General features: G+C 45.0%; 1 protein-coding gene, 1 long non-coding RNA gene and 1 other non-coding gene across 3 annotated transcripts; 1 reads left to right on the forward strand and 2 right to left on the reverse strand.

Annotated features, from left to right (window-relative positions):
* Nucleotides 1-17,909: 17,909 nt before the first annotated feature.
* LOC111531257 lies at nt 17,910-17,971 on the reverse strand. Its single transcript, XR_002728205.1, has one exon. It is a non-coding gene; the product is annotated as a U7 small nuclear RNA (small nuclear RNA).
* Nucleotides 17,972-24,988: 7,017 nt separating this feature from the next.
* LOC111531256 lies at nt 24,989-29,368 on the reverse strand. The gene is made up of 3 exons (XR_002728204.1): nt 27,704-29,368; nt 26,133-26,192; nt 24,989-25,106 (listed from the first exon to the last, which is right to left on the reverse strand). It is a non-coding gene; the product is annotated as an uncharacterized LOC111531256 (long non-coding RNA).
* Nucleotides 29,369-32,961: 3,593 nt separating this feature from the next.
* On the forward strand, nt 32,962-60,549 carry LOC111531255 (RNA-binding motif protein, Y chromosome, family 1 member F/J-like). Its single transcript, XM_026452177.2, has 8 exons — nt 32,962-33,104; nt 33,516-33,619; nt 36,325-36,502; nt 47,995-48,147; nt 50,169-50,280; nt 51,149-51,259; nt 51,358-51,446; nt 60,380-60,549. The coding sequence occupies exons 1-8, from the start codon at nt 32,996-32,998 to the stop codon at nt 60,547-60,549; spliced, it is 1,026 nt and encodes a 341-aa protein (XP_026307962.2). The 5' UTR covers nt 32,962-32,995.
* The last annotated feature ends 42,999 nt before the right edge of the window (nt 60,550-103,548 follow it).

Here is a 103,548-nt window from a genome sequence, read left to right on the forward strand (position 1 = left end):
TTTTTTTTTTTTTTTGAGACAGAGTTTCGCTCTGTCGCCCAGGCTGGAGTGCAGTGGCGCTATCTAGGCTCACTGCAAGCTCCGCCTCCCGGGTTCACACCATTCTCCTGCCTCAGCCTTCCGGGTATCTGGGACTACAGGTGCCCGCCACCTTGCCCAGCTAGTTTTTGTATTTTTAGTAGAGACGGGGTTTCACCATGTTAGCCAGGATGGTCTCGATCTCCTGACCTCATGATCTGCCCGTCTTGGCCTCCCAAGGTGCTGGGGGATTACAGGCTTGAGCCACTGCGCCCAGCCGACCCTGTCTCAAAAAAAAAAAAAAAAAAAAAAAAGAGAGAGAGAGACAGGGTCTCACTCATCACTCAGGCTGGAGTGCAGTAGCATGATTTTAACTCACAACGGCCTCGACTACCCAAGTTGAAGAGATTCTCACGCCTCAGGCTCCCAAGTAGGTGGGACACAGGCATGTTGCCACCATGCATGGCTAATTTTTTTGTATTTTTAGCAAGGACAGAGTTTTGTCATGTTGTCCAGGCTGGTCTCGAATTCCTGACCTCAAGTGATCCGCCTTCCTCGCCCTCCAAAGGTGCTGGGATTACAGTGTTGGCCGTGGCACCCAACCAAAAACCTAGATTTTTTTTTTTTATTTTTTATTTTTTGAGATGGTGTCTCCTCCTCCAAGGTTCAAGCGATTCTCCTTCCTCAGCCTTCCAAGTAGTAGGGATTACAGGTGTGTGCCACTACCCTTGGCCAATTACTGTGTTTTAACCCGTTTACTAGCTTTTGATATTTTGTATTTTTAGTAGGGACAGAGTTTCTCCATGTTGGCCATGTTAGTCTTGAAATCCTGACCTCAAGTGATCCACCCGCCTCAGCCTCCCAAAGTGCTAGGATTACATGTGTGAGCCACCACCCCTGGCCAATTACTGTATTTTAACCTGTTTACTTGGTTTTGACATTTTCAAATGACCTTAAAGCTTTGAAATCTTGCTTAGACTATTACTTCATATTTCAGGGCAATGTAGATACTACAGATAACTATATATCTGAACTTTTAAGAACGAGTTTTAGTCTGCAATGCCTTGGTATTCTCTAATGTTGGTGTGACCTCTAGTGTTGCATTTTTTTTTTGTTTGTTTGTTTTTCTCAGAGGTTACAATTGAGACTGCTAACCCCTACCTTTGAAGGGATCAACGGATTGTTGTTGAAACAACATTTAGTTCAGAATCTAGTCATACTCTGGCAATTTTTAGGTATGTATCTGTTGAAAGAAGCAGCTGAGTATGACAGTGCATATCTGTAGTCTCAGCTACTTGGGAGGCTGAAGCAGGAGGAATGCTTGAGCCCAGGAGTTCAAGGCTAATGCTGCCACTGCACTCCAGCCTGGGTAACAGAGTGAGACCCTGTTTCTAAACAAAAAAATACAGAAATTACAAGGCAGAGATTTTCTTCATTTTTATTTTATTTTATTTTATTTTATTTTTATTTTAGAGATGGGATCTTGCTCTGTTGCACAGGCCAGAGTGCAGTGCAGTGGTGTGCTGCAGTGAACTGCTCACTACAGCCTAGAACTCCTGGACTCAAGTGATCTTCCCCTCTTTGTTTCCAGAGCAGCTAGGACTATAGGCCTATACTATCACACTCAGCTAATTTTTTTATTTTTTGTACAGACAAGGTCTCACTTTGTTGTCCAGGCCCAAAGGGGCCTCTTTACTCCCTTATCCCCCAGTTGCAGAGCCTTGACCTCTTGGGCTCAAATGATCCTCCCACTACAGGCTTCCGAATAGCCAGGACTACAGGCACAAACCACTGCGCCTAGCTAATTTTGGGGGGCTATTTTTTGTAGTGGTGAGATTTTGCCACATTTCCCAGGCTGTCTTAAACTCCTGGACTCAAACAATCAACCTACCTTGGCCTTCCAAAGTGTTAAGATTATAGGCATGAGCCACTGTACCTGCTCAACTTGTCCTTTTTAAAAAATAAAAAATAAAAAAAATAAATAAAAATTCTGCTGTATTGCAGTAATTGGGCTGCTTGAAAAAGGTTTTTCATGTTATCTAGTCAGCTGCAAGAATGTTTAGTAAGGATTGACAAAGTGGCTTCAGATGTTTTATATCCACACAATCACTAAAACTACCCTGCAAATAATTTGGTCTTCAATAAATCATTTAATGAAACCTTGTGACATACTTTGGTCTCTCTTGACTTTAGGTTAAAAATCTGGGTGATTGAAATCTCTCACCTTTATTTCATGCTGCCCTTTATGAAGCTGAAACAGGGAAAAAGTTAAATATTTCTACTGCTAAATGACATTAAACAGCCTTGTGCCAACACATGGGTAAGGAGAGTGCTGTGCCCACTGATTGGCTGTGCATCAGCAATTTGCCCATCTGCTGTCAGTGTTTAATGTCAGCCCACAGGTGCCTGTGGCTATGAAGCAGGAAGCACATGCTTCAGCCCCTTAATGCCTGAGGTCATGTGCAAGTGGCAACCAAGGTTGTTTCTTTGGTGAACCCGTTTCATGTCTTTGTGAAGAAAGTTACATTTCAGGTTGCGGTTGTAAAACTCTCTCCCCATTTTTATTATTTTTTATTATTATTTGAGGCAGGGTTTTACCCTGTTGCCCAAGCACAGTCTCCACTCACTGCAGCCTCAACCTCCTGGGTCCAGGTGCTCCTCCTACCTCAGCCTTCTGACTAGCTGGGACTTCAGGCATTTGTCACCACATCCAGCTACAGCTACATTTTTGTTTGTTGTTATTGTTGCTTTTTTAGAGATGAAGTTTTGTCCATGTTGCCTTGGCTGGTCTTGAATTCCTGGGCTCAAGCCATCCCCCATCAGCTTTCGAAAGTGCTGGGATTACAGGCTGAGCCACTCTCCCTGGCCTCCCCAGTTTGTAAATGCGGTGGCTCACACCTGTAATCTCAGCAATTTGGGAGGCCAAAGTGGGATGATCACTTGAGTCCAGGAGTTTAAGACCCTCATTTCTATTATTATTATTATTATTATTATAAACTATTTTGAAATGGAGTGTCACTAAGTGACACTGTGGCGATGGCACTGTCTCAGCTAACTGCAACCTCTGCCTCCTGGGTTCAAGCGATTCTCCCCCTCCTGAGTCACTGGGACTATAGGCATGCACCAGCACACCCAGCTAATATTTTGTATTTTTAACAGAGATGGGGTTTCACCATGTTAGCCAGGATGGTCTCAATCCTTTTTATTTTCTCTTTTTCTTTTTTGAGACAGAGTCTCCCTCTGTCGCCCGGGCTGGACTGCAGTGGCGCAGTCCCGGCTCACTGCAATATCTGCTTCCCGAGTTCACGCCATTCTCCTGCCTCAGTCTGCAGAGTAGCTGGGACTACAGGCACCCGCTACCAGGCCCAGCTAACTTTTTGTATTTTTAGTAGAGACAGAGTTTCACCGTGTTAGCCAGGATGGTCTCGATCTTCTGACTTCATGATCCGTCTCCTTGCTTCAGCCTCCTAAAGTGCTGAGATTACAGGCATGAGCCACCATACCTGGCTAGTCTTGATCTCTTGACCTCATGATCCACCCACCTCAGCCTCCCAAAGTGCTGGGATTACAGTCGTGAGCCACTGTGCCCGGCCATTATCTTCATGTTGAGGCGGAGTTTCACTCTTTTTTTTTTTTTTTTTTTTGAGTTAGAGTCTCACACTGTTGCCAGGCTGGAGTGCAGTAGTGTGATCTCCGCTCACCACAACTTCCACCTCCTGGGTACAAGCAATTCTCCTGCCTCAGTCTCCTGAGTAGCTGGGATTACAGGCATGAGCTACCACACCCGGCTAATTTTGTATTTTGAGTAGAGATGGGGTTTCTCCATGTTGGTCAGGCTGGTCTCAAACTCCTGACCTCAGGCGATCTGCCTGCCTCGGCCTCCCAAAGTGCTGGGCTTACAGGGGTGAGCCACCATGCCCAGCCTGAGGTTTTGCTGTTGTTGCCCAGGCTAGAGTGCAATGGCGTGATTTTGGATCACTGGAACCTCCGCCTCCAGGATCCAAGTGATTCTCCTGCCTCAACCTCCGGAATAGCTGGGGTCATAGGCATGCAACACCACGCCCAGCTAATTTTTGTATTTTTAGTAGAGACAGGATTTCACTATGTTGGTCAGTCTGGTCTCAAACTTCTGACCTCAGGTGATCCACCTACCTCAGCCTCCCAAAGTGCTGGGATTACAGGCATGAGTCACCACGCCTGACTTTTTTTTTTTTTTTTTTAATAAAAGGAGAAAGGCAGGCAGATCACTTGAGGTCAGGAGTTCAAGACCAGCCTGGCCAACATGGTGAAACCCCTTGCCTACTAAAACTACAAAAAAAGAAAAAAAAATAACCAGGCATGATGGTATGTGCTTGTAATCCCAGCTACTCCAGAGTCTGAGGCTCAAGAATCATTTGAACCTAGGAGGCAGAGGTTGCAGAGGAGCTGAGATTGTGCCACTGCACTCCAGCCTGGGTAACTGAGTGAGACCTTTCTTTCTCAAACATAAAAAATTAAGAAATAGAAAAATGTTGTTAGAGGAAATATATTTCCTATTTATGAAGTGGAATTGGATCACTATAAAGGGCTTCATTCTCATGGCCTTCAACTTGAGTGGGCTGAGCAGGAGGATGAGAGACTGGTCTTGTTGGCTCAGAGATAGCAGGTTGGAAGAAAATCCATGTGAAAGTGAACTTATGCAACTCATTCCTGTGCTGTTCAAGGGTCACCTGTCACAGAAGAGGGAAGAATTTTGTGGCCTGAGCAGATTTTGCATTCAGCCTGTGTGTCGTGTTATGGTTACTCAAGGACATGTGTGGCTTCACTAATAACTCTGATTCCTGGAAGGAATGGCATGGCAACCTCCATTGCTATGGCAAGGCAAAGCCATGGCAGCTTCCTGGTTATCACTCTTGGTGTGTTGTAGGTGCTTGTCCAGTGAAATCGTAATCACTGCTGCGTTGGCAGGTGTCCTGGCATGCGGGAGGGCAGGCAGTCACCATGCCCTTTGGTCTCCTGGGTTCTGCACTTGCTTGTGGGTGAGGCTGCACACAGCTGACTTGTGTGTATCTCCTGCATCTGAGTGATTGTCTTTTTTTTTTTTTTTTTTTTTGAGATGGAGGTTCACTCTTTTTGCCCAAGCTGGAGTTTAATGGCACAATCTTGCTCACTGCAACCTCTGCCTCCCAGGTTCAAGCTATTCTCCTGCCTCAGCCTCCCAAGTAACTGGGAGTACAGGTGCATGCCACCACACTCGGCTAATTTTTTGTATTTTTAGTACAGATGGGGTTTCCCATGTTAGCCAGGATGGTCTCCATCTCCTAACCTCGTCATCTGCCCACCTTAGCCTCCCAGAGTGCTGAGATTACAGGCATAAGCCTCACCACCACACCCAGCCAAGTGATTGTCTTATGTTTGTTCTGTTTGGGGTTGAACTGTAGTTTGCTTTGAGAAAATAGTGTTGTTAAATTTGCATTAGAGGGTACTTGTTTACTGAGCCAAAAAATCTTTCTCGTGAGAACCTATTCTGGGTTTCCCCTGGGCCTTCTGCTGTGGTTGCAGGGGGAGTTGGTTTTTGTGGATTTTCAAGACCATTGACTATATCAGACACGCACAGCACAGTCCCAGCCCTCAGACAGGCCTTGTTCATGGTTGAATGCTAAACTGTATCACATCTGTTCATGTGAAAATTCTTTTGCCTCCCCCTTAAATGAAAGAGTGATATTGAATGTGGCTTAGAAGAAGTTTTGCCAGCGTGCAGAATGATTGTAAGTAGTTGTTGCCCAAAAAGCAGTTACTTGGAATACCACTCACTGATAACGCAGGTGAATCTCAAAAGAATTATGCTGAGTGTAAAAAGGCCAACTCAAAAGATCACATTTGGTATAGTTTTATGTTTTTTATAGAGCATTCTCTAAAGACAAAAATTAAAGAGATGGAACACAGATTGGTGTTTGCTAGGGACTAAGGATGGAGGAGGGAGACAGCCCGAGGGAACCTGTGGTTGGAGTGTTGCCTGCCTCAGCTGTGGGTTGGACTGTTGCCTGTGTCAGCTGTGGTGGGCACATGAGTACACACACACTGCGTGTATGTCACAGGATTATCCCAGGGTGGGAGAGCCTGGCTGTGATACTGTTTATAGTTTTGCAAGATGTAACCACTGGAAGCAGGTGGACAACGTATTGCTCTGTGCCATTTCTTTCTTTTGTTCCCCTTTTTTTTTTTCTTTTTTTTGAGACAGAATTTCACTCTGTCGCCCAGGCTGGAGTGCAGTGGCTCAATCTCTGCTCTCTGCAATCTCTGCCTCCCGGGTTCAAGTGGTTCTCCTGCCTCAGCCTCCACGCCTGACTAATTTTGTTGGCTTTTAGTAGAGACAGGGTTTCAGCATGTTGGTCAGGCTGGTGCCAAACTCCTGACCTCATGATCCACCCGCCTCAGCTCCTCAAAATGCTGGGATTACAGGGTTGAGCCACTGTGCCCGGCCTGCTGTGTGCCATTTCTTACAACTACATGTGAAGCTACAGTTACTTCACAGTCAGAAATTTAACTAGAAGAAAAGCAGTTGCTAACATTTTTCTTTTCCTTTTTTTGAGATGGAGTTTGGCTCTTGTTGCCCAGCCTAGAGTATAATAGCGCAATCTCGGCGCACTGCAAACTCCACCTCCTGGGTTCAAGCAATTCTCCTGCCTCAGCCCCCTGAGTAGCTAGCATTACAGGTATGTACTACCACACCTGGGTGATTTTTTGTATTTTTAATAAAGACGGGGTTTCTCCATGTTGGTCAGGCTGGTCTCGAACTCCTGACCTCAGGTGATCCACCCGCCTCAGCCTACAAAAGTGCTGGGACTATAGGCATGAGCCACCACGCCCAGCAGCAGTTGCTAACATTTTCACACAGCTTCTTGTGGCGAAGGCCCCCTTTGCCCTGTGAAGTGTGACTGCATCAAGGTGGAGACTCTGACAGACGAGAGGCCTCCGGGGCTCTGTTAAAAATAAACAGGTATCAGCTGTTTATTTTTAGATGATTAAGGTGAGTTATGTGGTTATAATATCTGATTGTCAACAATTGACTCTTCTCCTTGAAGGGGGATTTTTCAACAAAACTTATCAGTGATCCTGCAGGCTGCTGTCCACAGGGTGTGCATATGAGGCTCAGGAGGCAGGTGAGTTTCCTGAGTGCCTCAGCGACAACACTGCCTCAAGAATACAAGCAGCAAGTGCTGAGGTCACACCCCCAGCTCTCTCTGATCTGGCGGCTCATTTGAGTGTCCTAAATAACCATCCTGGAAGCACGCAGGAGGAAGGCGTCAGCAGCGCTGGGTGCACAGGCACAAATGGCCACAACACTGAAGTCATGGCAGGAAGAGGTGCGTTAGGCAGCTCAGTGAAAGGGACATACTGGAGGACTGGGCTGGACAGAAGTTAAGGACTTTTTGGGAAGGAGGTGGAGGGCCTTCCAGGCAAAGGAAGTACCTTTTATACCTAGAGTGCTTTTTTTGTTGTTGTTTATTTGTTTGTTTTTTGTTTTGAGATGGAGTTTCGTTCTTTGTTGTCCAGGTTGGAGTGAAATGGCATGATCTTGGCTCACTGCAACCTCCACCCATCAGGTTTAAGCGATTCTCCTGCCTCAACCTCCCTAGTAGCTGGGATTACAGGCGTCTGCCACCACGCTCATCTAATTTTCATATTTTTAGTAGACATGGGGTTTCACCATGTTGGCCAGGCTGGTCTTGAACTCCTGAACTCAGGTGATTTACCCACCTCAGGTGATCCACCCGCCTCAGCCTTCCAAAGTGCTGGGATGAGAGGCCTGAACCACTGCACCCAGCCCTAGCTAAGTTTTATTTTATTTTTATTTTTTCCTATAGAGATGGGTTTTTGCCATGTTGTCCAGGCTGGATTCTAACTCCTGGACTCAAGTGATCCACTTGTCTTGGTTCCCAAAGTGCTGGGATGATAGGTGTGAGCCAACTATGCCTGGCTGGAATTTCTTAAGGTTTGTTTCCCTAGGTTAAAGTTTCAGAAGTAGGATTTTTGAATTAAAGAAACTAAGTACTGTCTATGGCTCTTGATACATCCTACCAGGCAGTTATCAGACAGGGTTTTACTGGTTTGCAGCATCCCAGAACGTGTGCAAGGCCTGTTTGTGGACTCTTCTTGGCCTGGCTGTCTAGGTCATCCCCTGTGTGTGCTCATGGAGCATGTGGATTTTCCCTGCAGTGCCTTCGCTTGTGGTTGGAAGAGAGTTCTCTGTGCTCCTGTGTCCGGGGTGCTCAGTTGGCCTCCTTCCTGCCACTGAGGAGGCCATGGAGGCCAGAGAGGACTTGCTGAACAAATAAATGATTTGAACCTAAGGAACTTCAGAAGAAGATATTATGATGGGGCTAGGCTCTCTTGAGAGTTGTGTGGCCTCAGCGTCTTGTTGGGCAGATCCTGCTTCCTGACACAGTGGTACTAAGAGCCATCTTGTGTTACACACCTGTGAATTAACATGCATGGCTGACCCTCACTGGAGAAGACCTACATGTTTGTGATGAAAGCAGAAGGGGTGTTTATTGTAGAACAAATCCAAGCTGTCATTTTATTTTTATTAGAAATTATTTGGCCAGGCGCCATGACTCACACCTATAATCCCAGGACTTTGGGAGGTCGAGGTGGGAGGATCACTTGAGCTCAGTCATTTGAGATTGGCTTGGGCAATATAGTGAGACCCCATCTTCTACTAAAATTTAAAAAATTAGCCGGGCACAGTGGCATGCACCTATAGTCCCAGCTCCTCAGGAGGCTCACTTGAAGTGGGAAGCTCACTTGAACCCAGGAGGTCAAGGCTGCAGTGAGCCCAGGTAGGCTCATGGAGCACTGTGGGTTTCTCCTGTAGTGCACCGCCACACTCCAGCCTGAGTAAGAGTGAAACCCCATCTCAACAAAAATAAAAAAAGAAAAGAAAATGGGACACTGTTGATATGGTCACAGAGCTTCTGAAGGAGAATTCATAATTCTGGATCCTCCCTCCAGGGCAGCTAGACTAGCAGCTGGGAAGTATTTCTCACAGTTTCACAGGGCACCCCACGTTTCTAGTGGAAAACACAGTTGGTAATTAAATATTGGAAGTAGATGGTTTCTAATAATCAGATACTCACCTGAGGACATAAATTTGCTCTCTGAAATAAGCGGTGGGCTTGATATAATTGCGTTTGTGAATATGAGCTTTAAGTATTAGATGCATGATTAGAATCGATTATAACAAGACACAGTGATATCTAAAATGTACCTTCATATTTTCAAAGCAATTATTTTGCCAAACCTTTTCAGTAGGTTTCATTTTGTGTTTTTAAGCTGATTTAAAAATTGTTTGAATTCATCTAAAATGATTTTTGGAAAGGAAGATGGTACATGGGACATGCCCAGGCCTGGCTTTGATGCCAGTATGAAGCCACCAGACAGTGCGGGTGGAGTAGAGCTGTGAATCTCAAGCATACATGAGATTGTCCCTGATGCTGGGTCCATGGTGGTTTGTCCACAGGCAGAGGTATTCTGGAAATGACGTTGTTCCCACTGCTGAGTCTGTGGCACTGTGTCCGCAGGTGCAGGTGTTCTGGAGATGGCCTTGTTCCCACTGCTGAGTCTATGGCACTGTGTCTGTGAGTGCAGATGTTCTGGAGATGGCCTTGTTCCCACTGCTGGGTCTGTGGCGGTGTGTCCACAGGCAAAGGTGTTCTGGAGATGGTGAGACCAAGTGAGCTTTGTGGTAAAGGAAACTAAAATTGTTTAGAACTGGAAGTACAGAGGATCCTTGAATTAGGATATTTTCAGCTTCCTAGGGGCTCACTGGGAGGTAGCCCTATCGTAGGTCAACGAGCTTAGTGTGCATATTGCTTTTGCACAAGGAGTTTAGTGTGCATTTGCTTTCACTTTGTTATCAAGTGGAAAGACCATAAGTGGAACCATTGTACTTTAAGAATCACCTCTAGTTGCTGAATGGCGTCCTCTTCACAACACTGATGTTGTCATTATTGTGAGTTCCAGGCAGGTTCTGTTGACTGTCAGGTTGCCTGTCTGTCCCTGTGTGTTTCTCTTGTTCCCCCTCCTTTCTGCCAGCGACTAGCCCTGATGTACCAAATGCAGGCTGCAAATATTGACATGTTTGAAGAGAAGCTTCAAGCAGCTGAAGGTAAGCTGAATATCAAGGCCAAAGACAGGAACCCAGTGTCCTACAAGCGAACAGGAGTCTTTGGAAAGTATGTTGGACGTCTTTGTTCACACTTGAACTAAACCTTCCTTGCTTTATAATGTGAGAAACAGATTGCAAACAAAAATCTCAAACTGTCTTTGCCTATAGTTAAGTAGACTTTTTGTAGGAGGGTTAAATAAATGTAGAAGTGGCTGGGCGTGGTGGCTGATGGCTATAATCCTGGCACTTTGGGAGGCCAAGGTAGGCGGATCACCTGAGGTCAGGAGATTAAGACCATCCTTCCCCAAATGGTGAAACCTGTCTCTACTAAAAATACAACAATAAAATACCCTGCCAGGTATGGTGGTAGGTGCCTGTAGTCACAACCACTCTGGAGACTGAGGCAGGAGAATCACTTGAACCCAGGAGCTGGAGGTTGCAGTGAGCCCAGATGGTGCCTGGGTGACAAGAGCAAAAACTCCATCAAAAATAAAAATAAAAATAAAAAAATGTAGAAGTGAATAATATAATGCCAGGAAATTTGGAAACATAGTCTTCCCTGGGTATCCATGGGGGCTTGGTTCCAGGACCTCTCAAGGATACCAACATCTGAGGATACCTAAGCCCCTGATGTAAAATGCCAAAGTGTTTGCATGTAACCTAAGAACATCTTCTGGCGCAGGCATGGTGTCTCACACCTGTTATCCCAGCACTTTGGGAGGCCGAGGTGGGCAGATTACAAGGTCAGGAGATTGAAACCATCCTGGCTACCACAGTGAAACCTCATCACTACTAAAAAAATATATATATAAAAATTAGCTGGCTGTGGTCGTGAGTGCTTGTAGTCCCAGCTACTCAGGAGGCTGAGGCAGGAGAATGGTGTGAACCCCAGAGGCAGAGGCTGCAGTGAGCTGAGATCACAGGACTGCACTCCAGCCTGGGCAGCAGAAGGAGACTCCATCTCAAAAAAAAAAAAAAAAATTCTTCTGATATCCTTTAAATCATCTCTAGGTTGTTAGTAATATCCAATACCCTGTAAATATTATTTCAATCATTATACTTTATTGTTTAGGGAATAATGACAAAAAAGTGTCTGTACATGTTCAGTGCAGATGCACATTTTTCCCCAAATACTTTTAATCTGTGCTTGGTTGAATCTGCAGAGGTGGAACCATGTCTATGGAGTCCAACTGTGTGCACATGTGTTGGAGTTTGTTTAGTCACTTTCTTAAGCTGGAACTTCTGAATTCAAATTCTTGTTTAATTTTCACTGATTATGCTCTGTCATGAAGGCTTCCCAAATGGTCAGATTGAGTGTGCGAATGCTAGAGATACCTAGTGATATAGCCAGCTATGTGACAATAACCGCGTTCAGGTTTTCCTGTTTTCAGTATATTTTATTTTCAAAAGTAAGCAATCAGTTTCAATTAGCAAGGCAAGATCACCCTAGCAGTAAAAAAGAAATAGTCAAGAAGTACTTCGATAATGTTGTGGGGTTTCTGTCTTCTACAGATAGGAAAATGGAGTGGGAAAAGTATAGAAACAGGAATGTGAAGTTCTCATTTCAATGTTAAGAGGGAAACAGACCAGGTGGGAGCTATGTGCAGTTATAGACCATGGACCCTGACAGGTTTCTTAGTAGGAGCAAATGAGGGGCCAGCGTACTGAAACCAGATAGATTTATTGTAGACTTGTAATCTCTGCAGATGTAGAATGCCAGTGACTAGCATGTACTCCCTTGATAAAAGTGCTCCTCTAGCTAGGTGCAGTGCCTATGTCTGTAATCCCAGCACTTTAAAAGGCTGAGCAGGGGAGGATCTCTTGAGCCCATGAGTTTGAGTTCATACTGGGCAGCATGGAGAGCCCCATCTATACAGGAAAAAAAAAAAAAAAAAAAGGATGCACCTCTAATTCTGTAACCCAGCACCTCCTGGAAGATCACTGCTCTGAGGCTGTGATTCTCATGTTTTTGTATGCCAATGATAGAGGGGTGGGGCAGGCCCATTCTCATGTCTTAGTAGAGGCCAGCGATGTACAGAAGATGGAGGGTTGGGGAAGAGCCAGGGCAGCCCCTCCTTCAGGACGAGGGTGAAAGTCCTGGAATTTTTTTTTTTTTTTTTAACAAAGTCTCTGTCCGTCACCCAGGCTGGAGTGCAGTGGCACAATCTCAGCACACTGCAGCCTTAACCTCCCAGAATCAGGCGATTCTCCCACCTCAGCCTCCTGAGTAGCTGGTACTACAGGTGTGTGCCATCACATGCAGCTAAGTTTTTTTGTATTTTTAGTAGAGTTGTTTTTTGTTTTTTTTTCTTTTTCTTTTTGGGATGAAGTCTTGCTATGTCGCCCTGGCTGGAGTGCAGTGGTACAATGTTGACCCACTGCAACCTCTGCCTCCTGGGTTCAAGCAATTCTCCTGCCTCAGCCTCTTGAGTAGCTAGGATTACAGGCACACACCACCATGCCTGGCTAATTTTTGTATTTTTTTTTAGTACAGATGGGGTTTCACCATGTTGGCCAGGCTGGTCTCGAACTCCTGACATTGTGATCCACCCCCCTCGCCCTCCCAAAGTGCTGGGATTACAGGCGTGTGAGCCACCGCGCCCTGCCTGAGATATGATTTTTTACTGCTAGACTGATCTTGCCTTGCTAAGATCAAAAGTAAGTGAAACTGATCACTTACTTTTGAAAACAAAATATAAAAATAGAAAAACCTGAATGTTGTTATTGTCACAAGGCTGGCTAGATCACTAGATATCTCCAGCATTTCCACACTCACTCAATCTGACCATTTGGGAAGCCTTCATGAAAGAGCATAGTAAGCGAGAATGAAACGAGAGGACCCATTTCCACAACCATTTTAATCTGTACATCCGTCCCAGACACAGGGATTCCTCATATCATCTTGGAAACATTGCGAATGGTAGTTCTGACTTGGAAATATGTGTCTGTCATGTGACACCCTCTAAGCCTGTGCCTGCCTCTATCTCTTCTGGTAGTGCTCTGTACTCTGTGGGGATGACAGCAGTAGGTCTGTCCACCACGCCAGGCCTTTCTTTTTTTCCTTTTTCAGACAGAGTCTCATTCTGTAGCCTAGGCTGGAGTGCAGTGACATGATCTCTGCTCACTGCCACCTCCGCCCCGGGTTCAAGCAATCCTCCTGCCTCAGCCTCCTGAGTAGCTGGGACTACAGGTACGGGCCACCATGCCTGGGTGATTTTTGTATGTTTGTAGAGATAGAGTTTCACCATGTTGGCCAGGCCAATCTTGAACTACTGAGCTTGGGCGATCTTCCTGTCTTGGCCTCCCGAAGTGCTACGATTATAGGCGTGAGCCACAGACTCAGCCAAATCTGCATTTTTTGATGATCAGCAAATACTTTTTTCCCCTTTACTTCTGACTAGCTAAGAAGCTGAGAAATTTTAAAGGTTGCCTTTAAAAGAACAACCTTAGACTGGGCACAGTGGGTCATACCTGTAATCTCAGCACTTTGGGAGGCCAAGGTGGGTAGATCAACTGAGGTCAGGCATTCAAGACCAGACTGATCAACATGGAGAAACCCCATCTCTACTAAAAATACAAAAATTAGCCAGGCGTGGGGGCACATGGCTATAATCCTAGCTACTCAGGAGACTGAGACAAGAGAATCTCTTGAACCCAGGAGGTGGAGGTTGCGGTGAGCCAAGATCGTACCACTGCACTCCAGCCTGGGTGACAGAGCGAGAATCCATCTCAAAAAAAAAAAAAAGAATGCTGGGTGTGGGTGCCTCACATCTGTAATCTCAGCACTTTGGGAGGCCAATTTAGGTGGATCACCTGAGGTCAGGAGTTCGAGACCAGCCTGGCCAACATCATGAAACCCTGTCTCTACTAAAAATACAAAAATTAGCTGGGGATGCTGGTGTGTGACTGTTATTTCAGCTAGTTGAGAGGCAGAGACAGGAAAATTGCTTGAAACCAGCAAGCAGAGGTTGCAGTGAGCTGAGATCATGCCACTGCACTCCAGCTTGTACAACAGAGCAAGACATCATCTCAAACAAGCAAATAAACAAATAAGCAAGCAAACCTCAATACACTTTAGAAACCTTCTCTTGTTGTTAGGGCATTTATTATGGAGTGTACATCTTCTCTTGTGGCATCCCCTCCTTTCAGGTTTGGGCCTGGGGAGTTGGTTCACCAGCAATAAAGAGGCAGGGCCCACAGTGTCCCACCTTGTTTCCACTTAGGCCTGGTGGTAGTGCGTGTGGTCCCAGGCACTCAGGAGGCTGAGGTGGGAGGATCCCTTGAACCCCAAAGGTCAAGGTTGCAGTGAGCTGAGATACTGCCATTTGCTCCAGCTTGGGTAACAGAGTGAGAACTTATCTCAAAAAGAAAAAAAAACAAAACAAACAAAAAACATGGTTTTTGCAAAAACTGTTAAATTAGTTTGTGTGAGAGTTTTTTTTTTTTTTTTTTTTTTTTTTTTTAAGGGTCTCACTGTCACCCAGGCTGGAGTGCAGTGGTGTGATCTTGGCTCACTTCAGGGTCAACTTTCCAGGCTCAGGTGATTCTCCTATCTCAGCTTCCTAAGTATGGGATTACAGTAGGCGTGCACCACCAGGCCCAGCTAACTTATGGATAATTTTTTTTTCTAGTTTTTGAGATGGAGTTTTGCTCTCATTGCCCAGGCTGGAGTACAATGTCATAATCTCAGCTCACTGCAACCTCTGCCTTATGGGTTCAAGTGATTCTCTTGCGTCAGCCTCCCTAGTAGGTGGGAGGGATTACAGGTTCCTGCCACTGCACTCAGCTAATTTTTGTAGTTTTAGTAGAGACGGGGTTTCACCATGTTGGCCAGACTGGTCTCAAACTCCTGATTACATGTCGTGGTTGGTGGTGACCTCTACCATGTCCCATGGGGACACTAAGCAGGTGCTGGTGCCTGTTCAACCAGTAGCACAAGATTCATGCACATGGTTCAGCCAAGTGGAGGCTGCCAAGTCCCATGCCTGTTGTGCCATTAGATGCTCTGGGTCCTTGATCCCTTGCAGAGCTCTGTGCTTTTCCAGAACCACGTAAACCCCATAGCCAGTTGGTGGCAGTGCATGAGTTGCCTTTCATGTGTGTCACAAACATTCCCTCTGTGGGTCTGGTACAGTGGGTCTTGTATGTAGTCCTAGCACCTGGGGGCGCTAAGGCAGGGGGAGTGGTTGAGCCCAGGAGTAGGAGATCAGCCTGGGTAACAGTGAGACGCTGTTTCCACACAAAAAAATTTTATTTAATTAATTAATTTATTTATTTTTTAAGACAGTGTCTCACTTTGTCACTCAGGGTGGAGTGCAGTCGCACAATCTCAGCTCACTGCAACCTCCATCTTCCCAGTTCAAGCGATTCTCCTGCCTCAGCCTCCCAAGTAGCTGGGATCACAGGCTTTGTATTTTTAATAGAGACGGGTTTCTCCATGTTGGCCATGCTGGTCTTGAACTCATGACTTCAGGCTATCTACCCACCTCAGCCTCCCAAAATGCCGGGATTACAGGTATGAGCCACTGGGCCTGGCTTACAAAAAAATTTTAAAAGTAGCTGGATGTGGTGCCACATGCCTGTATAGTCCGAGCTACAGCTACTCGAGAGGCTGAGGTGAGAGGATGGCTTGAACCCAGGAGTTTGAGGCTGGAATGAGCTATCATGGCACCCACTTCACTCCAACCTGTGTGACCTAGCGAAACCTTACCTCTAAAATAAAAAAAAAAAGATTCTGAAACCCCAAGTGGTTAGTGTCACATTGTCTGCTGCTGTCCAGATGCAGAGCGCTTCCTGCAGCTTGGTGCCAAGGTCTCAAAGGGCACACTGCTGCTCAGCAACCCCCAGCTGTGGGAAGATGCTGTTGGCCAAGACAGTAGCCACAGAGGCTCTGTGGCTTTCCTGGCACCTTTCCTGGCGATGGCTGGCCTTTCCTGGTGATGGCTGGCCCAGAGTTCATGGAGGTCACTGGAGGTAGGTGCCATGGTTGGGGGCTGTAAGTGGGTTTGGCTGACCACTTGGCTCCTTTCACACATCCATCGTCTGGCAGCTGGACTGAAATGGAAACAGGTGGGTGCAGGAGTAGAGAAGGAAAGTGAGATCTGGGTTAGAATAGGTATTTTGTTTGTGGAGCACATGATGTTTGCTTTGAAGCTGCTCTCACTTGTGGCCTGGGGGCCAGAAAGTTGCATGTGAGTCCTGAGTGGTTACCAGGGGCCCTTGGGAGCAGCTGCCATGTGTCTGTTTGCAGGGGATGGGGCTGGTAGCTTGTCCTTGGTGTAGAACTTTGTTTGGCCCAGGCACAGGAAGAAGCTTTGTTTTTTATTATCTGTCCATTTCCTGGTTCTCTCTGTGTCCCCAAAGGCCTTGGCGCCAAGAAAGCCCGAGTCCCCTGCGTTGTCTACATTGATGAAATCGACGCAGTGGGCAATAAGCACTCCACCACCATGTCCGGCTTCTCCGACATGGAGGAGAAGCAGACATTCAACCAGCTTCTGGTAGAAATAGACGGTCAGTGTCCACTTGCCTCGCACCCCCGTTGCACCATCAGAGAAAGTTTTCTGATGTCTTTCAGAACAGTCATTTTCTAGATGGATTAAACTGCTTACATTTATTGCTCCATTATATATTACATTGCTCCAAATGTAAACTGCTTACATTTACAGCATCTTAAACTAATGCTTGTGAGACATGATTTTTCTTCAGTCCGTGTATCTGTTGCCCCTGCACCTGCAGGTTGAGAGATGATATGAGAGCACGGCACTCCTTTCTAGCAGTTAATAACTAGAGAACAGTTGGTGGAAGAATTATCATCATCGTGCTGCACTCAAGAAACATAGCTTTTAGGAGGAGTGTGGTGCTCACGCCTGTAATCCCAGCACTTTGAGATGCCAAGGCAGACAGATCACTTGAGGTCAGGAGCTCAAGACCAGCCTGACCAACATGGTGAAACCCCATCTCTACTAAAAATACAAAAATTAGCTGGGCATGGTGGCACGCACCTATAATCCCAGCTACTGGGAAGGCTGAGGCAGGAGAATCACTTGAACTCGGAAGGCAGAGTTGGGGTGAGCCGAGGCTGTGCAACTGCACTCCAGCCTGAGTGACAGAGCAAGACTCCATCTCAAGAAAATAAAAAAGATAAAGAAAAACATACAGCTTTTAGACCGGGCGGAGTGGCTCACACCTGTAATCTCAGCACTTTGGGAGGCCAAGTTGGACAAATCACCAGAGGTCAGGATTTCATGATCAGCCTGGCCAACATGGTAAAACCTCATCTCTACAAAAATATGAAAACCAGGTGGGCATGATGGTGGGTGCCTGTAATCCCAGCTACTCTGGAGAATCCATCTCAAACGAATGAACAAACAACAAAAACAACAACAAAACAAAGTAGGAATAGAAGTGGTATGTCAGATGTAATTTTTTTTTTTTTTTTTTTTTTGTGAGACAGAGTCTCACTCTTGTTGCCAGGCAGTGGCGCGATCTCAGCTCACTGCAACCTCCACCTCCTGGGTTCAAGCGATTCTCCTGCTTCAGCCTTCCAAGTAGTTGGGATTACAGACACATGCCACCACACCTATCTAATTTTTGTGTTTTTCGTAGAGACAAGTGTTTCACCATGTTGGCCAGGGTGCCGAACTCCTGACCTGAGGTGATCCACCTGCCTTAGTCTCCCAAAGTGTTGAGATTACAGGCATAAGCCACAAAGCCCAGTCTTTTATTACATATTACTGTTTTTTAGGGCTTTCCAGCAAAACCCAGAAAGCGTGCTAGACAGATTCTGGAAGAGCTGGGCCACTCATGTTTTTAGGTCTGTAATGAGCATGTCTGCCTGTGCCACCACATCTCTCTGTGCCCCTTGGAGAGGGTGTACACTGGTTAGACGGCCTTGAGCAAAAGTGTATCGGCACTGCACTGTGGCAACAGAGGCACCCCATATGTGAGCCCTTGAAAGTGACTTCTGGGCTGGGCGCGGTGGCTCAAGCCTGTAATCCCAGCACTTTGGGAGGCCGAGACGGGCGGATCACGAGGTCAGGAGATCAAGACCATCCTGGCTAACACGGTGAAACCCCGTCTCTACTAAAAATACAAAAAAAAAAAAAAACTAGCCGGGCGAGGTGGCGGGCGCCTGTAGTCCCAGCTACTCTGGAGGCTGAGGCAGGAGAATGGCGGGAACCCGGGAGGCGGAGCTTGCAGTGAGCTGAGATCACGCCACTGCACTCCAGCCCGGGTAACAGAGTGAGACTCCGACTCAAAACAAAAGGAAAAAAAAAAAAGAAAGTGACTTCTGGTCTGGCTTTGACATTTTTTTTTAAAAGGGAGCTGACCCAATAAAGGTGACATGGAATTATTTTTCTTCTGAGCTACTTTTGCAAGATTTTTTTTTTTTTTATGTGGATTTTGTTGTGATAAAATATACAGATAGCCCGGCTTGATGGTGCATGCCTATGTTCCCAGCTGTTTGGGAGGCTGAAGCAGAAGGAGTGCTGGAGCCTGAGCTAGGGAGTATAGTGTGATGATCTTTCCTGTGAACAGCCTGTGAACTACAGCCTGGGTGACACAGAGAGACCCTGTCTCTAAAAAGCAATTAAAATATACATTCACATAAAATTTACCATTTTAATCATTCTGAACCTCATTGTCATTAAGTACATTCGCGTTATTGAGCAACCACCACCATCATGTGTCTCCATAACCTTTCCTTCAATCCAAACAGAAAATCTGTCCCCATTCAACCCTCCCCATTCTCCATTCCCAGCCCCTTGCAACATGTACCCCACTATGTGTCTCTGAGTTTGACTGCTGTAGGGACCTCACAGAAGTGGAGTCCTGTCGTGTATATCCCTTGCTGTCTGCCTTCTGTCACACACATAACATCTTCAGGGGCCATCTGTGCTGGGCACGCATCAGGATTTCCTTCCTCTTTGAGGCTGAATGATGCTGCCTTGTATGTAGGGGCCGCATCTTGTTTATTCACCCGTTGGTGAACACATGGGTTGTGGTGAATCAGGCTGCATTTACATGGGTACAAGCATCTTTTCAAGTCTCTGTTTTGTAAGATTTATTTTTAATTTTAATCAGAATTCTAGTTACATTTTAGGTATTGTAGATGAGGGAGACCTTTTCCCCCAAGCGTTCTGGCTCCAAAAGAACCAACCATTCACTTGCCATTTTCTTTGCTGCCTGTGACTTGCTGCTTTCAGTCGTGTGTCTTAGCGCATGCACAGTCCAGTTTTGACGGTACTCAGCTAAGGGTAGAACTTGCTTCACCTCTCATTGTGAAATAATTTCAGACTTACAGAAGCATTGCCATGGTAGTCAGAGTGTTCTTTGATGCTTTCCTGCAACCTCCCCGAAGGCTTACTATGATGTATATGGTCTGCTGGTTTGGACCAGGCCACACTGTTCGTGACTGCCTCACAGACCCTTCCACCCACTTTCGCCCCCTGACGTGGATGTTGGGTCTCCTTGGCCTCTTCCCATCCAGTGTCATTTCTTGGTTTCATTTTCTAAGACAGGGTCTTGCTGTGTTGCCCAGGTTGGTCTTGAACTCCCTGGCTCAACCAATCCTCCTGCGTAGCTGGGATTGCAGGCAGGCTCCACTATTTCTTCTTAGGATCACTGTCTGCTCTGTCCTCTCAGGAATGGGCACCACAGACCACGTCATCATCCTGGCATCACCCAGGCTGGAATGCAGTTGCATGATCTTGGCTCACGGCAGCCTCCGCCTCCTGGGTTCAAGCAATTCTCCAGCCTCAGCCTCTGGCGTAGCTGGGATTACAGGTGCGCACCACCATGCCTAGCTAATTTTTTTATTAGTAGAGATGGGTTTTCACCATGTTAGTCAGGCTGGTCTCAAACTCCCAACTTCAGGTGATCTGCCCACCTCAGCCTCCCAAGGTGTTGGGATTACAGGCGTGAGCCCCCATGCCCAGCCATCTTTGTTCTTCCTTGAGGGCCCCTTCTTCCTTTAAGCCCGGATAGAGAGCAGAAGCCCACCCACATTGTGGCTGTTTGTGTTGACAACGGGTGACATCACCAACATCTGCAATGACACTGCACTGCACTCGGTGCAGGAGGGACACAATTCTGTGCACACTCTCAACTTCGACTACACTGTGGAGTGCATCCTTGTAGGTACAGGGGGTGCGTCCTGGGTGAAGGCCGTTCTTAGCAGGGCTTGAACCCCAGAAATACCCAGGCAAGTATTTAGAGGTGAGGTGGATGGAACCAGATCTAGGCCTGAATGTCCTGTGATTTAGTGGCAGGGAACCATCACAGGGGAAGGAACACATGTTGTGTTTCAGTTCTGTGTAACCCATATCTTTATGATACCACATACTTTTCCTTAGTTTAAAATATTACAGATCTACCTAAGAGTAGACAGCCTCCTCCAACAGAAATATAAAAATGCCTTGCCTAAGAAAATGAAAAAATGAAAATAAAAAAATGCCCCCTCCCCAAATAAAAATAATAAAATAAAAACTAAAAATGCCTGGTTGGCCTGGGTGTGGTGGGCTGAGCTCCAACTGCTGACTGTGGGCTGGAGGGCTGCTGTCGCTGACAGCAATGGAGGGACATCTGTGCCTTTAGCACAATAGGGGCTCTGGGGAGAGGTGTGGATCTGCAGCACGATCTCAGGCAAAACTCATGGCCCTGACTATCAGTAGGAACAGGAGATGAGTTTTGGTGATGAGGGATGGATGGGCTGGCCGCCTTTGACAGTGCCATTCTGTGACTGCTCAGTGTGGGGTTTAACCGGGAATCAGAACTGCTAGAGGTTTCTGTAGCTATGGTGGCAATGCCCAAATGTGATTAGTCATCTTCTCATGGAATGGAGTTCAGACCCACACTGTCGGTTTGAGACAGAGTGAACATTTGAAAAAGGAAGTGGTTCTTGCCCCAGGTGTTTGAGGAGCATGAGCCTCCCTTGCGAGCTATCCCTGCAAGATCCGAGTTCCCTTATCCTCAATTTGAGTGAATTCCTAGCACAAATACACCTCTCACAGGTCCCTGGGGCTTGAGCTTGGGAAGGCAGTGGGTCCCTGCACAGGAGTGGGGCCAGCTGCTATGCCAGACACTGCAAAACACACCTGAGTTCTCCATGACAGCCCCATGGGTCAAGAGGATTGACGCTGCCTGTGTCTTACTAAAATGTATTTTTGTGTAACCATTTACTTTTACATGGAAACTGATAAGCTTTTGATAATAGAGGCAAAGCAGGAAGGGCTAAGTGGGAACCATAGGCCAGTTGAAGGAAAATACAGCCTGGGCAGGGTGTGGGGGCTCATGCCTGTAAGCCCAGCTCTTTGGGAGATCAAGGTGGGAGGATGGCTTAAGCCCAGGAGGTTGAGGCTACAGTGAGCTGTGATCACACCACTGTAATTCAGCCTGGGCAACACAGCAAAACCCCCAGTTCCAGGAGAAAAAAAGAAAATACTAACAGGATGCCATCTCACATGTGTAATGCACTGAGTGAGTCCTCTGTGTTCATCTTTATTGTGGACAGCCCCAGTCTTGAGAGCCCCCCGGCTAAACTGAGGTCCAGTGCCTGATGGCTGGCAGTCCTGCACTCAGGAGAGATGAAGGTGCTGTACATGGTGATTATCCTGCACCTTTCAAGGGTTGCACCTGTGAGCCGGTGGACAGCTTAATGTCCATTGTAAGTCCAAGAGTCCCTCCAGGAAACTTGCTCACAGTGGCAGACACTCCGTGGCTCTTGTCTGATTCATGTCCAGGTTATGCCTGCCTGACCATCACTGTCGTGCTGGGAGCCTACCCTGTGTTCCCAAGCCTGGGCAGTCCCTGGTTCTTCCTTGTGGAAGGTGCAAATTCAGTTCCCACCACAATAGGAAACAAACTCAAAGACTTACTACTCAGAGATCCTGGGCATAGAGAGAGCCAGGAGTGGGGAGGGCCATCCCCCATCTCCAGATCCCACAAGGCAGAAATGAAGGATCAGGCAGAGAGAAGAGAGAGCATGTGGCAACGAGCCATATACACAGGGAATGGGGACTGGTAACTGCAGGTTCACGGACAAATGTCTGAATGATCTGATTGAAGGAAGTACAGGGAGTGCAGGGAGCCCAGGTTCCTAAGTGGGAGAGATGCCCCTAAGTGCTCATCTCTGGCCATTGGTATGGGCTGTTGGGCTTGGTGTCCTCCTGGTGCCCAGGCTGCAGGCTTGGCCATTGTATCCCTGGTGAATTAAACTTGTCCCTCCTTCTGGTGTCGGCGACCTGCCTGCGCTAGTCCATACTAGAAGCAGACTCCTTTGTTTTCAGGTAAAGCCTATCTTGTAAGCCCTGCAGTCTCATGCCTTTATACATAGTCCTGTAGCCAGCTCTGGTTGAAGTAACTCATCGGCCACAGCCAGTGTATCTTAGGATTTAAAGCGTTGCAGTAAAGTGGAGGTGGAGGGTTCCAGTAGCATGATGTACTTGAGTGCTCAGTATTTTCTTTCACGAGCTGATTCAAGTTTTACAAAATGGAAACTTACAGATGTATGGAAAATCTGAGACAGGAAATGAAGCCTCACCAGTAACCTGAATAGGGGAAATTTAATGCAAACATTTGTCCCTGGGTAGGTGATGTCGCTCATGCCTATAATCCCAGCAGTTTGAGGGCGGAGGCAGGAGGATTGCTAGAGGCCAGGAGTTTGAGACCAGCCTGGGGAACATAGCAAGACCCCAAGACCCCATTTCTAAAAAAAAAAAAAAAAAAAAGAATGAATGAAAGTACAAAAGAGAGAGAGAAAGAAAGAATAAAAAGAAAGACAGAAGGAAAGAAAGAAAAAAGAAAAAGAAAAGAGAAATGAAAGAGAAAAAGAAAAAAGAATATTAGTCAGACATGGTGGTGGAGCACATCTCTGGTGCCAGCTACTCAGGAGGCTGGGGCATGAGGAGTGCTTGAACCTGGGAAGTTGAATCGCAACAGTGAGCTGTGATTGTGCCACTGTCCTCCAGCCTCAGCAACAGAGTGAGACCCTGTCTGTTAAAAAAAAAAAAAAAAAAAAAAGCAGGCTGGGCACGGTGGCTCATGCTTCTAATCCCCGTACTTTGGGAGGCCGAGGCAGGTGGATGACAAGGTCAGGAGATTGAGACCATCCTGGCTAACATGGTGAAAACCCATCTCTACTAAAAATACAAAAAATTAGCCAGGCGTGGTGGCAGGTGCCTGTAATCCCAGCTATTTGGGAGGCTGAGGCAGGAAAATAGCATGAACCTAGGAGGCAGAGGTTGCAGTGAGCAAGATAGTGTCACTGCACTCCAACCTGGGCAACAGAGCGAGACTCTGTCTCAGAAAAAAAAAAAAAGCAGACTTCTCCCTGAGGCAAAAGGCCTCTGAAGGGATGAGTACAACTCGTAAGGTGATTGGAACAAGAGCTGCCCTGTCAGGTCTGAGGGGAGAGGGAAAGTAAGTAGGAGGTCCATAACTCAGAGGAGACCTCTGCCTATCCTGCCAGGGAGAAAGTCAAAAGCTGCTGTTCTGTGACTCCTGCCCCAGCCCTTCATGCCCCCTCCAATCCTGGGGTAGGAGGAGAGACTCCTCAGAGGGTTGCACTTGTTCCTAAAAGCAACAGGAGCTATTTCCATGATTGCAACATTTATAGAAGAAGAAATCACGACCTCCTTCAACAGCTGTTTCAGCTGAAGAGTTTCATTTTGAGTTGGGGTGTCCAGAGCTATGGCTGCACTGAAGTTTGGGGCAGAGCTACAAAAGGCAGATATGCAGAGAGAGCCTTGCATTGACTACATGGGCCAGGAGCAGGGCCCAGCCAGGGAGAGGCCAGGGCCTCAGTTCACACCTCCTGGCCTTCTTTTGTGTTTGTTTCTTTTTTGAGACAGAGTCATGCTCTGCTGCCCAGGCTGGAGTGCAGTGGCATAATCTTGGCTCACTGTAACCTCCACCTGCTGAGTTCAAGCGATTATCATGCCTCAGTCTCCTGAGTAGCTGGGACTATAGGCGCCCACCAACATGCCCAGATAATTTTTGTATTTTTAGTAGAGACAGGGTTTCACCATATTGGTCAGGCTGGTCTTGAACTCCTGACCTCAGGTGATCCGCTTGCCTCGGCCTCCCAAAGTGCTGGGATTACAGGAGTGAGCCACTGCACCAAGCTCGCACTCTGGCATTCTTCCTGGGACTGCCAAAAAGAACAAGATCCTGTCCAAGAAAGAACATAAAGTGATTGCATTTCCAAGTCCAGTCATGCCTTGGTGGGATGGATGTTGGAGCACATGGAGGCCATGATGAAGGTGGGTCTTGGCAGGTGCCGGCTCCACGGGTCTTGGCCAAAGCTGACTGGGGAATCATGCCTGTGTCTGTAGGTCATGTGAGAGGAGAGCCTGCCACTGTTATGATGCAGGGTGCAGGGTGGGAGGTGACTGTCTCAGGATGATGGATGGAAACTTGGACGTGGGAGGCAGGAGTGGACTGTGTCACATCGGAGCATGATGCTGCTACTGGGGTGACTCCTGGAAGATCACAAGATGCAGTGGAGTTTCGCTGCCTTTACCTGTCCTCAGCCTGTCCACCCCAGATGATTCCTAACACTGGAAAGAAGTGAGTTGAATGTACATTTAAAAAATACTACTCTAGGCTGGGCATGGTGGATCATCTGAGGTCAGGAGTTCAAGACCAGCCTGGTCAACATGGCAAAACAACGAAACCCCATCTCTACTTCCAACAAACAAACAAGCAAACAAACAGGCAGCTGCGAACTTGACTGAAGTTTATTCTTACCAAATGGTGATGTTACAGCTTCTCTAAGACATGTAACTCCACCACCTGGAGCCCAAGTGATGCCAAGAGGAGGTCTCTATTCAGAACGCAGCTCCCATCCTTATAGTGGAGCCCCCGGAGTCTGTTCAGGTTTGAGGCTCACCTGAGAAGGTGAGAAGGTAGCAGTGCTGTGTTCCTACCTCAGATTTCCCTGCAAAAAATGCATACAGTGTCGCATTTGCCAGCTTGCACAAACTCATGCTCTGTTGGGGCCTCCCAAGTCCATCTTCTAGGTGACCCTTGTCCCTCCCACCCTGCACTCTGAGCATCCCTCTGAGCATCTCTCCAAGTGAAAGCTGCAGGCAGCTGGCCCTGGCCCACTCTTCTGCCCCCACCATGGAACACACTCGGTGCCAGGCCTGCTAGGCCTGCCAGGATGACACATTCTCTTGGGTCTTGGCTTCTCCTTTGGTCAGCACACCACCAGCATGGGGAGAGGGAGAGAGTGAGCTCGGGTGAGACTGGGCAGCCTGGGACCTTGGGTTCCCCCTGCTGAAGGCTGCCATCCTTTCCAGCTGAGTGTATCCCCAACCCTCAGAAATAAGACAGTCCTGTTTCTGCTCTAGGCTTCCAAAAGCCTCTGGCAGAATCAGAGGGGAAGACTTCAGGGCATGGGGCTGGGAGGAAGGGTAAGGAAGAGGAAGGGAAGAAATAGAAGCAAGACAGGCTGGGAAGGGAGGAGAGGGAGGAAAGAGGAGAGTGGCTCAGAAAGAACATTGGGAAGGGGATCAGGAGAAAGAGGACAGAGGGAGAGGGAGACAGGGCCACCAGAGACCCCAGCCCATGCTATTTTCCTCCTGTTAGCCAAGGAGGGTACTGCAGCTCTGGTGCTCTTCCCACCCCACTGCAGTGGATCCAGGGAGTCCCAGTATATACCCCAAGCACCATCCTCCCAAGGCCTACTCTGACTTAGACTTAAGGCTGGCCACCCCCACCTCCCACCTTCCTGTTAGTGGCCCAGCAAGAGCTTCATTGTCCTCAAGCTACAAATCAATCCTCTGCCTGGGAGACCCAGAGGAAATCTGCATTCCATCGGCCTGCCCTTCCTCAGCCAGCGTCCTCATTCTGTCCCCAGCCCAGAGGCCAGACTGGGTTAAGTTTTTGGTGGTAAACCTCTCAACGGGTGGTCAAGTGGGAGAAAGCAAGAGAGTACAGAAGGGAGGACAGGGGTTCTGACCTGGAGGCTGGGGAGTGCTGGCGCACCTTCTTGCACTTCCTCTGCAGAATCAGCATCGTGCTGGACAGAAAGGGCAGGAGGGAGAGAGAACCAGTGTGAGTGGTGGCAGTCCAGAGAGGAGGGGAGGGCAGGGTCGAGGTGGCGGTGTGAGCAGGCCAGGCTGTGTGGGGTTACGGAGCCCCCTCTTGTTTCTTCTTGGGTTCTGCACCCCCCCACATGGCCACACCTGCCCATGAGGTATTGAAGTCATGCACGTACCTAGTACATGAACTTTATGGGACAAGCAGGCCACTGAACAAGAGGCAAAACCATAGGTCAGCGGTCAAAGGAGACACGGTGAGAGTTACCCCAGGCACCACCACTGCCCCAGTCCTATGTCCCCAAACCCTGATCTCAGCATCTGGGAGCACCCCAGATGGGGAAACTGAGCCTCAGAGGGTGGCCAGGAGCTGTGGCTCTTGTCCTTAGTGGTGGAGGTTCACAACTGGGGCTGGGCCATCCTTTGCTAGTCCCCATCCCCTTTCTGTCCCAGGGCACCTCCGAAGGGTGTCCCTGCCTTTGGTTGGGGCGCCAAGGCCCATGTGTGAAGTTGCAACCTGGCTGGGCAGCACCAGGGACCCCAAAGGCAGGGTGGTGGCCCTGGGAGGCAGAGCCACAGATGGGCTATAGGAGGTGTCCCCCGGACCCCCACTCCCTGCCATCCCAATAGCTGATGACCCACTCATTCTTTCCCTGATGGGATTCCTTCCACCCTCCCAGGGTACTGGCAGCCCAGGGTGCCAATGACAGCTCTGTCTGCTGATCTAGGCATGACACCCCAGCCGTCTTATCTGCCCCCAGGCTGCGTGCACCACAAGGGTCTCATAGCAGAAGGCTGTGCGGGGGCCTGGAGGCGGGGGTGGCAAAGGGAGCTGATAGTGCCAGGCTGCAGGGCTCTGCCCCCTGCTACCTTGTCTCCCCTCACCCTTTACTGTCCCAAGATGTGGCTGGGGTCCTGGCCAAGTCCAGGGGTCAGTGTCACCATGGACTCTTGGCTGCCCACCCTGCGGTGAAAGGCTAGGGTGCACCTACTTCTGGCCATAAGCGTCCCATCTGACCCATGCCCGGGGATGCCCTGGTGACAAGGAGGCTAGCCTGCACCTGCCTGGGGAGTCTCTGGCCCTGCTGCTGCCTGGAGGACTGTGGGGAAGGGGTCCCACCCTTGAGACCCCATTCCCTCTCTGGTCAAGCATTGGCCATTGTTAATGGGTTACATTAGGTCCACTTGTGGGGGCCCCTTGGCTGGCTGGTACCTCATGCCCCTTGGCTGGCTGGTACCCTCTCCCACACTCCCACGTGGGCTCAAGCCAGGCCCTGGGCCCCCCATGGGGACCAGAAGTCCTGTGTTCTGATAGCTTCCTCATGGATTTCTGCAGCTGATGAGAGCTGGGGCTTGCAGGTGGCAGGGGGAGATAGGAGAGGATTAGACAGGGACAAACGGCAATCCTTAGAGGCAGGGTGGAGGTCAGTGTCTTGTGGGGCAGGAAGGCTGGAGAGGGGGAATGGGGGCCGGGGCCTCAGACCCCACTTACCTTCCTCCAGGGCTTCCTCTGAGAGCTGGGGAAGTCGGGAGCAGGAGAAGGCGGGGTTGGGGGAGAGAGAGAACAGAGACAGTGATTAGCGCGTACTTGGGTCGCAAGGACAGGAGGCTGGCCGGCTGAGAGAAGAGGCCCTAGGCTCGCTTGGCTGGGTTGAAACATGGGAATCAGTTCTGCATTTCTTCCTAGCCCCAGTGAGCAGGGACTCCCACCAGCAGAGCTGGTCACTGTCAACTGGGTTGGGCCAGAAAATCTGGGGTCATCGTAAAAGTATATCACAGGGCTGGAAGAGCCATTCGGAAAGCACAGACATAGACAGACCTGGGGTGGACATCTGCGTAGAGGCTGAGAGGGTTTTAGTTTAGCCCAGCCTCAGCCTCAGGTTGTAGCAGGCCTAAGGGCAGCAAAGGAAGCTGGTAAGGGATGATGAAGCAGTTATCCACTGAAATCTGATTCTCACACACGTAACTTAGCCACTCAGGCTGCTTAGGCAGCTTAAGGTTCTACAATCCTGAAATGTGGATATTACAGTTCCCTGATGAGCCTTTCTCCCTCAGCCCATGAATGGTCTGGGTTTGTTCACTGCAGTCTCTTTTCTGAACTTTGGGTTCTCCAGGTGTGTCGCAGCTCCAGCTGAGGCCACAGGCCTCTCAGCCCCCAGCCGTGGCCTCCTCTCTGTTCCCTCTCTGAGGCCCTAACTCCCTCAGGTAGTACTACAGCAGATTGAGCTGCAGGCCCTGGCTGATGATTGGGGCAACTGGGGAAAGTGTTCCAGGACATGTCAGGTCTTGGCTCAAAGTCAATTCCCCAGAAGCCAAGCAATAACCCCCAAGCTCCTTTCACACAAGGCCCCACAGTGGCCCCACCTCAGCAAGGCTGCAGTCTTGGGCATTCACAGTCAGGCAACCAGCTGAAGAACCTCAGTTAGGCAGAGTCCTGCCGGTAGCTGGGGGCTTCACCTTCGTGATCCCAAAACCCCTAGCCTGCAGTGGAATGAGAAACCCGGTATCCTGGAGGGAGAGAAGTCCCAAAGTCTTATGCCAGGCGTACCCTTCCACATACCACCTCCCTTAACATGCTGCGAGGCACTCCATTTAGGAGGACACCAATGCAGTGCTCCTTCATGACCACTTCCATGCAGAAGTAAGTGTGGTGACAAGAGGGAAACTTCATCCTGCTGCAGGGACCCAGGACAGCTGAGTTCTGACACCTACCTGGCTAAGAAGGAGAAAGGGGAGAGACTCAAGGGACCATTTCATCTAGATGGGCGGAGGTGGTCTGCTAGCTGGGTGAAGCATGCTTTTCTTCTTCTTATCTCTCCCACTGAGACACCTTGTGGTACCAGGGTGACATCAATCTGACGCGGAAACCCCACCTCTTCCCCAGACACAATCTCCACAGCCTGACGTGAAATTCCATCATGTAGCTAAGCAGGACTTCTTCATGCTGTGTGATCTGGGCTGACTTCTGGATGTGCATGTTGGGTTTCTGGCATGAGCCTGCTGGAAACAGGCATGGGGAGCGGGGATGGTTTCATGGCTGGCATGGCCATGCAGACTCCCCTTCCTCCAGGGACTTTCCAGGAGAAAAGCACCCTTCAGCAGTCTGCTGTGTGTGAAGGGTCCTTGGTGCTGTCATTCTCCATTGTTAGTGATGATCTTGGCTCCCTCTCCCTACCATGTGCTCTCATGGCACCCGCAAGCAAGCTGCCCTCCTCTGTACAGGAGGCTGACCTTGGTGTCCCTCCTGTTTTCCACCACCTATCTTCTGGCTGACCCTGGGCGGCTCTGGCCTGGCGCCACCCCACCTTGCCTTGGGAAGCCTAACACCCAGCCCCAGCTGCCAGCCATCCCCAACAGGCAGCTGCAAGGTTTAGGATGTGGCCCAGAAACTGGGGATGCCCTGGGGCCTGGGGTGTTTATGTAGCCCAGCTCCAAGAGAAAAATGTCCAGAGAGTCCTTTGCTGGCTGGGGCCAGAGCTAGGGCCAGTCTGCGCCCTCTGATCCATCTACTGCCACTTGGTGTCAGCCTCCTCCCTGGCCTCCACCTGGACCACCGCCATTATGTTGTCCACAACCAGCACGGCATCCTCCCCCAAGGCCCCCTCCTCCCTCTGCACCACTGCTGCGCTCTCCTGCCTCAAGGCTGACCAGGGGGGCCCTCCTCCACAGCTCCCACAGTCCCTGGCCTACTCTTTCCTCCCCACACCTCCACAACACCCGGCCTCTGGGGGCTGCTCCCCTGGAGGGCCAAGGGTGTCTCCTGCTGACCATCCTTTGCCACACCTACGTGGACACAGTGCTCCTGGGAAGCCCCACCGGGCCGCAGCCTGCCTTACCCACCTCAGGCCCTGGGCCGCTGCAGGGTCACCAGCGTACAGGATTCTAGGGGCCATAGGCAGAAGTCCTGGTCTTGCAGAGCCCTTGCCAACAGACATCGCGGCCGCAACTGGGCTTGAGGGAGCCTCTGGGTCAGTAAGGCAGCCCACCACAGCGTCCACAAAGGCCATCGATGGGCATCCCTGGCTGCTGGCCTCCAGTGTACCCAGGGCACTGTAGGAGAGGTCCTTTGGAATGCTCCTGAGAGAACAGCATCCTCAGGGAGAAAGTATGATACTGGGAGCCTGTATTTGCTAGACCTGCGGGAGTCCCTGCAAGGGTTTTGTCCTCAAGAGCAGGGGAATTCCTGTACTTCCGTAATAGAAGGCGACTTTCCTCCCAGGCTCCAGCCCGACCCCACTGTGCCTAAGCCGCCCAAGCACCTGGCGCTGGTCCCTCTCTCTACACACTAGATCGGCAATTCTCAGTAATATCTGCCTGGTCCGCCAACGGAAGAGATGTTTCATGTGTTCACTGTGGGTCAATGGCTTACAACAGTCAGCATGCCAGGTAGGGTGCAGGACTTCCAAACACCCAATTTCAAAGTGCACACTGCCGGTGCCGCCTGGTAGAAGCTCCGATGGTTTCTCACAAGAGTCTCTCCCCGCGAGAGTGGAACTGCAGGCCTCCCGGATGCTGGAGACCCCGGAAGACGCCCACCGCCCATGATCAGCCGCAGAGAGTGGCGCCTGTCCCGGCACTTCCGGCGCCCTTGGCGAAAAGTCCGGATGTGGCGTCCTACGCCGCAGTCGGTCAACCGTCGTCGCGAAGCCAGGTGCGTGTGCCCTCAGGGCCCAGAGGCTGTTTGTCCTACTCAAAAGCGTCTTCATTTTTTGTTTCTCTGCTCAGGTTGGTCTGTCGGCAAACATACAAAGACAGCGAGGTTTTTGGGTGTTGTCTGTAAAAGCGGATGGGTTTTCAATGTGTCGGTGTTGAATTATAGGAGGAGAAAGTAGGGAAACAAGTCGCTAGTGTTAAGAAACTCATTTTTATGAATTCATTGTCTGTTTCTTGAGGATTCTTCCCTTTACTGTCGGCCTGTCTGACCGGTGGGTAACTTGTGGGACAGCGAGCTAGGGCGCCGTTGTTTTCATTTTCCCTTTTTATTATAGCGGTTTTTCTTTGCGAATGTGGTCATAATTTAAATATACAGGCAATATACTTAACCACTGTGATTAAAAACTTGTCCTTTTAGTCAGCACATGTCAAATTCCTGATTTGCCTGGCAAGAATCATCAAGTTTGGACGTAAATTGCGTTACTTTAGTGTATGTAGAAGTCTGAGGCCATGAATAATCACAGTTCAAATTTGTGTCTGTAAAGCCTTGAAATGTCTCTCTTCTTGTAAGACAGTATTAGTAGTGTTTCCTGTATCTCTGGTATGGTAAATACTTTAACCCGAGTGAGTGAGTGTAATCCAGATAAATGGCGATAGATAGCCTAAAACGGAAACGAAATAATCGCACTTACGTTATTTTATTAACCTGGCACGCCAATGTACTCTGGTAATCCTGGCATTTTGGGAAGTCAAGGTGGGAGGGTGGCTTGTAGTCAGGACATGGCGACCAGCCTGTGTAACATAATGAGCTCCTTTAATCTGTTGCCATTTTGACACCAAGGACGGGTTTAGTGGAAGGTGATTTTTCGCCAGACAAGGGGTGGGTAGGGTGAGAAAGCTGTGAGTTGGACTCGTCGGGGTGGATGGTGCGTGTCAGGGCCACAGTGGGTACAGGGTGTGGCGGGGCTTCCGGTCAGAGCAGTGTGACAGGGGGCGGGGACTGGGCAGCCGATCTGTGAGGGGGACAGGGCGTGGCAGCGGGAGGATAGGTGGGATGGTTTTCAGATGAAGCTGCTCCACCTTAGGTTGTTCTCAGACATTACGTTTTCGTGAGGAGATTGCCACGTAGATTTGTCGCATGCGCAGTTCACATTAGCGTTCCTGTGAGAATGCGGTGCCTCTGCTGATCCCACAGGTGGCGGGGCTCAGGCAGTGCGAGTGGTTCACCATCATTTTGTGCATCCGGATTGCTAACAGGCCAGAGACAGGTACCCGCTGGAGACCAGTGTTTGGGGGTCCCTGATCCCTTGTATATTATGAATCACTAAACATTTGTAAAATATTTAAAATATTCTCCCCGAAGAAAGCAAGTACTTTAATTAGGTGAATTTAATCATTTATCCAAATATCAGTCTTGGCGTGGTGTTTCACCATTGAAATCCCATCAGTTTCATAGCCTCATGCCGGCAGATCACTTGAGCCCAAGAGTTTGAGACCAGCTTCCGCAACATGGGGAAACTTGTGTCTATTCACACACACGCACACACACACACAGACACACACGCCCAGCTAAGGTCGCAAGGGCCTGTACTCCCAGCTACTTGGGAAGCTGAGATGTGGCATGATCACTTGAGGCTGGCTGGAGGACACTTCAGTCCTCCTCTCAGGAACAATGAGAGAAAGAAGTCAATATTTATTTAATGCTATTAATGAAAGTACACTTTGGCTAAAGGAATGGAAGTCTCTGAAAAAAAAAAAAAAAAAAAAAAGGAAACACACAAACAAAATCACATTGTACCTCCTAAATGTATAGTTTTCAAATTAAAGTATTTAAATGTGGGCTTCCTGAGTATTGCAACTGTAGAAAATCACAATAGTTTTTGTTATCTAAGTTTTATAAACGAATTTTTGTGAGGTTTATAGTAAAATGCAGCATTTGTCCATGAAGTTGGTGCTTCTTTGGCTCTGTATGTTATACCTTTTTCATATTTCGATAAGAAATACTAAGAAGATGTCAGCCTCTGTAAGGGTATTTCACTTGAGGTTTCAACATAGTATGTAATAAAATTTTATCTTTTGGGCTTCCTTCTTATTATCTGACTGTAGATAATTTTTTACCCTTTACAGCTAAATGATGGAAGTGAATCAGCCTGGCAAGCTTTTCATTGGTGGGCTAAGCAGAGAAGCCAATGAAAAGACGCTTAAAGCAGTATTTGGGAAACATGGTCCCTTGTCGGAAGGTAACTCTTAATGCCAACATATATTTCTGTGTATTTTATATTTATTTTTTACCACAGTAAACATATACTCAAAACATTTCCTTAAATTCTTAAAGTGTTTTTTTTGTTTTTTGTTTTTTAACTGTTGTTTTGAAGTTTATGTTTGATATTCAGATAATTCCCATGGCAACAGCTGAAGGGTTTGTGGAAAGGATCACCTACTACTTCAGAAGGAAAACGAGCAAAAGTAAATTATTTGTGCAGCTAGGGAGCAAAATGAAATATAATAGGCAGACTATACGGGTGACTTAGTATTAAGAATCATAGTGATGATGTGAAATGCAATTTTTTTTTTATTTCATGTAACTCTTAAGATGTTTAGTACTATGATGAGTTAGTTATATAAATGTAAAATGTTTTCATATATTTTAGTTATTTGGAAGAAAGATCGAAAAAACAAGTGTAGAGGCTTTGCATTTATTACTTTTGAGAACCCTGCAGATGCTAAGAATGCTGCCAAAGATATGAATGGAAAGGTAAGGGTCCCTAGTGAGTAATGTTTTAACTCTGGTTTTCAATTAGCAGGATCACTAGGTCCTTTTAGTATTACTAAACTTTTGATGATAGCAGAACGCCGAAATGCTTTAGGCGTCCTCTTCTTTCTGCCTCATAGATGCAAGTGTGTTTGAAAGCATATAGAAATAAACATTGTATGAATTACTCTATGGTAATCCAGTTTCCATGTTTGTACTTCAATACGAGTGTAAATAGATTTTCAAAAGCTTACAAAGAGGTTTAAAACTTAGAAAGCACCCTCAGGAATATGACAGAAAGAAGTCAATATTTATTAAATGCTGTTAATGGAATTACTTCCAATTCCTGGAAATACTTTTGTATCGTAGACTTTTGTATCATGTGGATATATACATAGACACCCTTACAAGAAAGATTTCTTCTGTAAAGAGACACCTAGACAGACTCACAAGATGGAAACATTCTTGTCCATTCTCTTAAAATATATTCTAGAGAACGGATATTTAAGGAAGACCTTTTCATCGAAAGAAGTGTTAAAAAGTTGAACATAGGAAATAATATGAGAACATTGAATTTGGATAACAGAACAACTGACTGACATATTTGCCCCGTTGTTGTCCTTTTCTCCTAGGAACATTTTTAGTCTGTCACCAAAGTGATTTATGTAACATGCGTACATAATTCCTGATTTTCCCAGTGTGTTGGTGGACTTGTTTTGATCCAATCCATGGTCTCTTGTCCTACTGAGTCTTAAATTTGAGGGACTATATGTTTATTACAGCTTTAAACTTCTCTGTAATACTGTTAACTACTGAATTCCTGTACGTTGCAGTTAAGATCATTCCATTCTGGACCCTTTGGAGCTTTTTGTGTTTTATAACATTATCACAATCTGATTTTAGTTTCTGTTACCCTTCATGCTATCTCGAGTATGCTTTCTTGGACTTGGTGAGCGTTGCTGTTGCCTGTAAATGTCTAAGAAATAATAATTTATTCTTCAAAAACACCTTAGATTTTATAGTTTCTTCCTAATCATATACACTAGGTATTTGGTACTCCCTGTATCATGTATTAATCTCTTGATTGTTAAATTGTCTTTAGTACATATTTAAACTTTCCTAGTTGCTTTTATTTCTGTTACATCTAGCACACTTCCTGGTACATAGCAGATAGTACATTTTTATTCACTCTTACACTCTTGTATTTGAAGGCGTGGTAGAACATGCTTTCTGTTCATGTCATGGTGTCGGGACTGGAGATAATTTTGACTTATGTATAGTAATCTATGATAATTGTTTCCACTAGTTTTTAAGCAGAAGAAGAGGTAATTTTTATAGATGTGATTTCTAAACCCCTTCATCTCACATATTTTATTGTATAAAAATAAATATAGGCCGGGCGCGGTGGCTCAAGCCTGTAATCCCAGCACTTTGGGAGGCCGAGACAGGTGGATCACGAGGTCAGGAGATCGACACCATCCTGGCTAACACGGTGAAACCCCGTCTCTACTAAAAAAATACAAAAAACTAGCCGGGCAAAGTGGCGGGCGCCTGTAGTCCCAGCTACTTGGGAGGCTGAGGCAGGAGAATGGCGTAAACCCGGGAGGTGGAGCTTGCAGTAAGCTGAGATCCGGCCACTGCACTCCAGCCTGGGCAACAGAGCGAGACTCCGTCTCAAAAAATAAATAAATAAATAAAAATAAATAAATAAATAAATAAAATGTTATATGCACATAACTATTAAGAATGGAAATAAGGAGGTACTTAGAGTTTTCAGGAGGAATGAAGAGTTTGAGAAATTTTGGCTGACCTAAGAATACTGGGAAGCAAGCAGCCATGTGCAAATCTGGGGAAAATATTTTTGCCCAGAAATAGCAAACGAAGTCTCAAGGTAGGACCAACTGGCTGTGTGGCTAAGGGAAGGTATTTAAGATCTTCCCTCAAATAACAAAAGCCGTGTAATTTTTAAATAGAGTTCTTAGCTGAGCTGTTTTCAAACATTACTTTCGCCAATAGAAAAGATAAAACTGAAGAAAGTTATTGTGAATTTAATTAGGACATGTAAGCATTTCTGAGAAATAACATGCAATAGTCTACTAAGAGTTGTTTTATAGGGACATGTCTAATGCCAAATAAGAAATTAATATGGCAGAAAACATGAAGGAGACCAACCCTAGGTCACATTTAAGGAAACAGAAGTAGAGTAAATATAGAATTGTAAATCATACTGGGACATTGTAGGCAAGTGTGAGCACAATAAATAAGAAAGTTCAAAATGAGTAACTAATGTCTTTGAATAACTAACATTACTTTTTAAAATGACACATTCTTTTATATGCACTTGAAACGCTGAAGCTTTTAAATAAGTGAAGTGGATGCAAAAATGAAGTAAATTATGTATTGTAAAGAACAGATGTGCTACATTGTCTGAATATGTGATGGGTTAATTTTTTTGAGATGTTATTTTTTAATAGTGGAGGCCTTTCAAGGAATTTGAATAGCAGAATTTGTGTTTATCCCTTCATTGAAGGCATGTGCTCAACAAATTGTGAAGGATGTGATAATTTCAGGAAAAAATAAAAAGAAAAGAAAAATGTTTGTGTTCAGTGAAAACATGTAGAACTGAAATATAGTTGATGTAAAATGTTTGTAAAATGTGTTTAGTTTAAATGTGACAATTTTATTGATAGTATACTTTATTCTTTCAGTTTTTATATGGAAAAGCAATAAAAGTAGAACAAGCCAACAAACCATCCTTTGAAAGTGGTGGTACGTGGAGGATATCACCTCCTTCAAGACACAGAAGCCCTTTGGGAAGTCTGAAATCTATAAGAAGTAGTAGTGGAGGAACAAGAGGGCGGCATCATTCACGTGGAGGACACTTGGGTAATGTTTTAAAACATAAAGATGGAACCATAGGACTGAAAGACAGTGTTGGAAGGTGTAGAAATTTCTCAATTTTATTTACTTCCTAGGAAAAGTAAATTCTTGTTAATAAGCAAAATCATTTGTAAGTACTAAAGACGTATTATAAGAAAGAGTGAACTAATATCTAAAATTTGTTTTAAAATCTTAATTACTTTGCTTGGAAATAATATAAATTTCTAACTGAATTGAGTTTATGAATGCTGATTGTACTCGCCAGGTTTTCTGCAGAACTCATTCACATTCATAATACTTTAGAGTTTCTTACTTTGGGGCCCCGTAGTTCATAGATACTGCATTGTCAAAATATAGGGATATCTTGAAAACCTTCCAAAAGGACATTACAAACTCAGTATTTTAGGATTGCTTTCACAACATTTATTTTTCTGTGTATACACGTAGACACATGGATGCAAATATTTTGATAGGGATAATTTGCATAGTGGCCTGCCATAAAGCATTTTCCACTTAAGGAATGTAGGACGTTAATTATTCAAAAGAGTCTGTGACTCAGGAAATATCTAAGTTTAAGTCTTTCTTGAACTTCAAAATCCTACTCTTGGCCGGGCGCGGTGGCTCACGCCTGTAATCTCAGCAGCACTTTGGGAAGCCAAGGCAGGTGGATCATGAGGTCAGGATATCGTGACCATCCTGGCTAACACAGTGAAACCCCATCTCTACTAAAAATACAAAAAATTAGCCAGGCGTGGCAGCGGGTGCCTGTAGTCTTAGCTACTCGAGAGACTGAGGCAGTAGAATGGCATGAACCCAGGAGGCAGAGCTTGCAGTGAGCAGAGATCATGCCACTGCACTCCAGCCTGGGGAACAAAGCAAGACTCTGTCTCAAAAAAAAAAAAGAAAGAAAGAAAGAAATAAGAAAAAATCCTATTCTGACACTTCTTTTAAATAAAACCTTTTGACTATTGCAAGCCTAATGAATATCCTGACAACCAAGGCAGAGGAAAGCAGATATTTCCTAATAGTACTTTAACTGATTCATGCTTTAGTAGTATCAGTAGAAATGTTGAAATAGGTCAACATACTCTCTGTTATTTTATCATCACCACAGGGACCTCCCGTGGTGCACCACGTGAGCGAGGGTCTCAGATGACGTAGGTGGAAGGAGGTACCACGTTATAACAGTATACGAGATAGACATGGCAGAAGTCTGAGAGTTACTCAAGGAGCCATGGTGATTTCTGTTCCAGTGGTGGTGAGCATGGTGGAAGTGCACCATTTCCACCATGCACCATCCTCCTTGTGAAGCACATTGTAGCTTAAGTTACAGGGCTTATGTAAGTAGTGTTAGGGAAGGCCAATCTGAAGGAGGAGATGGAAGTAGATATTTAAAATAATAGTTCTTGCATATCAATTCTTGCTCGCATATGGAAAATTAAAATGTTGTACCACTATAAGAAATAGGTTTGTTTCTTATACCTTATAAGGAGAGGTAGATACTGACTTCTTCCATGAATTTTTTGAGATATTCTGAATAAAAGGAATTTTTTCAAAGTAATTTTATAATTTTGAATGCTATTTGAAAAACCGTCTGTTTAGATGTAATATTTGTAACTCTTTTTTTTTTTTTTTTTTTTTTTTGAGGCAGAGTCTGGCTCTGTTGCCCAGGCTGGACTCTGGAGTGGGTTGATCTCGGCTCACCTCAAGCTCCGCCTCCTGGGTTCATGCCATTCTCTTGCTCCATCTTCCTGAGTAGCTGGGACTACAGGCGCCCGCCACCACACCCAGCTAATCTTTTTGTATTTTTAGTAGAGATGGGGTTTCACCGTGTTAGCCAGGATGGTCTCGATCTCCTGACTTTGTGATCCGCCAGCCTCAGTCTCCCTGTAGCAGGGCAGGCCACAGGCATAACCTGTGAGATACCAAGTTGTAGAAGGAAGGGCTTTATTCAGCTGGGAGCACCGGCAAACTACCATCTCAAAATCAAAGCTCCCCAAGTGCACAATTTCTGTCCCTTTTAAGGGCTCACAACACTAAAGATTTCCTAGGACAGGGTTGTGATTGATTTGAGCAAGCAAGGGGTACGTGGCAGGCGTTGCATGCCCCAGTGGTCAGAGAGAAACAAAACAGGGCTGGGAGTTTCACTGTGTTCTTTTACATAATGTCAGGAACATCAGTCATAAGTTGATTTTTAACTATTAGGTTTAGGCCTGGTGAACCCGGCCAGTCTGCCTGTCTTTAGTTTTGCTTCATTGTTTTTAGTATTAATTTTTTAAAGAACAGGTGCTGAGGATAAAACATTGTGAGAGGGTCTTTTTCTTTCCTCATTTCCCCCCTTCGGCACTTTCACTCATTTTATTAGTGGGAGCTCTCACTCTCATTATTTATGTTTTCCTGTGTAATAGATCGATAGTGATTTATATAGTATGCTTGTGCTGAAGCATTTTGGTGAACTAAAGTAGTGACAAAGCTTTTTATCATTTGGGGAAGTACAGATATCAGACAAGGGAGCAGTAAGCAGGTTCCTATTATTATTATTATTCCTATTATAAGAGTTTTAAATCATCCTATTGCTGGAAACCAATTTCCAAACATGGCTTCCGGATTAAATCCGTGCCACAGTTGCATGGGTACATGTGCCAGTTGTGTAACTATATCTTCAGCTACCTGCCCCGATCATCTATGTGTAGACAACAATTAGTAAGGTTGAATTTTCCACAAACTCCTCCCTCAGCTGCTAGCAAGTAGTCAAGAGCTAGTCTATTTTGATAGATAGCATTTCTCATTAGAGTTTCTTGCTGGGCAAGAACAGTCAAGGTTTGACCAGTTTTATTAGTAATATCTAAAACAGCTTGTAACTGTATGATTCAGTTGAGCATGTAGATGGGGGTCGGATATCCCCATGAGCCATCTTGAGCCCATGTGGCGGGTCCATAGTATTGTATGATTCTTTCTGGGGGCCATTCATCATGTTTCCAGTTACCTATGGCTATTCTCCGTTTTTTGCGGGAAGCATAAACTGGGAAGCCCAGGAGTTCACCTGTTTTTATGGGCAGTAAGAAGAAAGATGGCTTAATGCTACCAATTACACAGCTACCTGTCCACTGATCAGGCAGCTTAGCATAAGCTCTGTGTCCACATATCCAGTACAACCCAGTGGGACCGTCCAGTCTTGGTGGAATTCTGGGTGGGCCCAGTCTGCAACTTTGGAAGTTTACTGAATGGATTTCTTTCTGTGTAATTGGAACTCCACCATGTAACTGTCTTTGTGGTACCATTATACAGCTTTTACCCAAGACAAGTCAGCTGCCCTACAGGATGAGTGAATCCCTTTCCTTCTCTAGCTATGCAATACTGTCTAATAATTGAGGTTTTTAGAACCCAAAAATTGTTATAGTGGTTCTTTTGGGCTGGGAACTCATCAGGAACTGGGTCTGTAGGAACTAATTCTCGGGCTTCCCATGGCCAGTGATCTCCTGTTACGGTTCCTCCACAAACATAACATGAAGTGGCTTTTAGAGACTGGGCTACATGCTCAGCTACTTGCAAAAACAAATTTTTAGTTTTTCCTGGAATCTCAGGTACTGGCACATTTAGTTCATCCTAGAAAGTTTGAAATACTGGTTCTGGGGAGCGTCTTTGAATATCTCCTTTTGTTAGGAGGCTTACACTAGGATCTAGTCCTTTCCCATCAATGCCTAATGTTACGTATTTTCCCTGATTCCATTCTGGGTCTGAGGGGTTTGTGATGATCACTTCTAAAGGATTGCAGCCCCCACTCATCCAGGAGGGGCTGGCTTTTCCTTTTTGGAGGAGCCAAACAGGATCTTTTCTATCTTCTTTCCAGGCAGCCCAAATGACACAAGACCAGTACTGACATATGTCATGTGAATATGATTCTTGACAGATATACTTATTTTCTGCTGTATAACTTTTTTCCCAATCTAGAGAACCGCATCCTATCCTGAGCAGCTTACTATTAATCGCAGCACAGGCATCAAATTTTAAGGTTACATTTTTGGGGACTCCCCTTTCTTCTGTTTTAGCTATTATTTTACTTGTGTCTTTTAGGAAAGGACCAGTCCTTAGTCTTATTTCAAAGACTGTGATCATGGGAGGTTGAGAGGGGTCCATGTTATAAGGAAAATTAAGTCCCACAACAGTTTTCCTCATGCGTCGGCTACACGTAGGCCAGTCAGCTTCTGGGAGTGACTGGAGCAGGGCTTGTCATTTTCCTCAGGGTCACTTTGCAGTGATTGTCCAGGTTTGGTTTGACCTCCCAGGTCTCAGCTGCTGCAGGCTTCACACGACTGTGGTGAACCCAGGCTGGGATTCCTTCCACCTTTACAGCTGTGGGAGTGGTCGGTGGCTGCCATGGAGCCACGTTCCAGTCCTTGATCCACACACGGTCATCTGGAGAAAAAGGGTGAACTGGGGAAAATAAGCTGACTGGGCACCTCTCATTTACCCAAGTTGAGATAGTCTGGGCAATTTTCCCTGAAGCCTGTAGCTGCCGCTGTAATTCAATCTCACCTAACTCTTGGGGAGTACCCGGAAGTCCTCGCAGTATAGGAGGAGGCCTGTGATACAGAATTTCATAAGGGGAGTATCCTGTTTTCTTAGAGGGGTACACCTAATTTTAAACAATAGTATAGAAAGGGCTTGTGTCCATTTTAATCCTGTCTCCTGACATGCTTTCCCTAGACTATTTTTGATAGTTTGATTCATTTGGTCCACCTTTCTGCAACTCTGAGGTCGATAAGCGGCGTATAACTTCCAAGTGATTCCTAATATCTTTGCCGTCTTCTGTGCCAAGTCAGCCACAAATGCCGGCCCATTATATCTGAGCCAATTCGTAGGGGCAGTCCAAACCTAGGGATGAGATATCGAAGAAGCACAAGGGTTACTTCATGAGCTTTTTTCAGTTCTTGTTGGGTAAGCCTCCACCCACCCAGAGTAAGTACACACTAGAACCAGTAAATACTTGTTACCTCTGCGTTTAGGCATCTCTGTGAAGTCTACTTGAAGATCTTCAAAAGGAGCTGCTCCAAAGGCTTGTATGCCAGGAGGTACAGAGGGGCCTTGTTTTGCATTGTGCTGTCGACAGGTAACGCATCGCTGAGCTACTGTTTTAACAAGAGCTGGCAAGTGTGAGATGTAGAAATACCGGCCTAACAGCTTTTTGAGTGATTCTTGGCCTAGATGGGTAGTTTCATGTACAGCCAGCACGACTGCAGCTCCTAACACCTATGGAACAGCTATTCTTCCATCTGGCAACTTTATCCATCCTTTCTTTATTGTTTTCCTCCCTCTGTTTGAAGAAAGTCTTTTTCCTCTTTAGAATAAGTTGGCACCAGATGAAGCATTTGAGGGAGTGGTGGGGCTGTGACTGATGCCCGGTAAAAAGTAGGTGCTGCTTTTCGTGCCTCTGTGTCTGCTTGGGAGTTTCCTTGGCTCACCGAGGTGGAAACCTGCTGGTGTCCCCTGCAATGCATGACTGCCACCCTTTGTGGTTTCCACACTGCTTCCAATAATTATAGAATTTCTTGTTGATATTTTATGTTTTTTCCCCCATAATTTAACAGGCCTTTTTCTTTATATAATGCTCCATGTACTTGAAGGGTAGGAAGGCATATCGAGAATCAGTATAGATATTTACAGTCTTACCTTCACTGAGTTCCAGAGCCTGAGTAAGAGCAATGAGTTCTGCTTTTTGGGCCAAAGTGCCCTGAGGCAATGGCTTAGCTTCAACAACGTCATCCAAAGTTAGTACTGCATATCCTGCACACCTTTCTCCTTGCAAGTGGATGAAGCTGCTCCCGTCCACATATAATTCCCAGTCTACAGATGCCCATGGCCGGTCTCGAAGATCTGGTTGGCTAGAATAGACAGAGTCCAACACCTCTACATAGTTATGTTCAATAGGGCTGGCAGACACCGGGAGCAAGGTGGCAGGATTTAAAGTGTTACAGACTTCAATGGTTATGTGGGAGTTTTCACATAACAAGCCTTGGTACTTAGTTAATCTGGCATTTGTTAGCCAATGGTGTCCTCTGGTATTCATTAAGGTTGCCACCGCAAGGGGGGCTTTTATATTTGAGTTCTGTCCAAGGCTTAGTTTATCCGCTTCTTGTGCTAACAGGGCCGTTGCTGCCAAGGCTCTTAGACACAGAGGCCAGCCTTTAGAAACCCCATCTAGTTGTTTTGAGAGGCAGGCCACTGGTCTTGGCCAGGGCCCCACAGTTTGAGTTAAAACTCCCACTGCCATTTTTTCTCTTTCTGACACATAGAGTGTGAAAGGTTTTGTCAAATCTGGTAGTCCTAAGGCTAGGGCCGATATAAGTTTTTCTTTTAACTTATGAAAGGCTTGCTGTTGTAGAGTCCCCCATTCAAAGGGCTCAGTGTCGCCCCCGCTTTGTAACTCCATGCAGTGTTTTAGCTAACAGATGACCTGCTTTCTTTCTGACCCTAGGCTGCACTCCCCTTTTTGAATAGTGAATCCCAGGTAGCTTACCTGTTGTCTGCAGATATGAGCTTTCTTCTTGGACACCTTATACCCGCAGTCCTCCAGGTGCTGAAGCAGGGCATCCGTCCCTTTTGCACACCCGACTGCCATGGAGTGTCCTAGCAGAAGGTCAACTACGTACTGGAGCAGGGTACAGCCTAAGGTCTTCAGCAGGAAACTTCTGGAGATCTGGAGCCAACGCTTCCCTGAAGATGGTGCGGGAATTTTTGAACCCCTGGGGAAGCCGAGTCCAAGTGTACTAAGTGGTGACACCTGACCCCGGATCTCCCCACTGAAAGGTAAACAGCTTTGGCTCTCAGGAGCTAGCCAGATGCTAAAGAAGGCATCTTTCAAGTCCAGGCAAGTAAACCAGCTGTCCTCAGCTGGCAGCAATCCTAACAGTGTGTATGGGTTAGGAACTGTTGGGTGCAGAGTCACTGTAGCTTGGTTTAGCAAGCGTAAGTCCTGTATGGGTCGATAGTCTTTGGTCCCTGGTTTAGGGACAGGTAGAAGGGGAGGGTATTCCATGGAGACTGGCAAGGAACTATAATTCCAAAGGCTTTTAAGTGCTTACGATGAGCCTGTATTCCTTTAAGGGCTTCCCTGGGAACTGGATACTGCTTTTTTCTAATTGGCTGGACCCCAGGCTTAACTTCTATGAGTACAGGGGCTTGATTGATTGCCAGCCCCAGAGGATTATCGTTCGCCCATACTTGGGGCCATCGCTCAGCTGGAGCCGGTGTTATTTCCTGGTCTGACTCGGTTAGGAAAAGTCTCCACTCTTCTTTCCGGGGGACTGTAAGGGCCATCATGACTCCCGTTTCTGGTAACTCCAGCTGTGAAGAGCCCTGTTTTGTAAAGGAAATACTGGCTCTCAGCTTGCTAAGCAAGTCTTCCCAACAAAGGCAAGGAGCAGTCATGCATATACAGAAACTGATGAGTCACTTTATGCCCTCCCACCGAGCACGTCCATGGTAGCAGAAAGCCTGCTTGGCAGAGACTCATGTTGCTCCAATTGTATCAATGATCTTTTTAGATAAGGTGGCCACTGGGGTGGTTACTACTGAGTGTTCAGCTCTAGTATTGACCAAAAACTTAATGTCCTTGCCCCCTATTGCTCCTTGGGGAGCATTTGAACCCCGTCCCCTTCAGTCTAGCAGCCCTTCAGCTAGATTGAACAAAATTCCTTCATCGTTGTTTGAGGTCTTCTGCTGTACATCAGTCTGTTTTTCTCTTAGTTGGGGACATTTGTTTTCTCAATGTCCTATTTCTTTACGATAGGCACACTGGTCACGTTGCAGGCATGAGTGATTGGACTGGGCATTCCTTCTGGAACCCCCATTTTCTTGCCCTTTGTGGGGGGATCCCTTTAACTGCCACAGCCAGCAAATCAGCGTTTCGCCTGGTCTGGTGTTCGCCCTCCTTACGGCGGCGGCTTTTTTGCGTCTCTATTTACAAATACTTGATTAACTATTTCCAGTAGCTTCGAGGTATTCATTCCTGCAAGCCCAGCCTGTTTTTGCAATTTTCTCTGGATATCTTCCGCTCTAACTAAAGCCATATCAATCATATGCTGGTTTTCAGGACTATCCGGATCCAAAGGAGTGTACATACGGTAAGCTTTACAGAGTCTGTCACAGAACTGGGCTGGGCTTTCCTCCTTTCCTTGGATGACTTCAGAAACTTTATTTACATTAGTAACCTTTTGAACGCCTTTTCTTAACCCTGCAGTTAATACCTCCTGGTATCATTTTAGCCTCTCCATATCTGGTCCTTCATTTGGGTCCCATTGAGGGTCCATTCCTGGCAGCTAAAATCTTACATACTCCTGAGGATTTTAATAATCAACTGGGATGTGCTCCTCTAGTCAGTTAGCTGCTGCCTGCAGCACCCTTCGTCTTTCATCTGTGTTAAAGAGGTACATGAGTAGCTGGTGGTAATCAGCCCAAGTGGGATTATGAGTCTGGATAATTGTTTGGAGCAAGTCAGTTAGAGCTTGAGGCTTTTCAGTGTAAGATGGATTGTTATTTTTCCAGTTGAGGAGGTCAGCAGAGGTGAAAGGGTGATACACAAAGGCACGCCTTTCCACTATGTGTCCATCCTCATCTACCTAGTATATCGCTGCTCTCTTAGGGGCATTTGGATTCCAGTCTTGGGCCGTAAGCAGGCTGCCAAGGGAGGAGTTTTTCCTGCAGCTTCACTTCCTTTTTTGTCTACTCCGGATGGTCTAGGGGGCTTCAGGCTCAGGAGAAGGGGGCCTCCCCACTTGATAAGCGGGGGGAGGGGAGCACTGTTGGTGCCATCTCTTGCCATGAGTCCTCGGGCTCTGGGTCAGACAGAAGTTTAGGTGCCGGCTTCCCTTGTCTGGTGGAGTGAGAACCTTCCTTAACCAACTGTCCCTTTGCTACTAGTACTGCTGCTGCCTGCCCCCTTAACCACTGCAGGTGATCTAAAAGTAGCTGTAACCAGGAATCTATAATGGAAATTGATCTGGGTGTCCAGGTTTGCCTGTTCCTTTGTGCCATACCTTTGAAACTAAAGACCTGTCTAAGCTGCCTTCTGATGGCCAGCCTATATCTAATGCTGGCCAGTCTATTTCACACAAAGTTCTAAGTTTTCCTGAAGTCATAGTGACTCCATAGTCTCCATTAAATCCTTTTCTGAATTTTTTTAGCATAGTTCCCAATGGGGTGGGCTTACTTTGTGCCTGACCCATGTTCTCCAGGACAAAATACTACACTCTCACCACAAACACTCACCACGAAACAAAGAATGGTTAAAAAGGGCACACACACACTTTTATCGTTTATACCACACCAAAATCGGAATACCACAAAATTCAAAATATGAGCACCAAGAGATTTCAGCCAAGTCAAAACCAAATCCAAAGTATCCAGCAATTCAAGTCAAGACAAAGCCAGAAGAAAAGTGCCAATCCAGGCACACTGTGGGTGATCAGGCCACGCTTCCACTCAGATGGAGTGGGGCAAGTTCCAAAGACTAGTCTTACCAAGTTTCAGATGTCCAGACTCCAAGTGCCAGTTCCCTCCCGGTGTTCAGCCACTGTGTTGATCCTCCTCGGGGGCCTGCTATGCGCTGCTCTGGTCAGGCGTTCCACGGGGGCAGTTGCCTACCCGGGAGCGCTCTTTGGATGGTGTCACTCAGGCTGGCCAGAGTACCCCGCAGGGATGCTCCACAGGGCGGGCCTAAGCCACCTAAGTACCCCGCAGGGATGCTCCACAGGGCGGGCCTAAGCCACCTAAGGGGCTGCCTTGGCCATCCATCAGTTACCTTGTTTCCTGGTCAGGGAACCAAGAAATGTAGCAGGACGGGCTGCAGGCAAGACCTCTGAGACACCAAGTTGTAGAAGGAAGGGCTTTATTCAGCTGGGAGCATCGGCAAGCGACCGTCTCAAAAGCCAAGCTCCCCGAGGGCACAATTTCTGCCTCTTTTAAGGGCTCACAACACTGAAGATTTCCCAGGAAAGGGTCGTAATTGATTTGAGCAAGCAAGGGGTACGTGACAGGGATTGCATGCCCCGGTGGTCAGAGAGAAACAAAACAGGGCTGGGAGTTTCACTGCGTTCTTTTACATAATGTCAGGAACATCAGTCATAAGTTGATTTTTAACTATTAGGTTTAGGCTGGGCGAACCTGGCCAGGCTAGTTTTGCTTCATTGTTTTTATTATTAATTTTTTAAAGAACAGGTGCTAAGGATAAAACATTGTGAGAGGATCTTTTTCTTTCCTCATCCCAAAGTGCTGGGATGACAGGTGGGAGCCACCATGCCTGGCTGTAACTCAGTATTTTAGGATTGATTTAACTATATTTGCTTTTCTGTGTATACATGTGCAAGCATCTATGAAAATCTATTTTATTTTTCATTTCATATGGAGAATTTGCAGATTGGCCTGCCATATGGCATCGCCATTTAAGGAATGTAGAACTCTAATTTCTTCAGAGAGTCTGTGACTCAGGAAAAGTCTAAAAATCACTACACTGCTTCACAAATAAGTATGTAACTTTCTTTGCTGGAGGATAAGTCACTGTAAATGGTGTTTGTGGAAGATTTACTCGATAGGAATGAGGGGTCAAATTTTACTTAAGAAAACCAAAGCAAACCATACATTAAAATATGCCTATTAGGTAAATTGTATTATCTCTTAACATTTCATTTGGAGTTTGAACAACTAGATGTGTGATTCAGTAGAGTTATTTGCTCAAGTTGAAATTGCAGTGTATGATGCACTCTAAGAGACAGAGCTTTGTGTCTTTTTTGATCCAATTGATCTTGCTCTGCCATGTATGAGAATGTCCCTGTTATTACCTGTGACACCACCAGGGAATTGGAATCTATCTATCTGTCTGTCCATCTATCTATCTATCGATTGATCGATCATAATATTTTTCATTATTTAATGTGCAATTCTTAAGGGTTACTATAATTGAGCATAGCCCAAGCTGAAAATTACTATTAAATAAGGAAAATTTAAGAATTCTAAATTATGTTAACAAGTTTTAGACACCATGTATTTTTCTAAGGTGTCACTTTTTGATTCTGTAATTATTTGAGTTCCTTTGAGTGGAATTTGATTTAATTTTATGATATGTTTTGATGAAGCTTTCTTCATGCCTGAATGATATGAGCAGTCATTTATCACTGATATCCTAATATGTTTTTCTTGATCTAGATTACATTTAGATATTTGACTCATAGATCTCTGCTCTCTCTTTACTCTCCACATATCCCACATCTCTCTCTCTCTCACACCAATGTATAATGATTCCTGATTGTTTTTGTGGATTTTCTAAATGGACTTTTATTGCTTGAATTACACTAATTTCATATAGAAATGCTAAAGTTTATTAGTTTAGAGAATTGTGCAATTTTACAATTACAATGTGCAGGAAATATTTATACACATCTAAAATTTAGCCATTTAAGAAATAGTGATGTTTCTCAACTAAAAAGATTTTGTATGAAACACAGGTGATGGCAGATACACTCTTGATCTCCACATGAGTTCTTCTAGGGGAACGTTTGGAGTTAAAAGAGATCCATCTTCAAGAATTGGAAGTCCTCCTCCTAAAAAATCTGCTCCTTCGACTGTGGCAAGAAGCAATGGTGGGATGGGAGGCCAAGGTAAATGCAACCTGAGAGCCAGACCGTAGTTTTTGTATGATTGAAAATGAACTATTTACCTGAATGCTTCACTTTAAGATTGAGAAACATATTAGAATTGACACATACATGGACCTATTTATTGATTGATAGCTTTTATTTTAGTTTGAATCTCACTAGGCGAATTTCAGATTTATGGTGAAGAAATAGTTGACCTTCTAACTGCAGATCAAAAAGAAATGATTACAAAGAGGCAAAATGTTCCATTTAATGCTTTGTTTGCTAGAGAATTCCTTTTAATTTTTCTTAAAGTTCCTGGCAGTATTCTTTGATGGAAGGCTTCTTAATCTAAGGAACCCTACCATATCCTACGTCCGTTTGTATTTGACCCACTGTTCCAACCTAAAAATTGCATGTTCAGTTTTTTTTGTCAGGTTGGAGTCTTGCTCTCACCAGGCCAGACTGCGATGGTGAGATGATGGCTTACTACAGCCTTAAATTCCTGAGCTCATACAATCCTCCTGTTTCAGCCTCCTGAGTTTCTGTGGCTGATGGCATACACCACCACACATGTCCAATTTTTCTTTCCCTATTTTTGTAGAGACAGGATCTCAGTACATTGTCATAGCTGACACTAAAGCCCTGGGCTCAAGCAGTGCACCTGCCTCAGCCTTCCAGAGTGCCTCGAAGCATGAGCCACTCTGCCTGTCCATACAGTTTCTGTGACCTTGGTAATGCTTATGTGCAAGGCATTCTTACTGTTTCTTTGAGGATACTACAAGAGCATTTAGCAGAAAAGTAGTCACTGGGCTTTAATACTATTTAACAGTGTAAGTAGGGATTGAAATGGAGATATGAAGGAGTTCAACATTTTTCACAGAAATGCAGAGTTGTGAAATTCAGGGGCTGTATATTTATCATTAAGATTGTACAGGGATGTTTACGCCTTCACACAAGTTCCTTAGTGCAGGATTTGAAATTATTTGAGGAGAGAATTTAGAACTAAGCAACAAGAGGTGAGCAGTAAGATTGAACAGAAGTAATAATCTTGAGAAGGAGGACAAGAGTAAGATTTCAGATGGAACAGAAGAAAGCAAGGCAAAAAATTGACGGTTCTCAGCCAAGAAGTTTAAGCAGAACAAATTAAAATTCTTACTAAGGCATGAATCATATTGTGGAGGAAATGGAAACCTTCCACTTTGAATTTTCCATTTCGTATTAGAGGATTGGTGAAGTTAGATAGAAATTGATTTCATAATACATAAGCTAGCAGATTTCCACTAAAAGATTAGCCAGGGAACACATAAGTGAGAGACTGACCTGTAAGAAATAGCACATGAAGAGTATATTAAGGGAAAACCTGTTCTGTTTTGAATGAGGCACAATGATGTAGTGACTTTTTTACTGGTATTTCTTATTGCATTTACTGGTATTTCTTATTGCATGTAAAATAAATCTTAGCCATCATTAGAAAAGCTGGAGTAGCATATTTTAATTTGTCCTCATTTAAGATAGAGTCAACCACTTAGAGATAAAGGAGAACTTTTATGTATAAATTTCGCTTTCAGTAGTTCATGAGTTGCAGTACTTGTGTGTGTGTGAGACAGACTGAACAAGATGGGTAAAATTAGTTTCTGTAGCTGAGATAAGACGACATCTGTAAACTTTAAAATCAGTCTAAGTTTTGATGGCTTTACAGGTTTTCCCTGTGTCATTAATAGTCATCATATGAATAGTCATCAAATAGTAATTCATATGAAAAGGAAAATAATAACTAGCTAGTTATTAACAGTTAAAAAATGAACTGTTAACCTGAGAATTAATGTTCAGCTTCAGCTGTGTTTAAGAAGAACTGGGCTTGCAGGAGCCAAGAGATTATTCGAAGCTGTAAGCTATAATGAAGGTGTCATGAATGTCTGGTAACTCAGGGAAAGAGAGAGAGAGTCAGGAGAGAAATAATTTTTAAAGTTGTTTTAGAGAAGAAATGATAGTGTTTGAAATTCTCTGTACTTTGCATAATACGTAATCATGCTAAATTAAAGGTCCCATGTCACGTGGAAGAGAGAGCTACGCAGGTCCTTTACGCAGACAGCCATTCTCCTGGAGAAACGACAGTATGTCACCAAGAGATGATGCTTATGCAACTAAGGATAGGTAAAGGAAAATTGAAAAAATAGTTGATTTTTGTTGTGGTGATGAATTTCACATAACAAAGTTAAACATTTGGGGGTTAACAAGTAGGTGGCATTTAATTCTGCGTTGTGTAACAACCACCTCTATTTAGTAGAAAAGCATTTTCATCACTCTAAACTACAACTCCACTACCGGTTAAGCAGTCCCTTTCATTTTCTTCCTTTCTGCAGCCGCCAGGAAACACCAATCTGTGTTCTGTTTGTGAACTTACCTGTTCTGGGCATTTCCTTGTAATGGGCTCAAACACTACATGGCTTTTTCTGTCTGTCTCTTTTCTTTCTGCTGGATGTCCTGAAGGTTTATTTACATCATAGTACTTCACTCCTTACACAAGCTGTTAACCCACTGTTTTGTTTGAGTTGTTTCCACGGCAGTATCTCTAGGCACAAATATTAGTTTGAGTACACTTACTCAATTCTGGGTATATATGTGTGGAATTGCTTGATCATATGATAATTATGTTTGTTTTCTTGAGGACCCACCACATGTCTCCATAGTAGCTGCATCGTTTTCCATTCCAACAAGCACTGTTTCATGGTTCCAGTTTACCTGCGTCTTCTCAAAGACTCTGTATTTCTAGCTTGTTACAGTTTATAGCCATTCCAGTATGTGGGAAGCATGGTATCACATTTTGGCTTAGAAATGCATTTTTTGAATCCCTAATTAGGAGTATCAGTTCCCCATACTTTTGGGTATTTGCATATATTGTACTTGGAGAAATGTCTGGTTAGATGTCTGGCCCTTTATTCTTTTGAAGTTGTAAACAGGTTATGTTTTGGATACTAGAAGTCGATCATTTAAAATTTGTTTCTTTGACTTATGCAAGCAGAAATCATCCAAGTTTTCGAGACACCAGGTGTTATGCTCCACCACGTAAAGACTATGCACGGTGTGATTATGGTCGTTCTCGCCGTGATGAACATTCCTCTAGAGGATACAGGTATTATAACATTTTCTGATTTTGTTTAATATATATCTTAAATTGTTCATTCTGACACTGGTAACAAAGTATTGTGTGTGTGTGTGTGTGTTTTATAGTGAATATGATGGCCGTCGTAGAGATGATTCGGGACATCCAAGTAGATGTTCTTACAGAGATGCATATCAGAGTTATTGTAAGAGTCCAGGTATGTTTTGTAAATTATAGGATTATATTTAATAGACCAGATCATTGTTGTAACAAAATTTTAGGGAAAATTACAAAGGAAAAACATAACATGTTTAAATATTGGGAAATGTTAAGACTATAAAGCCTATGGATCTATATGAAGGTTAGAACTTCAATTCATTTACAGAAAATGTGACTCAACCTTTATTTTAGAATAAACTTTCTTAAGCTTCAAAATACTACTCTGACACTTCTTTCAAATGAAACATTTTGACTATTGCAGTCACAATTAATATCCTGTCAACAGAGGCAGAGGAACGCAGATATTTCCAAATGGAACTTCAAGGTTTGTGGTTTAGTGATACCAGTAAAAATGTTTAAATGTAGTTTAACATTAGTGCTATTATTTTATCAACACTGCAGTGACCTCTCATGGTGCAGCACTTGCACCAGCTCCTCGGATGACTTTTGGTGGAAGCAGTCGCCATGATTATAACGATACACGAGATAGATACGACAGAAATCGGGAGAGTTACTCAAGGAGGCGTGGTGATTTCTATTCCAGTGGTCGTGAGCATGGTGGCAGAAAAGAACGAACATATCCACCTTCCGTGGATAGGGTGCGCCGTGATCCTCATGAAGAATGTGGGAGCTCAAGTTACAGGGTTTCTAGAAAAGATGTTGGGGGAAGATGATCTGAAAAAGGAGACTGAAGCAGATATTTAAAATAATAGTTCTTGCATACCAAACCTTCCTTGGTTATCGAAAATTAAAATGTGGTTTCTGCGTTATTCCCTGAGTACCACTACTAGAAATAGGTTAGTTTTGTGGGGAGAGGTAGATACTGACTTCCTCCATGAATTTTTTGAGCTGAAAAGGAATGTTTTTCAAAGTAATTTCATTGTTTTTAATACTGTTTGAAAGCTATCTATTTAGGTGTAATGTGTGTAGTAAAATTTTCAGAATAAACCTATACATGGAATGCAAAATGCCTGATTTTATTGCTACACATGCTCAAAAGCTAATTCAATAGGAGAGTAAATTGTGTTGTTTGTAAAAAACTGCCTTTGTTGGTTTGCACATAAATACATACAGAAGTAGGTGCATGTGAAGTCTCCCTTGGAGGCTGCATAAGTTTCCTAATTAGGCTGTGTTTCTTTTTAAAAACTTACCAGCTTCAGCTGGGCAAGGTCGTTCACACCTGTAATCTCTTGTCTTTTGGGGACCTAGGTGGATGAATCACAAATTCAAGTTTCAGAAGCCTTCAGAAACTGTCTGCCTCACGATGAAATGTTTATCCTTTGGAGGAACAGTAAAGTTCAAAAAATAATACTTAGATATTGTTGAAACTAGAGTTTAAAACATCCATTCTTCTTGAAGCATTCTGTGACTGAAGCAGGACAGTGGTAATGAAAACATACTTTCCACCAAAATCAGAACTGAACTGGCTAAGTTTCTAGGTACATAGCTTAATGAAACTAAATGGTCCTAGTTTACAGTGAAAAATGAGTGTTTAGTTTTGGGAGGTACTCACATTGATATTGTCTTCAAATATTTGGCAATGGATGTTGTAAGCCATGTTTTAGCAATATATTCTTACAAACAGGAATAATCTAGGAGGGTTGCGAATTTATCTTTTTTTTTTTTTTTTTTTTTTTTTTTTGACAGAGTATAGCTTTATCATAACCTAAGCCGTGATACAGTGACTGGACCTTGGCTCACTGCAGCCTCCCCCTTCTGGGTTTGAGCTATTCTCCTTTCTCAGCATCCCGAGTAACTGGCATTAAAGGTGTGTGCCACCACAGCTAGCTGAAATTTTGTATTTTTAGTACGGACAGCATTTGATTATGTTGACTAAAAATCCTGGTCCACCCTCTTCTGCCTCTCAAAGTGCTAGGATTACAAGCAGGAGCCACCACGCCGAGCCTATCAGATACCATTGAAGATATGAATAGGAATACTTTAAACCATATGCTTTTTGGAGAGTTAAGTGTATAAAACAGTGGCATAAAATTTCAGATAGGGGATGGCTTAAAGATTTAATAAATTATCTGATGACAAAAATGTAAAGAATAGGAATCAAATAAATAAACCATTTAACTTTCCTGAATACGCATATTACAGCATGGAATATATGGAGTTCCATAAGTTTTATAGCCCATGATTCTTCAGTTAGCAAAATAATCTGCAAGGAGGAAGCATTTTCATGACAAAATGTTGACAGGACCATCAACGTTTAAAGGAAAAGGCTGCAAATAATTTTAAAGGAGAAGTTACCAACTTTGATTTTCAAGTGAGTTATTTATTTTACGAAGTTATTTTTTCCTTCACCTATAACGTAGGACAGTGAGGATTAAATGAAATGATAAAATGCTCTAGTATCTTCACAGTGGCATCATAAGAAATAGTGTCTTTAAAGATGTGATGGTTCAGGTCTTTAATTCCAGCATTTGGAGTCCACGGCGGGCATATCTCTTTAGCTCAGGAGTTTGAGACAAGCCTTGGCAACATGGAGAGATCTTGTCCCTATAAAATAGACAAAAAGTTGCTGGATGTGGTGGGCATCTGTGCAGTCCTCCTCGTTTGGAACTGAGGAGGGAGGATGGCTTGTGACCATGAGGACAAGGCTGCAGTGAGCATGTTTGCTCCACTGCATTTTCACCTGGGTGACAAAGTGAGACCCTGTCAAAACAAACAAATGAAGAAAAAAAAAAAAAAGTGTCTGTGATACTCTGGGAATTCTTAACCTAAATTATCACCATGAGCCATTCTGTCATAATGATTTAAAGGAATGGGGAACAGAAGCGTAACCTGTAAGATACCATTTACCGACCTTGGAATAGGGGCTGTGTTTCAGCAGTTTACAGTAAATGGTGAAAAGCCTTTATTTAACAAGAGCTGAAGCCTTATTCCTTAATTTTCTTAGGAAAATTATGCTTTTAAATGAATAATAGGGTACATTTTATGACCTATGGTCACTAGGATTGTTATGAGAAAATACCTGGACTTGGTGGTTTATAACAAACATTTCTTGTTATCATAGAGCCTGAGAAGCCTAAGATGATGGCATCAGCAAATATAGTGTTCTGGCAAGGGCCCACTTCATGGATTTTAAACAGCCATCTAGCTAAGTCTACACATGGTAGAAGGGGCTTGGAACTCTTGAGTTGCTTATAGGAGAGTATTAATAACATTATGAGGGTGCTGTCTTCCTGACTTGATCAGTTCCAATCAAAGGCCCTGTTCCCCATCCAGAGGGCAGCCAACTGACATTTCTCTGTGTTGAGATTAATGTATATATTTTAGATGATGGAGTGAGGATGGCAGTGATGATTGAATGAATTCCCTGGTTTGCCGTTTTTAGGGTCTCCGCTGTTGCCATCAGGTATTAACGGCATGAAGATGATTTTTTTAAATGTTGGTACTGAGTCATCCAGCTTCAGATTACAAGGTTTGCGGACAATTGGGCAGTCTTAGATTTCAGTGTTGCTAAATCATGAAAGGGGGACACAGTGTTGAAGTTTGAGTTTGGAGAGTTGTAGCAATATATTGAATAAAATAAGAATTGAAATGTAGACTAATAAAACTTGTAAGATATCGCATGTGATGTTCTATAGTTTTCCACTGAAGCATAATTCTCTTGACTCTTACTCACAGTTACTTCTCTTGACTCTTATTCACAAAATCTGGTCTTACTAGTTTTGTCATTATTTATCTAAATTCAGTAAGAGTAGTCATTGACCACAAAGGCCATTATTTATTTATTTCTTCATGTATTTATTATTCCTTTTTAAATTAGAACTGAGTGTCTGACTCATTGCAGCTTCAACCTCCCAGGCTCAAGTGACCCTCCTACCTCAACCTCTGGGGTAACTGAGACCACAGGCACACACCATCATGCCTGGCTAATTTTGTATGTTTGTTTGTTTTTGGCGACTGTGTTGCACCATGTTGCCTAGGCTAGATGTGAACTCCTCTGCTCAAGTGTTCCTTCCACCTTGGCTTGCGGGAGTGCTGGTATTACAGGTGAGAGCCACCATTCTTGGCCACAGAGGCCTCTCCAGTTTGCTTTGTGAGAACTTTCTTTCTTTTTTTCTCTTTCTTTGTGTTGAGCTTTATGTATATTTTAGATGGTAGAGTGAGGATGGCAGTGATGATTGAATGAATTCCCTGGAGTGCAGTGGCTCAATCTCAGCTCAGCACAAGCTCTGCCCCCCCAGGTTCATGGCATTCTCCTGCCTCAGCCTCCGGAGTGGCTGGGACTACAGGCACCCGGCTAATTTTTTTTTTTTTTTTTTTGTATTTTTTGTATTTTTAGTAGAGACGGGGTTTCACCATGTTAGCCAGGATGTTCTTGATCTCCTGACCTCATGATCTGCCCACCTTGTCCTGGGAACTTTCGATAGTTAGTCTCAGATTATATTTTGTAAAGCCTTGAGACTAGATGCTAAGCCAGGAACCTCTCACCAGGCTTTTCTGTGAGAACTTGTACATTGGGTTGAATTCCTCTCCTCTTGGAGTCCCCAAACATCATGAGTTTCCAGAACTGCCCAGGCGTGACCTTTCTCATCTCTTAGGCTGGGAACTTTGTAACCAATTAAGAGGCTGCTTTTCCTAAGAGGCCTTTATAAGTATTGTCCCGACAGTCACCTTTAGTTTTTAATGCTGCTTGATTTTATTTGATTCCATTCTTAAGTGTGTTTGATATTTCAGACAACGCTTGGCAATAAAACCAGTTTCCAGTAACATTCAGTTAGAAAAAGAACACTTTTTTACTGAACAGCAGAAATGCCTCTATTGTTATAAAAAATGCTTATAAAATATTAAATGTCCAGTGAATATAATGCAGCTCAATTAGTGAATTAGTAAATCCAAGAAGAATCCAAATGTATTCTCCTTTTTAAGGTTTTTGGTTTGTTTGTTTGTTTCTTTTCACCGATACCATCACCCTCTTTCACACAAGCTGGAGTACAGTGGTAAGATCTCAGCTTAGTGCAACCCCTGCCTCCTGGGATAAAGCAATTTTCCTGCCTCGACCTACTGCGTAGCTGGGATTACAAGTATGCACCACCGTTCCTGGCTGACTTTTGTATTTCTAGGAGAGATGGAGTTTTGCTGTATTGGCCAGGCTGGTCTGGTCTCAAACTCCTGAATTCAGATGATCCACTTGCCTTGGCCTCCCAAAGTGCAGGGATTACAGGCATGAGCCACCGTGCCTGACCCACAAATGTATTCTTGCACTTGATAATAACAACAGCTTGTAATATGTGTCCTTGTGCAATGAACCATTTTAAACTAATCTCATTTACTAAATATTTGCATGAGTCATGTGAATGTGGTCATCTATTTCTGGGATTTTTAAGAGTGTGTAATTCACAATAATGCTCACTTATCTCTAAGCCAATTAATATGGTACCGTTTTAAGTGATACTCAAAATTAACTGGGTAATCACATCCAGAGGTAGTAATATATCACACACACGGTGTATATGCAAAAAAATACAGATAGTGGAAAACAGATTTTACAGCTCTCCTAAAATTTAGTCATGAAGTAAGCAATAGGGTAATATACATCTTACTGGTTTATATCCATTTTATATTTAATCTGAATTGTGCTTCCAGAAAAATGAGACAAGGTTACCTATTCAATAGGAGGTCTAATACATTTTGTCTGTATTGGTAAAGAAGAATTTTCTGAGAGTATTTTGCCATAGTATTTAATCTAATGAGTCAGAGGACTGCATTTTACTTATAACTGATACATCCAGTGACAGTCTGGATGTCTCCAAAAGCTGGGTAATTAAAATGCTCAATCTCTTCTAATTAGCCATTTTTCTTTCTGCTTCAGTCAGATAATTTTTTGGAGGGTGGGGCAGATCCTTGAGTACCTCAAGAGCCTCTGATTTAGAAAGCCTAAATTTCTCGTGACTATAGTGGTTGAGAGGCTGAAATAGAAAAGGGCTTGTTTAGTGGATAAAAGGATGGACAATGAGAGGTTTGAAGTAGGATATGTCAAAGAATTCAAGGGAGCTAAATAGTAGACAGAAGATAGCAAGAGGACAAGCAAGGAACACGAGTAACAGGAAGGAAGATGTCAAAATGCACCAGTGTGGGGAGATGTTAAGTTTCTCAAGATCATTGAAGTTCCAGAGTATCCTTACAAAAGCATCCCAACAACAAAAATGTCTGCTTAGCAAAGTCTAAATCCACCAGGTTTCAAGAAGATGGGTTTTAGTTGACTAACAGAGTTACACGGTAGAAGCAAGTATCCAAATAAAGAACAAAGAGGTGTCAAACAGCTTTAATTGAGATAGAGATAGAATTAGAGAGATGTAGAGATAGAGATAGAAATAGAGATACAGAGAGATACAGATAGAGACACAGAGAGAGAGAGATAGACATAGATAAAGACATAGACCTTGACATAAACATAGACATAGACTTTGACATAGGCATAGATGTAGACGTAGACATAGTGATATAGAGAGAGAATCTTCCACAAAGATCAGGCAAAAGGAAAAATTGGTCTCAAACATAGGGAGTCACTAAATAATGTCCACTCAGGAAATATGCTAGAAAGATGGGGACCAAACCCATGGTGTTGCCCCGCTACTTGGATTGCTGGATCATATGATGGGTGGTTCTGCTTGTAAATTTCTGAGGAGTCTCCATACTTAAATTGACGTAAAGCCCTGTGTAAGGCCTGCACTAATTTATATTCTCACCAAAAGGGTGCATGTATACCCTTTACTCTGCATCCTCACCAGAAATGCATTTCTATTGTCTTTTGGATAACAGCCATTCTGACTGAAGTGAGATGACATTTCACCGTGGATTTGATTTGCATTTGCTTTATGGTTTAGGGATGACAAGCACTTTGTAGTATGCCTGCTGGACAACTGTGTATCTTACTTAAATAAATGAGTATTCACATCATTAGTCCATTCATTTTCATGTGCTTTAGTCATTTGAGTCCCTTAGGTACTATAAGTATTCACTCATTGTAAGATGTATGGTGATCCAATAATTTCTCCCGTCCTGTAGGATGTCTTCTCTCTCTGTTTAGTTTCCTGTGTTCTTCTGAAGCACCTTAGTTTGACATAACCCCATCCTCGATTTTTGATGTTCTTTACTATGCTTTTGCAGTCACTTTGAGATCATCATTACATTGTCATAGAACTTCTTCCTTCTGATTTCTTCTGGTATCCTTATCTTTGCATGTCTGACATTGGTGACTGGTGGGAAGTTATCCATTCTTTTATTTTTTGTATATTTATTCATTTATTTTTGAGACAGAGTTTTGCTCTTATCATTCTAGTGGAAGTTCAGTGGCAAGATCTTGGCACACTGCAACCTCTGCCTCCTGGGCTGAAGAAATTCTCCTGCCTTAGCCTCACAAGGAGTTGGGATTACAGTCACCTGCCATCATTCCTGGCTACTTTTTGGTATTTTTAGTAGAGACAGATTTTTGCCATGATGGTCAGCCTGGTCTCGAACTCCTGACCTCAGATGATCCACCCACCTCGGCATACCCAAGGGCTGGAATCTCACATCTGAGCCACCGCACATGGCCAAAATAATCTAATTTTAAAATCCTTTACATAGATATTCAGATTCGTCTTCACTTAGTTTATAGAAGAAACTCGATTTTTGCATCATTCTTGCTTCCTTGGGAAAAGGTCAGGAGAAGCAAAAGCAGTGACTTACTTTTGTGCCCCTGTTGTTTTTCTCTAGCTCATCTGTCTTCATTTCCTCCAGTGCTATGCTATTTTCTTTTCTGAGTCTCATTTTTTTTTTTTTTTTTAGTAATTAATTTTTTTTATTGTACTTTAAGTTCTAGGGTACATGTGCATAACGTGCAGGTTTGTTACATATGTATACATGTGCCATGTCGGTGTGCTGCACCCATGAACTCGTCAGCACCCATCAATTCATCATTTATATCAGGTATACCTCCCCAATGCAATCCCTCCCCTCTCCCCCCTCCCCATGATAGGCCCCAGTGTGTGATGTTCCCCTTCCCGAGTACAAGTGAGCTCATTGTTCAGTTCCCACCTATGAGTGAGAACATGTGGTGTTTGATTTTCTGTTCTTGCGATAGTTTGCTAAGAATGAATAGTATTCCATGGTGTATATGTGCCACATTTTCTTAAGTCTATGACTTAATCCATCTGTCCACTTCTTATCGACCTCGTCCCTGGCCACGACCTTGACCATCGCCATTGTGTTGTCCACCACCAACACTGCATCATTCCCCAAGGCTGCCTCTTTGCTCTGCATCCCAGATGCCCTCCCCTGCCTCAAGGCTGAACAGGAGCACCCTCCTCTAGAGCTCCCACATACTATGGCCTACTCCTCCCACCCCACACCACCGCAACCCCTGGCCTCTGGGGGCTGCTCCCCTGGAGGTCCATGGGTGTCCCCTGCTGACAATCCTTTGCCACACCTACGTTGACCCAGGGTTCCTGGGAAGCCCCGCTAGGCCCACAGCCTGCCATACTGACTGTGGGACCCTGGGCCACAGCACGACATGCTGCCTACAGAAGTCTAGGAGCCATAGGCCAAAGTCCTGGTCTTGCAGAGCCCTGCCAGCAAGCATTGCGGGTGCCTCTGTGCTTACAGGAGCCTCGGGGTTGGCAAGGCAGTGCACAACAGCATCCACACATGCCATCTATGGGCATCCCTAGCTGCTGGCCTCTGGTGTTCACAGGGCACTGGATGAGAGGTCCTTCAGAATACTCCTGGGAGTTCAGCATGGGATCATGCTCAGGGAGGAACTATGGTACTGGGAGACTCTATTTTCCTAGACCTGCGAGAGTCCCTGCAGGAGTCTTGGCCTCAAGAGCAGGGAAACTCCACTGTACAAGGTGACTTTCCTCCCACACTCCTGCCCAGGCCCAGTGCCCCAAGATGCCCAAGCAACCAGCGCTGCTCCCTCTCTCTCTCCACTAGATCAGCAATATGCAGTACCATCTTTCTGGCCTGCCAAAGCAAGAGAGATGTTTCATGTGTTTGCTGTGGATCAACGGCTTGCAACTGTCAGGATGCTGGTTAAGGTGTGGGACATCCAAGCACCCAATTCCAAAGTGCACACTGCCAGTGCCGCCTGGCACAAGCTTTGATGGCTTCTTGCAGGAGGTTTTCCCCAGGAGAGTGGAATTGCAGGCCACCAGGGTGCGGGAAGCCTCAGAAGATGCCTACCGCCCTCACACTGATCAGCCTCAGAGAGAGGCTGGGTTTTTCCAGCACTTTTGGCGTCCTTTAGGTGTAGTATGGATGTGACATCTCACCCCACAGTTGGCCATCTGTGGTTCCGAAGCCAGATGCATGCGCCATGAAGGCCCCATGACCCAGAGGCTGTTTGTCCTACTCTAAAGCAACTTTGTTTTCTATTTCTCTGGTCAGGTTGGTCTCTGAGCAAAAATACAAAGACAGTGAGGTTTTTGGATGTTGTCTATAAAACAGGCTGGGTTTTTAATGTGTCTGTGTTGAATTACGGGAAGAGACAGCAGGGAAAGAAATCACTAGCGTTATTTAGAAACTCATTTTTGTAAACTCGTTATCTGTTTCTTGAGGATTCTTGCTTCTACTGTCAGCCATGTCTGACAGGTGGGCAACTTGTGGGACAGCGAGCTAGGGCGCTGTTGTTTTCATGTGCACTTTTTATTAAAGTGGTTTTCCTTTGTGCATGTGGCTGTAATTTAAATAGACAGGCAACCTACTTAACCACTGTGATTAAAAACGTGTCCTTTTAGTTAGCACATGTCAAATTTCTGGTTTGCTTGACAGAAATTATGGATATTTTACATAAAATGCGTGACTTTAGTGTTCATAAAAGTCTGGGACCATGAATAATCACAGTTTAAATTTCCCTCTGTAAAGCCTTAAATTGTCTCCCTCGTTACATGATGGGATTTGAAACTTCTTTCCTGTATCTCTGGCATATTAAATAATTTAATCTGAATAAGTGAGTACAATCAAGATAAATGGCAATAGCCTAACACAGAAGCAAAATAAATGTGCTTAAGTTATTTTATTTACCTGGGACACTGACTTACTCTTGTAATCCTGGCATTTTGGGAGGTGAAGGTGGGAGGATGGCTTGTGGTCAGGAGATGGAGACCAACCTGGATAACATAATGAACTCGTTTAATCTGTTACCATTTTGGCACCAAGGACTCGTTTAGTGGAAGATGATTTTTCCCCAGACTAGGAGTGTGTAAGGGGAGAAGGCTGCGAGTTGGACACGTTGGGGAGCCTCGTGGGCATCAGGGTTCGAGTGGCGCACGGGGTGTGGCAGGGCTGCGGGTCCCAGCAGTGTGACAGGGGGCAGGGATTGGGCAGCGGGATCTGTGAGGAGGACAGGGCATGGCAGCGGGAGGATAAGTGGGACGGTTTGCAGATGAAACTGTTCCACCTCAGGTCATCCTCAGACATTACATTTTCGCAAGGAGATCGCTACCTAGATCTTTCGCATGTGCAGTTCACAGTAGGGTGCCTCCACTGATTCCCACAGGTGGCGCAGCTCAGGCAGTGCTAGTGGTTCACCATCCAGGTTGCTAACGGGCCAGAGACAGGTACCCGCTGGAGGCCAGTGTTTGGGAATCTCTGATCTCTCATATATTTGAGATCACTAAAAGTTAGTAAAATATTTAAAATATTCTCCCCAAGAAAGCATGTACTTGAATTAGGTTACTTTAGTCATATATCAAAATATCAGGCTTGATGTGGTGTTTCACTCTTGAAATCCCATTGATTTTATAGCCCCACGCCAGCAGTTCACTTGAACCCAGGAGTTTGAGACCAGCTTCGGCAACATGAGGAAACCTGTGTCTATTCACACACACACACACACACACACACACACACACACACATGCACACACACACACTCAGCTAAGGTTGCGAGCGCCTGTACTCTCAGTTACTTGGCAAGCTGGGACTTGGCACGATCACTTGAGGCTGTGTGGAGGACGTTTCAGTGAGCAGTGCACTTTGGCTAAAGGAAATTGAAGGTTCTCGCGGTGGGGGCTGGGAGGAAGACAAGAAAACAAACAAACTCACATTGTACCTCCTAAATGCATACTTTTCAAATTAAAGTATTTAAATAGGCTTCCTGTCTATTGCAACTTTACAAAATCCCAAGGCTTTTTTTAAATCTGATTTTCACAAGCAAGTTTTTGTGAGGTACATAGTAAAATGCAGTGCTTGTCCATGAAGTCAGTGCTTCTTTTGCTCTGTATGTTACAAATTTTTCATAGTTCAAGTAAGAAATACTAAAAAGATGTCAGCCTCTGTAAGGATATTTCACTTGAGTTTTTGACACTGTATGTAATAAAATTTTATCTTTTGGGCCTCCTTATTGTTATCTAAATATAGATAATTTTTTAGCATTTACAGCAAAATGATGGAAGTGAATCAGCCTGGCAAGCTGTTCATTTTTGGTCTACGTAGAAAAGCCAACGAAAGGATGCTTAAGGCAGTAGTTGGGAAACATGGTCCCTTGTTGGAAGGTAACTCTTAACACCAGTATCTATTTTTGTGTATTCTGTATGTGTGTGTGTGTATATATATATATATTATATATATATATATATATTTTTTTTTACAGGTACAAGTAAACATATACTCAATATATTTGCTTGAATACATGCGTCCAAAGTGATTTTTTGTTTGTTTGTTTTTAAGCTCCTGTTTTGAAGTTTCAATCTGATATTTGAAAAAATCTCATGGCCTGCAGGTGAAGGGTCTGTGGTAAGGGTCACCTACTACTGTGAAAGGAAAACAAGCAAAAGTAAATTATTTGTGCAGGTAGTGAACAAAATGAAGTCAAATAGGCAGACTATACTGGTGGCTTAGTATTAAGAATCACAGTAATGATATAAAGTGCTTTTTTTTTTGGTTTTTTTTTTTTTTGTTTTTTTGATTTGATGTAACTTTCAGATGGTTAGTACTATGGTTATTCCATTATATAAATGTAAAATGTTTTCATATATTTTAGTTCTTTTGAAGAAAATTGAACCAACAAGTGCAGAGGCTTCACATTTATTCCTTGTGAGAACACTGCAGATGCTAAGAATGCTGCCAACCATAGGAATGGAAAAGTAAGGGTCCCTAGTGAATAATATCCTAACTCCATTTTTCAGTTAACAGTATTACTAGGTCTTTTAAGTAGGATTAAACTTTTGAAGATAGCGGAATGCCATATGAACTGAAACGCTTTAGCCATCCTCTTCCTTTTGCCATATAAATGCAAGTGTAGTTGAAAGGATGTAGGAATGCACATTACATAAATTAGTATATGGTAATCCAATTTCCATGTTTGTATTTCAATAGGAGTGTCATCAGGTTTTCAAAGCTTACAAAGAGCTGTAAAACTTAGAAGAAATCATCAGGAAAATGAGAGAAAGCAGTCAATATCTATTAAATGCTAGTAATGGAATTATTTCCAATTATAGAAATAATTGTGTAGCATATACATACTGTGGATAGACACTGAGTCTGACTTACCAGAAATAAATCTTCTGTAGAAGACACTTAGACAGACTCACGGGATGGAAACATTCTTTCCCACTCTCTGAAAGTACATTCTAGAGAAAGTGTATTTAAAGAAGACGTTTTCATTTAAGGAAGTGTTAAGAAGTTGAAAATAGAAAATAATATGAGGACATTGAAGTTGGATAACAGAACACTAACTGGCATTTTTGCCCCATTGTTGCCCTTTTCTCCTAAGCATGTGTTTAGTTATCAGAGTGGTTTATGTAACATGTACAGGTAATTACTAGTTTTCCCAGTGTGTGGGAAAACTTGTTTTGATACAATCAATGGTCTCTTGTCCTATTGAGTCTTAACAGTTAAGGAAATGTTTGTTTGTTTATTACAGCTTTGAACTCTTCTGTAATACTATTAACTACCAAATTCCTTTACAATGCAGTCAAGATCATTCCATTCTGGACCCTTTGGAGCTTTTTGTGTTTTATGACATTATTACAATCTGATTGTAGTTTCTGTTACCCCTCATGCTATCTTGAATATGCTTTCTTGAACTGTGTGAGCATTACTGTTCTCTGTAATTGTCTTAGAAATAACAATTTACCCTTCAAAAACAACTTAGAATTTATAGTTTCTTCCTCATCCTATATAGTAGGTATTTTGTACTCCCTGTACCACGTATATCATATCTCTTGATTGTTAAGTTGCCTTTAGTGCATATTTAAATTTTCCTAGTTGCTTTTGTTTCTGTTGTATGTAGTACACTTCCTGGTGCATAGCAGACAGAACATGTTTATTGATTCTTACCTTTTTGTATCTGAAGGTGTGGTAGAACCTGAGAGTTTCTTTTGGTTCATTGCATGGTGTCAGGGCTGGAGGTGTTTTTGACTTATGTATAATAATCTATGACAATATTTTCCACTAATTTTAAGCAGAAAACAGGCAATTTGTGTAGGTGTGATTTCTAAATTACTTCATGTCACAAGGTTTATTGTGTGTATATATATACAATATATATAGTATATATATTTATATTATGTATACACACATATGTGTGTGTGTATGTGTGTGCGCGCATGTGTGTTATATGCACGTAAGTATTAAGAATGGACCCAAAGAAGGTACTTTCAGGGGGAAAGAACAGTTTAAGAAATTTTGACTAATCTCAGAATACTAGGAAGCAAGCACCCATATACAAATCTGGGGAAAATCTTTTAGGACTAGAAATAACAAAAGAAGTCTCAAAGTACGAAAAGTTGGCTATGTGACTGAAAGAGATCTTGGAAGGGATTTAAGATCTTCCACCAAGTACCAAAGCCATATAATTTTAAATACAGTTCTTAGCTGAACTGTTTTCAAACATTACTTTGGACTATAAAAAGATTAAAGTGAAGAAAGTTATTGTGAATTTAATTAGGACATTTAAGCATTTCTGAGAAACGATATGTAGTACTCTACTAAGAGTTATTTTTTAGGGACATGTCTAAGGCCACATAAGAAATGAGTAAGGCTGAAAACATGAATGAGACCAACCAAGGATCACATTTAAGGAAACAGAAGTAGAGTAAGTGCAGAATTTTAAATCATACAGAGACACTGTACGTAACTATAAGCAAAATAAACAAGAAACAATACAAAATCAATAATGTGACTAATCACTTTGACTAAATAACCTCACCTCACTTTTTCTTTTCTTTTCTTCTTTTCTTTCTTTTCTTCTTTTCTTTCTTTCTTTCTTTCTTTCTTTCTTTCTTTCTTTCTTTCTTTCTTTCTTTCTTTCTTTCTTTCTCTTTCTCTCTCTTTCTTTCTTTCTTTCTTTCTTTCTTTCTTTCTTTCTTTCTTTCTTTCTTTCTTTCTTTCTTTCTTTTCCTTCCTTCCTTCCTTTCCTTCCTTCCTTCCTTCCTTCCTTCCTTCCTTCCTTCCTTCCTTCCTTTCTCTTTCTTTCTTTTTTTTTGAGATAGGGTCTCCCTCTGTCACATGGGCTGGAATACAATGGCGTGATCTTGGCTCACTGAAAGCTCCACCACCCAGGTTCATGCCATTCTCTTGCCTCAGCTTCCTCTAGTAGACTACAGGTGCCTGCCATCACACCCAGTTTTTTTTTTTTTTTTTTTTTTCTTTAGTAGAAATTCGGTTTTCACTGTGTTAACCAGGATGGTCTCCATATCCTAACTTCATGATCTGCCCGCCTCAGCCTTCCAAAGTGCTGGAATTGCAGGTGTGAGCCACCACGTCCAGACAATAACCTTACTTTTCTAATGAGACATTCTTTCATATACACCCGAGACACTGATGTCTTTAAGTTAGTGATGTGGATGCAAAGATGAAGTATATTATGCATTGTAAAGAAAAGATGTGCTACCTTGTCTTATAGAATTTATGACAGGTTAATTTTTCTTGAGGTGTTATTTTTTAATACTGGAGGCCTTTCAAGAAATTTGAATAATGGAATATGTGTGAATCCCTTCATGGAAGGCATGTACTCCGTAAATATCTCAAGTTTCATCTTGTGAATGGTGTGTTCATCTCAGGAAAAAAAAAAGAAAAAAGAAAAAAGTTTGTTTCAAAGAAAACATCTAGAACTGAAATACGGTTGTTGAAAAATGTTTGTAAAATGTATCTGGTTAAATGTAACAATTGTATTGATAGTATACTTAATACTTTTCACTTTTGCATGGAAAAGCAATAAAAGTAGAGCAAGCCAACAAACTGTCTTTTCAAAGTGGTGGTACGTGGAGAACACCATCTCCTTCAGGACACATAAGCCCTTTAGGAAGTCTGAGACTGAGAAGAGGACGTAGCGGAGAAACAAGAGGATGGCATCCCTTAGGTGGAGGACACTAGGGTAATATTTTAACACATAAAGATGAAACCATAGTAAATGAAAGACAGTGTTTGGAGATGTAGAAATTTCTCAATCATATTTACTTCCTATGAAAAGTAAGTTACATTCTTGTTAATGAACAAAATGGTTTGTAAGTGCTAAAGCAGTGTTATAAGAATTACTGAACTTATATCTAAAAATTGTTTTCAAATCTTAATTATTTTGCATAGAAATAATGCAAATCTCAAACTGAATTGAGTTTATGATTGCTGATTTTCTATACTCAACAGGATTTCTGCAGAACTCATTCCCATTCCTAATACTGTAGAGTTTCTTACTTTGGGACCACAAAGTTCATAAAAGTTGTGTTGTCAAAATACGACGAAATCATGGAAACCCTCTAACAGGACATTAGTAACTCAGTATTTTAGAATTGATTTCACAATATTTGTTTTTCTCTATACGTGTGCACACACGTATGCAGATCTATTCCTTTTTCATTTTGATATGGAGAAGATGCACATTGGCCTGCCATACAGAATTTTTCGTTTAAGGAAGGTAGAACTTTAATTTCTCCAAAGAGTCTATGACTCAGGAGAAGTCTAAAAAACCATTGCTTCACAAACAAGTATGTAAGTTTCCTCGCTGGAAGATGAGTCATTGAAAATGGTATTTCTGAGAGATTTACTCGATAGGAATGAGGGGTCAATTTTTACTTAAAAAAACAAACAGCGAACTACGCGTTAAAAGTATACTTATTAATTAGATTGTATTATCTATCAACCAACCTTCAAAAACCTAACGTGTCATTTGGAGATGTGTACTTCTCATTGAAGTACACATTGAAGAACACATTGAAGATGTTTTCTCAGGTGGAAATTGCAGTGTACGTTCCGTTCTAAGAGACAGAGCTTTGTGTCCTTTTTAGTCTCAACTGATCTTGAGGTTGAAGTTTAATAATACTCTGCCATGTAGGAGAATGTCACTGTTGATGCCTGTGACACCACCAGGGATTTGGAATATAACTACATTTTTTGTAGACATATAAAAATTTTTCATTATTTAAAATGCAATTCTTAAAGATTATTAAAATGAGCATAGCCTAAGCTGAAAATTACTGTGTTTCATAAAGGAACTGTAGGAATGCTAAATTCTGTTAACACATTTTACAGATAATTAATTTTTCTGAGGTGTCACTTTTTGATTCTGTAACTATCTGATTTCCTTTGAGTGGAATTTGGTTTAACATTCTGATGTTTTGATGAAGCTTTTTTCATACCATAATGATATGAACAGCCATTTATCATTGATCTCCTGATATGTTTTTCTTGATTTAGATTATAATTAGATATTTAACTAACAGCTTTCTGCTCTCCACTCTCCACTTATCCCATATCTCTCTCACACACCAATATATAATGATTCCTGCTTATTTTTGTAGATTTTCTAAACGGACTTTTATTGCTGGAATTACACTAATCTCATATAGAAATGCTAAATTTTATTTAGAGAAATGTGCAATTTTAAGACTGCAATATGTAAGAAAGATTTATAACATCTAAAATTTAGCCATTCAAGAAACAGTGATACTTCTCAAGATTTTGTTTGAAACACAGATGAGGGCAATACACTCTTGATCTCCACATGAGTTCTTCTAGGGGAACGTTTGGAGTTAAAAGAGATCCATCTTCAAGAATTGGAAGTCCTCCTCCTAAAAAATCTGCTCCTTCGACTGTGGCAAGAAGCAATGGTGGGATGGGAGGCCAAGGTAAATGCAACCTGAGAGCCAGATCGTAGTTTTTGTATGATTGAAAATGAACTATTTACCTGAATGCTTCACTTTAAGATTGAGAAACATATTAGAATTGACACATACATGGACCTATTTATTGATTGATAGCTTTTATTTTAGTTTGAATCTCCCTAGGCGAATTTCAGATTTATGGTGAAGAAATAGTTGACCTTCTAACTGCAGATCAAAGAAATGATTACAAAGAGGTAAACGTTCCATTTAATGCCCTATTTGCTAGAGAAGTCCTCTTAATTTTTCTTAAAGTTCCTGGCAGTGTTCTTTGATGATAGGCTTCTTAATCTAATCAATTCTTCCATTTCCTAGGTCCCATTGTATTGGACCCCCGGTGTACCAACCTACAAATTGCATGTTCAGTTTTTTTGTCAGTTTGGAGTCTTGTTCCCACCAGGCCAGGCACTGGGAGGATGATGGCTCACTGCAGCCTCAAATTCCTGAGCACATGCAATTCTTCTGTTTCAGTCTCCTGAACTGCTGTGACTAGTGGCATGCACCACCACACCTATCCAATGATTTTTTTCTATATTTTTCTAGAGACAGCATTTCACTACATTGTCAGAGCTGACATTAAAGCCCTGGGCTCAAGTAGTCCGTCTGCCTCAGTCTTCCACACTGGCTCCAGTGTGAGCCACTGTGCCTGGCCATAGTTTCTGTGACTTCAGTAATGCTTATATGCAAGGCATTCTTACTGGTTATGTGAGGATACTAAGAACTACATGAGCATTTAGCAGAAAAGCAGCCACTGGACTTAAATACTATTTAGAAAGGAAAGTAAGACTTCAAATGTAGACATGGAAGAGTCCAATATTTTTCAGTGAAGTGGATATCACAGAAATGCAGGGTTGTGAAACATGAGGGGGCTGTATATTTATCATTAAGATTGTACAGGGAACTTTACACCTTAACACAAGATTCTTACTGCAGGATTTGAAATTATTTGAGAGAATTTAGAACTCAGCCACATTAGGTGAGCAGTAGGATAGAATAGAAGCAATAATATTGAGGAGGAGAGGAGTAAGATTTCAGAATGAACAGATAAAAGGAAGACAAAAAACTCACAGTTCACAGCAAAGAAGTTTAAGCAGAACAAATTGAAATTCTTACTCAAGCCTGCATCATAATATAGAGGAAATGGAAAACTTCCAATTTCAATTTTACATTTCATATTAGATGACAGTGAAGTTAGGTAGTAATTGAGTTCAAAATACACAAGCTAGCACATTTCCACTAAAAGATTAGCAAGTGAACACATCATTGGTGAAAGACTGACCTCTGAGAAATAGCACGTGAAGAGTATATTAAAGGAAAACTTTAACAGACATCTGTGTGTGTGCGTGTGTTTGTGTATACAGTGTGTGGTCACTCGCCTGGGATGACGTTTCTGTGTGTAAGTGCTTTGGGGTCACACATCTGGGATGATGTTTCTCTGTGTATGTGTGTGTGTGTGTGTGTGGTTGGGTCTCACGTACCTGGGATGTTTGTGTGTGTGTGTGTGTACTGGGGTAACACATCTGAGATGATATTTATGTGTATGTGTTCTGGGGTAACACATCTGAGATGATGTGTATGTGTGTGTTGTGGAGGGGTGATTGTGTGTGTTGTGAGGTCTCACACACCTGGGATGTTGCTGTGTGTGTGTGTGTTGTGGGATCACAGACCTGGAGTGATATTTCTTGGTGTGTATGTGTGTTGTGGGTTCACACACCTGAGATGATGGTTCTGTGTGTTTGTATGTGTGTTGTGGAGGGTTAATGTTTTGTATGTGTGTGTGTTGTGGGGTCTCACACACCTGGGATAATGTTGCTGTATGTGTGTTGTGGGATTACACACCTGGAATGTTTCTGCATGTGTATGTGTTTGTGTGTTGTGGGTTCACACACCTGAGATGATGTTTCTGTGTGTGTGTGTGTTTTGGAGGTTGCTCTGTGTGTGTGTCTGCGTGTGTGGCAAGGTCTGCACACATGTGTGATGCTATCTGGAAGTTCTGTTTTGTCCTCCAGGTACTGGCCTTGTTCCGGTCCCCACTGCAAATTGAGGGGGACCACACTGCCTCCCCCTACCTATCTTCCCACCAACCCCAGCAACAGAACTCCCAGATGTGGCTGCCTGCCCCCAAGTCTTTCTGGGGCCCTTCTGGACTCCAAAATTTCCTCTATGAACATTTTGCTGTATTAGTCTCTGCATCTTGATCCATTTGCTGTGATTTATATTTTCCATAATTCTCTCAGGTCAGGATTTTCAGATATATGACCCACGTGTATTCTGCTGTCCTGCGTTCCAGAGAAGGTCATCCATGTCTGGCCTGCCTGCTATCTGACCAGGGCCTGGGGAGCCACTCCCACCTGGCTCCGCCTTTCTAGGGGGTGGCAAAGTCCCCCTGGCAGCCCTTGCCCTCCTCTCTCACCTCCTCCTGAGGCAAAAGTTTCTCTGCCCCCAATGGATTTAGAGCTAGAATGGACAGATGGGGTCTGGGGCTGGCAGTGAAGTCTGCAGATCTCTCCTGATTGAAGACCCCAGAGGGGTCCTATACGCTACAGCAGGAACGAAGCCGACATTTTAGAGGAAAAAGCCGTGGGCAGCATCTGATGGGCATCTGGGCACTGCCCTGGCTGTAGCAGCTGGTGGCACCTGCTGGCCAGTCCTCTCCTCCGCTGGCCCGCAGGTGGCTAGGATGCTCTGCCTTTGGGCAGCCCCTACCCTCCCTCACCCCATGTCGCCCAGGTACCCCATGCAAAAGCAAGTGCACACTGTGGAGGGAGGTCTGAGGCTTTATTTACAGGCCACGGGGGGACAGAGGCAGCGAGGACAGACATGGGGGCGGTGCTCCAGGATGGCCTCTCCACCCCAGGATTGTCAGGGAGCCCCTGATGATAAGATTGTGGGGCTGGTGGATGCAAAGTCCCATGAGTGGTGGAGGATCTCTGGCTCCAGGGTCCTTTCTGGCCTCTCTACTTCCAGCACCCACCCACTTTGCCCTTGGCCCAGGACCCAGCCTTCTTGCTCTTGCAAATGGGAAACAAGTGGTCCTTGAGGGACCTGGTGACCCTGTGACTCCCACAGGCCATCTATTGGACACCCTCTCCCTGCATGGCTGGAGCCCCATCCCCCTCCTAGCATGTCCATTCTTGTCCCAGGGACTGTCTCGGGCTGGAATCATGCAATAGCTCAGTGCCAACAAGGAGGAGCCCCTCAGCCCCACAAGCTTGCGAATGGGGGGAGCTGAGAAGCACTCCCCACCTGGGGTACCTAACTTGAATCTGCAGCTCTCCGACCTCCATGCTGGCCTTACTGCTAGGGAGACCAGGCCCACCCTGGGGATATCCTCACACCAGTGTCTCTGGCTCGGGCCCAGGCAATGGGTGGGATACTTGTACCTGAGTGTGCCTTTGAATACATGGCCCCCGGCTGTTTCAAGTCCCCAGCATTTCCACCTTTGTCTGCAACCTGGCTTTCTGCTTCACTCCACTTGCCGCTCCACAATCCCTCCCACCTCAACCCTCCCTACCTTCCTGGTTCTGGCTTGCTAACTGGGGCAGGGTGGAGGCCTCTCCTCCTGTGCTCTTCCCACCCCACTGCAGTGGATCCAGGGAGTCCCAGTAAACCCCAAGCACCATCCTCCCAAGGCCTACTCTGACTTAGACTTAAGGCTGGCCACCCCCACCTCCCACCTTCCTGTTAGTGGCCCAGCAAGAGCTTCATTGTCCTCAAGCTACAAATCAATCCTCTGCCTGGGAGACCCAGAGGAAATCTGCATTCCATCGGCCTGCCCTTCCTCAGCCAGCGTCCTCATTCTGTCCCCAGCCCAGAGGCCAGACTGGGTTAAGTTTTTGGTGGTAAACCTCTCAACGGGTGGTCAAGTGGGAGAAAGCAAGAGAGTACAGAAGGGAGGACAGGGGTTCTGACCTGGAGGCTGGGGAGTGCTGGCGCACCTTCTTGCACTTCCTCTGCAGAATCAGCATCGTGCTGGACAGAAAGGGCAGGAGGGAGAGAGAACCAGTGTGAGTGGTGGCAGTCCAGAGAGGAGGGGAGGGCAGGGTCGAGGTGGCGGTGTGAGCAGGCCAGGCTGTGTGGGGTTACGGAGCCCCCTCTTGTTTCTTCTTGGGTTCTGCACCCCTCCACATGGCCACACCTGCCCATGAGGTATTGAAGTCATGCACGTACCTGCTTCATGAACTAAATGGGCCAATCAGACTACTGAAGGAGAGACAAAAGCATGGGTCAGAGGTCAAAGGAGATGCATACAAGGTTAATAGAAAGGTGGCCTGCCACTACTAGAGCCTAAGGGTGGGGTGTATGCAGGGAGCCAGCAAGACACAGTCAGAGTTAGCCCAGATACCACCACCGCCCCAGTACCATGTCCCCAAACCCTGCTGTCAGCATCTGGGAGCACCATAGATGGGGAAACTAAGCCTCAAAGGGTGGCAAGGAGCTGTGGCTCTTGCCCTTGGTGGAGGAGGCTTGACACTGGGGTGTGCCTTCCTTTACTAGACCCCATCCCCTGTCTGTCCTTGGTCGCTTCCAGAAGGGTGTCCGTGCTTTTGGTAGGGGCACGAAGTCTCATGCACAAGGTAGTAGCCTCAGTTGGCAGCACCAGGGACCCACAAGGGCAAGACCAGTAGCCCTGGGAGGCATATCCACAGATGGGCCATGGGAGGTATCCCCAGGATCCCCTCTTCCTGCCATCCCACCAGTTAAGGGCCCACTTGTTCTTATCCTGATAGGATTCTTTCCACCCTTTGAGGGTACTGGCAGCCCTAGGTGCCAGAGATGGCTCTGGCTGCTGATCTGGTATGGGACTCCAGTCCTCTTAGCTGCATGCACCCCAAGGGTCTCACAGCTAAAGACTTTTAGGGTCTCTGGAGGGGCTGGTGAGGGCACGCACATGAGGGAGCTGACACTGCCAGGCTGCAGGACTGTGCCTGCAGCTGAATTCTCTCCCCTCCCTGTATACTGTCCCAAGATGTGGGGTCCTAGCCAGGCCCAGGAGTCAATGTCATCACAGGCTCTTGACTGTCAGCCCTGGGATGGAGTGCTAGAGTAGTCCTACTTCTGGCCATGCAGGATGCCCTCTGCCCCATGCCTGTGGACACCCTGCTGACAAGGAGTCCAGCCTGCACCTGCCTGGGGAGTCCTTGGCCCTGCTGCTGCCTGGGGGACTGTGGGGAAGGGTTCTCAGGCCCCTCAGGTCAAGCATTGGCTGTGGTTAGTGGGTTACATTAGGGCCACGTGTAAGGACCCCTTGGCTGGCTGGTACCTTGTGGCTTCTCCACCCTCCCCACCAACCCCACGTGGGCTCCAGCCAGACCCTGGGCCCAACATGAGGACCAGAAGTCCTTGTTTGTTCTGATACCTTCCTCATGGATTTCTGTAGCATAGGAGAGCTAGGCGTTGCAGGTGGTAGGGGGAGGTAGTAGATAGTTAGGGGCACAAGGCAGTACTTACAGGTATGCTGGGGGACAATGTCTTGTGGAGCAGGAAGGCTTGGGATGGGGCATGGGGGCCGGGGTCTCGGACCCTCCTGGACTTCCTCAGAGCTGGAGAAGCCTGGAATAGGAGAAGGTGGGGTCTGGGGAGAAAGGATACAAAGACAGCAATTAGACTGGGTTAAGTTTTTGGTGGTAAACCTCTCAACGGGTGGTCAAGTGGGAGAAAGCAAGAGAGGTTGCAAAGAAAGGAGGCTGGCCAGCCAGAAGAGGGCCTGGGGCTCGCTTGGTTGGAGTGAAAGATGGTGTTCAGTCCTGCATCTCTGGCCAGCCTCGGCAAGAAGGGCCTCCCACCAGCAGAGCTGGTCAACATCAACTGGACTGGGCCTGGCCCCTGAGGGGGATTCTGAGGCCTTCCTCCCTCTTGGGGGCCTGCTATTCCCATACCTAGAGGCATCTGTGCACAGAGGCCCTTGCTGTGTCCTGCTCTACAGCTGACACAAGTGAGGATGGAGATAAAACCCAAAGCACCTGGGGGAAACCCCGGCTCTGTGTGCACCCAGAAACAAGGCTGGCACTGAGGGGTCTTTGGGGGCATGTCGCATGAAGACCCTTCAGTGGCATCTGGGCCTGCTACGTGGCTACCTCAAGAGAAAAGATAGCTCCCCAGGACCACATTTCCCTCACAGAAATGAGTCTTTCCACTTTTCTGGCAGTAGGAGAAATGTTTTGCTCACGTTGTCAGGGTAGCTAAGTATTTTCAAAATATTTTGTAAACATAGCACTCAGTACTCCTCACATGACAGCCCTGCCCTGGTAAGGTTGTGGGAAACTGCTCCCCAGTTGAGTGGGTGCCAGGGATTCCAGGGCAGTGCCATTGACTAGAGAACTGCTGCCCCACGTGGTTCCCAGGTGTGCCCACACCTGCCCAGGCACAATGGAGGCACCCACAGACCACGCTTTGCCAGCACAGGAAGGGGGTCCCAGGCTCCACCCAAGGTTACAGCACAGGGTGGGAGTGGGTGGTATGGAGAGATGGTGATAGAGAGAGATGGAGATGAGGTGGAGAAATGGAGACAGAGAGCCCAAGAGAGACAGAGACTGAGAGAGAGAGGTAGGGGTAGACAGACATCAAGAGGCTGATACAGAGACAAAGAGAAGCTGAGAGATACACAGGCACACAGAGAGATGATGGTGCCAAGGGAGACATGGAAAGGAACTGGAGAGTCAGAGAGACTCAGATGCTGGGAGGGCAGAGATAGAGAGAGACGCTGAGAGACAGCAGCACAGGGCATGGAGGGGCATTCAGCGTTAATGACAGTGAGGCCTTCATGACCAGCCCCAGCGAAGCCCACACAGCATTGCACTTGGAGGATGAAGGATTAATGAAGGATCATGAGTGTATATTAATTAATTAAAGAGATTGAGGTTAGTGATGATTTAGTGACTGTCATTCATTATTATTTAAGTGATGGTGAGAGGTGAAGCAGACTGGGCCTCTGGGTCGGATGAGCACTTGGGGAACTTTTCTATGTAGCTAAAGAATTGTAAATGCACCAACCAGTGCTCTGTGTCTAGCTAAAGGTTTGTAAAAACACCAAACAGCACTCTAAAAACGGACCAATCAGTACTCTGTAAAATGGACCAATCAGGTCCCTGTAAAATGGACCAATCAGCTCTATGTTAAATGTATCAATTAGTAGGATGCGGATGGGACCAAATAAGGGAATAAAAGCAGGTCACCTGAGCAAGCAGTGGCAACCTACTTGGGTTCCCTTCCACACTGTGGAAGCTTTGTTCTTTCGCTCTTTGCAATAAATCTTGCTGCTGTTCAGTCTTTGGGTCCGCATTATCTTTATGAACTGTAATATTCACCATGAAGGTCTGCAGCTTCACTCTTGAAGCCAGCAAGACCATGAACCCACCAGGAGGAACAAACAACTCTGGATATGCCCCCTTTAAGAACTGTAACACTCACTGCAAAGGTCTGCAGCTTCACTCCTGAAGCCAGTGAGACCAGGAACCCACTAAGAGGAATGAAAAACTCCAGATACACCACTTTTAAGAGATATAACACTCACTGTGAAGGTCTGCTACTTCACTCCTAAAGTCAGCAAGACAAAGAACCCACTGGAAGGAACCAATTCCAAATACATTTTGGTGACCACAAAGGGACAATCACCAAGTGGTCAGTACCATCACACCCCTGTCACTTGTTATTCTGCCCTATTTTTCCCTAGAATTTGGGGCTAAATACCAGGCACGTGCTGTCCAATTAAAAGCAACTAGTGCAGCTGTTGGACTAAAGATAAGGGTGTCAGGCTTTCTGGAAAAGGGCTCTCTAACAACCCCTGACACCCTTCAGAGTTGGGAGTGTGGGTTTGCCTAGAACCAGCTTCTGCGTTTCCTGTACTTCTGGTCTGAGCCCAGGATTGACAGAGAGGAAAGCCATTCAGCTCCAGGCACCTGACAAGTTGGTTGACCCTGTGGTCATGAGCAGAATTCTCAAAGTCATGTCGCCCAAGTGAGACTCACTCATCTATCCTATGTACTCTATCCTACCCTTGCCTCATGGGTACTAATGCCTTTCAGACAAATTTCCTCTTACCTCTCTTCTCCAAGGTTAGTCCCACTTCTAAAAACCACTCCTTATCTCTGGTGCTTTTTCTAGTTTCTCCTATAAGAATGATTTCTAGAGGGCGGAGCAAGATGGCCGAATAGGAACTGCTCCAGTCTCCATCTCCCAGCGTGAGCGTACAGAAGACCAGTGATTTCTGCATTTTCAACTGAGGTACTGGGGTCATCTCACTTGAGAGTGCCAGACAATCGGTGCTGGTCAGCTGCTGCAGCCTGACCAGGGAGAGCTGAAGCAGGGCGAGGCATCGCCTCACCTGGGAAGCACAAGGGGGAAGGGAGTCCGTTTTCCTAGCCAGGGGAACTGAGACACACAACACCTGGAAAATCAGGTAACTCCCACCCCAATACTGCGCTGTAAGCACACCGGCACACCAGGAGAATATACCCCACACCTGGCCGGGAGGGTCCCACGCCCACGGAGCCTCCCTCCTTGCTAACACAGCAGTCTGCGGCAATCTAACCGCAAGGCAGCAGCGAGGCTGGGGGAGGGGCGCCCGCCATCGCTGAGGCTTAAGTAGGTAAACAAAGCCGCTGGGAAGCTCGAACTAGGTGGAGCTCACAGCAGCTCAAGGAAACCTGCCTGTCTCTGTAGACTCTGCCTCTGGGGACAGGGCACAACTAAAAAATAACAGGGGAAGCAGCAGAGGCCTGTGCAGACGCGAACAACTCTGTCTGACAGCTTTGAAGAGAGCAGTGGATCTCCCAACACGGAGGTTGAGATCTGAAAAGGGGCAGACTGCCTGCTCAAGTGGGTCCCTGACCCCTGAGTAGCCTAACTGGGAGACATCCCCCACTAGGGGCAGTCTGACACCCCACACCTCACAGGGTGGAGTACACCCCGAGAGGAAACTTCCAAAGCAAGAAAAAGACAGGTGCACTCGCTGTTCAGCAATATTCTATCTTCTGCAACCTCTGCTGCTGATACCCAGACAAACAGGGTCTGGAGTGGACCTCAAGCAATCTCCAACAGACCTATAGCTGAGGGTCCTGACTGTTAGAAGGAAAACTATCAAACAGAAAGGACACCTATACCAAAACCCCATCAGTACGTCACCATCATCAAATACCAGAGACAGATAAAACCACAAAGATGGGGAAAAAGCAAGGCAGAAAAGCTGGAAATTCAAAAAATAAGAGCGCATCTCCCCTGCAAAGGAGCACAGCCCATCGCCAGCAACGGATCAAAGTTGGTCAGAGAATGACTTTGACGAGATGAGAGAAGAAGTCTTCAGTCCATCAAACCTCTCAGAGCTAAAGGAGGAATTACGTACCCAGCGCAAAGAAACTAAAAATCTTGAAAAAAGAGTGGAAGAATTGACAGCTAGACTAATTAATGCAGAGAGGTCATAAACGAAATGACAGAGATGAAAACCATGACACGAGAAATACGTGACAAATGCACACGCTTCAGTAACCGACTTGATCAACTGGAAGAAAGAGTATCAGCGATTGAGGATCAAATGAATGAAATGAAGTGAGAAGAGAAACCGAAAGAAAAAAGAAGAAAAAGAAATGAACAAAGCCTGCAAGAAGTATGGGATTATGTAAAAAGACCAAATCTACGTCTAATTGGGGTGCCTGAAAGTGAGAGGGAAAATGGAAACAAATTGGAAAACACTCTTCAGGATATTATCCAGGAGAACTTCCCCAACCTAGCAGGGCAGGCCAACATTCAAATTCAGGAAATACAGAGAACGCCACAAAGATACTCCTGCAGAAGAGCAACTCCAAGACACATAATTGCCAGATTCACCAAAGCTGAAATGTAGGAAAAAATCTTAAGGGCAGCCAGAGAGAAAGGTCGGGTTACCCACAAAGGGAAGCCCATCAGACTGACAGCAGATCTCTCAGCAGAAACTCTACAAGGCAGAAGAAAGTGGGGGCCGATATTCAAAGTTCTTAAAGAAAAGAATTTTAAACCCAGAATTTCATATCCAGCCAAACTAAGTTTCATAAGTGAAGTAGAAATAAAATTCTTTACAGATAAGCAAATGCTTAGAGATTTTGTCACCACCAGGCCTGCCTTACAAGAGACCCTGAAGGAAGCCCTAAACATGGAAAGCAACAACCGGTACCAGCCATTGCAAAAGCATGCCAAAATGTAAAGACCATCGAGGCTAGGAAGAAACTGCATCAACTAATGAGCAAAATAACCAGTTAATAGCATAATGGCAGGATCTAGTTCACACATAATAATATTAACCTTAAATGTTAATGGACTAAATGCTCCAATTAAAAGACACAGACTGGCAAACTGGATAAAGAGTCAAGACCCATCAGTCTGCTGTATTCAGGAGACCCATCTCACATGTAGAGACATACATAGGCCCAAAATAAAGGGATGGAGGAAGATCTACCAGGCAAATGGAGAACAAAAAAAAGCAGGGGTTGCAATCGTAGTCTCTGATAAAACAGACTTTAAACCATCAAAGATCAAAAGAGACAAAGAAGGCCATTACATAATGGTAAAGGGATCAATCCAACAGGAAGAGCTAACTATCCTAAATATATATGCACCTAATACAGGAGCACCCAGATTCATAAAGCAAGTCCTTAGAGACTTACAAAGAGACTTAGACTCCCATACAATAATAATGGGAGACTTCAACACTCCACTGTCAACATTAGACAGATCAACGAGACAGAAAGTTAACAAGGATATCCAGGAATTGAACTCATCTCTGCACCAAGCGGACCTAATAGACATCTATAGAACTCTCCACCCCAAGTCAACAGAATATACATTCTTCTCAGCACCACATCACACTTATTCCAAAATTGACCACATAATTGGAAGTAAAGCACTCCTCAGCAAATGTAAAAGAACAGAAATTATAACAAACTGTCTCTCTGACCACAGTGCAATCAAACTAGAACTCAGGACTAAGAAACTCAATCAAAACCGCTCAACTACATGGAAACTGAACAACCTGCTCCTGAATGACTACTGGGTACATAACGAAATGAAAGCAGAAATAAAGATGTTCTTTGAATCCAATGAGAACAAAGATACAACATACCAGAATCTCTGGGACACATTTAAAGCAGTATGTAGAGGGAAATTTATAGCACTAAGTGCCCACAAGAGAAAGCAGGAAAGATCTAAAATTGACACTCTAACATCACAATTAAAAGAACTAGAGAGGCAAGAGCAAACACATTCAAAAGCTAGCAGAAGGCAAGAAATAACTAAGATCAGAGCAGAACTGAAGGAGATAGAGACACAAAAAACCCTCCAAAAAATCAATGAATCCAGGAGTTGGTTTTTTGAAAAGATCAACAAAATTGACAGACCGCTAGCAAGATTAATAAAGAAGAAAAGAGAGAGGAATCAAATAGACGCAATAAAAAATGATAAAGGGGATATCACCACCGACCCCACAGAAATACAAACTACCATCAGAGAATACTATAAACACCTCTACGCAAATCAACTAGAAAATCTAGAAGAAATGGATAATTTCCTGGACACGTACACTCTTCCAAGACTAAACCAGGAAGAAGTTGAATCCCTGAATAGACCAATAGCAGCCTCTGAAATTGAGGCAACAATTAATAGCCTGCCCACCAAAAAAAGCCCAGGACCAGATGGATTCACAGCTGAATTCTACCAGAGGTACAAGGAGGAGCTGGTACCATTCCTTCTGAAACTATTCCAATCAATAGAAAAAGAGGGAATCCTCCCTAAAACATTTTATGAGGCAACATCATCCTGATACCAAAGCCTGGCAGAGACACAACAAAAAAAGAGAATTTTAGACCAATCTCCCCGATGAACATCGATGCAAAAATCCTCAATAAAATACTGGCAAACCAGATTCAGCAGCACATCAAAAAGCTTATCCACCATGATCAAGTGGGCTTCATCCCTGGGATGCAAGGCTGGTTCAACATTCGCAAATCAATCAACGTAATCCAGCATATCAACAGAACCAAAGACAAGAACCACATGATTATCTCAATAGATGCAGAAAAGGCTTTTGACAAAATTCAACAGCCCTTCATGCTAAAAACGCTCAATCAATTCAGTATTGATGGAACGTACCTCAAAATAATAAGAGCTATTTATGACAAACCCACAGCTAATATCATACTGAATGGGCAAAAACTGGAAAAATTCCCTTTGAAAACTGGCACAAGACAGGGATGCCCTCTCTCACCACTCCTCTTCAACATAGTGTTGGAAGTTCTGGCTAGGGCAATCAGGCAAGAGAAAGAAATCAAGGGTATTCAGTTAGGAAAAGAAGAAGTCAAATTGTCCCTGTTTGCAGATGACATGATTGTATACTTAGAAAACCCCATCGTCTCAGCCCAAAATCTTCTTAAGCTGATAAGCAACTTCAGCAAAGTCTCAGGATAAAAAATTAATGTGCAAAAATCACAAGCATTCTTATACACCAGTAACAGACAAACAGAGAGCCAAATCAGGAATGAACTTCCATTCACAATTGCTTCAAAGAGAATAAAATACCTAGGAATCCAACTTACAAGGGATGTAAAAGACCTCTTCAAGGAGAACTACAAACCACTGCTCAGTGAAATCAAAGAGGACACAAACAAATAGAAGAACATACCATGCTCATGGATAGGAAGAATCAATATCGTGAAAATGGCCATACTGCCCAAGGTTATTTATAGATTCAATGCCATCCCCATCAAGCTACCAATGAGTTTCTTCACTGAATTGGAAAAAAACTGCTTTAAAGTTCATATGGAACCAAAAAAGAGCCCGCATTGCCAAGCCAATCCTAAGTCAAAAGGACAAAGCTGGAGGCATCACGCTACCTGACTTCAAACTATACTACAAGGCTACAGTAACCAAAACAGCATGGTACTGGTACCAAAACAGAGATATAGACCAATGGAACAGAACAGAGTCCTCAGAAATAATACCACACATCTACAGCCATCTGATTTTTGACAAACCTGAGAGAAACAAGAAATGGGGAAAGGATTCCCTATTTAATAAATGGTGCTGGGAAAATTGGCTAGCCATAAGTAGAAAGCTGAAACTGGATCCTTTCCTTACTCCTTATACGAAGATTAATTCAAGATGGATTAGAGACTTAAATGTTAGACCTATTATCATAAAAATCCTAGAAGAAAATCTAGGTAGTACCATTCAGGACATAGGCATGGGCAAGGACTTCATGTGTAAAACACCAAAAGCAATGGCAACAAAAGCCAAAATTGACAAATGGGATCTAATTAAGCTAAAGAGCTTCTGCACAGCAAAAGAAACTACCATCAGAGTGAACAGGCAACCTACAAAATGGGAGAAAATTTTTGCAATCTACTCATCTGACAAAGGGCTGATTTCCAGAATCTACAAAGGACTCAAACAAATATACAAGAGAAAAACAAACAACCCCATCAAAAAGTGGGGAAAGGATATGAACAGATATTTCTCAAAAGAAGACATTCATACAGCCCACAGACACATGAAGAAATGCTCATCATCACTCGCCATCAGAGAAATGCAAATCAAAACCACAATGAGATACCATCTCACACCAGTTAGAATGGCAATCATTAAAAAATCAGGAAACAACAGGTGTTGCAGAGGATGTGGAGAAATAGGAACACTTTTACACTGTTGGTGGGATTGTAAACTCGTTCAACCATTATGGAAAACAGTATGGCAATTCCTCAAGGATCTAGAACTAGATGTACCATATGACCCAGCCATCCCACTACTGGGTATATACCCAAAGGATTATAAATTATGCTACTACAAAGACACATGCACACGGATGTTTATTGCGGCACTATTCACAATAGCAAAGACTTGGAATCAACCCAAATGTCCATCAGTGACAGACTGGATTAAGAAAATGTGGCACATATACACCATGGAATACTATGCAGCCATAAAAAAGGATGAGTTTGCGTCCTTTGTAGGGACATGGATTCAGCTGGAAACCATCATTCTTAGCAATCTATCACAAGAACAGAAAACCAAACACCGCATGTTCTCACTCATAGGTGGGAACTGAACAATGAGATCACCTGGACTCAGGAAGGGGAACATCACACAATGGGGCCTATCATGGGGAGGGGGGAGGGGGGAGGGATTGCATTGGGAGTTATACCTGATATAAATGATGAATTGATGTGTGCTGATGAGTTGATGGGTGCAGCACACCAACATGGCACAGATATACATATGTAACAAATCTGCACGTTATGCATATGTACCCTAGAACTTAAAGTACAATAATAAAAAAAAAAAAAGAGAGAGAGAAAAGTTTTTTATAAACCATGAAAAAAAAAAAAAAAAAAAAAATGATTTCTAGTATAAATTCCAGGACTCTATTATGTTCTTTTGGCACCTGATCTCAGAAATCAGAAAGACATAATTTTTGCCTAAAGCCCCATCAGGGTGGGGCTATCTGGAATTTTAGACTAGGTCCTCAGACAAGCAGGCCTAGCAAAAGCTATTCCAGAAACTAGGATATGGGGAGCCTCAGAAATGATATCCTTCCTATTCGAGTGAGGACAAAAGGCATCACTCTTCCAACCCTGAAGATCCCTTCCCTCCCTCAGGATATGGTCCTCCAGTTCATTTTGGGGGCATAACATCTTTATAGGACAGGGTAAAATCTCAATACTAAGAGGAGAATGCTTAGTACTGTAATAGGTTTTTTGAGGATGTGTTAGTAAGGGCCACCAAATTTGATTTTTCTCAGTGCTCCCTGTGGTCTAGGAGGACAGGCAATGGCGCAGGTTTTTGAGAATACGTTGATAAGGGCCACTAAATCTGACCTTCCTCAGCCCTCCTTGGGGTCTAGGAGGAAAACCCGTGTTTCTGCTTCTGCATTAGTGAGCAGAACTATTCTGATCAGCAGGGTTCAGGACCATAGCTGGTCTTTGGGCAGGGGAAGAAACAAACAAGCCAAAATCATGGGTAGTTTTGTATTTCAGATGGGAAACACTCAGGTATCAATAGGCTCACCCTTGAAATGTATCCTAAGCCATTGGGACCAATTTGACCCACAAACCCTGAAAAAGAGGCGGCTCATTTTTTTCCTGCTCTGTGTCCTGGCCCCAATATTCTCTCTCTGATGTGGAAAAATGACCACCTGAGGGAAGTATAAATTACAATACTACTCTGCAGCTTGACCTCTTCTGTAAGAGGGAAGGCTAATGCAGTGAAATGTCCTATGTCCAAGTTTTCTTTTCATTGAAGGAGGATACACGACTGTGCAAAGCTTGCAATTTACATTCCACAGGAGGACCTCTCATCTTACCCCATATTCTGATCCCTCTATAGAACCCTTTCATATTAATGATAAGCCTCCTCTAATCTCCCCTGCCCAGAAGGAAACAAGCAAAGAAATCTCAAAAGGACCACAAATACCCCTGGACTATCTGTTATGTCCTCTTCAAGCTGTAAAGGAAGGGGAACTTGGCTCAACAAAATTCCTCTTATCCCTCAGGTCCTCTTATCCCTCTCTGATTTAAAGCGGATCAAGGTAGATCTGGGGACATTTTCAGATGACCCTGAAAGGTACATAAATGTCTGACAGGATCTAGGGTAAACCTTTGATCTCACTTGGAGAGATGTCATGCTATTGTTAGACCAAACACTTGGCCTTTAACGAAAAGAATGTAGCTTTAGCTGCAGCCCACAAGTTTGGAGATACCTGGTATCTTAGTTAAGTAAATAATAGAATGACAGCCAAAGAAAGGGATAAATTCCCTACTGGTCAGCAAGCCATCCCCAGTACAGATCTCCACTGGGACCTCGGCAAAGATCATGGGGATTGGAGTCATAAACATCTGTTGACCTGTGTTCTAGAAGGACTAAGGAGAATTAGGAAAAAGCCCAAGAACTATTCAATGATGTCTAGTATAACTCAGGGAAAGTAAGAAAATCTTTCTGCCTACCTTGCATGGTTATGAGAGGACTTAAGAAAGTATACTCCCCTGTCACCCAACCCACTAGAGGGTCAATTGATAAGTTTATTACCCAATCAGCCTCAGATACCAGGAGAAAGCTCCAAAAGTGAGCCCTGGGCCCTGAAGAAAATCTGGAGGCATTATTAAGCCTGGCAACCACAGTTTTCTATAATAGGGACTAAGAAGAATAGACCCAAAAGGAAAAGAGACATCAGAGAAAGGCCGAAGCCTTAGTCTTAGCCCTTGGATAAACAAACCTTGGTGGTTCAGAAAGTACAGAAAATGGAGCAGGGCAATCACCCAGTAGGGCATGTTATCAGTGTGGTTTACAAGGGCACATTAAAAAACATTGTCCAGTGAGAAACAAGCTGCCCCTTGCTCAGTTCCACTATGATGAAGCAATCGCTGGAAGGTGCACTGCCCAAGAGGACAATGTTCTCTGGGCCAGATGCCTCCAACCAGATGATCCAACAACAGGACTGAGGGTGCCTGGTGCAAGTGCCAGCTCATATCATCACCCTCACTGAGATCTGGCTATGTTTAACCATTGAGGACCAGGAAATTGTCCTCCTCCTGGACACTGACACAGCCTTCTCAATGCTAATCTGCTGTCCTGATGACTGTCCTCAAGATCTATTACCATCCAAGGAATCCTGGCGTAGCCTGTAACCAGGTATTTCTCCCATCTCCTCAGTTGGAATTGTGAGACATTGCTCTTTTCACATGACTTTCTTGTCATGCCTGAAAGTCCCACACTGTTATTAGAGAGGGATCTATTAGCCAAAGCTGGAGCTATTATCTACATGAATATTTGGAACAAGCTACCCATTTGTTGTCCCCTACTTGAGGAAGGAATCAACCCTGAAGTCTGCATTGGAAGGACAATTTGAAGGACAAAAATGCCTACCCAGTCCAAATCAGGCTAAAAGACCCCACCACTTTTCCTTAGGAAAGGCAATATTCCTTAAGGCCTGAAGCTTATAAAGGGTTACAGCATATTGTTAAATATTTAAAAGCTCAAGGCTTAGTAAGGAAATGTAGCAGTCCCTACAACACCCCAATTCTAGGAGTACAAAAACCGAATGATCAGTGGAGACTAGTGAAAGATCTTACTCATCAGTGAGGCAATAATTCCTCTATATCTAGTTGTACCCAACCACCTGCTCTCTCAAATACCAGAGAAAGCAGAATGGTTCATGGTTCTGGACCTCAAGTATACCTTCTTCTGTATTCCCCTCACTCTGACTTCCAGTTTCTCTTTGGCTTTGAGGATCCCACAGACCACACTTCCCAACTTACGTGGATGGTCTTGCTCCAAAGGTTTAGGGAGAGCCCTTACCTGTGTGGTCAGGCATTGACCCAAGATCTAGGCCACTTCTGAAGTGCAGGCACTCTAGTCCTTCAGTATGTGAATGATTTTCTTTTGGCTACCAGTTCAGAAGCCTAACACCAGCAGGCTACTCTAGATCTCTTGAACTTTCTAGCTAATCAAGGGTACAAGGCATCTAGGTTGAATGCACAGCTTTGCCTAGAGCAGGTCAAATATCTAGGCCAAATATTAGAGGGACAAGGTCCCTCAGCAAGGGATGAATACAGCCTCTACTGGCTTATCCTCACACTAAGACGTTAAAACAGTTGTGGGGGCTCCCAGTAATCACCTATTTTTGCTGACTGGGGATCCTCAGATACAATGAGATAGCCAGTCCCCTCTATACACCAATCAATGAGATCCAGAAGGCAAATACTCATCTAGTAGAATGGGAATCAGGGAGATAAATAGCCTTCAAAATCTTAAAGTAGGCATTAGTATGATTTCCAGCTTTAAGCCTTCCCACAGGACAAAACTTGGCTTTATACATCACAGAGAGAGCAGGAATAACTCTTGGAGTCCTTCCTCAGACTCCTGTGACAATCCCACAACCAGAGGCATACCTAAGAAAGGAAATTGATGTAGTAGCAAAACACTGGCCTCACTGTTTAAGGGCAGTTGCGGCAGTGACCATCTTAGTGTCAGAGGATATCAAAATAATATAAGAAAAGGATCTCACTGTCTGGATCACTCACGATTTAAATGGCATATTAAGTACCAAAGGAAGTTTGTCTATCAGACAACAGCCTACTTAGATACCAGGCACTACTCCTTGAGGGACCAGTACTTCAAATACATACGTGTGTGGCTGTCAACCCTGCCACTTTTCTCCCAGAGGATGGGGAACCAATCGAACATGACTGCCAACCAATTATAGTCCACACTTATGCCACCTAAGATGATCTTTTAGAAGTCTCTTTAGCTAATCCTGACCTAAACTTATATACCAATGGAAATTCATTTGTGGAGAATGGGATATGAAGGGCAGTTATATGTAACCATAGTTAGTGATGTAACCATACTTGAAAGTAAGTCTCTTCCCCCAGGGAGCAGTGCTCAGCAGAAATAGCAGCACTTCCCCAAGCCTTAGAACTGGGAAAGGGAAAAACAATACATGTGTATACAGATAGCAAGTATGCTTATCTAATCCTACATGCCTATTCTGCAATATGGAAAGAAAGGGCATTCCTAGCCTCTGGGAGAATGCCTATTAAATACCACAATGAAATTATGAGTTATTGTATGCAGTACAAAAACCCAACGAGGTGGCAGTCTTACATGGCCAAAGCCATCAGAAACGTGAAGGAGAAAAGGCAGAAGGAAACGCTTGGGCAGATGCTGAGGCCAAAATTTCTGCCAGGCAGCACCTCCCATTAGAAACACCCACAGAAAGACCTTTGGTATGGAAAAACTCCCTGCAAGACATTAAATCCCAGTATTCCCCAACTGAAACAGAATAGGAACTTTAACAGGAGCAAAATTTCCTCCCCTCAGGGTGGTTAATGACTGAAGAAGGCAAGGTACTTATACCCAAAGCCTGCCAATGGAAAGTACTTAAAACCTTCCACCAAACTTTTCATATGGGTATTGAAAACACTCATCAAATTGAAAAATCCCTGTTTACAGGGCCAAATATCCTCTGGACCATCCAACAGGTAGTCAAAACCTATGAGGTGTGCCAAAGGAATAATCCCTTTGTCCATTGTAAGTCCCCTTTAGGGGAAGAAAAAATATGTGACTATCCTGGAGAGGACTGGCAGTTAGACTTCACCCATATGCCTAAGTCCAAGGGATTTCAATACTTGTTGGTCTGTGTTGATACCTTTACAAATTGGATAGAAGCTTTATCCTGCAAGACAGAGAAGGCTCAGAAAGTGATTAAAGTCCTAATTCATGAAATAATTTCTAGATTTGGGCTTACAGAGTGACAATTGTCCTGCTTTTAAAGCCACAATAATTCAGAGAATTTCCAGGGCACTATGGATACAATATCACCTTCACTGCACTTGGAGGTCACAATCCTCAGGAAAGGTCAAAAAGGCAAATGAAACACTCAAGAGGCACTTAAGGAAACTAACACAAGAAACTAATCTTCCATGGCCTACTTTTTGCTCATGGCCTTGCTGAGAATCCAAAATTGTCCCCACAAAATGGGGCTCAGTCCATATGAAATGCTGTATGGATGAACTTTTCTCACAAATGACCTCCTACTTGATCAGGAAACGGCCAACTTGGTCAAAGATATAACTTCCTAGAAAAAAAAACCTACAAAACCTTTAAAACCTACCTGAAGGATGTCACAGAGAAAAGAGAACAGAGTTGTTTCAACCAGGAGATCTAGTGTTGATCAAATCTTTCCCTTTTACCTCCCCATCTATGGACTTTTTGTAGGAAGGACCATACTCGGTAATCCTCTCTACGTGCACTGTAGTTAAGGTGGGAGGAGTGGAATCTTGGATTCATGACACCGGAGTTAAATTTTGGAATCCCCTGAGGAACCTGCAGGACCATCAACTCAGGAGTCCCAATATCAGCCAGACCAGCTTAGATATACCTGCGAACCATTGAAGGAATTGCATCTCCTGTTTTGGAAGGAAACATCCCAGACTAAAAAGGCTCCTACCACTGATCCTGAAGAAAAATCTCTTCCTCCTTAAAAATGATAAGTAAAAACCTACATATTCTCTATCTTTAACACCACTCCTTACTCCTTTAATGGAATCCTTTTACTATTTCATCATATTATTAAGCAGCATACTAACCATACTCTTTGCAATACGACTATATACTGTAGCTCCTGCCAGGTAGAAAATCCTAATCACATCAGCCTTCTTTCTATCTTCCTTCCTTCTGACAGAAATTTAACCCTACCTTTAACTCAGACTGGATAAAATGATCTCATCTTCCAGAGCACCCTCTTTACCTTCCTAATTACTCTTTGCCTATCTATCCCTCCTGCCTCCTTGGATACCTCATACAATCACCCCTCCTCTTCCACTAGCTCCTAGTTACTTCTACAAGACTCTCAAATTAACCCACTGTCTGTGAAACCAGTCCAATCCTTCCTTGGCAAATGACTGTTGGCTTTGTATCTCTCTATCAACTTCTGCTATATTGCCACTCCCATTTCCCCCCCTCCAAAAAAAGTGGTCTTTACCAACTTAACCTACCACCTTCTTTATGAAATTCTTCGCCATAAGTCGAAAGCTGAAACTGGATCCTTTCCTTACTCCTTATACGAAGATTAATTCAAGATGGATTAGAGACTTAAATGTTAGACCTAATACCATAAAAACCCTAGAAGAAAATCTAGGTAGTACCATTCAGGACATAGGCATGGGCAAGGACTTCATGTCCACTTTCTATTAGATATACTGTTCAAAAGAATCACAACTTTGAATGTGGACATTAACCATCATAAAATTCTTCTTGATTCTGCACTTTCCCAATGCAGCTGCAAAGTGGGGATCACTGAAAAGATGCGCCTTCATTCATTGGATGGAATTGTGAGACACTTCCCTGTCCTGAAGAGCAGCAGGGAGATGATGGCACACAGGACAGATGTGGGTCTGCCTCCAAGTTGCTCATGGGGTAAAGTTGGGGGACCGTGTGTTTCAATGGAGGAGCACTGAATGGATGGAGGGATAATGGTTAAATTGCGAAGTATTGGTTGGATGGGGGAGGATTGATTAGATGGAGGAGCACTGGTTGTATAGAAAGACATTGATCAATGAAAAAATATTAATTGGATAGAGGGTTCCTGATTATATGAGGAGTATTTATTAGATGGAGGGGCACTGATTGAATGAAGTAGTACTGGTTGGATAGAGCCATGTTGGTTCAATGAAGGAGCACTGATTGCATGCAACAACACTGATTAGAAGAAGGAGTATTGGTTGGATGGAGGGGCACTGGTAGGATGCAATGGTATTGACAAGATGGAGGAGGAGTGAATGATTCAAGGAGTATTGATTGGATGGAGGAATATTGATAGGATACAGGAGCATTGATAGGATGGAGGATTACTGGTTGGATGGAGATGCATTAATTGAGTGGAGAAATATTGGCTTGATAGAAGGGTGTCGGTTGGATAGAGGAACATTGGATGGAGGAGTACTGGTCGGATGGAAGAATATTGGTGGGTTGAAGGGGGTTAATTGAAATCGGAAGTATTGGTTGAATCGAAAGGTTGTTGATTGGGTGAAGGAGTAATATATGGATGTAGGATCATTAATTGAACAGAAGCAAACTGATTGAATGGAGGACAACTGGTGACATAGAGAAGTGGTTATTGGATAAGTGAGTACTGGGTGGATGGAGGGGCACTGGGTAGATGAAGGAGCACTGATTTAGTAGAGGAGTATTTGTTGGGTGGAAGGATACTGGTTATATGGAGATGATCTGATTAGATAAAGAAGTATTGGTTGAATAGAAGGGCACTGATTGGAAGCAGAGACATTGACTGGGTGAAATTATTTTTTTTTTAGATGGAGGCATAATGCCTGGATGGAGGGAAATTGATAGAAGGCCATTGATTGTATGGCAAGGCATTATTGGATAGAGGGGCACTGATTGGATGAAGTTGTTTTGTTGCCTGGAGGAATAGTGTTTGGATGGAGGGGAATTGATAGTGTTTGAATGGAGGAGCACTGAATGAATAGGAGTACTGATTGGATGAAGGTGTATTGGTTGGATTGAAGGGAGTTGATGGATAAAGGAATATTGATTGGATGCGGGGACGTGGTTTGAATGTGGAAGTATTGGTTGAATGAAGAAGCAATGATTGGATGCAGAGGTACCGATTGATTGAATGGAGGGTCACTGCTTACATGGAGAGCCATTAATTGGATAGTCGAGTATTGGTTGGATGGAGGGGTATTGGTCAGTTGGAGAAGCAGTGATGGATGGAGGAGAATTGATTGGATGGGAGGGACATTGATTGGGTAAAGGGGCATTGATTGGATGCAGAGGCATTGATTGTATGGAGTGGTGGTGGATGGATGGAGAAATCTTGATTGGATGGAGGGACATTGATTGGATTAATGAGCACTGGTTGGATAAGGGGGCATTGGTTGACTTGAGGAGTATTGGCTGGATATAGGAGCATTGACAGGATGAAAGAGCATAGATTTGATGGAGGAGCATTGATTAGATGGTGGAGTATTGTTCCAATAGGGGGCATTGATTGAATGGAGGAACACTGAATAATTGGAGGAGTATTGGTTGCAGGAGCATTGGTTGTACAAAGGAACATTAACTGGGTGTAGCACCATTGATAGGATGGGAGATTATTGTTTGGATGGAGTAGCTTTGATTGAATGGAGGGGTGTTGATGACATGGAGAGACAATGATTAGATGGGGGAGCACAGGTTGGGTAGAGGGGCACTGATTTGATGCAGAAGTATTGGTTGGATAGGGTGTTGCTTGAATAATGCAGCACTGATTGGATGAAAGGATGTTGGCTGGTTGAGGGAATGGTGTCAGGATGGAGGAGGGACCTGGCAGCAGAGGGGAGTCAGGTCATAACTCGATGGCCGCTATTCAATCTTGGAAATGGGCAAGTCTCGCTGGGACTTCTTCACACTGTTACTGGAGGGTAGAAGAGGCGTCAGGCCCCATGTCTCCCAATAAGTCTCCCCCCAACATGCCCAAGCCTCTCCCAGAGCCCTGTTTTGTCTCCAGATCTCTACCTTGTGACTCCTTTCAGCCTCCATTTGGGGAAACCTAAGATCTGAGCCCAGAAAGCAGGCAGGCTGACAGACAGGCAGGCAGACAGATCTCTTCTCTATGGGGCAGTTTAGGGACTGGGCGCTGTCAATGAGCAGAGGGTGGAGAGAGACACGGGCCGGCAGCAGCCGAGGCAAAGCCCACCCTCCATCTCCCCAACATTCAATCCACCAATCCAACCTCCAACCCTTATATCACAGGAGTTTTCTGAGCACCAGATAACAGCAGAATAGCAGACAAAAGCTGGGTCTAGGACTGGTCTTCCTGTGGCTGGCATGTGGGATTGGCCTTTTGTGTATGAGTCTTGGAGAAGGGATAGGTTGATAGTCTTGGCAGCTTGACCTACTTTGGTGGTGGTGCTCAGGAGAGGTGGCTCTGTTCGATGGTCCCCTCCAAGACCAAGGAGCTGAGTTTCTGGGGGCTGCTGACATTTCTGATCCTAGGGAAAAATAAAAAGACATCCCAGATGACCTCCTGCTTGTACCTTTCCTGCCCCACCCAGCACCTATGGGAACAAATGCTGTCCCCTCCCTGGGCCTGAGGTTTTCTATGGCTCTGATGAGCTCCAGTTCTGGAGCTGGTGGTGATGAACTGAGGAGTCTGGGGAAATGTCTCTGGATCTTGCAAGAGGGTAGGTAACCAAGCCTTGCCCTCTCAGAAAATGTGGGACCAGAAAGGACTACAAGGTCTACAGGTGTAGGGTGCTGACCCACTCTGGGCTAGTCCCCCAGTGCTCACATAGTGTGGACAGCAAAGGCAGGCTTATCTGTGGGGTGGGGGTGCACTCAGACCCTCTGAGGCAGAGCCATCACCTCCTCCTCTTCCTACTCAGCCCCTGGGACCCCAGGTTGTCCTAGACATTGTCCTCTGGTTCTGGTCCCCCCTTGCTCAGACTCAATTCCTACAGGTGGACTTAGTCACAGTCCTCCTTTTCTCAGGTGTGCAGGCTGGTCCTGTGGGTGGAAAGGGTGGCAAAGCCGTTCTAGGGCCATTGAATTGCTTGGCTGACCGCTTCCCATTTCCAAGTCTCAGTTTCCCCATCTGTAAAATGAGGGCAGTCAGCCTAGTTGAGTGCCTGGGGTCTGAGACCCAAGCCCATTGGGAAAGAAGGTCCAGGGGCCTCAGAGTCAGTGCAGTCTACTTGGGCACCTGTGTCAGGGCCTGAAGCTATTGGGGAACTGCCCGTTCCACACCAGGCAGTGCTCTACAGACTAAGGTTCCCCCAGGGGCAGAGGCTGGGTTCAACCCCCTGCTTTCCAGCTGGGCCCCAGCCTAGCAGTTGCATGCCCACCCAGTTAGTCTTGTGGGGTCCCCGGGGAGCAGGATGCTGGGACCACGACTCATGCTCTACTCCCTGAAGAGGCCTATGGGTGTTGTAGCCACACAGAGGGGCCATTCAGGGGCAGGTCCATGTGGCCAGGCACGTGCAGGGGGTATTGTGACAGTCGCAAAGCTGGGCTCTAGGGAAGACTCAAAGTGGCCCCTGCTGCTGGGAGCAGCAATGCCTGCCGAAGCCTGAGGCCAGGGAGAAGGGAGCTGCCTATCACAGAAATGCAGGGCCATTGATGACCAAGCACATATGGAGCGACTGAGGCTGAGGTTGTGGGGTGGGGAAGGTGGGCAACACACCAGGCCAGGACCAGTGGCTCTTGGGGAGTGGGAGCCTGGTTGTAGGAGGACAAACAAGTGTGGCTCAGCAACACCAGTCCCTAGAGCTCCAGGCTGCTTTAGGGCCTCACAGGGGCCACAAAACACCCTGACCATGGAGAACTGTCAGCCCAGCTACTGGCTCTGGTACCAATCAAGTCAGGGCGGGGGTCTTAGATGGCCTGGGCCACGCAGGGCGAGTGGGGTGGTCCCTGTCGTGTCCACAGGTGACTGAGAGCAGCAAGGACCCTGAGCAGGGGTAGCGAGGTGGGGCTGGGGAGCAGCCCCTGTTGGGCCTGCCTGGGTTCAGGCGGAAACACGCACATCCACACATCTGTGAAGTATGTTCTCCCAGCTGACGCTCCAGCATGGACATCTGGAAAAACCTGCTCCCCTCTGTGTGCACTCTGCTGCTCCCTACCATAGCAGATCCTCCAGGAGACTTGTGTCCTCAGAGGAGATCCGGATAGATGAGCTTCTCCATGTTCTTCCACGCGTGGTGCTGGGGCCAGTCAGGAGTGGGGAGCAGGCCACACAAGATTGTTCACAACATCTTTGTGACTGGTGTGAGTTAGTACACATTAAATGCTTCCTGTAAGTGTCCGTAAAGCAGAAGAGAGGTAGCAGATCAGGCCCTAGGGAGTACAGAGTCCCTCTGCCAACAGGAAGTTTCTCAGCAGTGTTTTACCTGAAAGTGCGAGGGCACCTCATACTGAATGGTTGATGACGTGTCTGTGTGCAGTGATGACAGCAGCGTTCAAGGTCACCCGCCACCACACAGCTGAGTGACCTTGGTAGTGTTGGGTACCTTCTAAGGCAGTGCCTACGTGGAGCCTAGTGTTTGATGGTGGGGGGGCCGAGGTAACTGACCTCACTCCAGAGCTGGAGCCCAGGCTGAAAGGAGGGCCCCATTGGAAGGCTAGGGTGCTGTGCTTTTTTGGGAGTGGCACAGTGCTGGCCCTGATTGGGTTCTGTCCCCCGGGAGAGCCTGAATTGTCTGTAGACCCCTGCACTACCTCAGCCCGCAGTGTCTCCCACCCTACCTCCTCCCGCAGTGCCGTCCCCGCCCACCTCATTCCGCAGAGCCCTTACCCTCCCTCATGCCACAGAGTTGCCCCCTCACCTCAGCCCAAAGACCTCCCCTATCGCAACTGGCAGAGCCCGTCCCCCTCTACTCACTGTGCAGAACCACCTCCGCACCTCCTCTCACGGAATCACCCCCTTCACCTCACCCCACAGTGCTGCCCCCCTCACAGCTCACCCAAGGCTTAAACTCCCAGGCCCAATCAGTTGTCCCACCTCAGCCTCCTGAGTAGGTGTGCGCAACCATACCCATACAATTTTTAAATGTCTATCTAGAGACCAGGTCTCCCTATCATTCCCACTGTGCTCTTGAAGTCCTGGAGTCAAACGATCTTCCCCCCTCGGCTTCCTCATGTGTTAGGTACAGGCTGAGCCACTACCTAAATTTAAATGGATGTGCCTACCAATTTAAATAAGCACTCAATCCCAGACACCTTATTGTGGCTTGCTAAGATTGGGAGTTCATGTTAACTATACATTAATATCACTGAGACAAGCCTCATCCTTTCTGCAAAGTACTGGTATAAGTAAAGTGTAGGCACCCATACATAACTGGCTCCACATTTCACCTGCCTTTGTTGGAAGGGCTGTGCTTTCATGCAGTAAACTGTAGGTCTCCTCATCTTTACTCTAAAAGTTACACAGATTCAATGCCTTATGGAAAAATCAGGGTTTCCGTTATTAAAGAGGTCCATGGACACAGAGCGAAACTTGATGTGGGAGTCTCTTGAGGCTGCTGTGAGAAATCACCACAGACCAGGAACTTCAACAGCAAGGATTTGTTCTCCTAAGGCTCTGAGACCCAAGTTGTCTGCAGGGCTGGCTTCTTCTGGGATGCTGTGGTCGGGGGCATCTGCTCCAGGCCTCTCTCCAGGTTCTAGGGGATGGGGGCAGTCTCTTGTGTGCCCAGGCTTGTGGGTGCAGCACCACGATCTGTCTCCACCTTCACAGGGCGTTCTCCCTATGTGCACATCTCGGTGTCCACACTTGCCCTTTCTAGAAGGAAACTAGTCCTGTGGGGTGAGGGCCTACCTTATTGTAGTGATCTCACCTTGATCATTGGTAAAGACCCTGTTTCCCAGGAAGGCCATAGTCTGTGTTGTTGTGGGGCTAGGACTTCAACATATCGTTTTTGGGGGACTCATAACACTAGCAAATAAAGTATAGAGAAGAATGTACAAATTGTGTGTCATCCTACCACCCAAGATAAAACATCTAAATCTAAAATGTTGAAAATATCATGTACTTTTTATGAAATGAGGATTACACTGTATATAAAGTTTCACGTTCTGCATTTTAAAGCTTAGCATTAATTTCCCATTTTCCCAATGTGATATTTAGTGGCTGCATAATCAAGTGAGAAATTTAATGCCAAGTATAGTGGCTCACGCTGTAATCCCAGCACTTTGGGAGGCCAAAGTGGTGAATCATGAGGTCAGGAATTCGAGACCACCCTGGCTAACGTGGCAAAACCCCATCTCTACTAAAAATACAAACGGTAGCCAGGTGTGGTGGTGGTCATCTGTAATCCTAGCTAATTGGGAGGCTGAGGCAGAAGAATTGCTTGAACTCAGGAAGTGGGGGTTGCAGTGAGTTGAGATTGTGCCATAGCACTTCAACCTGGGCGACAGAGCAAGACTTCGTCTGGGGAGCGGGAAGGAGGGGAGGAAAGAGAGAAATGTACAATACTGAGGAAACTTGAGGACCACTGTGTTGTGGATTTGTTCACATGCATGCAGGGCCTCCCTTTCCATCTTGGTCTTGGGCGCCATGCCAGACAGCACCAGGGCAGAAGGGGAAGTGTTTGTGAACCTGAGGGGGGCGGAGCCTATGAGAGGGCATCTGTAGAGGGTAGAGGGCATCAGGTGTCATAGGTGTGTGCAGCTGGTCTTGGTGGCTGCAGAGGTTCCTGTCAGATGACCAGCCTCCAGCACAGGGAGACCTGGGACAGAGGCTGCCCTCTGTTGTGTCACTTGACTTCTTGGTCCTGGTGCACTGGACCTCCCTGTGCTCTGGGAGCAGACTGTGCTGTGTGAATCCAAGCCCTGTGTTGCGGGACATTTTGTCTTTCTGACAGTACGGTAACTTTTAAAATAGTAGACTTTATTTTATTTTATTTTTTTTTCTGAGTCGGAATCTTGCTGTGTCACCCAGGCTGGAGTGCAGTGGCCGGATCTCAGCTCACTGCAAGCTCCGCCTCCCGGGTTCATGCCATTCTCCTGCCTCAGCCTCCTGAGTAGCTGGGACTACAGGCGCCGCCACCTCGCCCAGCTAGTTTTTTGGTTTTTTGTTTTTTTTTTAGTAGAGATGGGGTTTCACCGTGTTAGCCAGGATGGTCTGGATCTCCTGACCTTGTGATCCGCCCGTCTTGGCCTCCCAAAGTGCTGGGATTACAGGCTTGAGCCACCGCGCCCGGCTGACTTTATTTTTTATATTAGCTTTAGGTTCACAGCAAAATTGAGCATAAAGTACAGAGGGTTCCCCTGCATCCCTGGGCTCAGCATCCCTACAAGCGTGGTCGTTTGTTGTAGTCGTGATCCCCTTGGACACAGCATCATCACCCACAGGCCACATGACCTCAGGGTCCACCCGGTGCTGTGCAGTCTGTGGTTGGACGAGCGTATCCTGACATGGACCCACCATTGTGGTATCATACAGAGTAGTTTCTCTGCTCCATCTCCGTCATGCTCCTGCTATACATCCCTCCATCCTGCCCTCTCCTAAGCAAGTGACCAGGCTTAACCACAGGACAAGATTAAAGAGGACCAAGACTAGGCAATACCACCACTAAAATGATCCAAGAGACTCCTGGTCTAAAACGTGAGATGCTTGGTCAATTTTAAGGCAGCGTCTTAACAGAAAGAATTATGCAAGCAAGTAAACTGGCTGAGCACCAGGGAAGGACTGCATACTGCCAGAAGAATAGACTGGACTGTTTTCAGCTCCATAATCTTGGGAGCAGCATTGTTGTAGAAGGAACCCTGATAGCAAGCTGTTATGTAAGAACCCAGTCCTGCACTGTGGGGACGCCTTTTTCCCAGAGTGCTGGGATTAGGGGCTGGAGTCACTATGCCTGGCCCAGGAGCTGTTTTTCTAATGAGAAGTTTCCTGATGACTGAAAGCAGTGTGGCAGGTGTGGAGGAGAGGAAAACATCTGCTTTCCAGGGACTTGGAGATGACTGTGGAACTGCAGTCCCAGAACATGCCCATGTTTTGGAGAGAAGCAGGTCAGAGGCTCCTGCTGCCAGCCCATTGACCTCAGGAGGACATTGGGCTCACAGCAGCCAAGTGGCCTGGGGAGCCTGCCTGGAACCTGGGCTGTGAAGGGTGAAGTCTCCAACAGGACTGGGAGGTGGGAGGGGCACCCTGTGAGCTGCAGACTCTGCTGTGTTCCAGTCAGCAAACGCTGGAGTCTAGGAACCCACTTTCATTTTTGACACATAGTGGTTTGAGCTTTACTTATTCGTAGCCCTCAAAATTAAATTAATCTTTATTACAAGCACTTTCATTTTTTTGGCTTTTGTTTTTTGATACATCTTCCTCATGTAGAGGAAGAATGATTATTCACATTGTCTGACATGTCTCCTCCTATTCGTTAAATATTTAGAACCTATTTAGTGTGAGATACTATGCAGAACTCTGCCAGATTCCAGAATGAAGGACAATAGACCCAGCTGGAATAGTTCCTGCATGTTTGTATCACACTGGCTGCATCCCCTTTTAATCCTTAAAGGTTTTCTGAGGTAGACATTATTACTCCACCTAAGAGGAAACTAGGCCGGGCACAATGGCTCCCTCCTGTAATCCCAGCACTTTGGGAGGCCGAGGCAGGCAGATCACTTTAGGTCAGGAGTTTGAGACCAGCCTGGGCAACATGGTGAAACCCTCTCTCTATTAAAAAAAAAAAAAAAAAAAATCAGCAGGGCATGGTGGTGTGCACCTGTAATCTCAGCTACTCGGGAGAGTGAGGTGGGAGAATTCCTTGAACCCCGGAGGCGGAGGTTGCAGTAAGCCAAGATTGTGCCATGGTACTGCAGCCTGAGTGACAAATCCAGTGGTGGCCACGTGACCTACCTCTCCTGCCCTCCCTGCTCTTGGCAGGGCAGAGACCTCCTCCGTGTCATTGGGGCCTTCTGTGGCTCCTGTACTTTCCAGGACATCTGAAAGCAGCCCTAGCCTGTCACCACAGGTGGCTTCCAGAGCATCCAGTGGAAACAGCACCTGGGGTGGGGCCACCCTCCTCACTGCCAAGCCTTTCATGCCCTTGACCTGGTAGTTGTGGTGTAGGGAACTGGGAAGGTGCCTTGCTGGCACATTCCTGTCCATTCGCACGAAGCTCTGACTGTAATAGGACTAACTCCTCAGGCTTCTGCTTTTTGGAGATGCTGTTTACGAGTCATCTTTTCTGAAAGGATTCTACAGTGCTATTTTGGATTGATGAAATCTTATCAGTCAATGGTTTTCTTTAATAAAAAACTTCAATAGCTTATGAGCGTGTCTGCTTTTCCACCTAGCAGAAGGTAAGAGAATCAGTTTCCTGAATGAGAGAAGATTTGTGATTCTGGCTTGACTTGTGCCCTGCAGGCTGCTTTTGGAAACACTGCTCCCCAAGGGCATCTTTCAGGATGCGAAGTCACTGCGGGCCGCTGCCATTCTTCCGTGGAAAAGCCCCCTGTGCCCCCACAGCTTCATGTTGTGTGCCGGGCTCTCTATCCTCTGCTGTCCCTGCTGGGAAAAGAGGGCCTCTTGCTACGGAGCTAGTGGCTAGGTTTCCAGCGTCTCCTTGGGGCAGCAGGGCAGTGTGGACGGTCCCTGGACACACAAGTAACATTGGTTGCGCTGCCCTCAGAAGGGACGATTAGTATGTTTTAATAATCAAGCTTACAAAAAAAAATGACTATGATTTTTAACATGGAGTCTTTTTTACTGAGTCATTATGTTAATGGAAAACTTGAAGTTTGGATTTCCATTTTGTTTTAAACCTACATTAAAAGTAGATAAATTGTTCTTTGGAAGCTGGTATTATATTTTCTTAATCTATAATGACTTGACTTAAAAACAAAAATCTGAGAAACAGGAGAAACTCTAGCATCCCCGTTGCTTCTCTCACAGACAAATTTGACCCAGTTGGCAGGCATGGCGGCATACACCCGTGGTCCCAGCTACCTGGTAGGCTGAGTGGGAAGACAGCTTGAGCCAGGGAATTCTGCAATACCTTCTGCTATGCAGTAAGTTCAGCATCCGTGTGGTGACCTCCTCAGAGTGGGGACCATGGGGTTGCCTAAGGAGGGAATGGTCAGAAATGGAGCTCTTGGCGAGCCGCTTGTGTCTGGCTTGATTCCCGGCCTCCCCACCTCTGACGGTGCAGCAGCAGGGGTGAGGCAGGCAGGCTCTTGCGTGGTCTCCCTGCTACTCACGTTGGCTTTCTGTCGTCAGACATGAAAATGGTGCTGAATGGGGTTTTCTTTACAGACTGTACATGATGGATTGTACCTAAAGTGAGTTTGTATTTTTGAAGACTTTGAAAGCATTTGAGTGAAATGTGAAAAGGCAGCATTGTGAGGGTATTGTGTTGAGAATATGGTGACTGTCTTCTTGGTCACTCAGTAGAGTTGGAGAATTGGTAGAGAGGAGCTTGAGGCCCTGCTGCAGGGACACCCGCAGGGCCTCACTGTCTCTGGTGCCCTTCCCTCTGTGGGGTACTGGCTTGTGGATGGGCTTAGTCTGCTCTGCAGGGTGGGGCAGAGGTGTGCTCCATTAGCAGGTGTCCCTAGCAGGTGGTTCTGGTGGTGCTTCAGGCTCCCTTTGAGTTCTCTCTTCTCTTCACTCTGCCACAGAAAACCATTTCTCTCTACTGGACACTGTGGCTCACACTTATAATCCCAGCTCTTTGGGAGGCTGAAGTGAGCGAATCATCTGAGGTTAGGAGTTTGAGACCAGTCCAGACAACATGGCAAAACCCCATCTCTACTAAATATACACAAATTAGTCATGAGTGGTGGCAGACACCTGTGCAGTGAGCTGAGATGTGCCATTGCACTCCAGCCTGGGTGACAGAGCTAAACTCCAGTCTCAAAACCAAAACCAAAACCAAACAAAACAAACACCATTTCTCAAGGCCAAGCATGGTGGCTCACTCCTGTAATCTCCACACTTTGGGAGACTGAGACGGGTGGATCACCTGAGGTCAGGAGCTCAAGAACAGCCCGGCCAACATAGTAAAACTCCTTCTCTATTCAAAACACAAAAAAATTAGCCAGGCATGGTGGCATGCACCTGTGATCCCAGCTATTCAGGAGGCTGAGGCAGAAGAATTGCCTGAACCTGGGAGTTGGAGGTTGCAGTGATCTGAAATCTCACCATTGCCCTCCAGCCTGGGCAACAGAACAGGACACTGTTTCAAAAGAAAAACAAAATTATTTCTAGACTTTGGGTGCCTGGCTGTCTAGTTTAAGATGCAGTTAGAGGCTCAAGGAGTTTCTAAATCTTTTAACTTTGCTTGGGCCGCCGCCCTGCCCTGGTCAATGGCCTAAATGCATTTGATGAGTTTGAGGGCTCCAGGGGAAAGAGGAGATGGGTGGGAGCAGACTGCCCGTCACCTGGATGCACCCGCTGCTGGGAGGTGATGTCCACTTTACCAGTTCTGGTGATGCCTGCCTGGGTCCTGCTCACTGATTCCTTCCTGTCACCTTCTGTGGGCCTGGACAGTCATGCTGGCTGGTTGCATGGTTTGTAAAGCACTTTTACTTAAATGACCTCAGACACACTACATTGACGATAGAATTATATATGGTCTGAGCCCTTTGAAGAGGTCATAGCCTGACAGTGCAGTCTGCTGGACTGTGGTCACCAAGTGACTGGCCTGTAGCAGAGGCAGAGGCAGAGGCAGAGTTATACCCTCATGGGTCTCATCTGACCTCTACCTCTTTCCCCCATTCGTGTGGGACTGAATATGCTTAGTGAACACTTGTTCACAAAGTGTGTAAATTCAATAAGGAGGGGTGTATATGACCACAGGTATTCTCCAGTCTGAATGTGAGTAGCAGAGGGCATCTGTTTCCTGATGAGAATTCTGAAGATGGGTTTCTGTGATGCACGTTGTTTGACAGGCATGTTGGTGGATGTTAACACCTTTCATTGTTCTTCTCTTGTTGTAAAGCGTATCATCCCATGTAAGTTACTTGTTTGGATAATTAGAGAATCATACTTCATGTTTTATAAACTAGAATACTTACCCTAATTTGGCTTTTTTAATGATGATGATTTAATGCAGGGGCTGTTACAATGTGAAAAGCTCTTGCTCCTTACACGATAATCTTAAAACTGGTAGGTGCTGGTGTCTGGGAGTTTCTTGGTGTCTTTCTTCTAACAGTCGGAACTCTGTTGCTTGCCTTACCCCTTTTTGTTATTTGTTTGTTTTTTTTGAAGTGGAGCCTCTCTCTGTCACCCAGGCTGGAGTGCAGTGGCGTGATCTCGCCTCACTGCAACTTCCGCCTCCCAGATTCAAGCAATTCTCCTGGCTCAGCTTCCCTAATGGCTGGGATTACCCGTACACACCACCACGCGTAGCTAATTTTTTTTTTTTCCCAATTTTTAGTAGAGATAGGGTTTCACCGTGTTGGCCAGGTTGTTTTCAAACTCCTGACCTTGAATGATCCACCCACCTCAGCTTCCCAAAGTGCTGGGATTACAGGCATGAGCCACCTCGCCCAGCCGCCCTTCTTAACCCTTTTTTGGATTGATTGTTTACCATGTGCTCAGGGACTTCACTCGGAGCCCCTTAGGACTTTGCCCTGCCAGAGTAGACCCACACTGGGAAGCAGGGATGCATGCTTCATCTACCTGCCTCGGCTGTCATGTGCCCAAGACCTCTGAGATACATTGTCCTATATAGGCCTGGTCACCTTTGGGGCCAGAACTGCACAGACTCCTTCCTCCTGTAAGCCCCAGTGCTGGTGGTGGTTATGCAGTGCTGCTGCCTATGCAGGAGACACTTCCTGAGGCCTCCACGTTCTTCTCTGCCTTTGCTCACTTCTCTTCCCTGGAAAGCAGGCAGGCAGTCGTGAGGCTTTCCTTCTTTTTTTCCTACAGTTTCTGCAAATCTAGAAACTTGTCTCCTATTGATTATTGTCTTTCAACAAAGACCAGTTTGGCATTACACAAAAAATACTTTCACATGTCCAAGGCAGTGGGCAGTATCCTGGGGTGCAGCGGGATAATTAAGGAATCAGAGAGACTGAGGGATTGAGGAGAAATTGTTTATTTAGGTGCACCGACCCAGTCAGATTAACATCCAAAGGACTGAGCCTGGAACAAAGAGTCAAGCTACCTTTTAAGCATTTCGTGGAGCAGGGGAATAGTTGTGCAGGGGGAAGCATATTACAGAAGCAAGAAACAAAGACAGTTATTCAGTTAAGACACGTGTTAACATTATTTTTTACTTTTCAAGGAACAACATGTTTTACCTGCTGAGATTATCTGTTTAGTGACCTTGTAGCTGCACAGCTAGAGAAACAGAGTCTTCACAATGTCTGGGAAAGGGAGAGATGAGGCTCACTAGCCACAGAAAAACAGGCAGTCAGTTTTTAAAAAACTCAGCTCTTTCTCTTCCTCTGGGGGAATTTTTTTTGCTTGCATACAACTGAGTTTTTGCTTACACATTTTTAAATTTCTTTTAATTCCTGTTCCATTTCCCACTTTGGTGCTTTTTATAACAAAGGTGTTAATAGAAAGCAGCATTGTTTGTCACCTATTTGTGTAGCTGGACTTTTTCGTCTACTGGCAGTGGCTGATATTTGGTTAATGCCGTCAACTGTGCGGTAGTGTGTCAGATGACTATTGCCTCTATAGTTGACTGAATACTCCTAATATACAGGAGTAAAAGGCAAGGGAGGATGAGGCAGATGCCAAGAATAAACAAAAACCTACCAGTGAGGATTTTAAATCCTCCAAAGGTTAACAACCATCCTCTAAATAAGGAATCCGGGAGGCCGAGACGGGTGGATCACGAGGTCAGGAGATCAAGATCATCCTGGCTAACACGGTGAAACCCCGTCTCTACTAAAAAAAAAATACAAAAAACTAGCCGGGCGAGGTGGCGGGCGCCTGTAGTCCCAGCTACTCGGGAGGCTGAGGCAGGAGAATGGCGTGAACCCGGGAGGCGGAGCTTGCCGTGAGCTGAGATCCGGCCACTGCACTCCAGCCTGG

Source organism: Piliocolobus tephrosceles, chromosome Y (assembly GCF_002776525.5).
Source record: "Piliocolobus tephrosceles isolate RC106 chromosome Y, ASM277652v3, whole genome shotgun sequence".
In the NCBI taxonomy this organism is placed as follows: domain Eukaryota; kingdom Metazoa; phylum Chordata; class Mammalia; order Primates; family Cercopithecidae; genus Piliocolobus; species Piliocolobus tephrosceles.

Coding starts and splice junctions, on each gene's coding strand:
- LOC111531255 (XM_026452177.2), top strand. CDS start 32,996: ATGATGGAAGTGAATCAGCCTGGCAAGCTTTTCATTGGTGGGCTAAGC. Junction 33,105..33,515: donor ACATGGTCCCTTGTCGGAAG/GTAACTCTTAAT, acceptor CATATATTTTAG/TTATTTGGAAGAAAGATCGA. Junction 50,281..51,148: donor GCTTATGCAACTAAGGATAG/GTAAAGGAAAAT, acceptor TTATGCAAGCAG/AAATCATCCAAGTTTTCGAG.